Source organism: Suncus etruscus, chromosome 6 (genome assembly GCF_024139225.1).
Source record: "Suncus etruscus isolate mSunEtr1 chromosome 6, mSunEtr1.pri.cur, whole genome shotgun sequence".
NCBI classification, from domain to species: Eukaryota; Metazoa; Chordata; class Mammalia; order Eulipotyphla; family Soricidae; genus Suncus; species Suncus etruscus.
The window spans coordinates 53596628-53739394 of NC_064853.1; the positions used below are offsets into that span (position 1 = coordinate 53596628).

The 142767-nt window shown below is 46.1% G+C and overlaps 3 protein-coding genes and 1 non-coding gene across 4 annotated transcripts in view; all 4 read left to right on the forward strand.

Moving 5' to 3' along the window:
• Positions 1–1615: 1615 nt before the first annotated feature.
• Positions 1616–18726, forward strand: E2F2 (E2F transcription factor 2). Its single transcript, XM_049774874.1, has 7 exons — positions 1616–1902; positions 8498–8603; positions 11492–11711; positions 12901–13059; positions 14578–14692; positions 15953–16145; positions 18446–18726. The coding sequence occupies exons 1-7, from the start codon at positions 1645–1647 to the stop codon at positions 18724–18726; spliced, it is 1332 nt and encodes a 443-aa protein (XP_049630831.1). The 5' UTR covers positions 1616–1644.
• Positions 18727–51872: 33146 nt separating this feature from the next.
• On the forward strand, positions 51873–112341 carry ASAP3 (ArfGAP with SH3 domain, ankyrin repeat and PH domain 3). The gene is made up of 25 exons (XM_049774673.1): positions 51873–52073; positions 83302–83374; positions 83462–83607; positions 84813–84887; positions 86344–86393; positions 96510–96621; positions 97033–97118; positions 97532–97607; positions 97764–97850; positions 98032–98141; positions 98666–98735; positions 99604–99691; positions 100877–100925; positions 101018–101211; positions 101296–101429; positions 101723–101817; positions 102031–102208; positions 104259–104344; positions 104491–104606; positions 105353–105420; positions 105517–105618; positions 105732–105918; positions 108081–108306; positions 109400–109490; positions 111964–112341. Exons 1-25 carry the CDS (start codon positions 51945–51947, stop codon positions 112036–112038), a joined length of 2703 nt encoding a protein of 900 aa, XP_049630630.1. The 5' UTR covers positions 51873–51944; the 3' UTR covers positions 112039–112341.
• A 6393-nt stretch (positions 112342–118734) lies between these two features.
• TCEA3 (transcription elongation factor A3) overlaps positions 118735–142767 on the forward strand; it is a 45688-nt gene continuing 21655 nt past the window's right edge. Inside the window, exons 1-5 of the mRNA XM_049774923.1 lie at positions 118735–118951; positions 130727–130789; positions 131892–131997; positions 136346–136490; positions 141308–141370. Of these exons, the coding sequence (XP_049630880.1) occupies positions 118883–118951; positions 130727–130789; positions 131892–131997; positions 136346–136490; positions 141308–141370 (446 nt within the window). The 5' untranslated portion in view covers positions 118735–118882. The remainder of the gene's footprint in view (positions 118952–130726; positions 130790–131891; positions 131998–136345; positions 136491–141307; positions 141371–142767) is intronic.
• On the forward strand, positions 128868–128974 carry LOC126012949 (U6 spliceosomal RNA). The gene has a single exon (XR_007497290.1). It is a non-coding gene; the product is annotated as a U6 spliceosomal RNA (small nuclear RNA).

The following is a 142767-nucleotide window of genomic DNA, read 5'->3' on the forward strand; positions in this document are numbered from 1 at the left end:
CTGATAGAGGTTGTTTAAACAGGGCTTTAAAGAACAAGTAAAATGGGCTGTGAATGACAGTTCAAAGAGTAAGGCACTTGCCTTGCACACAGCTAATCTGGGTTAGATTCCTGGCATCCCATATGGTGACCTGAGCCACCAGGAGTGATCCGTGACTGCAGAGCCAGAAGTCAGCTCTGGGCACTGTTGGCCCCCAAACCAAAACAAATACACAAATAAATCATCCCCCCCCAAAAAAAACCCTAAAAGATATTTTCTCTTGAAGCCAAAGATTGCTGAGTATAATCAGTTTGCTTTGCATGCTGTAGGTTTGGGTTAGATCCTAACAGATATGATCTTCAGAACATCCCCTAACATAAAGTTGGGAATAGCACCATTCCCGCAAAACACCAACCTAAATAAACAAAATATTCCTTTTCCAGGATTGTTGAGTTAAATTAAGTAAAACAACACAAGGCCAAAAAGATAGAATGGGGAATAAGGGGCTTGCATTCTTTGTGATCAACCCCAATTCAATCCCCAATTCAATCCTGAGCCCAGCCAGGAGTGATCCTTGAATACAGAGCAAGGATAGGCTCTGAGCACCACTGGGTGTGGCCTACTTCTACTCCCTCATCAAAACTGCAGCAGCAGCAACAACTACCGCTACAACACTTAAAGTGCTGTAGGGGCTGAAGCAATAGTACGGTAGGTAGGGCACTTGCCTTGTACATGCTGACACCATACCCCACCCATGTGGTCCCTGGAGTCCAGCAGAAGTGATCCCTGAGAACAGCCAGAAGAATGCCCTGAGCACCAATGGGTGTGGCCCCTAACAAAAACCATGGCATTTGGCATGTATGTTGATGATCAAAAGATGTCAAAGATACTAATAGGCTCTGCCCTCCATCCTCCCCGCAGGAAAGAACAGATTTCTGCCTTTCCTTTTAGCTGGGTAGTGCTCAGAAAGGGGTAGGATACATCTGCATAATGCTAGGTTGTCAACTATGAAAACTTAAAAAAAATAAGGGCCTAGAAAAAGGAAATAGCAGGATCGGGGGCGGGGGAGACGACTCAGATCCCCACCTCCATACCCCACTTGGGTCCATCCAGATTATGGGGGGGCTTTTCCTCTGTGTCCCACTCCAGCTGCCTCTCCACGGTGCAGGAAACATCGCCTGGCTCCAGGAGACAGCAGGTTTAGCGGCCCCTTTAAGCAGGGAGACGCTGGTGGCCGTCGCGGCGGCGGCGCCCCGCCCCTTTCCGGGAGGGCGGAGCTTACGCCGCGGCAGGGACCAATCGCAGCGCGGCATTTTCCGCGGGAGATCTGAATTTCGCGGCACGCACTTTGGCGCTAAAAAAAAAAAAAAAGAAAAGAAATAAAGAGGCCGAGGAAAAGCTCGGGGATTCGAGAGCGCGGGGAGAGGGAGTCACTGGCCCCGGCTTCCCCGTCGGGTCCCGAGCCCTGCGCGTCTCCTGCAAGCCCCGCGGCCACCCAGACACGTCCCCTTCCCGGCCGATCTCCAAGCGCAGCCAGCCCGGCTGGGCGGCGGGCCAGGAGGGGAGGGTCCGGCCATCGGCGGCGGCGTCCCCGGGCCTCCGCGCCCAGCCCCGGTCGGATCAGATCGGAGCGGATCGGGGGGCGCTCGCTGCTCCCTGCGCGCCATGCTCCGAGGACCCGCGGCCTTGGCTCCTGCCGCCGCCGCGCCGCCCCCGAAGGCCATGACTGCGTTGAGCCCCTCGCAGCTCTGGTCCCCGGGCCTGCGAAGCCCACCGCTCTGCCAGGCCACCGCCTACTACACCCCGCTTTACCCCCAAACTGTGCCTACCGCTGCAGCACCGGCGCCGGGCACCTGCCTCGATGCCACCCCCCACGGACCCGAGTGCCAAGTTGTGCGATGCGTGCCCGCTGGCCGGCTACCGGTAAAGTTGGGGGGACCCCCTTCCCCCCCCCACTCTAACCCCTGCCTGCATCCTCAAAGCTTCTTCTCCCTTTGGGTGTGAGCTAGGAGGGAAGCGGCGTCTGGGCTCCAGGGACGAGTTTGGGGATGGAGAAGTTTCCTAAATTTAAGTTCCTTTCCAGTTCTTCCAAGATCTGAGCCCAAGAGCATTTTATTTTCAGACTGGGGATGAAATAACCTCATCTACTTGGTGTGAAGGAGAGGTTTAGAAGGGAGCACTGATTTGGGAGTGTGGCAATCCCACCCATTACCCCCAGAGCTTTGTGTGACCTTGGGGAAGTCCTTAGAGCCAACGTTGGTTCATTCATTCTTTCATTCATTGTTTGGCCCAGATGCCAGCTCTGGGCTTTTGCTATTGTCTGTCTGTCGTTGGGGGAACAGGGGCTTGGCATAGGATTACAGTTGTGGATTTTAAGAGTGTGTGTGTGTGTGTGTGTGTGTGTGTGTGTGTTTGAGACAGACTTTGCCTTTTCCATCCAGTCTACTTTGCTGCAATCGTCTGCCCTAGTTCCCCCAAGAACTCCTCCTCCCCTCCCAGATATCCAGCAGCAGGTGCAAGTCAGGGCAGCCCCTGGGGTTGCTGTTCAGATTGTTCCTCCTCAAGCCCCCAGGCCTGTTGCCAGGGAGGGCCCAATGTGTGGCGGCACCGCACAGGGTGTGTTTTGTGGGAGTGGAATTCTTGGAGCGAGTGAAAACTGAAACAGCCATAGGGTGGGGGTGGAGTGGGAAAAGCCCTGGAGGTGTGGGGTTGGCGATGTTTGGGGAGCCTGGTTTGGGGTTTTGGTTGCCAATGATTCATTGTGTGTCCTTGGACTGGTCTTTGTTCTGTCGGAGCTCCAGTTTTCTTCGGAAAAGGTGTATTCGTGGAGTGAGTGTGGTTACATGCAGCTCATCTCTCCACTGTCTCCATTGGGGTGTGGGTTTTGCAAGCACTGTCTGGAGGAAGATAGGGTGTTGTAGATTTGTTTAACTGTGAGCGCTGAGCAGCGTCACTGCCTAGAGAAGACCACTTCCACCCTGTTAGAGGCATCCATCAGACCTGTGTCTATCAGCTGGCACTGACCTCTGGCTATCTCTGTCAGAGCGTCTGCCATGGGAATTTTGCTTTGGCTGTGCTCACTTTCACTTTGCTGTGTCTGATTTCAAATAAGCAGGAAGGAAGCAGGTGTATACTTCCCATTTTAGAGATCAAGCAGCTAAGGATAACAGGGACTGGGTAAACTAGGTTCAGTACTCTGCAGACTAACACAACCCCCCCCCCCACTTGTGCAGTAGATGTTCTTGATAGCTTTTTGTTGCAGAGGGAAATTAGGTCAAAGAAGGGCTACGATCTGTCCAATATCATGCAGGAAGATGTACGCATGACCCCCAGTGCTGCTAACTGTTAATCTCAGCTCAGCCAGTCTCTTCTCTGCAGACTTGTTGCTTTACCCAGTACAGCCTGACTTGGGAGCTGGGAGCCCCTGGGGAAGGGACTCCGTGGTGGGGGACCCGCCTTTCCTCTGGCCAGCTGCTTTGAGGTACCTAGCCCTGAGAGATGTCTCAGTAACAGCTGTGGTTTTTTTTAAACTGTTTTCCTCCCCAAAGAGCCCTTTGTCTCTCTTTGTCCTGCCATCCTGGTGGCACTCAGTGGTCATAGTAAGAACAGTTCTCTGGGCTGGAGAGAGAGGAGTACGGCTGGTAGGAGGTGGCCAATCTGGGTTTGATCGGGGCATCTCAAGTGATCCTTCAAACACCATCAGAAGTAATTCCTGAGTGCTGAGCAAGGACTAAACCCTGAGCATCATTAGGTGTGACCAAATAAACCAACAAAACAAAACAAAAAAAAACTAAACCAACAATGGCTCTTTTGCACTATGCCTCTCTTGCTGGGCACTGCTTGACATTTTTTCATTTGCTACCTTGGTAAAAGCATCCGCAATGAGGCTTCTTACAGATGAGGAAACTGAGCAGTGATAGAAAGTCACCTTTCCAAGTCACAGACCAAGACGTGGGGGAGTCCTTGTATCAATGACCCCAAAAGCTTACCAGGCCAGAGCCTTCTTTCTTGTCCACGCCCAGATGCCCATGTCCCTAGACCTGTGGACAGGCCTTGGTCCCCTGCTTACTCATTTTGCCAGGGTGTGACCTGGAACAGTTCCAGACCCAACCCTGGGTGTGGCTGCTTGCTTTGTGGTCAGGCTGCAAGTGCAGGGTGTGCAGGATTTGTCGGGGGAGCCACTGTTTAAGGGACCCCAGGCTGCTGTCTGGGGATGACAAGCAAGTTTAAATGATAGCGGGTTTCCACATTTCTTCACTTCCCTTCTGGTGCTCTTTCCACAACCTTCTGGTAAAGGTCTGACTGGCATACTGCTTTGCTGAGTGCCCACTGTGGCTTGCCACATTGCCTTCCTCAGGTGTATCCCTGCAGCAACCTGTACTGAGGATGAGATTCTGCATGGCCTATCTTTCTTTGTGATTTGCCCACTTTCTTTAAGAGGCCTCAAAGAAAATGAAGATTTCTATGAAATACCTGACCCGCCCAATCAGATGAGGAAATCTTGTCTCAAAGAGGCATGGCAGAAATGCTAGGCCTCCAAGTGGCAGAATTGGGGCCATAGAGTAGAGCTCTCAACCCCAAACTCTCCCTTCTTCCCTATGTCCATCCAGGACTTTAGTGCTTCAGAAGTGCTGGACTCTGTTCCCATGTGATCTGGGTCACTTGCTTCCCCTGATTTGTGCCTGGGTTTTTTTCTGGAGAGAGAAAACTCTGGACCTCATACATACTAACCAAATGCTCTCTGCCACATCCTGAGCCTCTAGCTAGGCTTTCTAGAAATAGCCAGAGGGGCTGCCAGGTGTCCTGTAGGTGTGGCCTTAGACCTTTGCTCGGGCCCATCCCATTTTAGTGCTCCTTGCTCTTTCCCCTACTGATACCCCCGGTACCTCCGTGCCAGCAGTTCTCCCACATGGCACTTGTCCCCCTGGGCTAAGTGCAGAGGTGGAACACATTATCCCTAATTTATGAAGAGACTCAACCAACACACTGAGGTCAACCAACACACTGGCTCATCCAGCCATTGGTGGTGGGGAGACCAGAGGGGAACCAAGGGAGCACCAATTTAGCTGCTCCTTGGTCTTGGGCCTTCAGAGATGGTCTGGTCCACTTTAACTTCTGTCCTTGCTGACTTCTCCAGGCCCTATCTGAAAATGTGAGAAATCCTGCCCTGGGCAAGGGGCACTTTGCTGCTTAGGGGCCTTATGGGAGGTTGGGGGGGGGGCCTGGTGTGTGTGTGTGTGTGTGTGTGTGTGTGTGTGTGTGTGTGTGAGATAAAGGGATGGGGGTATGTGGATATAGCCTTGGCTCAAATTCCAGCAAATTTTGGGGTCTGTTGTTGGGATGGCACCAAGGCAGTCTGGTATATGGCTTCAGAGTCAGACCTACCTGAGTCTAAACCCAGGGTCTACTCTTTGTCTGTGTGGCCTTAGGCAGGTGGCTTAACCCCTCTGTATCCTGTCTCTTATATCCTGTCCCAGGAGGGTGGACATACATATGGGTCAGGATGAAGTGGCACAGGTAGATCATCACAGGGCTTCTCATTTAAGGCTCAGCAGGTATCTCCCGCTTCTCAGAGAGTGAGGCCCCTTCTGCTTATGTACTTAGTCAGCTCTTAGGGGGTGGAGTGGGGAAACTGGGTGACCCCACTCCTGCCTTTCCCTGCTCTGAGAGTTCCTTTTGAGAGATAGACTGAGGATTCTGGAATAGATGGTGTCAGTCAGAGTGGCCCAAGGCTTTGGAATTTACCAACTCTTCGCACTTCTGCTCTAAAGCTGGAGAGAGAGAGAGAGAGAGAGAGAGAGAGAGAGAGAGAGAGAGAGAGAGAGAGAGAGAGAGAGAGAGAGAGAGAGAGAGAGAGAGCGCTGGAGAGAGAGAGAGAGAGAGCGCTGGAGAGAGAGAGAGAGAGAGAGCGCTGGAGAGAGAGAGATCACAGCAGGTAGGGTGCTTGTCTTGCATGTAGCTGACTTAGAGAGAGAGAGAGAGAGAGAGAGAGAGAGAGAGAGAGAGAGAGAGAGAACACAGCAGGTAGGGTGCTTGTCTTGCATGTAGCTGACCTAGGTTCAATCTCCTGCATTCCAAAATGCCTCCTAGCACTGGTAGGAGTGAATCTTGAGTGCAAAACCAGGAAATTCCTGAGCATTGCTGTGGCCAAAAAGACAAAAAAACAAACAAACAAACAAACAAAAACAAATAAAATGGGGATTTGTGGTGTTGAGAAGATCCTGTGAGGACTTTGATATTGGGGCCTGGCCCAAGGCATGTGGTGATCTCAGTGAATGTGGGCTTTTCTCTAGAGACAAGTTAAGGGTTGATGAATTATTTCTTAGAATTAAGGAAATTACCAGTCGGGAGGTTATAAAAAGGAATTTTCCAGGGGCTCGAGAGATAGTATAGCCAGTATGATGTTTACTTTGCATGTAATTGACGCAGGTTCTATCTCTGGCATCTCATGTGGTCCCCAGAGCCCATCAGGAATGATTGCTGAGTGCAGAGCCTGGTGTGCCCCCCACCCCCACAAAAAAAAATAGGAATCTTTCAGAAAGACTTCAAGAGGAATAAGCAGGCAAGTATTTGGATCATGTGTAGTACAGGAGGAAGGATGGAGAGATCATATCCAGCCTGTACAAATGTAGGAGCAGACTTGTTAGGTTAGTCCAAGAAGACTTAACTGGAGGAGATAAAGCTAGGGAAAGCTGACAACAGGAAGAGCTGTCACTGCACCTCACACCTGTCAGCTCAGTTGTGTGAGCAGCAGTTAGAAGTCAGTCCTGCCAAGCATGACCTCATCACAACCAGAGGTTAAAATAGGCCGCAATAGGCTGGAGTGCATACTTTGCATGCAAGAGGCTTGGGTTCGATCCCTGGCACTACATAGTCCCCTGAGCATCACCAGGAATAGTTCTGAGTATCATTGCATGTTGTTTCCCAAAATAAAGAAAAAAAAATAGTTTTTTTTGTTTCATCCAAGGCAAGGATATCCCAGAAATGGGGAAGGAGAGGAAAGCAATGGGCTCTGTGACTCCCAGTAGGTGTGTCAATGAAGAAGCTGAGATTGCAATGAAGGAAAAGACTCTGCATTTCTGGCTTTTTGAGGGGCCCCACCTGGCCATGTTCAGGACTTATTCCTGGCTCTGCACTCAGGAATTACTCCTGGTGGTGCTTGGGGGCTCATCTGGGATGCCGGAGATTGAATTCAGGTCTGCTTCATGCAAGGCAAGCTCCATACGTGCTGTACTATCACTCTGGTCCCCAGGCTTTGCATTTCTGAGCAGCTCTTACATGCAGAGCCACAGACTGAGTGCAGGGCAGATTTTCCCTCAAATTTTTTTTTTTTTTTTGGGTTTTTGGGTCACACCCGGCAGTGCTCAGGGGTTATTCCTGGCTCCAGGCTCAGAAATTGCTCCTGGCAGGCACGGGGGACCATATGGGACGCCGGGATTCGAACCGACGACCTCCTGCATGAAAGGCAAACGCCTTACCTCCATGCTATCTCTCCGGCCCCTTCCCTCAAATTTTTTACAACAGCTCCTTAAAGAAGGTCTTTTTGACCCACTTAACAGAGGAGGAAACCAAAATTCTTAGATGTGGAACATTTCCCAGGTCACAGCAAGTGCATAAAGAACCAGGAGGCTCAAACCCAGGGCTCTGACCTATGCCCCACTGCCCTGGTGCTTGTCCCCTGCCTGCCTGGCCTAGAACAGGAGAGAGAGGCCCCTTCCGGGCCACTGCAGTTCTGGGCCTAATCGGGCTGGTGGTGGCAGCGTGTAGAGGAACAGATGGGTCTGTGGTTTGATTTCCCCAGCAGGTGTTTCCCAAGCTTGGCGGGAACAGGGCGTGGGGTGGGGTGGGGGGGCAGGCAGCCTCAGCTGCTGGTCCTTAAGACACTGGGGAAGGCTTCATTGTCTGCCCTTCTGGGCAAAGAATGGCAAATGAAGTCTATTCAGGAGGCCCTGGGGCCCTCAAGCTGAAGCTCAAATATGGGAGTTGGGGGTGTTTGCACTGCTTCCCCATGTGGGCACCTCCCTTGGGTGTGGCACTGTGCCAGGAAGTCCCCTGAGCCTGGGTGGATGCCCAGCCCCACCCTGATAAGGGCCAGCTGTGGGGCTTTGATGGTCACAGGCCTGGCTGGGCCAGCTGCTTGGCAGGGGAAGGGGGGCTCCCCAGTCTGATGTGTGAATTAGGCTCCACCTACTCCTTCCTCCCTGCATCGTCCCGTGGAGGGGTATGTGTGGAAGGGACATTAGAGCCTGTTTTTAAGTTACCTTGAGCTCTTGGCCAGACTGGCTTTGTCTCAAGAGCTTGGCTTCAGAGGAAGGGAGTGTTGTCAGAAGCCCATTTAATAAAAACAGGTTTTTTCCTTCCCTGGGAAGCTCACTTTTCAGGCCATTGATATGCCAAGTGCTTTAATGTTACATGGATGGAAAACTGAAGCAAGTCAGTGATTACCCGGTTAGTCAGGAAATGACTAACGGAGGGATGATGCTCAAACCCTACTTCTCTCTCCCCTCCTCTCTTTAAGGCCAAAAGGAAGCTGGATCTGGAGGGGATCGGGAGACCTGTGGTTCCTGAATTCCGAACTCCCAAGGGGAAGTACATTCAAGTGGATGGTCTTCCCAGCCCCAAAAGTAAGCCATGCTGACCCGGTATCTTTGGGAAGGCTTAGAAGACTGGAGTGGGGGCAAGTCGAGGCAGAAGGTTGCAAGCTGTTCAGTTCATCAGGAATCATATTGGGCACATATTGTCCCAGTTACAGGACATTTTCCTTAGGGTCGAAGAGATCATCCAATGGTTAGGGCACTTGCATTGCATGCATCTGACCCAGGTTTGATCTCTGACATCCTATATGGTCCCCCTACCAACAGAAGTGTTTCCTGAGTGCAGAGCTAGGAGTAATCCCTGATTACCACCAGATGTGGTCCCCATTCAAAAAAAAAAAAAAAAAAACAACAACAACCATAAAACTAGGACATTTTTCTTTAGTTCCCACTCAGATCCTGCTAAGTAGTCAAGTTAATCCCATTTATAGATGACACAGCTTGAGGATTGAATGATTTACCAGAGGCCTTCCAGCTAATACATAGTGTCTGTATTGGCCATGCGAACTTGAATCCTGATATCTAGTCTTTCCAAATCGTTTCACACCATGGCAACTCTGAATCTAAATATGGTGACAGTGTTTATTTCGGGGCTTACTGCTTTAACAGGTTTGGGGGCTGGAAAGATAATACAGCTGTCAGGGTCTTTGCCTTTCATCCAGAGGACCCTACTTGGATTCCCAGCATCACATATGTTCCCCAAGTCCACCAGGAATGATCCCTGAGAGCAGAGCCAGGTGTAATTCCTAGTACCTCTGTGTATTTCCCCAAAACAAAAACAATAAAAAGATTTTATATTTGGGGCCAGAGAGATAGCATGGAAGTAAGGCATTTGCCTTGCATGCAGAAGGATAGTGGTTCGAATCCCGGCATCCCATATGGTCCCCTGAGCCTGCGAGGAGCTATTTCTGAGCATAGAGCCAGGAGTAACTACCCCTGAGTGTAGCTGGGTGTGACCCAAAAACTAAAAGAAAATATATTTTATGGGCCCGGAGAGATAGCACAGCGGCGTTTGCCTTGCAAGCAGCCGATCCAGGACCAAAGGTGGTTGGTTTGAATCCCGGTGTCCCATATGGTTCCCCGTGCCTGCCAGAAGCTATTTCTGAGCAGACAGCCAGGAGTAACCCCTGAGCATCGCCGGGTGTGGCCCAAAAACCAAAAAAAAGAAAAAGAAAATATATTTTATATTTAATTCAGTCTGATCTTTTCTCAATGAGAAAATCCAAGTGAACAGAGGGGCTAGTTAGGCTCTTCCTCTCTGGAAATGATCTGGGGCTGGAATGATAGTATAGTAAGCAAAGCATGTGCCTTGTATGCTGCTGACCAGGTTTGATCCCCTCCACAAATAATAGCAAGTTTCCTGTCCATCTGATTGACAGAGACTGCCCAAAGCTCTTTATCACAATAGCTTAAGGGTGATCAGTTGGTAATGTCTTCTGTAGTTGCAAAATTTATCAAAACAGTAGGTGTCCATCAATGGGCTAGACTGCAAGCTTTGCCTAAAGAGGGCCTGTGCTTTATCCCCAGCACCACATGGTCCCCCAAGCACCACCAGGAGCAACCCTGAGCTTGGAGCAACACCAAATGTACTGTCAAAGCAAAACAAAGCAACCCCTGTGCCAAATGTCTGCCATCTATGTTAAGTCAAGTCCTCTCCCAAGGAATCTGTGACACACTAAAACTCAGTTTCCAGAACTTGTTTGACCACTATCTTGCTATATGATTTACAAATTACTTGATTGCACAAGTCCTTTTGTGGTTTAAGAGCTACATCTCAAACGTGGTTTTGTGACGTGGCTTCATGAAGAAAGACCTTTTCATGAATCTGCTCCTTTTACCATTCTAGGACTGAGTCCTTTGAATCTTTGAGAAACACATGAAAAGGAAGACTGAGTTAACAAGTTCTCAACTCAAATCTTGTATTCCCTTACTACCCTAAATTTCCAAATTCCTGACATAACTGGCAGGATAGGGTTATGATTAAGAAAGAAGACAGTTGGGCCCGGAGAGATAGCGCAGCGGTGTTTGCCTTGCAAGCAGCCGATCCAGGACCAAAGGTGGTTGGTTCGAATCCCGGTGTCCCATATGGTCCCCTGTGCCTGCCAGGAGCTATTTCTGAGCAGACAGCCAGGAGTAACCCCTGAGCATCGCTGGGTGTGGCCCAAAAACCAAAAAAAAAAAAAAAAAAAAAAAGAAAGAAGACAGTCTCCCTTCTGGTTCCAGAAGCCAAAATGCTGGATTTAAAATCTGTTTTGCCACTTTCTGGTTGAACAAGTTTCTTTTTTTGACCTCCCAAGCAGTGTTCAAGGTACTCAGGGAGGCCTCTTCTAGTGATATTTAGCCAACCAGCCAGTTAGTTCCAGGATAAGGCCTGTGAGGCCATGCTGCTCAAGTCAGGCAGGGTCATGCCTGGTTTTGCATAAGGGACCAGGTAGTGCTAAGAAGAATTGAACTCAAGATCCTGCTCATGAACAGCAAGTACCCTAATCCCTGCCCTATCTTCCTTAACAAGTTTTTTTGTTGTTGTTTATTTGCTTATTTTGGTTTGGGGGCCATAACTGGAAGGCCTCAGGGCTTATTCCTGGCTCTGCACTAAGGAATTATGCTTGGCAGTGCTCAAGGGACCATATGGGGTGCTGGAATTGAACGTGGGTTGGCTGTATGTAAGGCAAGTGCCTTAACCGTTAAACTACCTCTCCAGCCCTCCCCCTTCATGGGAGAGCTTAAACCTAAAGTCACTTCCCTGTCTAGATATCTGGTTTCCCGTTTTCACAGTGCTGCTGATGACCCCTACCTCTCAGTGCTCTGTAACTGAGAAGTAGGTGCTGATATGATGATGCTGGTTGGGTCCTGGTTGATAGAGGAGGTTCATCGGCCTGGTCCTTTCTGAGTAGTAATGGGGCCCCTTTCTTCCTCAGCCCCCAAGTCTCCTGGGGAGAAGACTCGATATGATACATCACTGGGTCTGCTCACCAAGAAGTTTATTTACCTCCTGAGGGAGTCGGAGGATGGGGTACTGGATCTGAACTGGGCTGCAGAAGTGTTGGATGTGCAGAAGCGACGCATCTATGACATCACCAACGTGCTGGAGGGCATCCAGCTTATCCGAAAAAAGGCCAAGAACAACATCCAGTGGGTGTGAGTGCTGGTCTGGGGGCACTGGTGGGTCCTTGTGCAGGGGCTAGATCTAGTGGATGTGGATGTCAGGTGTCCCAAAAGTGAAATGTTACACGACAAGTACATGAAGTAGAGCAGAGCACACCCTCTCTCTGAGATATTACCTCCTGTTCCTTTTCTTGTGTCTCTAGGTCTCTCTTTTTTGTTTGCTTGTTTGTTTGTTTGCTTTGGGCCACATACAGATTTGTGTAGGGATAACTCCTGGCTTTGCTCTCAGAAATCATGCTTGGGGATAGAATCCAGGTCTGCTCCTTGTAAGGCAAAAAAAAAAAAAAAAAAAAAAAAAAAAAGCCCTACCTACTGTATTGCCAGGATCCTCCAGATGTCTTTTTGGACTTGTCTTTGTTTTTTTCTTGTTTTTTTTTTTTTGGGGGGGGGTTGGATATTTGGGCCACATCAGGTGGCACTCAGGCATTATTCCTGATTCTGAGCTCAGAAATCACTCCTGGCAGGCTCAGGGATGCCAGAGATTGAACATGGGTCGATCATGTGCAAGGCAAATGCCCAACACACTGTATTATCATTTCAACCCCAATTTGTCTTTGCTTTTTGTAGGGTTTTGGGGCCATACCCGCTGTGCTCAGGGCTTACTCTCGAGCACCTCAGGGATCACTCTTGGGGTACTTGAAAAACCATACCTTTTTTGCTATTGTTCTGTGCACACCCCACTCTTGTACAGAGATTGCTTTTAACTCGGTGCTCAATCATGCATTGCTGGGGATTGAACCCTGGGCTTAGCACTCTTGCCCTTTGAGCCATCTTCCTGGCTCCACATCTACAAAATCTTAAGGAAAAGACCTGCAGCCTCTGGTATAAACCCAAAGAACCTTGGCAGAGGAAGATCTCCATTTGCATGTTAGTTTTGGGAAGGAACTGAATCATAGGGTAGACACAAAGTTGAGAACCCAAATATCCAGGCTTTGACTTGTTTGTTTTCCTTAGCACAATCCCCAAACCTCAAGTTCTAGTCCCTGGCAATTCCCAGGAGCTAGGTAGGTACAGTGTTAGGCACAGCCTTTGAGCACCATTATAGATCTTACGAATTGTTCTTCCTGGTGTTTTGTCTGTCTCACCTGTGCAGTTTTGAGTAGGATCCCTGGTGTTGGGTCTGTTAGACTGAGACTGATGTTGGGGGCTGCTCTCTTCTCAGAGGCAGAGGACTATTTGAAGATCCCACTCGGCCTGGGAAGCAGCAGCAGCTGGGGCAAGAGCTGAAGGAGCTGACGAGCATGGAACAGTCTTTGGATCAGCTAATCCATAGCTGCTCTCTAAGCTTCAAGCACCTGACGGAAGACAAGGCCAACAAGAGATATCCTCTTCAGTGGGGGCCTGGGAGTCAGGGAGCAGAGACCTCTTTGTAGATATCTTTGGAGAATTGCTGCAGTACCTTCCTGCAGGAACTCACTCAGGGTTTGGCTCTTCTGTTTCTTCCTTCCTCCTCTTGAGTTCATTGAAGTTACTTTCTCATTGTAGAAATAAAACAAGTATAGTGTGTGTGTGTGGACACACCCAATAGTGCTCAGGGTTTACTTCTGGCTCTGTACTCTAGAGTCACTCCTGGTGGTGCTCAGGGACCATATGGGATACTGGGTATTAAATCCAAGTTGGCTATGAGCAAGCCAAGTGCCCTACACTGGATTACACTGTAGTGTGGACTCCTGAGCAATGTGGAGGGGTAGTTGAAAATTAAATAATACTTTGTAGTTCCCCCCCCCCACTTTCACACTAATCTGTTGGTGACTGGAAGCCTCACCTGTAAGAAATTGAGTAACTCTTTTTTTTTTTTTTTTAATGGACCACACTCCTGGTTCTGCACTCAGGAATTACTCCTAGCATGCTGAGGGGACCATAGGGATGTCAAGGATCAAATCTGGTTGGCCACATGCAAGGCTAGCACCTTATCTGCTGTACTATCGCTCTGGCCCATTAACCAATGTTTTGTATTTTCTTTTGTAACTACTTTCATCTTCATTTTCCTCTGTACAAATTAGGCTCAGCAGGGAAGGAAGAGAGTGGTTCTGTGCCTCAGTGCACTTTACAGAAATTATTTTTTTCTGATTCCTTTTTGGTGGGATTTCTGGACTTCACCTGATCATGCTCAGGGGTCACTCAAGGAGATGTTCATGGGATCATCTGGTACTGGATATTGAACCAGGGTTTCCTGCCTGCAAAGCCTATGTTCAGCCCTTTGAGCTATCTCTGCAGTTCCTCTGTCCAATTTTATGCTTTTTATAATTTTTCTAGAAGTTTTTGTACCATGCCAGTCATTCCACTTTTTGTTTTAGTTTCAGTCTCAAAATCATAGAAAGATCCATGTCATAAAAAATTCAAAAGCTTTTTTGAATAATTCCACCGGATTATATAATGTCCATTTGTTATGTTATCTTATTTCTATGTCTTTTTTTTTTTTTTCTTTGGCCGGGGTGGAGCAAGATATACTCTCCTAAACAGTGCTCAAAGAAACTGGGGCCATCCTGGATCATACTTAGCAACTTGATAGGCAGTTCAATACTATGGCTCATGGATGCAGTGTTGCTTGGATCCCATGGTGCTGGAGCCACAAGGGTTATTCCAGAGTCTGACTATACCAAGTATTACCCTGGAGGCCATAGGGTGCCAGGGATCCAATCCAGGCCTCCCACATTCAAAGCTTGCACTCTGGCACTTTGAGACATCTCTCTGGTCTCAGGATAGTTTTTGTTATATTGAAGCTCCATAAGGTATAAGTAAACTACTCAGTGATATAGCAGAGGGGTGTTAGGTCACTGTCCTGCAGGCTGAGGTTTGAATTTTGACTGGTCAGTTTCCTTGACTCACCTGCCCCTACTCTGGCCTATGTGACCTACCAGGACATCCGGGCTGTTGGCAATTTTAAGGAGCAGACGGTGATTGCTGTTAAGGCCCCTCCACAGACGAGACTGGAGGTGCCTGACAGGAATGAGGTAAGTGGGAAGCGTTGGGAGAAAATAGTCTGAGAAGGGTTACGAAGTCCTATGTTCTGTCCCTGGCACTGCCCACATGAGCTTCCCTGTCCATTCTGATGAATGATGGTCTTTGAGGTGGCAAAAGTAGTAGAGGCTGGAAAGGATAAGGGGCATCAGATTCTGGACCAAGACAGACTCTGTTCTCCTTCCTTTGTATCTCTTATCTCCTGCCAACTGGAATAAAAAGACCCAAGCAAGCAGCGAGACTGACACTTAGAGACTGAAGTCATGTTTGGAGAAAGGGCCTGGAGGTGAAAAACCCATATGTGGTGACAGTCCAGTGGGGTCCTGTGGGATGAATAGGATTTTAGCCTGGCAGAACGGAAGTTGGCTGAAGGCGCCATGCACAGGTCTGCAGGCTGGATTACGTACCTTTTGCAGGCCTTTTGTCATTGGTGGCTCAGCAGTGGCACAGACTGTAGGGATGTGGTAGGAAGAGGTATAGTGAACAGCAGGTAAGGCACATCATATCTGAACTCTTGGACACAAGTAACATGTCAAATTCAAGTGGTGTAAGAAGGTGGAGCAGGGAGCTAAGTGACATGTCTTGGAGATTGCAGGGAAGGCCTGAAGCAGGGATTTAGACTGCAACGTAAAGGCCAGAGTAATAGGACATTGGGTAGGGCACTTGCCTTGCACATGCTGACCCAGATTCAATTTCAGGAACCTCCATTACCTGAGCTCCCGGGACTAATCCCTGAGTTCAGAATCATGAGGTAGCCCTGATTACTGCCAGAGGTAGCCCCCCAAATCACAAAAACAAAAACTGACATCTGCCTCCCTCTCTCCACCTCTCACTCTGCTTTCTTTGTGTATTCCCAGGTGATGTTCCTCCCCCTTTTGTGGTAAAGACAGATTTTAGGATCCCAGCTCAGTAACTTTGGTAGTGGGTGGCTTGTGGGAACTTACATTTCTTCCTCATTTCTGTTGTGGGCCTGATACTGATTGGATTGGTCTGAGTCAGGTGATACCTTGAGTGTCTACTGCACTCTCCACTTCAACTGCATTGCCTGACAGTGAGGGAGATTCCTTTCTTAAAGGAACATCAGAGAAGGAGTCCTGACAGGCAGATTGAGGAGATATGCCCCACATGCCAGATAGCACAGGGCTTGGTGCCTAGCTCTGGAATTGAGTTTGTATACATGAATGGTGACAACTGTATATACCCTTTCATACAACTGACCACGAGAATCAGGCTGTCTTCTCTTTCTGCTCCAGGAGAACCTGCAGATATATCTGAAGAGCACCCAAGGGCCCATCGAAGTCTACCTGTGCCCAGAGGAAGTGCAGGAACCAGACAGTCCTGCCAAGGAACTCCTCCCCTCCTCCTCCACCTTTGGCCCTAGCTCCGATTCCACCCTTCCCAGCAGTAGCACCACCCCTGACATCCCAGAACCCATAGCATCTCCAGGTAGGACAGAGGGTTGTCCTCGGAGAACAACCAGAGAGGTCTTCTATGTCAATGTTTGTCGGGACCCTAATAATATTTTACTTAGCTGCAGAGGGATAGTCCTTCTGCCTCATGTGTGTGTTGTACTTTATTCATTCTCTTGGGTGGGGAGGATTGGGTCACACCTATTGGTGCTCAGGGGCTACTTCTTGGCTCTGAGCTCTGGAGTTACTTTCGGTGGTATTGAGGGAACCATATGCAGTGCTGAGTACCAAACCAATGTTGACTGTGTACGAGGCAAGAACTATTAGTATTTGCTCTGACAATGCCTGCCTCTATCATGCTGTTCTCTCTATTAGCTGCAGAGTGACTGGCAGTGGGCAGATGAGAATTTGAAGGTTTCTTTTTAGAGAAATTGTAATACTGGGGAGAAAAATAATTAAGATTTTTTTGGTTTTGTTTCATTTTGTTATGGTTTGTTTTATAGAGCCACACCTGCTTATGTTCTAGGTTTACTCTTGGCTTTACACTCAGGTTCTTTACAGGGATTATCTGATCAAAACTCAGCCTTTCATTTCACACATGAGTAAATTGAGGTCTAGAAAGGGCAAGTGATTTCCCAAGATCCCACAGCAAACTGGTGGCAGAGCTTGAACATGAGCTCAGACTTGCTCTGGTAATCTCTTTGGTGTCTTAGTCGGTCCAGGGGACCAGTGGTTCTGCCGCACCCGCCATCTGTTCCTTTGGGCACCTCCCAGTGCCTATCTCCCACTCCAGACCTGTGCCCCACCCTGCCCTCCCTCTCATGCCCTCTGCTTTTTCATTCCACTGTCAACAAACATGTTCTCCATTCCTAGGAGCTGAGCCACCTTCTCTTCAGTAGTCCTCTGAGAAGAGGTGGTTCCTCTTCCCTGTAGAGCAGGCTGATGTCAGTGGCTCAGCTCCTCTTACAGATGCTGTGCCTGAACTGGAAAGGCACAGAGGGGGTGCTTCTAGAGCAGGCAGGTTGGGGCCAGTCCTGTATGGCAGAGGAATGGAGAATAATCTCTCTCTCTCTCTCTCTCTCTCTCTCTCTCTCTCTCTCTCTCTCTCTCTCTCTCTCTCTCTCTCTCTCTCTCTCTCTCTCACACACACACACACACACACACACACACACACACACACTGTACATATGTCATGTTCTTATGTCATGTTCTGGCATAAAGCAGAATTATTTTGAGGTCTGAGCTTTGGGACCTTGGCCAAAGAGGATGCCACTCTGTCTTAGGACATGCATCTGGCCTTTCTCTTGGCGTTGCCAGGGGGAATGACTGGAAGTTGGAGCTTCTTTTTTCCTCACTGGTTGGCTGGAGATGGAACAAAAGCTGTTTCTAATATCCCTTTGTACTCTACATTGTAAGGAAACCTTAAATGGAGTGAAAGAAGGAAGCTGAAACTGGGAGAGGGGCTTGCAGTTGGCTCCTCGCTTCTTAAGACTTGGGTAGTTATGGGTGAGTTGCTTTCACCCTTTGAACCTCTATTGGTGCGTCTCTACAATGGGCCACTCAGAGCTCTATCTTGAATATGAAGGAGGTTTCAGGAGGAGGCAGCAGGGAAGTGGTTTCTCAAAAAGCTGATGTGAACAGAGTGCCTGTGAGCAGATATGAAAATGTGCACAAGCCAGTGAGACCTAATGGAGGTGTGGAGAGGACAAAGAGCAGAGTGCTGCAGGATGGGTCCAACGGCAGCGAAGGGCAAGGCCTTCCAGGAACAGAGGCTCTTCCCTGCATTATCTAGGAGAGGTGGAGCCTTGCTTGCCCTCATGAGAAAACTGAGCCCTGGGGCCTACAGCTGGTACAGAGGTGCAGTCACATCCTCCCAGAGTTTAAGCCTGGCTTCTTCCATGTGCCAAATATTTGATTTATTTGTATGTGGGCTTGCTGATGGGAATCTAGCAGAGGGAGAGAGAGAAAGAGATGAGAGAAAGATATGATGTGGGCAGCAGAGAATGGATTTCAGGAGAGGGCCCGGTGGAGTGCTGAACTTGGGGGTGGGTTTTGATACTGGTGGGAGGAGCTGGGAGAATGCCAGATACTGTGGGCCAGTGCTAGAGGTGGTAGCAAAAGGAGGAAGCAAAGAAAGTGGGTCCCTTTACCATGGACCTTAGCTGTCTGCTAGTTTAATTCAGTGGCTCTACCTGGCCCATTTCTACCTCTTCACAGTAATCTGTAAGGGCAGAAGAAGAGAATAGTATATAGCTCCCAGATCACCCCACTGCTGATCCTGTGCAGAGCCCTGATGGGCACAAGCCAGGCATGTGACCCTTGTTTCTTTGTCTGCAGCACCAGCGCTGACTTCTCAACAAGTGCCGCCACCGCCACCGCCACCACCACCCCTGCCCCTAGTCCCCCTGGAAGCCACCGACAGCATGCTGGAGCTGCCACATCCGCTGCTGCAGCAGACAGAGGACCAGTTTTTGACCCCCAATCTGCCTGGAAGCTCCCCCCTAATCAGCTTCTCCCCACCCTTGGAAGCTGATGACTACCTGTGGGGCCTGGACGGAGGCGAGGGCATCAGTGACCTCTTCGACTCTTATGACCTTGGGGACCTACTGATCAATTGAGGGGCCCCGACTTGCCACTTGCAGCCCCACTCCTGTTTCTACCTCCTCGTGGACTGACAGCCCCCCTGCCTGCACAGGGACATTGGGCATAATGTGCTGCCCTCAGCTCGGGGTCTCCTGGGCTCCTTGGTGCCACTTCTGGGGATGTGGAAATAGGAGTAAGGAGAGTATCAGGGGTTACGTTCTGTCTATCCGTGTTGACACTGGGCCTGGGAAGGCTCAACCAGTCTCTTACCTCTGACCTCTCACATGAAGGGCTACCGGTGAGATGACCAGGTCCAGTGAAAGGCCCTGCCATCTTATGAGGGACAGTTAGTGCCCTCAGTTTATCAGGAAGCACTTACTGCCTCAGTGTTTATTTCAGGTTGAGTTTGGTTTATCTTCCCTGAGTTGTAGCAGGAAAGAAGGTTCTCGTTTTCTTGTTGAACTTCTCTATTAGGCCCAGCTGTGTCTACTGTCCAAGGGTATGCCTTGGCTTCCAGGTTCCAGGCCACCACCCTAATTGCCTCACAGTGATGGGGTGCTGCGACCCTGAGGGGCCATTCTGTCTGCTGGAACTGTAATTGCACTTAGGCCTCGTGATTCTCCTAGCAAGCCTGCAGGTCCTTGGGCCTCTCCTGCTCTTGGCCTGTCTCCAGTGGAGGCTTTAGGTTGAGCTTCCTGGTCTCTGGCCCAGAGTTCACAGGGAGCCTTCCCAGCCCAGGCCACCTTGAGGCCCCTGAGGAAACTGGAGCATCTGGTGAAGAGACATCCTTCCTTTGGAACTTTTACCTCTTCTCCCCTCAGAATATAAAAATAATCCCAACAGGAATGTGGAAGCAGTTGGAAGGGCTTCCTGTAGGCACTTTTCCTCTGTTTTTATTTTTGTTCGTTTGTTTTTTTAACTTGGCCTGAGGACCTGGGAAGCATAGGCAGCTCCTTCATGAAGAAGGGTAAGATAAAGTCCAGAAACTGTCCCTAAGGCCCCTCTCGTGATCATGAGTATGATCCCTCCCTGGAAGGGTTGTTGTCATGTTAGTTGAAGGGAATGATTCTCTAAGGATCTCTTTCTCACAACTCTCACACAGATTCCCCCAAGGACAGAGGTAACTGGACTTGTCAGCTATAGTATTCTGCCATAGGAATACTGGAGAGGTGACAGGGAGGAATCTATCTTGAAGACCGGACCTTAGCAGCTAAGGGGGATATGAGTTCATGATGCCTCTTTGGGACTGACGTTCTTGAAGGTTTTTTGGCTTTACCATATACCTTAAAGGATATTCCATATTGTTTCTAAGTCTTAGCTGGCTGGAGGTGAGGGGAAGGTGGGGGTGTTAGCCTTCTTCTCCATCCAACTGGGCCAAACCAAATCTGTGCCTTCTGAGGAAAGGCCGCCTGGGTGATGAGCCCAGAAAGAGCTGGTTTCTTAGGGCTTAGCTGGGTAGCACTTTTCTTAAACATTTGTAGCATTAAGTTGGTTTAGACATGAAGTTGGGCTCATTGGATTGTCCCTGAACTGACCTGCTGGCATCTGAGGTTTAGAAAGTGGCTTGTTTGGGGATAGTGATATGAGAGCTCATGTCCAGTTGGGGACAACAGTGTCTTGTCATTTGTTCAATTTCTTGAGTCAAGTTTGCACCCTCTTAGGCATGCCAGTAGGTCCCAGATGCCTGCTCTATAAATAGCACTGATTTTTTTTTTTTTTTGCTTTTGGGGGCGACACCGAACAGTGCTCAAGGGTTATTCCTGCCTCTGTATCAAGGAATCACTCTTGATGCACTTGGTGGACAATATGGGGAGCCAGGAATTGAACCCAGATCTGTTGCATGCATGGCAAGCACCCACCCACTGTGCTATCTCTCTGGCCCCTAATCTGCACTGATTTTGTATGCTTTACAGAAATACCATAGATCTCTCCTCCCCTAGGACTTGCAAAAGAAGTCCATCTTTTTTGTGGGGAGAGGCTGGGTGGGGTGGGATGGGCAAAACCCATCAATGCTCAGGACTGCTCCTGGCTCTGCACTCAGGGATCACGTCTGGTGGGCATGGGGAACTATATGGAATGCTGGGGATTGAACGGGGGTCAGTTATGTGTAAGGAAAATTCCTTACCATTGATAGTATTTCTTTAGCCCCCAGAAATCTATCTTGAAGCCTAGCATTCTCAGGGCCTCTCACTAGGTCTGGCAATACTGTCTTAAATTCTCTACCAGGCTTTCAGTTAGCTGAATACCACCTCTGAGGACAGAGATTGACTCCATTCTTTGGGCTCTTTCTGGAAAAAAAAAATGGTTTTTTTCTTTCTGAAAATTTTATCCAAGAAAAGGAAGATACCCATCAGGAAGGAGCTTAATGGTGAGATCTGAATGGAATTTAAGGTCATTTCCAAAATGCCCTGTCAGAGAACTGGCAAAGGGTTATCCTTCAGATTCAAGACCCGCACTTTCATCAGGTGCTCCTGGTTGTCCTCTGCTGTCTTTTCCCTAAATCACTTGGTCCAGGGTCCAACTATCCAGTCCCAGGCCAAGGGACTCAGGTGGGAAGCAAACTTTTCCTTCTGAGGAGTGACACTTGAAACCTTTCCAGCTCTATTGAGTTTTTCAAGAACACATTTTGAGTGATATTTCTTTTAGGAGCCAAATAAATGTAAAGATAGGGAAGAAGAGAAACCAGTCTTCTTCCTGTAGTAAATTATTTTTGTCAGAAAGTTCCACAGTCTCATCTGCAGTTTCCATGTTACTCAAGTATCTAGGCCTCAAAAGCTGACCCTAGGGCTGTAGAAGTCCAATAGCATTACTAATTGTTCGTAGAGTTGGAGAGTCAAAGAGATTTTGTAATACTGGGGTCAGAATTTGGCCTTTTTTTGCCCTAAGTGTTCTCAGCCTCAATTTTAACAGTATTTAGGTTTTTTTTTTTAATTGTGTGTGTGTGTTTTTTAAATCAAGATCTTGGGTGTTCCTGGACACCTAAGCCTTGTGTGGCTTAGTGCATTTGAATGGAAGCCTTTTGGGGTTGTTTGCAAGCAGCTTTCAGTTTCTCCTTGTTGTCTCCCAAGATTCTCAGAGCATCCTGGGACCCTGCTCTCTCATAAGGACCCTTAATGACCACAAGCTGAGCTGGCATCTTCTCAGACTGCTGGCTCTTGGGTGCGTGAAGGAGCCTTGTTCTAGGCACAAATGTCCTGGGCAGGAGCCAGCCTGAGAGAATTTGGCCCTATTCTGAGACTCCCACAAGGATTAGTTGGCTTTGCCCTGTGGCCTGCTTGAGTACATTACATAGCATCCTTGTGTTGTGATGATTGGACATTAAACAACTTGACACCACATCCTGCTTTGCTTCTGGAGATTGGTACTCAAATGGGTGGTAAGGCTCCCCTCACCTTGTCAGGAACACATTTGCAAGTTCATTTTTCCCCCAAAATAGCACCTTACACACATTGGCTTATCTCCACACCTAAAGGAAACCTCACAACTGACCACTAAAAACTTAGCAGCTCCCCTATGCAAGCTATGGATGGGCCCACCCTCTATCTCCATTGCCTCTTACAGAGCTATTTTGACAGCTTCCTTAATATTCCCTGCCATTCATTTTTCTGCAGTCCAGTCTCAATATCAGTGGTTTTCAAAGGTCCTCAGATCAGCATTAAGCATCAAGTGGTAAATTGTAAAAAATGGTATCCCCGGGGCCGGGAAGGTGGCGCTAGAGGTAAGGTGTCTGCTTTGCAAGCGCTAGCGTAGGACAGACCACGGTTCGATCCCCCAGTGTCCCATAAGGTCCCCCCAAGCCAGGGGCGATTTCTGAGCGCATAGCCAGGAGTCACCCCTGAGCGTCACCGGGTGTGGCCCAAAAATCAAAAAAAAAAAAAAAAAAGGTATCCCCAAACCCCATATACCACCCCTCTGCATGAAAAACTGAATGGAATACAGAATTCTGTATTATGAAGGTTACTGTTGCTGTGCTCAGAGGATCATGAGGGGCTTGGGAGCCAACCTGGAGCTCTTGCACCTAGAGCTCTTTCCAGATCTGACTTGTGTCCTGGTGAGACTCTTCTGGAATGATAGTGCCACCTTCCTATGTCATGGATAATCCTCGCAGCCCCAAGGATGATAGTATGGGATGTTTGCCATGAAAGTCCATGTATGACGACTGGTTTGCTCTATCTTTCCAGCCTCACTGGCTGCTCTAGTCACCAGTGTCACATAGGGCTTCTTAGTCAGCTCCCGAAAAAACACAGGTTCCTGGTCACACTTGCTCACTCCTGCCTTGGTACTCTTCTCTCCACTGCAGCTAAGATTTTAGTTAATTAAGACAGTAAGAATCTTATCCTCAGGACACTCATAGAGAGATGCATGCAAATATAATCACACACAAATGAGGTGACAGTTATAGTAATATACATTATGGGGGATGGGTATTAAGGGAAGCTTCCTGGAGGAAGTGATACTACTCAAGTCATATCTAAAAGGATTAATAGGAGCATTAAACCAAAACAACAACCGAAAGAATGAAGTATGATGCATGCTGCAATATGCACTTTGGGAGACATGTTTAGTGAAGGCAGTTAATCACATTGTCACATGACTATTGATAGAAAACACCTAAAATAAGCAATCTGAGGCAAAAAATAGATTGGTTGCCTGAGATTGGAAGTGGGAATGATATTAATGTAAATGCTCATGAGCTCTCTTTGGAAAAAGATACTTCTTAGCAAACCCAATCTAACATGGGAATAAAAGGGATTAAATATCATGGAATCTATCCCAGGAAAATCAATATTAGGGTTGTGAGTAGGTGGAGATTATAAGTAAGGTGATTGATTACCTTGCATACACCTGACCCAGTTTGGATCCCTTGTACAACATGTGGTCTTTTTTTTGTTTGTTTGTTTTGAGGCCACACTCAGCAGCACTCAAGAGTTACTCCTGGCTTTGTGCTTAGGAATTGCTCCTGGGCCCGGAGAGATAGCACAGCGGCGTTTGCCTTGCAAGCAGCCGATCCAGGACCAAAGGTGGTTGGTTCGAATCCCGGTGTCCCATATGGTCCCCCGTGCCTGCCAGGAGCTATTTCTGAGCAGACAGCCAGGAGTAATCCCTGAGCACTGCCGGGTGTGGCCCAAAAACCAAAAAAAAAAGAAAAAAAAGAAAAAAGAAATTGCTCCTGGCAGGCTCAGGGAACCATATGGGATGCTGGGGATTGAACCCAGGTCAACCGTATGCAACACAAACAACCATACCATTGCTATCACTTTGGCCCCCTTACATGGTCTTTCAAACTGCCAGGAGTGATCCCCTGAGTACCAGGGCCTGGAGTTATTCCTGAGCACTGCTGTGGCAATAAATAAATAGATAGTTAAATAAAAACAACCTGAATGTCAGATTAGAGAGATTGTATAGGAGTTAAGGCTCTATACAGTTAAGACCTGTACAGGAAATGGCCAACAATGTTCATTTCCTGGTACCACATATGGTACCCTGAAAATCATCATGAGTAATTCCTAAGCACCCACCAGGGTTGGTCCACACTCCTTCCACTTTTTTTTCTTTTTTTGGTTTTTGGGCTACACCCGGTGGCGCTCAGGGGTTACTCCTGGCTGTCTGTTCAGAAATAGCTCCTGGCAGGCACGGGGGACCATATGGGATGCCGGGATTGGAACCAACCACCTTAGGTCCTGGATCGGCTGCTTGCAAGGCAAACACCACTGTGCTATCTCTCCGGCCCCTCTTCCTTCCACTTAAAGGAAAAAAAAAAAAAAAAAAACAAGGCTAGAATGAGAACAGCAGCTAGGGCACTTGCCTTACGTGGGGCTAATCTGGGTCTGATCCCTGATACTCCATAGATTCCCAAAGACGTCCAGGAGTAATACCTGAACACAGAGCCAGGAGTAGGCTCTGAGCACTGCTGGGGATAGCCCAAAACAAAACAAACAAAAAAACCCCAGGATATCAGTTCATAGAATATTTTCACCATATTTGAAGCCTAAAGGACAAAAATGAAATGACAGTCTCAATAAATAGAGAAAAAAAAATAAGCTTAACAATATTAAGTACCTCTTCATGATACAGAAAAAAAGTGACTCAAACTGGGAAAATAAGGGAACTTTCTCAACCTGAAAAGGACATCTATTTAAAAACTACAACTACGTAATACTACATTATGAAACGGTAAATGCTTTCCTGCCACGATCAGAACAGAGACAAGAAGGTCTACCCTCTTCATTTCTACTCCACATTCTGAGAGAGGCACTAGCAATGTCAATTAGGCAAGAAAATGAAACAAAAACATCCAGAATGGAAGGAAGAAAAACTTGCTCTATTTTATAGATAACATAATCCTGTATGTAGAAAATCCCAAGTACTCCATTAAAAACTACACACAGGGCTCTTGCCTTGCATGCTGCCCCCTCAGGTTTGATCCCTAGCACCCCATTAGTTTCCTTTTGCCCCACCTCAGCACAGGAGTAAGCCCTGCGCACAGCCAGATGAGACCCCTAAAAAATAAACCGGAAGAACTAATGACTTACTAAGATTCTAGGATGCAAGATCAACATATAAAGCAGTTTTATCCCTTTAGGGTTTTTGTTTTGTTTTGGTGGTGGGGGTTCATATCCAGTAGTGATCAGGACTTACTCCTTGGTGATCACCCCTGCCAGGGCTTAAGGGACCATATGGGATGCTGGAATTGAAGTCAGGTTGGCCATACCCACTGTACTGTCTATCACTGGCCCAAAAAGCAGTTGTATTCCTAGCAATAACCAGCAATATACATCTCATAAAAAAATTCAGAAAACATCTTTGGTCTGATGTGTGGTTCTGCCATGTACACATAAGTTCCCGGGCTTGATTCCTGGCACCATAAGGATAACATTTCATGTACATTATTATCCAAAGTATTTGGGAGAAAAACTGAAAATTGCAAAGTACATGTTCTGAAATCTGCAAAACATTGTGAATAAGTTAAAAATAGCTTAATAAGGGGCCGGAGAGATAGCATGGAGGTAGAGCGTTTGCCTTGGATGCAGAAATTTGGTGGTTTGAATCCCAGCATCCCATATAGTCTCCCAAGCCTGCCAGGAGCGATTTCTGAGCATAGAGCCAGGAGGAACCCTGAGCACTGCCAGGTGTGACCCAAAAACAAAAACAAAAAAAGCTTAATAAGTGAAAAGACATCTCATGTTCATGGACTGGAATAATTATTAATGTTACAATGGAATTTACAAATATATTTATGGTTTTATGGGAGCCATATTGGACCATACTCAGGATTTGCTCTGGCTCTGCACTGAGATCACTCCTGGTGAACTCAGGGAACCACATGGGGTGCTGGAGGTCTAATTCAGGTTGGCCACATGCAAGGCAAGCATCTTACCTACTGTATTATTACTCTGGCCCCTTCAAATGGATTTGTACATCTAACATAATCAACAAAATTCTGGCTGGTGGGGTATAAAAGATAACTCAAACCATAGAGCACATGCATAAATAGCATGATGGAAGTCCCTGATCACTGCTCAGAAAATTCCTTGGTTTCTTTGCAAATTTTTTTTTTTTTTTTTTTTTGGTTTTTTGGGCCACACCCGGTAACGCTCAGGGGTTACTCCTGGCTATGTGCTCAGAAGTTGCTCCTGGCTTGGGGGACCATATGGGACGCAGGGGGATCGAACCGCGGTCCGTCCAAGGCTAGCACAGGTAAGGCAGGCACTTTACCTTTAGCGCCACCGCCCGGCCCCTTTCTTTGCAAATTTTGACAAACCGATCCTAAAATTCATATAGAAATATAAGGGACCAAGCATAGTCAAGACAATCTCCAGGGGCTGGAGAGATAGCATGGAGGTAAGGCATTTGCCTTGCATGCAGAAGAATGTTGATTTGAATCCCGGCATCCCATATGGTCCCCTGAGCCTGCCAGGAACTACTTCCGAACCTAGAGCCAGGAGTAACCCCTAAACACCGCCGGGTGTGACCCAAACAAACAAACAAACAAACAAAAAAGACAATCTCCAAAAAAGAAAAAAACAAAATACACAAAGTTGTGAGATTGATTCTCAATTTCAAAAATTCATACAAAACTAAAGTAGTTAAGCAAGCATAAGGGCATTTAGATCAATTGAATAGGCTAGAGTTCAGAAAAAGGGTTCTTACATTTATAATTGAAAGAATCAGGGGCCGGGAAGGTGGCGCTAGAGGTAAGGTGTCTGCCTTGCAAGCACTAGCGTAGGACGGACCGCGGTTCGATCCCCCAGTGTCCCATATGGTCCCCCCGTGTCCCATATGGTCCCCCCAAGCCAGGAGCGATTTCTGAGCGCATAGCCAGGAGTAACCCCTGAGCATCAAATAGGTGTGGCCCAAAAAAAAAAAAGTTTTGTTTGGGGGACCAAGTGGTGCTATGGATGTAATCCAGGGATCCCATAGGCAAAGCTAAAGCCAGCTTCCTGGCCTATTGCCAATAGTATTTTTGTTGTTGTTATTGGCCAAAGCTCGCAGTGTTCTGGGCGTATTCATGGCTCTGCACTAAGGTATCACTCCTATGGTTTCTGAGGATCATAATAGATATATGGAGTCAAACCTGTATTGAATGCTTGTAAGGAAAATGCCAACCCACTTTACTATCACTCTGGCCCCATCAATTGATATATTTGTTGTTGTTTTGTTTTGGGGCCACACCAGGTGGCACTCAGGGGTTACTCTTTGCTTTGAACTCAAGAATCACTCCTGGTGGGCTCAGGGGACCATATGGGATGCTGGGGATAAAACCTGAGTAGACTGTATACAAGGCATAAGCCCTACCTGCTGTACTATCATTTCGGTCCCATCAATTGATATCTTGATATGAATATCAAGACAATTCAATGAGGAATTTTTTTTCAAAAAGTTTTGCCAAGGTGGGGCCGGAGAGATAGCATGGAGGTAAGGCGTTTGCCTTTCATGCAGGAGGTCATCGGTTCGAATCCCGGCGCCCCATATGGTCCCCTGTGCCTGCCAGGAGCAATTTCTGAGCCTGGAGCCAGGAATAACCCCTGAGCACTGCCAGGTGTGACCCAAAAACCAAAAAAAAAAAAAAAAAAAAAAAAAAAGTTTTGCCAAGGCAATTGGATATTTATTTATTTATTTATTTATTTATTTATTTATTTAAGAGGGGGCTACACCCAGTGTACTCAGAGCTTATTCTTGACTTTATGCTCAAGAATCATTTCTGGTGATGCTCAGGGAACCAGATGTGGAGCAAGGGATAACACCCACGTTGGCTGCATGCAAGGCAAACACCTTACCTGGTATACTACTATCTCTTCATACCACAATTGGATATTTACACACAAAAATGTAGCTAGCACACAAACATACACCTTATATAAAATTTAACTCAAAGACATAGATATAAAAACTAAAACTGAGGGGCCAGAGCAGTTGCCTTGCGTGCACTAGCCTAGGACAGACAGTGGTTCGATCCCCCAGCGTCCCATATGGTCCCCCGAGTCAGGAGCGATTTCTAAGTGCATAGCCAGGAGTAATCCCTGAGCGTCACCTGGTGGCCCAAAACCCAAAAACAAACAAACAAACAAACCCCTAAAACTGAGCAGAAGAGGTAATCCTGCGACTAAGACACTTGCCTTGCATGCAGTTGGTCAAATTCAAACTTAGTATCACGTATGATACCCTGAGCCCCACCAGAGTGATATCTAAGTACAGAGCCAGGAGGAAGAACAGAACACACCAGGTGTGGTTCAAAAACCAACACTAAGCCAGGCATAAAAGTATATTACTCTTAGAAAAAAAAGTATAGCATAGATCCTTGACTTTGGATAAGGCAGTGGTTTCTTAGATATGATACCAAAAACATGGGCAGTAAAAAAAGATAAATTAGGGCCAAAGATTTAGTTCAGCAATATAGCACTCGTCAAACCCTGGGTTTGATCCTTAGCACCACACACTCAAAGGATAAGTTGTACTTCATCAAAATTAAAAATGTTGAATTAGAAAGATAGCTCAATGAAATGAACACATGCTTTGCATGTAGGTGACCCAGAGCTGGGAATAACTCCTGAACACTGCTGGATATGATCCAGAAACTGAAACAAAAAAGTGAGAGAGGAAAAGAAAGTGAAAAGAGAACTTAAAGAATAAGGAGAAGATAGTTGCAGATGACATATTAAGTTGGGACTTGTTTCCTGAAAAAATTAACTCTTTCAACCCATAATAACCATAAAATAATCCAGTTAAAATCGATCAGCATGAGGCTGAACCCAGTTTGGTTGATCGCCAACATTGCATATGATCTCCTAAGTACTGCCAAGAGTAATCCCTGAGCACAGAACCAGGGAAGAAAAGGGCAGAACAGTGGAGGGTAGGGTAGGAGGGATCAAATTGCTTAAACTATATGAATGGCTGTTTCTACAAAGAAAATATGCAAATGAGCAATAACTACATTAAGGAATATCATTAGTTTTGATTTAGTGCAAATCAAAACCCCACCTTAAGATGATGCTAATAAGAAGTCTGATAATGAGGATTAGAGGTTGTGGGAAAATCTGTCACTGCTAGGGGTAATTAATATAAAGCCACTGTGGAAAAAGTTTGGCAATTTCTCAAGATGAAACAAAAAATTAAACCTGGAAATATAGTTCAGGTGTAAAGAAAGCATTTACATATATGAAGCCCAAGGTTTGAGAACTGGCAACAGAAATCTAAAAATATGGGGCCGGGAAGGTGGCGCTAGAGGTAAGGTGTCTGCCTTACAAGCGCTAGCGTAGGACGGACTGCGGTTCGATCCCCCGGCGTCCCATATGGTCTCCCCAAGCCAGGGGCGATTTCTGAGCTCATAGCCAGGAGTAACCCCTGAGCATCAAACGGGTGTGGCCCAAAAACCAAAAAAAAAAAAAAAAAAAAGAAATCTAAAAATATAAAGTTAACACATGAACCTTAATAACTTCACTCTAAGTTATACTTAAGTGAATTGAAAACGTGTCCACATGAAAACATGTAGATGCTATTCTTTAGTAGAATTACTTAAATGTCTATTAATTGATGTTTGAACAAATGAAATAAAGTATCTTTAGAATCAAGAGAGATACTATAGCAGGTAGGGTGCTTGCCTTGCATGCAGCTGACCCTGGTTTGATCTCCGACACCCCATATGATTCCCAGTGCACCGGCAGGAGTGATCCCTGAGAGTAGAGCCAAGGTAAGTATGGCCAGATGTGACCCCATGGGGCCGGAGAGATAGCACAGTGGCGTTTGCCTTGCAAGCAGCCAATTCAGGACCTAAGGTGGTTGGTTCGAATCCTGGTGTCCCATATGGCCCCCGGTGCCTGCCAGGAGCTATTTCTGAGCAGATAGCCAGTAGTAATCCCTGAGCACCACCAGGTGTGGCCCCAAAACCAAACAAACAAACAGATGTGACCGCAAAATGCTCCCCAAATACAGCATATCCATACCAGGAAAGAAATTTATCTTAAACATTGAGGCACAAAATCCCAAGTATAAAGTAATCAGTTAAGCACAGTCTTGTAAATACAGAAATCCAAGGACATGATCAGCAAATTTGCTGCAAAGCTCTTCTCATGTCCAGAATGTGATATTGAAAAGTACTTATTGGTTGCCTGGGAATTAGCTCAATCTTTGCATGTGTGAGGCCCTGGACTTCATCCCCAAGAAAGGAAAGAAGAAAGGAAGGGCTGGGCCCGGAGAGATAGCACAGCGGCGTTTGCCTTGCAAGCAGCCGATCCAGGACCTAAGGTGGTTGGTTCGAATCCCGGTGTCCCATATGGTCCCCCGTGCCTGCCAGGAGCTATTTCTGAGCAGACAGCCAGGAGTAACCCCTGAGCACCGCTGGGTGTGGCCCAAACACCAAAAAAAAAAAAAAAAAAAAAAAAAAAAAAGAAGAAGAAAGGAAGGGAATAGAATGTTACTTTAGGGAAATTTTCCCAGTAATTTTTCCTCATTTATTCACTTGGCAAATATTTAAGTTCTTATTGAGTGTTGGCTGCTGTTCTGGTACCAATCTGTAACACAAAATCTTGCCTTCAAAAATGGAATGAAAGCAGGGCGGAGAGGTTGTGCTAGAGGTAAGGCCTTGCAAGCGCTAGCCTCAGACGGAGCACGGTTTGGTCCCCCAGCATCTCATATGGTCCCCTCAAGCCAGGGGCAATTTCTTTTTTTCCTTTTTTTGGGCGGGGGTTTCTTGGGGGCCACACCCGGCAGCGCTCAGGGGTTACTCTTGGCTCTGCGCTCAAAAATAGCCCCTGGCAGGCACAGGGGACTGTATGAGATGCCGGGATTCGAACCACCGTCCTTCAGCATGCAAGGCAAATGCCCTACTTCCATGCTATCTCTCAGGCCTCCAGGGGCTATTTATGAGCACATAGCCAGGAGTAACCCCTGAGCGCAAACAGGTGAGGCCCGAAAAACCAAAAAAAAAAAAAAAAAAAAAAAAGGAGTAAAAGCAATCTATGAAATCCTCTATTCTAACAAAATCCCAAATACCAACTTCATTGATAACAGAAAAATATAAACAAAGCACAAAACAAAACAAAGTAAAACACCTCAGAAAATCCAGCAAACCATTTGTGATTTTTAGAAAGCTGATAGAAGTGAATGCAGAGACTATTCAAGACTAGAAATAATTACAATAAGAAACATCTATACTTGATGGTAAAACTTCAGAAACTAGACAAGAACGCCTACTTTTACTCTTACAAGTTAACATCATCCTGGTGATCCAGGACAAAGAAATAAGAAAAGGGGAAGAGTAAGCCCAGGTCTGTCCATCCCACTCAAGTATAATTAGTTAATTATATGCCAATTCCATGCTGCTTGGACAAGGGTCATTGATATATCAAACATTTATTGAGACAGTTGTTGGGTCAGGGTGTGATCATATCAAACATTTATTGAGACAATTATTGAGCTCCTTCCTTATCAAGGGTATTGACCTGATTAAGAGTTGGTTTCCTCTTTCTATAAATGGGCACAGCTGGCAAGTAGCTATCTACAGCAGAACTTCTGAGGTGCTGATCTTCTCAATTAGAGGAAGAATAAAAGACCAAATCTTTCTTAGGGTGCTAAAGGAGTTTCTAGTGGGGCTCAGCATAGTGACAATATTATCTTGCTATGTATATTCATATACTTGTTCTCATCCTTCCATCAATTCTGGGAGAGAGAATAAGTAATAAAACTAAAATTTGAAGAATGGTGGGTTGGGTGTTTGCCTTGCACCTCTCTGACAAGAGTTCAATCCCCAACACCCCATGTGGTCACCAGAGACTCACCAGGAGTGTTCCATAAGGGCAAAGCCAGGAGTAAGCCTTGAGGACCATTGAGTGTGGCTGGAAAAAAAACCTTTGAAAGTTTAGAATTTTTATAGCCTTAGCCAGAACCACAAAGGGTCAGAGAGAATAGTGCAATGGTAGGATGCTTGCTATTCATGTATGACCTGGATTTTGTGGCACTTTATATGGTCCCTCCAAAACCCACAAAGAATGATCCCCTGAGCACAGAGCTAGGAGTAAGCCCTGAGCACTGCACTGGTGTGGCCCCCTACCCTTACACACACACACACACACACACACACACACACACACACACACACATCAACAATCAAAGGTCATCTTTAGGGGCTGGAGAGATAGCACAGCAGTAGGGCATTTGCCTTACACCCAGGAGGAACAGTGGTTCGATTTCTGGCATCTCATATGGTCTCCTGTGCCTACCAGGGGCAATTTCTGAGCACAGAGCCAGGAGTAAACCTGAGCACCATTGGGTGTGAACCCAAAACAAACAGACAACAACAACAATAAAAAAACAAAGGTTGCCGGAGAGATAGCACAGCGGTAGGGTGTTTGTCTTGCATGCAGAAGGACAGTGGTTCGAATACCGGCATCCCATATGGTCCCTTAAGCCTGCCGGGGTCGATTTCTGAGTGTAGAGCCAGGAGTAGCCCCTGAGTACTGCTGAGTGTGACTGCCCCCGCCCCCCCCCCCCCCGCCAAAAAAAAAAGCCAAGAAAAAAAAAACACCAAAGGTTATGGGCTGGAGCAGTGGTGCAGGGTGTAAGGCGTCTGCCTTGCGTGCCCTAGCCTAGGACAGATCGAGGTTTGATCCCCTGGGGTCCCCAAGTCAAGAGTGATTTCTGAGCGCATAGCCAAGAGGCTGGGAGTAACCCCTGAGCATCACCCGGTGTGTCCCAAAAACCAATCCCCCCCCCCAAAAAAAAAAAAAAAACAAAGGCTAGCTTTTCTTAATTGTATTATGAACAGGCTTTGAGTATATTCAGTGTACTAAGTCCTGGGGGCAATAAGGCCCTGCTCTCTGCAAGTAGCTTAGAGTCAATTCTAATTCATGTTATATAGATTGTGTGTTTATGTAAGCAAACACTTTGAACCTCACTTCAGACCTCATCAGAATCATTTGGAGGCTTTGTTCAAACTACAGGGTGTCTCTCATTCAGTAGGTCAGGGATGGAACTTGCAAAAGGTGCATTTCTGACAAGTGCCAAGGTGATTCTGAGTCTACTGGTCTGGGAAGCCCCAGTTTGAGACTCACTGCACCAGGAAATACCCACACTGTGATCCAGGTAATATTCTGAGTGAAATGGAAGAAAGCAATTTCTGCCATTGAGGAACCTTCAGCCCAATAGGTTTTATTTTTTGTTTGTTTGTTTGCTTGCTTTTGGGTTACACCCAAAATTGCCCCTGGCAGGCTCGGGGAGCCATATGGGATGCCGGGATTCAAACCACCGGCCTTCTGCATACAAGGCAAATGCCTTACTTCCATGCTATCTCTCCAACTCCCTTCCAATAGGTTTTGCCAAGCATTCACTCACTTGATCGTTCAACAAACCAGGACCAGGAAATCTTAATGTCATTTTGTTTTCAGGAAAACACTACAGGCTGAATTGTTACTTGCTCTATCTATTTCTGACAAATGATGAAAGTGAGAATCGGATAGGGTAGGTAATGGGCAGAGTTACTTTGTAGGACATGGGTCCCCAAGAGTCTCCTCTGACCTCTTAATTAAACTACATGTGAATAATTGAAGTATTATAAATGCTGCCATTTAAGAAAGAAGTTAAAATCTAGGAGCTTGGATGGACTCCATCTGTGGATAATTAAACTTCTACAGACTGGGACTGAGATTTTTAAAAAAAACTTAATTATTTAAAATTTAGACAACATGATTTATGTGATTATAAAAGGGTTTCAGGCATACAATGGTCACTCCAATATACAGTCTACAACCTAACCACCACATGACCCCTCCATCAATGACGACAGTAAGTTCCTTCCCATCTCTCAACCTGTTTCTCTGGTATATTATTATTATTAATATTATTGTCATCATCATCATCATTATCATTATTATCATCATCATGGTTTTGGGACCACACCTTGTTATTACTATCTCTACATTTAGAAATTACTTCTGGCAGTGCTCAGGGGACCATATGGGATTCCAGAGATCTAACCCAGGTCAGCGTGTGCAAAGCAAGCACCTTACCTATTAAAATATCTCTCTGTCCTGTCTAATAGAGTTTTTTTTTGGGTGGGGGGGGAGGTTTGGGCCACACCCAGTGATGCTCAGGGGTTACTTCTGGCTATATGCTCAGAAATCACTCCTGGCTTGTGGGACCATATGGGACACCGGGGGATCAAACTGTGGTCCGTCCTAGGCTAGTGTGTGCAAGGCAAATGCCCTAACACTCGTGCCACTGCTCCGGCCCCTCTCTAATAGAGTTTTAAGATTAGTAACTTGGTTTGGGTTTCATGCCTTCAAAGTGTTGGGCTTAGTATTTTAAATATGTATAGATATCTCAGAAGAACCAAAAGTTTTTGACCTTTGTCCCTATATTGCTTCCAGCCTTTCTCTTCTTGTTTCTGCCCTCCATTTCTCTGCCCTTTTTTTTTTCTTTTGGCATTTTTGTTTCTATAGCCAATGTTTTGCTTAATTTTGATACCTTCCGTTCCCTAGACATGTTATTCTACACACCACAGATTAGGGAGGACATTATATTTATCTTTGCCCCTTAACAAACAAATCCCTCTGTGTGTGTGTGCCTATGTGTATTAAGACCTGTTTCACCTTTGATAGACCTTGAGCTAAGGCCCCAAATTGTGCCAGATGCTGTATTTCCAGGAATCCCATGAAGAACAGGAAGGAAGACAAGAACTAAAAGGTAACTAGCTTTTACTATCCTTTTACTGTCCCAGCTGAGGGACGTTTGTTTGCATACCTACATTCAAGCCACCAGCACAGATGGTGAATCTCAACTCTTAGATTCCTTTGAGAGAGAATTGGCTAGTTCTGGCCCAGAGCTGACTGAAACGCTTAGGCCCAGGCTGGTGAATTATCGTAGCAATGGTGCCCCCTAGAGTTGGACAGTTTCCTGCTCAGCTAGAAGCCCAGGTGTAGTTTTTCTAAGTGACCACTAGGTTGGGCAAGCATCCTGCCACTTGTGGGGTCCACCCTCACCACAGAGTTCACATAACTGTGGAGAACTACTAGTGCACTCAGTTCACTACTGCCTTCAGTTCACCCAAATTACAGTGAATTGCATGGTTTCATCATTTCTTATTGCTATATAGTATTCTATTATGTTACACACTACCATTTCATTATCCGCAGTTCTGCTGTTTGGCACCCAAGTTGTTCACATATCCTGACAATTTTATTAAGTGCTGCAATGAGAAGATAGGCCCATTTATATTTTTTGAATGAATGTTTTTGTATCTTAGGCATCTATATTACGCAGTAGGATCACTAAGTCACATAGGAGCACTAATCTTAGTTTTTGAAGATGATGTTGATGTGTGTGTGTGTGTGTGTGTGTGTGTGTGTGTGTGTGTGTGTGTGGTTTTTGGGTCACACCCGGCAGTGCTCAGGGGTTATTCCTGGCTCCAGGCTCAGAAATCGCTCCTGGCAGGCACGGGGGACCATATGGGACACCAGGATTTGAACCGATGACCTCCTGCATGAAAGGCCTTACCTCCATGCTATCTCTCCAGCTCCTGATGTTGACTTTTGTCTTAAGAAACAAAACAAGACAGAAATAGGGGGATACTGCCCAGTACTGAGAGAGAGTTTCTTGTGGGCCAAATAATTTCATGGTTAGAGTTGACAGAATAGAGACCCAGTAAATCCCAATTCACTGCTCTCCAGTTCATACCATTCTACATGCCAGCAGAACAGCCAACGAGAGGTTGGGACCATTGGGTACTAAGCTATTTTCTCAGCATGGGGACCACAGCCCTCTGGTGGCCACTCAGTCAAGTACCAAAAATCTTGGCCATTAACCCTTTATCAAATGAGGAGTGAGAGGATATTTTCTCCCAATCTGTGGGGTGTCTTTTAATTTTGGTTATTGTTTCTTTTGTAATACAGAAGTTTCTTTGAAGTCTGATACTATTTTTCTTTTTATTTCATGTTCTGAAAGATACACCCCATCCTAAATCCTCTTCTTAAGTAATGACTATGCAAATGATTCACATACTATTCTTTGAGCTGTACCTAGTAATGCTTAGGGCTCTTCCTGGTTTTGTGTTCAGAAGTGACTCCTGACAGTGCTTAAAGGATCATATATGGTACTAGTGATCAAAATAAGGACAGCAGGATGCAAATCAAGCGACTTAATTTCTGTACTATCCTGTATCCTTGCCCATTTGCCTTTTATGATTATAATTTTGTTGTTGTTGTTGTTGTTGTTTGGGCTACATCAGTAGTGTTGTAGCTTACTTATTGAATAGGGATCACTCCTGACAAGTGTGAGAGACTATATGGGATGCCAGAAATTAAGTCCAGGCCAGCTGTGTGCAGAACAAGCTCCCTACCAACTTTTCTATTTCTCTAGCCCTCTCTTTAGGAGTTTTCAATCTCTTTTGAGTTTGTGACTCTTTTGGGAACCTGAGAACAATTATTGACCTTTGTATTTCTTATTAGTCCCACCCTTCTCCGAAAATGCCCTAGGGTTTGGATGGGAGTGCTGTAGTTCTCCACAGTTATGTGAACTCTGCGGTGAGGGTGGACCCCACAAGTGGCAGGATGCTTGCCCACCCTAGTGGTCACTTAGAAAAACTACACCTGGGGGGCTGGGTAGGTGGCGCTGGAGGTAAGGTGTCTGCCTTGCAAGCGCTAGCCAAGGAAGGACCTCGGTTCGATCCCCCGGCGTCCCATATGGTCCCCCCAAGCCAGGGGCGATTTCTGAGCACATAGCCAGGAGTAACCCCTGAGCATCAAACGGGTGTGGCCCAAAAACCAAAAAAAAAAAAAAAAAAAAAAAAAAAAAAAAAAAAAAGAAAAACTACACCTGGGCTTCTAGCTGAGCAGGAAACTGTCCAACTCTAGGGGGCACCATTGCTACGATAATTCACCAGCCTGGACCTATGAGTTTCAGTAAGCTCTGGGCTAGAACTAGCCAATTTTCTCTCAAAGGAATTTAAGAGTTGAGATTCACCATCTGTGCTGGTGGCTTGAATGTAGGTATGCAAACAAACGTCCCTCAGCTGGGACAGTAAAAGGATAGTAAAAGCTAGTTACCTTTTAGTTCTTGTCTTCCTCCCTGTTCTTCATGGGATTCCTGGAAATACAGCATCTGGCACAATTTGGGGCCTTAGCTCAAGGTCTATCAAAGGTGGAGCAGGTCTTTTACACGTAGGCACACACACAGAAAGAGGGACAAATCAGGACACACTTTAGATGTACAGGGAAACAAGTGTCCTGTGGAAGGTCACCAAATAATGTGAGGCATCAGGGAAGTTTCCTGAAGGAGTGTGATATCTAGGAAATTGGAGACAATAAGGCTAAGTGGGAGATGATCAAGAAAAGAAGGTAGAAATCAATGCAGACAGAAGAACAGCCTGCACATATTGAAACGGGGGAAATATGGAGGCCTTGGGAACAGGAAAGAGCTAATGAAAAGACAGGAATGAAGCAGATGAGGCAACATAGGAAAGGCCGTAGTAATGAATTTTCAAATGGGTACATAGCAGTCCTAAGGGTTAGGAGATGCTTCTTTTTGAGTTTATTTCCCTTAAATCCTCATTTTTACATTTTATGGTCTCTGAGCATCTTACCACTTGATATGAAATAAATTCTCCACTTCCATGACCCTTCTTTTAGAAGGTAGATCATGGGGGCCAAAGTGACAGTACAGTGGGAGAGGGCACTTGCCTTGTCACAGCCAAACTGGGTATAATCCTCAACTTCCCATATGGTTCTTCAAGCACTGCCAGAGTAATTGCTTATTGCAGAGCCAGAAGTAGCCCCTGAGAGCTATAGTGCAAAGCCAGGAGTAACCCCTGAGCACTGCCAAATGTAGCCAATGAAAAAGAAGAACAAGAAGAAGATGAAGAGGAGGGGGATCAAAAACAAACAAACAGGGGCCGGAAAAGTGGCGCTAGAGGTAAGGTGTCTACCTTGCAAGCGCTAGCTTAGGACGAACTGAGGTTCGATCCCGGTTGTCCCATATGGTCCTCCCAAGCCAGGAGCGATTTCTGAGTGTTTAGCCAGGAATACCCCTGAGTGTCAAATGGGTGTGGCCCAAAAACCAAAAACAAACAGACAAACAAACAAACAAAAAAAGCTGGGGCCAGAGAGATAGCATGGAGGTAAAGCATTTGCCTTGCATGTAGAAGGTCGGTGGTTCTAATCCCAGCATCCCATATGGTCCCCTGAGCCTGCCAGGAGCGACTTCTGAGCATAGATCCAGGAGTAACCCCTGAGTGTGGCTGGGAGTGACCCAAAAACCAAAAAAAAAAAAAAAAAAAAAAAGCTGGGGCCGGGAGAGATAGCACAGCGGTGTTTGCCTTGCAAGCAGCCGATCCAGGACCTAAGGTGCTTGGTTCAAATCCCGGTGTCCCATATGGTCCCCCGTGCCTGCCAGGAGCTATTTCTGAGCAGATAGTCAGGAGTAACCCCTGAGCGTTGTCGGGTGTGGCCCAAAAAAAACAAAAAACAAAACAAAAAAACAAAAATAAAAAAAAAAGGAAGAAGAAGAAGAGGAGGAGGAGGAAGAGGAGGAAGAAAAGGAGGTGGAGGAGGAAGGGGAGGAGGAAGAGGGGGAGGAGGAGGAAGAGGGGAAAGAGGAGGAAGAGGAGGGGGAGGAGGAGGAGGAAGTGGAAAAGGAGGAGGTGGAGAAGGAGAAGAAGAAGAAGAAGAAGAAGAAGAAGAAGAAGAAGAAGAAGAAGAAGAAGAAGAAGAAGAAGAAGAAGAAGAAGAAGAAGAAGAAGAAGTAGAAGTAGGAGGAGGAAGAACAGGAGGGGGAGGAGGAGGAGAAGGGGGAGGAGGAGGGGGAGGAGGAGAAGAAGAAAAAGAAGAAGAAGAAAAAGAAGAAGAAGAAAAAGAAGAAGAAGACAGAAGAAGAAGAAGAAGAAGAAGAAGAAGAAGAAGAAGAAGAAGAAGAAGAAGAAGAAGAAGAAGAAGAAGAAGAAGAAGAAGAAGAAGAAGAAGAAGAAGACAGCAGAAAGAGCAAGAACAGGACATCAGATAAATCTGGACTTTTTTTTTTAAATGTGGACTTTTCTACTCCTTCTAGTCCCGATCATGTAACTATGTAACTTTAAGTGTTAGTAGAATGCAGATAACAACATCTATTTGATCCAGCAAGTTTTCATTTCATGCCTAAATGAGGCAGACATGGGACAAAAACTAACACTCACTGGACTGATACACTGATATTTACTAAACAGAGACACTACTGCTAAGTACTTTTCAAGTATCATCTCATTTAATATAATTTCTATTACCCTACAATAAATATGCCCATATCTCTCCAATTTACAGGTGAGAAAATTGAGACCCCCGGGGACTATTTTGTTCAAAGCAGATGTAAAGACATGATTCCAACTCAGGCAATCAGACTCCAAACTTGGGTACATAATTCAGCTCTCCAGAAAGCTCTGATGAGGACAAAGTAGGCTCTACTCCCACAGAACTTCAGGCTTTCTAACTTAGGGAAGAAACAATAAACAATGAACAAATAAAACTCCATGTTAGAGGTATAAGTGGTAGACAGGAAAAAAAAAACACAGAGCAAGGTGATCAAATGGGTGGAGGACAGGCAAGGGATTGCAACAAGAGGAATGGTGGGCCAGTGATGTGCTTAGCTTTCATGCAAGTTCAAGTCCCTAGTACCACAAGGTTCCCTGAGCACTGCCATGGTCACTCTAAGCACAGATCCAGGAATGGCCTCTCAGAATGCTAATGTGGTTTAACAACCTTGCCCCTTCTTCCAAAAAACGAAAGAAAAACAAACCCAACACTGATGGTTAGGTTAATGTCATTGAGGTGGTGACAGATATCTGTGGGAAGGAAGTGAGAGAATATCTGGGCAGAAAGGGGGTCAGTGCAAATGGAGGCAGGAGACCTAGAGCATTAAAGGAACAACGAAAAAGTCAGTGCCACTGAAGCAGAGGCAGAGACCAAAGGGGAAAGTGAGCCCAGAGGGACATGGGTTTATGTGGGACTTTGTAGAACATATAAAGACTTACCTTATTTATTTACTTACTTATTTATTTATTTATTTATTTTTGGTTTGGGGCCCACCTGGTGACACTCAGGGTTACTCCTGGCTATGCGCTCAGAAATTGCTCCTGGCTTGGGGGACCATATGGAACGCCGAGGATCTAATCGTGGTCTGTCCTAGGTCAGCCTTGTGCAAGGCAAAGGCCCTCCCCCTTGCACCACTGCTCTAGCCCCAACTTAGCTTTTTTTTTTTCCAAGTGTGGCCCTGGGGCTAACTTAGCTTATTTTTGTTTTTGATTTTTGGGTCACACCAAGAGATGCTCAAGGGTTACTACAGATTCTGTGCTCAAAAATCACTCCTGGAGGGCTCAGAAAGATACTGAATGCTAGGGATCAAACAGGTTGACTGCGTGCAAGGAAAGTCCCTTATCTACTATTCTGCTATGACAGCTATGCTATCTCTCAAAGTCTAAGCCTTAGCTTTTATTTTATTGTAGGTTTTTGTTTTTGGGCCACACCTGCCAGTGCTCAGGGCTTACTCCTAGCTCTGCACTCAGAAATCTTTCCTGGCAGGGGACCATATGGGGTGCCATGGATCGAATCTGAATCTGTCCCAGGTTGGTCCTGTGCAAGGCAAACTCTCTACCACTGTGCTATCACTCCAGTCCCAAGACTTAGCTTTTTTTTGTTGTTGTTGTTGGTGGTGGTTTTTTTGGGGGGAGGGGTCACACCCGGCATTGCTCAGGGGTTACTCCTGGCTCGCCACTCAGAAATTGCTCCTGGCAGACTCAGGGGACCACATGGGATGCCGGGATTCAAACCACCGTCCTTCTGCATGCAAGGCAAATGCCTTACCTCTATGCTATCTCTTCAGGCCCAAGATTTAGCTTATAATGGAATGAAATGGGGAGTCATTAAAAGGCTTTTCAAGACTGAAATGAACTTTGATATATTGAGAATAAGTATAAAAATATTGAGAATAGGGGCCGGGCGGTGGCGCTACAGGTAAGGTGCCTGCCTTGCCTGCGCTGGCCTTGGACGGACCGCGGTTCGATCCCCGGTGTCCCATATGGTCCCCCAAGCCAGGAGCAACCTCTGAGCGCATAGCCAGGAGTAGTCCCTGAGCGTTACTGGGTGTGGCCCAAAAACAAAACAAAACAAAAACAAAAACAAGGGGCCGGGTAGGTGGCGCTGGAGGTAAGGTGTCTGCCTTGCAAGCGCTAGCCAAGGAAGGACCTCGGTTCGATCCCCCCGGCGTCCCATATGGTCCCCCCAAGCCAGGGGCGATTTCTGAGCACATAGCCAGGAGTAACCCCTGAGCATCAAACGGGTGTGGCCCAAAAACCAAAAAAAAAAAAAAAAAAAAAAAAAAAAAAAAAAAAAAAAAAAAAAAAAAAAAAAAAAAACAAAAACAAAAAAACAAAAAAATATTGAGAATAAATATTGAAAATAAACTGCAGAGGAGCAAAAGTAGCAGCAAAGATTAGCTCACCTAGAAGGATCCTGAAATAATTCAGGCTCTTGCCTGATGGTGACTTGAATCAGGTCATTAATAGTGATATGATGGGCCCGGAGAGATAGCAGAGCGGCGTTTGCCTTGCAAGCAGCCGATCCAGGACCTAAGGTGGTTGGTTCGAGTCCCGGTGTCCCATATGGTCCCCCGTGCCTGCCAGGAGCTATTTCTGAGCAGACAGCCAGGAGTAACCCCTGAGCAATGCCGGGTGTGGCTCAAAAACAAAACAAAACAATAGTGATATGATGAGGAGTGATAGATTCTAGATATATTTTGGAGGCAGAAACCACCAGTTTTTGACATGGGGAAAGAAATTTGAATGGGTGGGTATATGGGCTAGGACAGGGGTATATGGTGAGCAGTGGCTGTCAGGATTTCAACTTCGGTCATATTAAGTACCAGATACCCTATGAGACTTCTAAGAGAGAATGTGGAGGAGGCAGGTGGATACAGGAGCCTGGAGGTGGGGAAGAGAGCAAGGCTGGAGTTATCACTGTGGGAATCCCAGTAGCTCAGAAAAATCTAACTTGTACGCAGAATTGTGGACTGTGTGAGGTCATCAAAGAAACGAGCAAAAGAGTAGGAGAAGAGGAGAAGTGGGCTCTTCAGTGTCAAGAAAGAACAAAAAGAACCCACAGAGGAGTTTGAGAAGGAACTCTCAGGAAGTGAGAAAAAAATTAAGACAGCTTGTGCCCTGGAGGCCAAGTATAGCATCGAAAGAGCCTGGGAAGCCACTGGGAGCCTAGTATGGAGAGAACTGAGATCATTGCCTTCTGCACTGAGTCAGCAGGGAGCCACTGGTGACCATGATGAAGACAGTTTCAGCTGTGCAAAAGTCTGATCAGAGGGAGTATAGGAGACTGACTGAACACAAACATGTGTCTCCTCAAACTTCTGATGTTCCTAAGCGACTACACAAAGCATGTGTCCAGAGACTGAGCTCACTTCTTACCCTACCCCCCTCCAATCCTAGCAATGTTCTGGATTTTCCTCTTGACAGTTGGCTGTTTGCCTAGCACCCAAAATAAGTCATACCGATCCAGAAATGATTGTTTGAGCAGCTGCTTCTGGCTCTCTCTTTACTGGTTGTATGTAGAAATGAAGGAAAACTATTGCAAGAGCTCCTATAGAAATTTAGGATGTAGATGCCCATGGAAGGCATTTGCAGTGGTTAACCCAAGTATTCCTCCACTTTAATTTGATATAAAGATAACTTGGAGGGCCCGGAGAGATAGCACAGCGGTGTTTGCCTTGCAAGCAGCCGATGTATGGTCCCCTGTGCCCGCCAGGAGCTATTTCTAAACAGACAGCCAGGAGTAACCCCTGAGCACTGCCGGGTGTGGCCCAAAAGCCAAAAATAAATAAATAAATAAATAAAATAAAGGTATACTTGGGTATGATGTGATATCAAACACCTAGATTACTGAAGATTGATCTCAAGATTCAAGGGAAAGGGACCAGAGATATAGTACAGTGGATCAGGTGTTTGCCTTCTACGTGGCCAACCTGGGTTCGATCCCCAGCATCTCTGGGCATGCCAAGAGTAATTCCTGGGACCTGAGAGATAGCATGGAGGTAGGGCATTTGCCTTGCACGCAGAAGGATGATGGTTCAACTCTGGCATCCCATATGGTCCCTTGAGCCTGCCAGGAGTGATTTCTGTGCATAGAGCCAGGAGTAACTTACTCAGGAGTAACCCCTGAGCGCTGTTGGATGTGACCCCAAAACAAAAACAAACAAACAAACAAACAAAAAAGAGTAATTCCTGAGTGCTAAGCTAAGAGTAACCCCTGAACATCTCTGGGTATGGCTCATGTTGGATCCCCTATGATTCTGATTCTGAACCACCTGTTCCTGAACAAACTGTTAGGGGGGGAGATAGAGCCCCTACTCTGGGGTTTCTCTTAGACAGAAATCTCAGAGACACTACTCCAGAGATGGGAAAGGACAGCACAAAGAGGGGTGCCAACCCCCATAATCAGAGGTCACTCACAGGCTTGACCCTGGGCTCTTTCCTCTCTCACAGAGAGCTCAGATCGAGAGAGATAAGGTTACTTTTATGACCTGTTGTGTTGCTTCCAAACATTCCTATTTCCCAGTGCTCATTTTTAACTTCTCCTTGATGCCTCATGTCCCTAGTTGTCCATCTCTGGTGTTCTGGGCCCTGCCACTCTGCACGTATCTCAGTTCCTCTTGTCCTATTGTAAGCACTGTTAGAATGGAATAAAGTGTTTCTGGTCATCAGCCTGGGACTCATTCTTTCCTGCTCATCAGCTGGGGGGCTAACATCCTTGGTCCCAAACACAGTAGGAGGAAGTTGACCCTTGTTGGTTGACTGGGGTTGTAAAACCCAGGGGAAGGGGGAAAGAAATTCCAGGGATATTTCCATGCAATTGAATTGTTTGCATGCTATTTAAATAAAAGCAAAAAAATTATTGGAGAAAATATTGGAAGAGAGGAATTAGAAACTATAAGTGCTTTTTTTTTTTTTTTGGTTTTTGGTTTTTGGTTTTTGGGCCACACCCGGTGACGCTCAGGGGTTACTTCTGGCTATGTGCTCAGAAATTGCTCCTGGCTTGGGGGACCCTATGGGAAGCTGGGCAATCGAACCACGTTCTGTCCTAGGCTAGTGCGGGCAAGGCAGATGCCTTATTGCTTGTGCCACCGCTCTGGCCCCTATAAATTCTTTCTTTTCTTAAAAAAAGAAATAAAAACGATTGGGGTTGGAGCAATGAATAGCACAGTGGTAGGGCATTTGCCTTGCATGTGGCTGACCCAGGATGAATCGCAGTTTGCTCCCCCTGCGTCTCATATGGTCCCCAAAGTCAGGAGCAATTTCTGAGCGCATAGCCAGGAGTAAACCCTGAGCATCACCGGGTATGACCCCAAAATAAAAAAAAAAATCGGGGCCGGAGAGATAGCATGGAGGCAGGGCATTTTCCTTGCATGCAGAAGGACGGTGGTTCCAATCCCGACATCCAATGTGATCTCCTGAGTCTGCCAGGAGCGCTGTTGGGTGTGACCCCCCCCCAAAAAAAAATCCAAAAAAAAAAAAAAACAAAAAAATCAATCAATAAATAAAAAGATTATTTCAGGACCAGAGAGAGAGAGTACAGTGGGTAGGGTGCTTGCCTAGCTTATGGCAGACCCAGGTTCAATTATTGGCACTTTTTCTGGACTCCAGAGCTTATCATGAGTGATCCCTGAGCTCTGAGCCAGCAGTGAGCCCTTGAGAACAGCTGGATGTGACCAAAAATTCCTCTTTGGAGAAATTTACTTAGATGACTATGAGGGAAAAGAAAGAGAGACATCAGAACTTAAGAGAGCTAAACCAAGTCATCTCTTTTCTATCCTCAGTCCTAATTCCCATGCACCCTATTAAAGACACTTAATTTTCATATCTTATGATAGTTTAGTTCCTTGAAAACTGCATGTCTTAATCTAGAGATGATTAATAATTGTTGAGTGAACAGGTGGGTCCAGGCAGTCAAATTTCTGGAGGCTGATTCAGGGTTCTGAAAATAACTATTTCATAGATAGTCGATCACAAACTCTTCCTCTGAAATATCTCTTGAATGATGAATATTTATATAGGGTGTTCTGGGGAGTAGTTTGAAGTAGTTGAAAATGAAATTTCCTTGAAGTCAACTGCTTTTTCTTAAAATTTCTGACAAGTTTGTGACTGTCTCTGATAAAAATTTGGATTTATTTCCAAATAATACTAATGATACAAATTGATTTATCATTTGTTATCTATCTAATTTTCTTCCAAAAGTATTGAAGTAAAATTTATTTTTCAGGGGGCCGGGCGGTGGCGCTGGAGGTAAGGTGCCTGCCTTACCTGCGCTAGCCTAGGAGACGGACCGCGGTTCGATCCCCCGGCGTCCCATATGGTCCCCCAAGCCAGGAGCGACTTCTGAGCGCATAGCCAGGAGTAACCCCTGAGCGTTACCGGGTGTGGCCCAAAAACCAAAAAAAAAAAAAAAAAAAAATTTATTTTTCAGAAGGGAAACCAAGGGGGGCCAGAGAGACAGCACAGCGGTAGAGTGTTTGCCTTGCAAGCAGCTGACCCAGGACCAGTGTTTGTTCAAATCCCGGCATCTCATATGGTCCACCGTGCCTGCCAGGAGTAATTTCTGAGCATAGAGCCAGGAGTAACCCCTGAGCAATGCTGAATGTGGCCCAAAAACAAAACCAAAAAGAAGAAGAAGAAGAAGAAGAAGAAGAAGAAGAAGAAGAAGAAGAAGAAGAAGAAGAAGAAGAAGAAGAAGAAGAAGAAGAAGAGGAGGAACCAAGAGGGCCAGAATGATAGTACAGTAGGTAGGATGTCTACCTTGTATGAAGTCAACCTGACATTTGATCTCTGGCAATCCATATGGTCCCCTGAGTACCACATAGTACACATATACCACACATCCCTAAGCACATAGCCAAGAGGAAGCTCTAAGCATTGCTGGGTGTAGACACAAAACCAAATACAACAACTAGAATAATCGATAACAGTTTTACTTATCTCTGAGGGTTTTTTTTTTTTTTTTTTTTTTTTGGTTTTTGGGCCACACCTGCTGGCGGTGCTCAGGGGGTTATTCCTGGCTATCTGCTCAGAAATAGCTCCTGGCAGGCACAGGGTACCATATGGGACGCTGGGATTCGAACCAACCACCTTAGGTCCTGGATTGGCTGCTTGCAAGGCAAACCCCCGCTGTGCTAATCTCTCTGGCCCCTATCTCTGACTTTTTGAGGGATCTGAACTTAAATAGCTGAAGCTAGACTATCACAGTTAAATCACCATAATTGTTTTACAAAATAGTAAGGAATTTTGTTTGCTTGTTTTTTTGAGGGGCACACCTGGCATGTTTAGGGGTTACTTTTGGCTCTGCGTTCAGGTTACTCCTGGTTGGGGATTGAATCGGATTGGCCATGTGCAAGGCAAACACCAGCATGCAAGTATCATCGCTCCAGCCCATAAAATAGTAAGAAATTTGTTGACAGTATGACAAGATATTATATCTAGGGTAGATGGACTGCTGTAATTATGGAAGAGATTATATAGAATATTTATATCTACTTACTTTATAGAAAAAAAAAATCCCATATGGGATGCCCGGATTCGAACCACCGTCTTTCTGTATGAAAGGCAAACGCCTTATCTTCATGCTATCTCTCCAGTCCCAAAACAAAATTCTTTTTGGTTCAGAATAATCAAACAAGTATGTTCCAGAGGGTGGGGAAGGAAAGAATAACCAAACAAAACAAACAAAAAAAGCAAGTCTTTGGAGTCATGAGGCCTCAAGGAGAACATGCAGAAACAGGTAGCCTGTAAGTGAGTTTGGCTTTTTCCCAAAAGCAATGGGGACTATTAAAGGAATCAACAGAGAAGGAACACATCAGAATCATGAGACCAGTGAAGAAGGACTGAAGGACTGAAGTTGAAGATGAAGAAGTGAGTCTCATTTGTGAGGTGTCAAAGAAGTAGTGATTAAGACTTGATGGTCAGGCCGGAGAGATAGCATGGAGGTAAGGTATTTGTCTTGCATGCAGCAGGACTGTGGTTTGAATCCTGGCATCCCATATGGTCCCCCGAGTCTGCCAGGAGCATTTTCTGAGCATAGATCCAGGAATAACCCTTGAACATTGCCAGGTGTGACCCAAATCCCCCCCCCCCAAAAAAAAGATTTGATGGTCATGGTGGAGTGAGGTAAAGGAAGGAGATGGGGAAATGGAGAGACTGACCTCCAAAGATGCAAAGCCTTCTACTAAGGCAGAGAAAACAAAGCAGCGAGGCCAGGGGCTGGATTCAAGATAAGGAGTTTATAGAGGGAGAGATTTCTTTTGAGACTGCAGATACAGCAGTCTCAATAGTGACTCCCAAAATATCCAGCTCTGTAATCTTTACGTATTATTATGTTTGGCAAAAAATAATTGGCAGATGATATTACATGAATTTTTTATTTTGGGGCCAAACCCAGCAGCACTCAGGGATTACTCCTGGCTCTGTGCTCAGAAATCACTCCTGGCAGGCTCCAGGGACCATATGGGATGACAGGAATCTAACCCAGGTTTGTCTCAGGTTGGCTGCATGCAAGGCAAACACTCTACTGCTGTGCTATCGCTTTAGTCCTAAATGAAAATTTTTGAAATGAGAAAAGATTCTCCTGAATTATTTGTGTGGGCATTAAATGCAATCACAAATGTGCTAATGAAGTGGAGGCTGAGGAAGGTCTGAGAACAGAAAAGAACGTAATATGACACAGAAGCAAGATGCCCTTGAAGATGGAGGAAGCTGGCCACAGGCCAAAGAATGCAAGGAATGCAATTCTAGAAGCTGGAAAAGGTTAGGGAAATGTATGTTCCACTAGAGCCTCTGGATAGAATACAATCAGATACTTGGACTTCAGCACAGTTAAACTCATTTTAGACTTCTGTCCTTGAAAATAAGAAGAGAATAAATGTGTGTTATTTTTATTTTGGGAGGTCCCTACTTGTGTTACTCAGGGCTTACTCCTGATTTGGTGCTCAGGATTCACTCCTGGAAAGGGGGGCCATATTGGGTGCAGGGGATCAAATTGAGGTCAGCCACATGCAAGGCAAACACCCTGCCCACTATTCTCTTGTTCTGGTCCCTAATATGTGTTATTTTAAGCCACCAAGGTTGCTGCAACTTGGCACAGCAACAGTAGGAAACAACCATAGGAGATACCAACATTAGTGGTGATACAGGCGTTCAGGAAGTTGGAGTACAAGTGAGAAGAGCAGAGAACTCACAATGCACCAACATTTATGATACATGCAGAGGAAAGGTATATATATCCTCAACTACCCTGAACAGGAGCAGTAGATGAAGGAACCCACCAAGGAATATATCCAGAATTCAATGATTAGCCATGCAGAAACTCCAAAGTCAAGTACATGCCTTCTTGTACTTCAGAGAAAGTTACTAGTTGACCTTTAAATAACTTTGGGGACTAATCTAGGCTGAAAGAAACTGAAGTATGCTTCTGTTGTTTCTATTTATTTACTTATTTATATTCACAACTGTTGGGCTCAGTGACTCTTTTTTATTTTTTTATTTATTTATTTATTTATTTTTGGTTTTTGGGCCACACCCTGTGACGCTCAGGGGTTATCCTGGCTATGCGCTCAGAAGTTGCTCCTGGCTTCTTGGGGGACCATATGGGACGCCGGGGGATCGAACCGCGGTCCGTCCTAGGCTAGCGCAGGCAAGGCAGGCACCTTACCTCCAGCGCCACCGCCCGGCCCCACAGTGACTCTTTTTTAAATTAATATTTTTATTTAAACACCTTGATTACAAACATGATTGTGATGGGTTTCAGTCATGTAAAGAACACCCTCTTCACCAATGCAACATTCCCATCACTAATGTCCCAAATCTCCCCCCCACTGCCTGTACTCTAGACAGGCTTTCTACTTCCCTCATTTGAGCTCAGTGACTCTTGGCTCTGTGCTCAGGGATCATTCCTGGCAGTGCTTGGGGGACCATGGGGGATAGAATCCACATCAGCCACATGCAAAGCAAATTCCCTAGATCTTGTACTTTCTATCTGGCCTCTGGAGTAGAACAAGCATTAATGAAGTAGTATGTGTTGGTTACAGAAGTGTTAGAATATACAGAAAAAGGAAAAATTACTTACAATATCTTCTGCTGGTAATATTTTATTTAGTATGTATCTTTTTAGTTTATTTTAGTTTATTTGTTTTTTGGGGGTGGGTCATACCTGGCTGTGTTCAAGACTTAGTCCTGTCTCTGTGCTCAGGGGTTACTCCTGGTGGGCTTGGGGACATAAGAGACACTGGGAATTGAACCTGGGTCAGTTGTGTGCAAGGCAAGAGCCTTACCCACTGTACTATTATTCTGACCCCCCCCCTTTTTTTTCCTGTGAAAACGATATTATCTGCTTAATCACTCTAAGGGGTAAAGCACCATCTATCCTTGTTTAAGAGGAGACATTTTAAGCTTAGAAAAAGTTTATCCAGGGCCCGGAGAGATAGCACAGCGGTGTTTGCCTTGCAAGCAGCCCATCCAGGACCAAAGGTAGTTGGTTCGAATCCCGGTGTCCCATATGGTCCCCCGTGCCTGCCAGGAGCTATTTCTGAGCAGACAGCCAGGAGTAACTCCTGAGCACAGCCGGGTGTGACCCAAAAACCAAAAAAAAAAAAAAAGAAAAAGTTTATCCAACTGCACATAGCAAATCAATAGCAGTATCAGTGTTGGGGTTTTGGTTTGAACCCAGAGCCAATGTACTTTATCACGGGCTTTCCTATGTTAAATATATTTTAACTAGAAGGTATCTTTTTTCCGGAGGATCTCCTTAAGTAAACCTTGTGAATTTCTGTGGGAGCCCCATTCTACATTCACCCAGTGAAATAGTGAGAGGTGGTGAAATAGAAGAGAAAGAGGCAGACACATATCTGATCAACTGGGGTCTTTATTTGGGGTGTATGCTCCTGGGCAACATCTGAAAGGCTCACCGGAGTCAGGCCCACCTGCAGCTGGAGTGGGATTATTTAGCTGCTTTTGGCGGGGAACGAGTATAGGGCTGGAAAGGGAATGTGCTGACGTGTCTTGGTTAGGTTGTAAATTCTTTATTGACCCTGCAAACAGGTCAGTTGGGTTCTCGTGGTCAGTCCTTAAGACTTATGGTATGAACCAATATCCTGCTATTCTCCTACAGATGGTCCTCATGACTTATGGTATGGGTAAACGTCCTGTTTTTCTTTCCCAGTTCCAGTCCTTATCTGGTGTCTTCAATCATGACCAGCCCTTCTCCTGGGTTTCTTAACCCCTGCAAGTCTTACAAATAGTTGGTTTCTGAGGGGCCGAGAATAGTGGGGGGAAAATGACCTTCAGGACAGTGGTGGTGGTGGTAGCAGAGAATTTTATTGAAAGAGGTCTTACAGCTCAGGAAAAAACGGGTGGATGAAAGGCCACTAATGAGAAACAGGCTACAGAATTCCTATCAGTGTAGTGAGGTGTTTGGTTCTTTCCTGTTTATTTTGCCTCGTTTTGATTTTTAGGATACAATCAGCAGTGCTCAGGGATCACTCTTGGTGGGTCTGAGGGATCATGTGATGCGAGGGATTGAGACCAGATTTGCTGCATCTAAGGCAAGCACCCCTCTATCCACTGTACAGTCTCTCCAGACCTAGTTTTCTCCCCTGAAGCCTCACATCCAAGTGAACATCAAACTTCCCATTTTGCAGATAAAGAAACTTTGCATTGTTTGCTAGTTCCAATACGGAGCTGGCACGTCATGATTCTCCCAAGCGGGAGTAAACCCCAAAACCTCTAGGTAGAAAAAGAATAACCCCCAAAGGAATGTAATTTCCCCCCAAACCACAGCTTACCCAGGACAAGAAACCTGAGATTAAGAACAAAGGCAAGGACCGGATGAGCAGCCAGACCAAGGCAGATGAAGCTGTTGGACTAAATACAGCACAGAGACTTGCAAGTCTGTGCAAAGAGATGCGAATTGAACGAGTCAAACTAAAAAGGAGAGAGATCTTGGCGCTGGGCAGAAGAGAAAGAAGCACGGCACCGTAATAAAGAGGGCGTGGGGATGGAGCACTTGGGAGTGGGACTTGTGAGGTTGGAAGCAGCGATGGAGACCTGAAAGCCCAGTGGGAGGTGGGGTTGCCGGGGGCGGGGCTTGGAGGACTGGGGCGGAGCTAGAGGCCGGAGGCGGGGCAACGAGCCTGGAGCTGGGCTCTCAAGGGTCATCCGGGATGCTCGGGGGCGGAGCCTAAAGTTTGAAGGCGGGGCATCGATCCTGGAGCTGGGTTCTCAGAGGCCGCGCTCCTTGGGGGGCGGAGCTTAGAGGTAGGAGGCGGGGTCACGATCCTGGAGCTGGACTCTCAGGGGTCAGGATGCTAGGGGGCGGAGCCTAGAGTTTGGAGGCGGGGCATCGATCCTGAAGCTGGGTTTTCAGAGGCCGGGCGCCTAGGGGGCGGAGCCTAGAGGTCGAAAACGAAGCGTCGGGATTGGCTGGGTGGTTATGGGGGCGTGGCCGAGGAATCCCGGCCTGGGGCCGCGGCAGGGCTCAATTAAAACTGCTGGGACGGGCCAGCCACGGTTTCTGCTGAGGCGAGCAGAGACGCGGCGGGGCCGGGCGAAGACTGTCTCGGGGCGGGGCGGCGCAGAGGGGCGGGGTGTCCGGAGTCTGCGGAGGCTCCCGGGCAGCTCGGAGACGAGCCCGGCGCGGCGCTGCGAGGTGCCCCTCACACCCAGCTCCGGCAACTTCGGCGCCCTCGGCCCGCGTTCGCCATGCCCGAGCAGCTGAGCGTCGCCGAATTCCTGGCCGTCGCCACCGACGACCTCCGCTCCCCGGCGGGGGCCGCCGCCTTCGTGGAGAAGATGCCCCGGTGCCGAGCGGCGGCACTGACGCGGGAGGAGGTGAGGGAGGCGAGGTTGGGGGGTCGGGCCGGGGTCCCTCTTGCACCTTTCCAGCCAGATCGGGAGGGAGCTGCAAAGACCCCCCCCCCCAGCCTCCCAGATGTGTGCATTTTAGATTTGGGATATAACCAAGTGCATCCCCAAAACTTATGCGTCCCTCACCTTCGAGGTCCTGGAGGGTCACTCTGGTCGCAAGATTTCGCAGACTGGTCCACACGGGTCTGATCAGAGCCTGGCTGCTCAGGTTTGAGTTTTGGCCTCGGAAACCTCTGCAACTTTGGCTTTCAAATCAGTTCTCCTTAGGGAAGCAAGCAGACCTTCCCGCCTCCGTCCTTGAACTTAATTTCTTCTCCCAGGCTGCAAGGGAGGCTCACCCCTCCACACCCCACACCCCTGGCTGCTCCTGGTTCTGGGATCCGGCTCTTGTTTGCGGAATGAACGCGAACGGGAAGGTGCCAGGACGCCAGGTTCACCTTGGCCAGGCTCTCAGCAAGTTTGTACTCTCCGCCCCTCTCTGCTCTTTGTCTTTCCCAGCAGAGCTTCTTGATTCTTGCAAACCGCCCCACCCTATTCCCCTGCTCTTCAGAGTTCATTCCTCTTTTTTCCAGACCCACAGCACTTTCCCCTAGCACTGCTTTGCTGGATGTATTTGAGAGCAGACACCCTAAGGCGCTGGACCCGGATGGTTTTCTTGCAGCTTCCTTTCAGAGAATTCCCTGAATTTCTGGGGTGGTATCTTGGAGCTCAGCAGGGGTTTTCTCTTCTTCTGTCTTTTGTAAGAGTTTTGAGCACCGACTGTGTGGCAGATCAAAGTTCTCTAGTTTGTAATACACAATTCATGGGCCAACCCGTGCCTCGAATATCATCCCCTCTTCATTCTTGGCTGGCCAGACCTCCAGCTCAGATAGATGTAAGTGCATCACTTTGCAGGGATAAACTGTGTGAGATTGGATGGCCTTCCCTGTTTCAGTCCTACTTTCGGCATCTGTAAAATGGGATAACGTATTTACTTATGGCAAGGTGTATAAATCCTGTATCTTAATACATGGTCATCAGATTAATTGGTAGAGATATTTAGACAGAGACTGGGTCTCTTTGATCCTCCACTCTAACAGAGCCTAACTTTCTTTCCCCCACATTTGTGGGTCAAGATCCCAAGGAGGGGTTATGAAACTGAAAGTGGAGGTTGTGAAAATTATTGTGTAAAAATAAATTTATGAGGGCCTGAGCAATAGCACAGCAAGTAGGGCATTTGCCTTGCACGCAGACAACCAGGGACGGAGCCGGGTTTGATTCCCAATATCCCATATGGTCCTGCCAGGAGTGATTTCTGAGTGCAGAGCCAGGAGTAAACCCTGGGTGCCGCCAAAACCAAAAACCAAAAAAAAAAAAAAAAAAAAAGGTATGATCTGGGCCAGAGAAATGTTCAATGGATTGGGTGCTCACTTTGCATGCTGCAGACCTGGGTTAAATCTGTGGCATCCCATAATGGTTTCCCAAACCCCTCCAGGAGTGATTCCTAAGATCAAAGTAACACCTGAGCACCATCAGGTCTGACTAAATAAAGATATGATTTATCATCAGCAAGTATTTTATTTGCATATCTATTTTATATCTTTGGGGTCATGTAGAAAGAAATTTCTCAGACAAAAAGGAATCAAAAGTTGGAAAACATGGGGCCAGAGAGATAGCACAGCAGTAGTGCATTTGCCTTGCACACAGCTGATCCAGGATGGACTGTGGTTTGAATCCTGGCATCCCATATGGTCCCTGTGCCTGCCAGGAGCAACTTCTGAGTGCAGAGCCAGGAGTAACCTCTGAGCGTCGCCGGGTGCAATCCAATCCTCCCCCCCCAAAGAAGTTGGAAAACATTCAAAAAGCCCTGAATTAGAGTTCATTGCCACTGTGTGGATGTTTTCCAAGGAGGCCACAACAGTCTCTTCCTGAGTGGAGTTTCCCGTGGGTGAGACACAGAAGAGTTCAGCCATAAACATTCTTAAGGCTTTCTTAGTTTACCCTCCTCTCTGGGTTGCCCATCATGTGTGAAATCAGAGCAGGAGCAGAAAGGCCTGTACTCTGAACCCTTCTAGGGCAGAAATGTGCCTTTGTGCCTGTGCATCTCTCTAATCTAATGATGGGCGTGGCATGTGTCAGCACTGGTGCTGAGGTGGAAGGTGTGGTAGATGGGTTGCAGAAGTAGCTCTTGGAATGGGTCTGGAGCAACAGACTTTGGCCAGGGCTCATCTTTGCCCCATTTCAAGATAGACAAATATGTCCTCCTTTGTCTCAGGAAATTTTGTTTTGTTTTGTTTTGTTTTTGGGCCACACCCGTTTGATGCTCAGGGGTTACTCCTGGCTAAGCACTCAGAAATCGCCCCTGGCTTGGGGGGACCATATGGGACGCTGGGGATCGAACCGCGGTCCTTCCTTGGCTAGCACTTGCAAGGCGCCAGGCACCTTACCTCCAGCCCCTTGTCTCCAGAATTTTGGTTTGATGAGTGCAGTTGTTCAACTTAACAAAAGGCATATGGTACCCAAACACAACTTTTCTCTTTGGCATTTCAGTATCCCCAGAGTTAGAATCTGACCTTTGGATTGGACTTTCCTGTGGTTTCCTCTTTGACTTCTTGCATCAGTTTGCAAAAGTAGTTTGATGCTGGTACCACTCCCCTTTACTCATTTTTGGTTTCATTCGTGAAGCTCATACCAAATATGATGGACTATTAAGACTTATGAATCATTCTGTCAACCCATCTTTTTTTTGTCCAGGATCTCTTTTAGAGGGGAAAATTTCATCAAGTGAGTAGTAGACTAATGAGTCATTTTAGAGATTGGTATAAAGAGAGCATATTCAGGATCCAATTTAGCCATTCTAACCTTTCCTGAGAGTTCATACTATATGTGTTTCTCAAAAGGATAAAGGAGGTCATCACAAATAGGTGATCTTCAAATATTTATGTTATATATACACATACTGAAAGCTCTTAAAATTTTAATTGGACAAAGGACTTACATATGTATATATTTTTTCTTCTCCCATTGCTGGAAATTAATCCCAAGGCTACCATTGAGCCACATTCCCAACCAGAACATAATAAGTTTTTTTTATTTGTTTGTTTGGGTCACATCCGGGTGCTAAGTGTTGCTCCTGGCTCTGTGCTCAGAAATTGCTCCTGGTAGGCTTAGGGGACCATATGGGATGCCAGGAGTCGAACCACCATCTGTCCTGGATTGGCTGTGTGCAAGGCAAATGCCCTACCGCTGTGATATCTCTCCGGCCCCAGAACATAATAAGTTTTAATTAGAAATTTGAAAAACTGGGGCCGGGCGGTGGCGCTGGAGGTAAGGTGCCTGCCTTGCCTGCGCTAGCCTAGGACGGACCGCGGTTCGATCCCCCGGCGTCCCATATGGTCCCCCAAGAAGCCAGGAGCAACTTCTGAGCACATAGCCAGGAGTAACCCCTGAGCGTCACAGGGTGTGGCCCAAAAAACAAAAAACAAAAAACAAAAAAAAAACAAAAAAAAAAAGAAATTTGAAAAACTGGGGCTGGGAAGGTGGCGCTAGAGGTAAGGTGTCTACCTTGCAAGTGCTAGCGTAGGACAGACGGCGGTTCGATCCCCTGGCGTCCCATATGGTCCCCCCAAGCCAGGGGTGATTTCTGAGCGCATAGCCAGGAGTAACCCCTAAGCATCAAATGGGTGTGGCCCAAAAACCAAAATTTGAAAAACATAGTACAAAGGGTAAAAGCCAGCCTAGACCACATCTTACAATTCATATACTCTCCTCAGAGATAATTGCTGTAGAAATATGCACGCCTTCCAAAGTATGTCCATAGAGAAAATACATTATTCATGAGTAATGAATAATGAATAATGGTGGTTAGGGGAATATTTGTCTAAGTTAATGTCATATTGCATAGTTCATAGTTTTATTTATTATTTTTTGTTTTCTGCCATGCTGGAGATGGAAACCAGAGCCTCACACATGTAAGGCAAGCTCTCTACTGCTGCGCTACATGCTCATCCTTATCATGCATTGATTTACATTTAATTTAATTAACTCTTTTTCTTCTTGTTGGTTTTTTTGTTTTGTTTGGACCACACCTGACTATGCTTAAGGGTTACTCCTAATGGTGCTCGGAGAGGACCATATGAGATGACTGGTATGGAACCCAAGTGAGGTACTTACAAGGCAAGAACCCTACTAATTATACTATACTCTTTTTTTTTTTTTTTTTTTTTTGGTTTTTGGGCCACACCCGGTGACGCTCAGGGGTTACTCCTGGCTATGTGCTCAGAAGTCGCTCCTGGCTTGGGGGACCATATGGGACACCGGGGGATCGAACCGCAGTCCGTCCGAGGCTAGCGCAGGCAAGGCAGGCACCCTACCTTTAGCGCCACCGCCCGGCCCTATACTATACTCTTTTCAGCCCAAATAAACTCTCTTTTTCTTTCTTTCTTTTTTTTTTTTTTTTTTTTTTTTGTGGTTTTTGGTTCACACCCGGCAGTGCTCAGGGGTTACTCCTGGCTCCATGCTCAGAAATTGCTCCGGGCAGGCATGGGGGACCATATGGGACGCCGGGATTTGAACCAATGACCTCCTGCATGAAAGGCAAACGCCTTACCTCCATGCTATCTCTCCAGCCCCTCTCTTTTTCTTTTTTATGTTTTTTTTCCTTTTAATTGAAACCATGTGATCTATAAAGTCCTTCATAATTGCATTTCAGTTATACAGTGAATCAGGACCATTCCCACCACCAGTGTCAACCTTCCTCCACCAGTGTTCCCCAAATGCACCCATACCACACCCCCTATTCCCCAGCTTGCCAGTATAACAGGCCCATTGTAAGTTTAGAGTTTGAATCTCTTTGATTCCATTGTTGTCTTTCGCTTGGATATTTAGTTCTATCCTTTTTTTGTCCACCAATGCACCTGAGACCACTTGGCCTCTGGCCCCATCCTTTTTTCTTTTTCTATCTTCTTAAGTTTTTCTTAAATATTTTTTATTTTATTGATTGATTGATTGATTGGTTTTTGGGCCACACTCAGCGGCACTCGGGTTACTCCTGGCTCTGCACTCAGAAATTGCCCCTGGCAGGCTTGGGGACCATATGGGATGCCAGGAATTGAAACAGATCCCCTCTCCCCCCCCCCATGCAAAGCTAACACCCTACTGCTGAGCTATCTCTCCAGCCCCTTTCTTCTCAGTTTTATAAGATAAAAATGCAGAAATATGAGGTAGAAAAAAGAAATTTGTGTCCCAAGTGAACTCTGTATTTTTGTGTTTGTTTGTTTGTTTTGGGCTACACCCAGCAGTGCTGGGGTTAATACCTCTACTTCAGGCCCCCTGAACTCTGTTTTTTTAAAGGGGCCATATCCCCCAGCTCTGGGATAGGAGGACCTGAGACTACTTCCAAGAAGTTTTGGGGGCCATGCAGTGACAAGGGCCTCATACATGTGCTTTACCTCTTGAGCCATATCCTTGGCCCCTTAATGTTTTAATATAGTCAAATCTATCTTTTCCTTTGAGATTTTGCATTTTTGTTTCTTGTTTTAGAAAGGATTCATTTCCAGTTTTTCATCTTGTAAATTTTAATTCTGCCTTATTGTGGATCTATAATTATTTTACAAATCGTAATAAAATATTTGTTTTACAAAAAATAATTAAAAAATTATGTAACCTTAGGGATTGTTTGCAAGAAGCATAGCCCCTCTCTAACTTGTTACCTTGAAGGGAAGTTTGTTTTGAGGCATTACAAGGAACTCATGGGACTGCAGAGCTGTGAGTAAAAAGTCTCAGCAGGACCTCCCTTGAAGCTGGAAGTGATTAGGAACAAAGGAAGCCGCCTCACTCACTCTTGCCTTCTCTTGCCTTTCTTTCTGCATGTTTGATGTGTGCTTTTGCCCCCCTGTAATCACACAGGACAGAGCCCAGCTTTAGCCCCCACAGTCATGTGACCTCACTGGTCCAGCATCTAAATGTAACTGAGCCTGTCTTGTGCCCCAGTTCCAAGTTCCTGGCAGGGAGGTGGACTGGCCAGCCCAGCTTCTGGACTTTTTCCAGAAGGCGGGTCTCCACCCCTGTTTTCATCAGCAAAGGTCATGGAGGGAGAGAGGCAGGCAGGGTAAACATGGCCACAGAGACCTGTTCTGTGGGAATGACTTCTCTCACTGAAGAGGGAAGGGGCCTAAGAAGCCCCTCCTCACTAGCTGCACATGTTCATAGCAATTCCACTTCATTGGAGCACAGTAGCTAATTGAGTAGCTGTGTTTCAGGGCGAGGTTCTGTGCTCACGCTGTTAAGAGGCTCCCTGGTTATACAGGTGCACACAAATTTCTACTTTGAAACACCAAGGTGTCTGGGAAGATTAAAGGATGGATTGGAGAGCTAAATGGATACAGCTCCACTTGGGGGATCATGAATCCCAATTAGGCATTTGAGCTGATAGCTGGTTAGTGGACACAAGATCAACCCTACAAAGAACAGCAGGCAATAGTTTAGCCAGGAAACTGCTCCAAGGTAGGCCCTCGACTAGTACCTATAAGTGGACACATGGCTCATTAAAAGAGATGCCCTTCGTTCCCAAGAGTTTACTGTTGTAGAGGAGTTAGAGACAATTAAAAGCAGGTTAGTAAATTATACACAGTGATAAATGGCATGACTCTCGTGCCCAGGGTCAGAGGCTTCTCAGAGATTTGGTTTTGCATTCTTACCTCTTCACAGATATCATGCATGACGTCACTTCTCTCCATTCTTTTAATGACACACACCTGTACCTCCAGCCCTGATCCTCATGTCTAGCTGCACATTTGGTTGTTTTACTTTGACATCTCAATATGTCCCAAGCATATCCCAAGTCAGTGCTCCTGACTTTTCTGCCAGCTGACTGTTTCTGTGTCCCCTTCTCAGTGATTATTGCCCCTCATCTATTCTGTTAACCAAGTTTAAGGCCACTAAATTCCACACGCATATTTTTTGGTTTTGGTTTTTGGGTCACACCTGGCAATGCTCAGGGGTTACTCCTGGCTCTGTGCTCAGAAATTGCTTCTGGCAGGCCAGGGACCACATGGGATGCCAGGATTCGAACCACCGTCCATTCTGGGTCTGCTGCGTGCAAGGCAAACGCCCTACCACTATTGCTATCTCTTTGGCCCCCCACACAAAATTTTTTTTTTTTTTTTTTTGGTTTTTGGGCCACCCCGGCGTTGCTCAGGGGTTACTCCTGGCTGTCTGCTCAGAAATAGCTCCTGGCAGGCACGGGGGACCATATGGGACACCGGGATTCGAACCAACCACCTTTGGTCCTGGATTGGCTGCTTGCAAGGCAAACGCCGCTGTGCTATCTCTCCGGGCCCCCCACACAAAATTTTTATTTGGTTTTTGGGCCACACCCAGTGATGCTCAGGGATTACTCCTGGCTATGCACTCAGAAATTGCTCCTGGTTTGGGGGACCATATGGGACACCGAGGGATTGAACCGCAGTCTGTCCTAGGCTGGTTTGTGCAAGGCAGACACCTTATAGCTTGCATCACTGCTCTGGCTCCTGCACAAATATTTTTTAATCAGAGATTATAAATTCATTTATAAACCTTGAAATTAATAGTGAATAATGATTTAAAGTTCTCCAGGTGAAAGGGAAAAGATTCAAAGCAGTAAAAGAACCTCTAGTATTTGTGACACTTAAAAGGAGGTCAGAGGAGCAGAAGTGGTAGATAAATAGAAGTACAACACTAATAACTATAATCAGGTAGGTAGAGGCAGAGCATAGTCAAGCTTGAAGGCCTTGGTAGTAAACTTGTTTTTTTTTTTTTTTTTTTGATTTTTGGGCCACACCCTGCAGTGCTCAGGGGTTACTCCTGGCTATCTGCTCAGAAATAGCTCCTGGCAGGCACGGGGGACCATATGGGACACCGGGATTCGAATCAATCACCTTTGGTCCTGAATAGGCTGCTTGCAAGGCAAACGCTGCTGTGCTATCTCTCCGGGCCCGTAAACTTTGTTTTTGATTATTTTTTAGATAAGTCACACAATCCCATTTCTATTTTATTTATTTATTTATTTATTTAGATCTTTGGTCCACACCCAAAGAAATTGCACTCAGAAATTGCTCCTGGCAGGGTGGGGGGACCATGTGGAATGCCAGTGATTGAATCTGGGTCTATGACCTACCACTGTTCGATTGCTCCAGAATCCCCATTTCTATTTTAGAAAGACCATTCTAACTGCTCTCTGGAGACTAGATGGATGGGGAAGGAGAGAACCCAAGAAGTCTGTTGCTGTAGTCCATGGAAGTGATTGCAGTCATGTAACTGGGTTTGATAGAAGATAAAAGTTAGCAGATGGGAGAAGTAGGGCAAATTGTATAAGTAGGAATACCATGATTGGTTGACATAGGACATGTAGGTAGTGGCCAAGAATGGATAGGACCAGAGAGATAGTATAGTGGGTAGGGTGATTACCTTGTATGCAGACAACCCAGATTCAACCCATCATCCTATATGGTCCCTAACTGGCCAGAAGTGATCCATAAGAGAACCATGAATAAGCCCTGAATACTATAGGGTATGCCCAAAGAGCAAATACAAAAAATAATGGTTCCAGGGCCGGAGAGATAGAATAGAGTACCTTCATGCAGAAGGTCGGTGGTTCAAATCCCGGCATCCCATATGGTCCCCTGTGCCTGCCAGGGGCGATTTCTGAGCATAGAGCCAGGAGTAACCCCTGAGCACTGCCGAGTGTGACCCCCCCCCCCCAAATAATAATAATGGTTCCCAATTTTGTAATAGAAAGGTGTTATTTCTCATTCTGGAAATCTGGGAGACTAGGCATAGTGGTAAGTCAGGGATTCTGCTTGTACACAGGTCTTTGAAGCAGCCAAATGGAGCTGTGAAGAAGACTGTTGGGTATATAAGTATGAAGGTCAAAGGCATATGCTAGTGATACACATGTGAGAGCTGTCAGCACTGAAGATAGCAGGTTTCGTTTTTGCATCTGTGTCAGCATCACCTGGCATCATTCCCAGAGAGTATGATTCAGTAGCTGTGTCTTATGCTTCTTATTGCAGTAGCAGAAACCAACGTGAACTAATTTAAACAGAAAAGGAGTTTACTGAAAGGGAATATTCAGTGCTTGACAGTATTTCTGGGAAGTTGGAGAACTAGGGCAAACTGCAGACAGAACCTCAGAGTCACTGTCCTGCATTAATTTGATGGGTTTACTGTTGCCTCACCTTAAATGTCATTGTATTTCGCTGTCCTTGTGAACTGGGCCACTATCATGGCTATCACCACCATACTTTGCCCTTTCTCTGCCTCTGATTCATTCTATTGGTTGACCTTGCTTACACACTAACTGCAAGTGAGGTTGGAAAAGAAAGAATTTGGTTTTTGTCAGCTTATATGGGGAGGCAAACTTTACTAAGACTGGCACTGTAAGTGATTTCTCCGATTTATGAGGGACAGCAGATGCCAGACTGGCTAAAATGGTGATTGTCTTTGGTGACAGGTTTGTCAGAAGACTAGCTGAGAATTTGCATTTAAGTCTTTATTTAGGGGGTGTTGGTTTATATCCATCAGTGCTTAAGGAGCTGTTTCTCAGAAGTCACCCTCGCAGTGTCTAGGGGCCTATAATGTAGTGTCAGGGATCAACCCAGAACATCTGAGTTCAGGGCAAGTGTCTTTTTTTTTTTTTTTTTTTTTGGTTTTTGGGCCACACCCTGTGATGCTCAGGGGTTACTGCTGGCTATGCGCTCAGAAGTTGCTCCTGGCTTCTTGGGGGACCATATGGGACGCCGGGGGATCGAACCGCGGTCCATCCTAGGCTAGCGCAGGCAAGGCAGGCACCTTACCTCCAGCGCCACCGCCCGGCCCCAAGGGCAAGTGTCTTGCTTCCTGTGTTCTTGTTGGCCCAAGAACTTGCATTTTAACATGTATCCCAGGAGATGCTTTGTAGATAGTCTATAAATCACCTATGCATATTATTGTACTCACTGGCTTTAAATGCTGTGGGAATGGACAGGAAAGCGAGCGAGAGAGAGAGAGAGAGAGAGAGAGAGAGAGAGAGAGGGAGAGAGAGAGAGAGAGAGAGAGAGAGAGAGAGAGAGAGAGAGAGAGAGATGAATGGAGCTTGGGCCTTGAGAGCTCTGGGAGAGATGGGATGGGAAAAGGAGCTGTCAATGATGAAAGAAGGAAGTCAAGGGACTGCAGTGCCTTGCAAGCTGGGAGAGGAAGGTTTCATGAGCAAAGCAGTACTCAGCTCTGTTAGGCCAAGATGTCCAAAGGTAAAATAAAATGAGAAACAGTGACCCTCTCACCTTAGCAACTTAAAGCCTTCAGAATAGGCTTAGTGCTGTTTTTATTTCCAAAGCTGCCTGAGGATTGGAGGACGGGACAAATGAGAAGTTTTGAGAAAGGAGCAGAGATTTGAGATTTTTTTTTGTTTGTTTGTTTTTGGGCCACACCCGGGCGATGCTCAGGGGTTACTCCTGGCTGTCTGCTCAGAAATAGCTCCTGGCAGGCACGGGGGACCATATGGGACACCGGGATTCAAACCAACCACCTTTGGTCCTGGATTGGCTGCTTGCAAGGCAAACACCGCTGTGCTATCTCTCCGGGCCCGAGATTTGAGATCTTGGTGAAGGACCTAAATCAAGAGTATTTTTCAGTCCCTCTTTGATCTTGGCCCCTTTCCATCCCAGAATTTGTGAGAGGGCAGGGACCTATCTGGGTGGCCAACTTCAAACTTAGTCTTGAAAAGTCTTCTCAAATTTCAGTCTTCAACACTCACCTCCTTGACTGATGTTATCTGTTTCTGACCACTGAGATAACAGAACTGGAGTTTTAGGTTAGAGCAGATGTTTTTTGTTTTTGTTTTTTTTTTGTTGAAGACAATGGAATGGTATAGACTCTGGTAGGCATCACTGTTGATTGGACTCTTTAAGAGGTTTACAGCTTGAGCACAGAGCGCCCAAGGCAGTGAGATCTACTGAAGCATCCTGAGTTTCCCAAACTCTGAGGCCTTGTCCTGGGCTCCCTTTGTCCTGGGAACATTGTGACTGGATCTCTTTGGGGTCACTAAAGATGCTGTGGTGAGCATGCAGCACAGATATGTACAGCTGCTAAAAGGTCTCTAACTGGGTAGATTTGACCTTCACTAAACTTTTAAGAACTTGAGATTCCACTGGCAAGTCTACTGAATCAGAATCACCCAGGACTGAGGTAAGTCATTCCCCAAGGATAGGCTTTATTTGTGTTTGTGGTTCTTTTGTTTGTTTGTTTTATCACACTTGAGGTGCTCAGGGCTTATTCCTGGTTCTGCTCTGACCATTCCTGATGAGGCTCAGGCAACCTTTGTTTTGGTGGAGGGAATCAATAAATGAAATTCTCAGGATGATTCTGACAAGCAATCAGGGCAAAAGCTTCGGTGATTAGTGACTGCATGCCCGCTTCATGCTAGCATTTCTTTTGTGGGATACTTGCTATATATAGCAGTGGGATGGTATGTTCTGAGGGCACAGTGATGACAAGACAAGGCCCCCATCTAGGAAGAAGAAACTGTTGACTGTGGGTCATCTTTCCATGAGAATAAGTCACCCCAAAAATGAGTTTCTAACTCCTGCTGCCTCTTTCTGTGTCCCCACAGAAACAAATAGGGTTTTGTTAGTATCTAAATTGTTAATTCCTTTAGCCATTTACTTAGATTAACATAGATGTCAGTTTCTCCCTAATGTGCCAGGCTCTGTTAAGTACTGTAGATACAAAGGCAGATGAGCCAAGTCTCTATGTATTTTGAGTTTTCAGTTTTATAGAGAAATGTAGGGGCTGGAGAGATAGCACAACGGTAAGGCATTTGCCTTAGACACAGAAGGACAGTGGTTGGAATCCTGGCATCCCATATGGTCCCCCGAGCCAGCCAGGAGTGATTTCTGAGCATAGAGCCAGGAGTAACCCCTGAGCGATGCCAGGTGTGACCCAAAAACAAACAAACAAACAAACAAAAGAAAGTGCCAAGATAAAAGGGTCTGATGAAAGCCTATAGTAGCATGTGTGGCATAAAGGCCAAAAGTGGCTCTCAAGGAATGTGTGAGTGTATGTATGAGATTATGTGTGTGTATGTGAGTGTATATATATATGTGTGTGAGAATGAGTGTATGTGTGAGTCTATGTATATGAGTGTGATGTGGGAAAGTGTGTATGTGTGATTGTGTGTGTGTGTGTAGTGTGTATATGTGAATGTGTGAGTGTGCAAGTAGAGTGTTACTTCTGGTATGATAGGGAGGGGGTGACTTGTAAACTGGGTCAGAAAAAATGAGGTGCGTACAGAGCTGTCGAGGTAGCAGGGGCCAAGGCTTGTATGGAAACAGCCCAATGGATGTAGAAATTGTAAAAAGATTGATAGAAATGTTTAAGGGATTTCTGAAGATCTCAAGCCCACTTGGGAGGCAGGGAGGGATTCCTGCAGGCCTGGGAGCGGAGTGAGGGAGATTTAGGACTTTGAGGCTTTGACTGGGAGGGCAGACCTGATTCTCCCAGTGCTGGGGGAAATTCGGGCTGAGACCAGGGTTTGGAGTGGAATCTTCAGCAGAGTTCTTGCTCTCTTAGCTCATCATTGCTTGAACAGTCTCTTGAGGAAAATCCCAGCCAGGAAACTTAGGGTTTGCAGAGGTCTCCGCATTAACTGAGGGTGGGGCCCCTTCCTGCAACCCTTGTTCTTTCCCACTTCCTACTGCCCTGCAAGGGGCAGCTGCTGAGGCTGAGCTGTCGAGGCTGATAGATTCCCGGGCCTGGGACCAGGACGACGCCAGTGGGGGCCCCAGTGAGGGGTTGCACAGCCCTTCCACCGTAGGCTCCAGCAGAGCAGGAAGGAAAACAGCAAGAGGCAGAAGGCTCCTGAAATAATAAAGTGAGCTGGCCGGAGCCTTCCTTGCCACAGCCCAGCCCTTTCATACCCAGGAGAAGCAGGGCCCATGGGGGGTGGGTCTGGGTCACTTACTGGGCTGACCTGCCTGATTTGGTCTTTCAGATTTTGGCCAGCAAGCAGGTTTGGGGACTCCTTCCTTATGGATGATGTAGAGGGGGCCTGGGAAAAGTCACTTCTCTGGCACCTTCTCTGACAGTCTGAGCCTAGACTTGGGTTGGGCACTTATCCAGATAAAAACCATTCAGGACTTTTGTTCCTGCTTCAGACTGAGGTTGGAATAGCCTTGCAGTCACAGTTAACCTTAACTCAAATCCCAGAACTTGACCAGAGGGAATTTGAAGGTCCTTTCTCTGTTTTTTTTTTTTTTTTTGGTTTTTGGGCCACACCCGGCGGTGCTCAGGGGTTACTCCTAGCTGTCTGCTCAGAAATAGCTCCTGGCAGGCACGGGGGACCATATGGGACACCGGGATTCGAACCAACCACCTTTGGTCCTGGATCGGCTGCTTGCAAGGCAAACGCCGCTGTGCTATCTCTCCGGGCCCCAGAAGGTCCTTTCTCTTAACCGAAATCATACAGATGAGAGGGACAAGAGATAGGGCTCAGTGGTAGAGCCTTAAATGTGTGAGGTCCTGGATTTTGTCCCCAATACTGTCCTCACCACCAATAAGACCTTTTGTACATGAAGATGCTCAAAGGGCTGGAGTATATCTGCACATGTGAGAACCCCAAGCCCCATCCCTAGCACTGTGTGGTGTCTGGTTTACTGCAGGAATTCATCCCTGAACATCACTCTGTGTCGGCCTACAATTACCAGTAATAATTGCAAAAGTGGGTCTGAAATTTAGTGCTTCCCTCATGGCCTACAGAACTGTTTTCCTCAAATTCTGCACTTCTCTTGCACTGATTCTGCTTTCCCTTTCAAACTGCACAATATCCAGTCACAGGAAAAAAGGAAAAAAGACAATTTAATTGTCACCACAACTCTTGGAGATAAGTGGGGCCCCAGTGGGCTATGCCTCATAGTTTACTGTGTGTGATAGTGAGTTCTGAAAACAAAAGGACTCTTCCTGTCGCTATTTGTGTGATCATGAGCCCCAGCCTCAGTTTCCTCACCTACAATGTGGCAAGCATAGTCATTATCTCACAGGATTGTTGGAGGGATTAATGAGGTAACAAGAATGAAGTGTCTGCTCCTCAATGAGGCATCCTGTTCTTAGTGGGTTGCTTACATGTTAGAAAGCTGATTCATCCTGGGAAGTCAGAGTCCAAATTCTTCCTGTTGGGTCATCTTGACTGGGCTGTTCTATGTACCCTAGTTACCCTATCACATGTGGGGAGAAGGTTGAATCCTCATTAATCCACACAATGATGTGCAGATTTATCGAGCCACCCCTCTCTTTTCTCTGAGTCTTTGTTTTTGGGCCACCCTTGAATGTGGCCTGGTTGGTATCATGTAGTGGCAGGCACAGAACTGCATGAAAAACATGTGTTTCTGCTTGTTGGGCTATCTCTCTGGTCCAATTCACACATCTCTTGTTCAGAATTCTGTAAGAGCTCCATTATTGATGGGCTAAAACCTAGAGGTTAGGGTTAAAAGCATAGACTCTGGAGCCCCTGGGTTTGAGTTCTAGGTTCTACTACTCACCAGTTGTGAGTGAGAGTTGGAGCATTTATGCATAACTTTCCTGGCTTTAGTTTCCCCATTTGTAAAAACTCCTAGGGGATGGGGCCAGAGTGATAATACAGTGGTAAGGTGCTTGCCTTGCACACAGCCAACCCAGGTTCAATCCCCAACATCTCATATGGTTCTCTGAACACTTCTAGGAGTGATTCCTGAGTGGAGAGCCAATATTAACACTTAAGCACAGCTGGGTGTGAGCCTCCCCTGCAAAAAAATCCCCCAAACTTCTGGGGGTGTTAAAATGATTTTGGGAAACCCTACAAAGTATGATGGTGCTTAGTAAAGAACCTGGTGTGTAGAAGGACACAGAGGCATGTGCTCAGCCATCATTAGTGGGCTTTCCAGCTTCATTTCAGGTCTCACAGCACAAACTTCTCTGCTGGCCCTGAGAAGTGCCAGTAAACTCAGAACTATTTCCCAAATGTGCTGAGGCTCTGAGCCAGGACTTCACAGGGACAGCTCATCTTCTGTTTCCAGGTGCTGATGAAATGTCACTGCATAGCAAGGTGGGGTGGATGCTTGTTGTCTGGGCCTCCCCCTTCTAACTTTTCTTCTGCCCTCTGCCAAAGTCCTGGTCAGCCTTCTATGAGTCCTCTACTCAGGGTAGGGTTTGATCAGCCAGCCTGCTGCTCCTAGGCCCCAGAGGCATGAATGAACCTCTCCTGTATGCAGGTACTCCTGTGTCAGGGACATCCCTACTGTCCTCCCTCTGCATGTGAGGGTAAAGAGGGCAGATTTATAGATCTGGGGTTCCAGAGTGTGCAGTGAATATGGGAATGGAGCTAAACTGGGCTTGCCCCAGAGTTCTTTGTATCAAAGACTTTTCCACCTCTCTCCTTCCCTCTCCTTGTGGCCACCCAGGTGAGAAGCTAAGTGAATCCATGCTTACACAAGCTACAGACACTCCCAGTCTTCTTTTCATTCTTTCTTTTCTGTTTGTTTGCTTTTGGGCCACACCCTGTGATGCTCAGGGATTCCAGCATTAAACATGGCTCTGAACTCGGGAATAACTCCTGGTGGGCTTGGGGGGTGGTGATGCCTAGGATCAAATCCATATCCGTCTGCTGTGTGCAAGGCAAGTGCCTTACCCATTGTATTATTGCTTCAGCACCTTGTCACCTCTTCTTTCTCCCTTTTCCCTCCTTTCTCTCTTTCTCTGACTTTTGGATCAAATCTGCTTGAGGGACAGTGTGGTGCCAGGATTGAACCTGGACTCCCTCTTGCAAATGTTTGAGCTGTCTCCTCAATGCAGTCCTGAGTTCTTTCTACTCTGCTCTTTTTGTAATGTTGTTGGGTGCTTCAGCTAGTAAGTCAACCTTAACTCCTTTCTTCCTCTTCCCAGGTCTTGAGGCTGACTTCTTTAAAACCCTGCCCTTTCCTACACCCTCCTTTCCTTGGAAGCTCTGCCCAGACAGCTGTGCCTAGATCAGTCAATAAACAAGGAGTCAAGGGCTAGTTTCAGGTAATTTAGTGAGGGACTAGAGTGATGCAACAATGGCTAGGGCATTTGCCTTGCACAAGACCAAGTTGAGTTCAACCCCATTTACCCATAGCCCAACTCTGCTCTTTGCATTCCTTTCTCTTCTCCCTGCTCTCATTTTGCAGGAAGGGAGCTCTCAAGTTGTGTTCAGGGAACCCATGGGCCATTCCATGTGATACTTGGCCTTTGTGTGAGGTGGTTCAATACTAGGGTACTTGGGTCTCATGGTTCTCAGAAAGGCTTTGACGAAGCCATTGAGTCTCTGGCCCCTGACTCTCATTTGCAGCAAATTCATATTTGTGCCATTTCATCCTTAAATATTTCAATATGTATCTCTAGGCAGTTGGGACATCTCTTTGGTTTGCATAACTCCAGAGTCTTACTGTTACCAAAACATTAATAATAATCTCTCAGTCATCAGTTCTCCCACTTTCAGATTTTCCAGTTGTCTCATCCCTATGCTGACTTCTTTTACAGTTTAGTTTTTGAAAATAATTACTCAAGTGAGGTCCATACACTGCTATGGCTGATGAGTCTTTTAAGTCTATGATTCCTATTTTGTTTTTGTTTTTATTTTGTTTGGAGGTTTAATGTGTTGCAGCTGTTCAGTACTTTTTCACTCTGCCCACCTCCCAACCTTGAAGTCCTCAGAGGTGAACAAACTCTGTTTCTGCAAAGCTCGGGGGGGGGGTTGTTGTTATTTTGCATTTTATATTTCATTTCATTAGATACTTTAAATATAACCTGTTTTGCTAATTAAGACATTGTCTTAATGTTCAAGTTTAGCATGCAATACATGTAATTTGATGATTTGTGGCAGGCATCAAGGATCAAAGAGGCTGCTTTTTGTTTTAGGGCCTTCTCCTGGCTTGGTTGTTTGGGTGTTCAGGGGACCATATGGTGCCTCAGATCAAATCAAGGCTTCCAGATTTTGGGGCAAAGGATACACTCCAGCTCTTTGCGCCATCTCCCCAATCCTCAATCACTCCTTATTTATTATTTTTGTTTTGTTTTGTTTTGTTTTGGGGTCATGCCGGCAGTCTTGAGGGCTTACTCTTAGCTCTGCACTCAATAATCACTCCAGAAAGGGATTGAGGAGCCATATGGGATAATGGAAATCAAACCTGTGTCTGCTGCATGCATGACAAGCACTATACCCACTCTATTATCTCTCTAGCCCCTCTCTTTAAATTTTTGTTTTGGAGTTACAGCTGATGGTGCTCATTGCTTATTCCTGGCTCTGTGCTCAGTGAACACTCCTGCTGGTCTTGAGGGACAATATGAGATGCTGAGGATTGAACCTGAATTGTTGGCTAAATGCAATCTAAATGCCCTTTCTACTCTACTATCTCTCTGAACCCTCAACTGCTTTTGTTGTTGTTTGGTTTTTGTCTATATCCATCCATATTTGGGGTTTGCTCCTGCCTCTGCACTCAGGATCACTCCTGGCAGGCTCAGGGATCAATATGGTCTGTGGAGGATCCAACCTAGATCAGGATCAGCTGTATGCAAGACAAGTGCCCCCTACTCACCATGCTACCTCTTTGGCCCTATCAAACACATTTTTAATTGGCTTCCCTATAACAAATGGACTGTCAATGTTGGTTTATTGAGAAATAGATAAAAAGCTGCCATGAATTCAGGAATGTTTGCATGCAGGGATCCTAAATTCAATCTCTAGTACTTCATGTTTCCCTGAGATGTGAGGGGAATGACTTCTCCTAGCCCTGTCTCAGTAATATCCCCCTGAGTGCTGTTGGGTGTGGCCCCTAAACCAAACAAAGATCTTTTACTTAACTTATATGTGGAAACACAATCAGTGATGCTGGGTCTTTTCCTGAACCAGTGCTTGTGTGGCTTACCAACTGTGTGTCAAGGGGGTATGCAGAGACATGGCTCCAGATACAAAGCCTGTGCTCCAGCCATTTGAGCCATCTCTCTGACCCTCAAGAATGAGGGCTAGACTGATAGGACAATGGGTAGGTGACTGTCTTGGATGTGGCCAACCTCAGTTCCATCCCTCGGTTCACCCCATATGATCTCCCAAACCTTCCAGGAGTGATCTCTGAGTGCAGATCCAGAAATAAGCCCAGAACGTTGCCAGGGATATTTTAAAGTTTCATTAGTCCTATTGATTGGAAAATTACATACATATATGGAGTGTGATCATTCTAATTTGTGAGACATTTTTTTATTGGTTGATAGTATTTACTCTGAGTGTCCTGATTGTAATTCTAGGACCTTCAGGATCTGGGCTCCACAACCGAATCAGGGAATTAATCAGAGATTATAGTATAACAGTTTGGTTATACTAACCAAGCAGGTCAATTTCCTCCACATCTGAAGATGATTTTCTTCACCTTTCAGAGCCTGAGTAGCCAGAGGGAACAGAAATAATGACATCTCATTAGATGCTGTGAGTTTTAAGCAATGGATTTCTGAGTGTTTTAAAACTAGAAAACTGGGGTTAGAGTGATAATACAGCAAGTAGGGTGCTTGCCTTGCATACAGTTGACCTAGTTTCAATCTCTGGCATATGACACCCTTTAGCATTGCCAGGTGTGACTCCAAAACAAAAACAAACAAATAAAAGAATTGGAAGGTATATTTGATTAGTGTTCTTTCCTTGTTTGTATTTCCAATGTGACCTGCAGCAAGAAACTCATCTGAACCTTTTTTGTGGTTTATAAAATGAGGAGGTAATATTAGATTATTTTATTATTGTCCAATTGAATCTCATGTGATAACATCATAGTCAAAGCAAAGATTGAAAAAATGGTTTTGGGGGGAGCAGAGAGAGGACAGCGGATAGGGCATTTGTCTTGTATGTGTCTTACCCTGGTTCGATCCCTGGCATCCCCTATGGTCTCCTGAGTATAGAGCTAGGAGCGATTCTTGAGAGTCAGGACTAACCCCTGAGCACCACCAGATGTGGCCCAAAAAACTTAAAAAAAAAAAAAAAGTAAAAAAGGGATGGAGCAATAGCACAGCGGGTATGGCACTTACCTTTCCCATGGCTACCCTATGTTAGATCCCTGGCACCACATATGGTCCCCCTAGCCGTTCAAGAGAGACCTCTGAGTGCAGCCCCAGAAATAAGCCCTGAGCACTGCTGGTTATAAACTCCCATCCCCCAAAATAGTATTCATCTTCAGTGTTTACTCCAGTTTAATTGGTAGAAGTTATCTGAAGAGCTCTCTCAGCAGAATGAATGATGATCCAAATCGGGGATTAGTGGAGAAAATACTGTATTTGATTAATTATGGAGGTATGGTCTTGGAAGCCCACAAAAGTAATGTTTAGTCCCCATATTAGTAGTCCAAAAGAGTGTATGTGTAATGGTAAATTAAATCTGCAGCTCACAAGGCCTTTGCTTTAGCAGTTCTCCCCCTTTGTCTGAGTTGCTGTGGTAAACACGCTGGCTCTGAGAAATCACAGGAATAAAGAATGGGTCCTATTGATGATTGCTGAGCCAGGAGAGGAACATGCAAAAGGTCTTTCCAAGCAGAGCTACTGGGCAAGGCCTTCTGTTTTTTTTTGCCTACAGAGAATTACACCAAAGAGAAAACCAGAGCACACGCACATGTATGTGTGTGTGTTTATATATTTATGTATCTGGATTTGAGGCAAGATGGGGGGCATAAAGGACAGTACCACCAGCAGGAAGCTATATCTGTCTAGGCCTTCCCAAAGGATTCCAGTTAGTTTACCAAGTTCAGACTTGGCCCTGACATTGTGTTTTACCTCATTTGTCCAATGTCTGCCCAGATTATTTCATAGATCTCCTGACCCTTAGCTTTGAGTAAACTCTAAATAAATGTCCATCCCCACACTTTTAATGCTGAGTTATGCTTACTACTGAAGTCAGAATACTCCAGGTGACTGGGAACTCACTTCCTCCAGAGAATGTCTAGTCCTTTTGTTTTGCAGTGCTTGAGAGCTTTTCTGTCTTTGTGTTTAATGTTTGCCATTAAAGGTGCTCACAATGCTGGAGATTGAACTCAGGTTGCTTGTATAAAAACCATACTCTTGGGCCCAGAGAGATAGCACAGCGGCGTTTGCCTTGCAAGCAGCCGATCCAGGACCAAAGGTGGTTGGTTGGAATCCCGGTGTCCCATATGGTCCGCCGTGCCTGCCAGGAGCTATTTCTGAGCAGACAGCCAGGAATAACCCCTGAGCAATGCCGGGTGTGACCCAAAAACAAACAAACAAACAAAAACAAAACAAAAAAACAAAATAACAACATACTCTCTAGGCTTCTAGATGTCTCTCTGGCCCCAAAGGTTGCTTATTTTTCTCAGGAACTTCTGTTGATGCTAAAAGTCTGTTTGTATCTTCTTAACTTCCACCTTTCAGTCTGGGAACCAATTATGGGCCAACCTGGGCAAATCTATTTTTTTCTTATTAGAAAGAAATAAAATTTGGGGCCGGGCGGTGGCGCTAAAGGTAAGGTGCCTGCCTTGCCTGCGCTAGCCTTGGACGGACCGCGGTTCGATCCCCCGGTGTCCCATATGGTCCCCCAAGCCAGGAGCAACTTCTGAGCGCATAGCCAGGAGTAACCCCTGAGCGTTACCGGGTGTGGCCCAAAAACCAAAAAAAAAAAAAAAAAAAAGAAAGAAATAAAATTTTCCCTAAGAAAACATTTCCCTGGTGTGTTTGTAGCTGGAGAGGCAGTTGGGGTTTGAAGGAACCTTCACTGCTGCCAGACTTGTTTTTTTAGGAAAGACGTCCTGGGGCGGGGGCAGTAGTACAGCAGGTATGGTAAGGAGCTTGCTTCGTATGACTTAGGTTTGAGCGCTTCATATATTCCCCCAGCCTACCTGGAGTGGATACCTGAGTGCAGAGCCAAAAGCAACCCCAGTGCATCTCTGGATGTGGGCCTACCCCAGCAAAAAAGATCTCCCTATGTGCTTGCCTCCTCTCTTCCCTAAGTTTGAGGGGTGGTGAGGGATAGGGTAGAGGTAGTGGATTTGAGGCTCAGTTTCTCTTTTTTATGTTTTTGTTTTTGGGCCATGCCTACTGGGTTACTCCTGGCTCTGCACTCAGAAATTGCTCCTGGCAGGCTCAGGGGACCATATGGGATGCTGGGAATTGAACCCAGGTTTGTTCTGGATCATCTGCGTGCAAGGCAAATGCCCTACCTCTGTGCTATCGCTTCAGCCCTGAGGTCTAGTTTCTGAGGTGGCTACAACCTCAGAACCAGAAATGCTTTGTCCACTAAACAATGTGGGGCCTCTTTGGTGGACTGGAAAGAGCACTGACCCTGAATCTGGTGGTAAATTGTTTAAAGTTACTGTCACTATTCTGCATGTGACTTGCACATACCTGATATGATCCTGGCAGCTTTGCTTATTAAATGCTTGTCTGCCTCTATGGGAACTGGAAGGGTGTATCATGGAGCAGGTACTCAGGACATGAAACACTTTGTGCTCTGCAGCTGTCCTGGGTCCATCTGCACCTGGGCTCTTGCATAATGCTAATCAGGCTCATTGGAGGGGGTGAATATTTAATTAGTGCAAGGATAAGCACCTCCAGGTTTTAGGGAAAAAAAGGCCCATCCTAAGTCTGAAGCCATGAATTCACTCCCTCTCACAAGTTCTGAGCATAGATCCGGCAACACTGCAGTCCAGGACAACCCTATCTGTGCTGCAGCCTGGTATATGGCTACATGCCCTGCAGTAAAAGCAGGCTGTGGCCAGTTGGTAGGGCAACCCTCAGCAAGCACATATTGTGAGCATTGTAACTCAGTGTGTCACACCACAACCCAGCCCACACCAAAGCAGCAGCCGAAAGAGGAGAAAGGGGAGGAAAGAGAAAAAAAATAGTGAGGAGAAAGTTAAAACATTCCTAAACTAAATTCAGTTTAATTTGAAGTAGTTAATATAGGGGCCAGAGTGATAGTACAGCGGATGTGGTGCTTGCCTTTTATGCAATGTATCTGGCTTTGATCTCCAGCATTCCATATGGTCCCTCAAGCCCCGCCAGGAGTGATTATCGAATAGAGTCAGGAGTGACACCTGAGCACAGCTGGTTGTGTTCTAAAAACAAACAAAAAACTATCAAGCAATCAAAAGAACAAATCACAGTGTTCTATGTAACACTTAGAACTTATTTCCTTAGTAAATTTATTTTTCTTTTTTTTCTTCTTCTTTTTTTTTTTTTTTTTTTGTGGTTTTTGGGTCACACCCAGCAGTGCTCAGGGGTTATTTCTGGTTCCAGGCTCAGAAATTGCTCCTGGCAGGCACAGGGGACCATATGGGGCGCCGGGATTCGAACCGATGACCTCCTGCATGAAAGGCAAATGCCTTACCTCCATGCTATCTCTCCGGCCCCAAATTTATTTTTCTTTATGAATTTGCCTCCTCCCTCAAAATTATACAGGAGAAATTCTGACCATTCTCATTTCATGAGTGGGGAAATTGAGTCAGAGAAAGTTTACATAGCAAATGCTGAATGGGGCTGAAATTCAAATCCTGCTCATTAACAGCACTGCGGAGGACAGAGCTAGACCGGTAAGCAGCAGAGTTTAGCATGTATGATGATCTCATGGAGGACTCATTAAAACATTAATGTCAGGTGGATCCCCAGATCTTCTGATTCAGCCAGAGAATGTGCATTTCCAACCAGTTCTCCAGTGAGGCCAATGCTGCCGGCTTAGCAACCCTTGACTACTGAAAAACACTGAATACTGTGGGTCAAATGCACCCACCTGAATCATGAGTCTGAGTGTGCATTCTCACTAGACTCAGTCCTGGGGCATGAGGACTGAGCTCATATAGAAGCAGAAAACAAACCACAGTTGGACTCATACTCACATTTTCCAAATGCCTCCAGCCTTGGCAGTCATTACTGACTATGTTCTCACAGGAGCCCCACAGAAATTCTTTGAGCCAAGTGGAGAAAGGCTTTTTCCATGTTAAATTTTCTTCCATTTTATTATTACTATTATTATTATTATTATTTTGATTTTTGGCCACACCCAACTCTTCTGAGGGCTTACTCCTGGCTCTGTGCTCAGGGATCACTCCTCAAGGGGCAGGGAGAAATATATGTGGTGCTGGAGATTAAACCAGATCAGACACAAGCAAGGCAAGCACCTTACTCATTGCACTCTGTTTTCAGCCCCTTTCGCCCATTTTGAAGAAAAGAGGCTTGGAGAACTGGATAAACTAGTATCACTGAGGGAGACAGTTTTGGAGACACTGGAGCTCAAATCTCAGCTTATGACTCATTATGCTAAAGTAGCATCAATCCTGAAATTGTGGGAAACAATGCTTTTTCTTAAATTTATCCTAGGATCAGAATTTCCTCCTTAAAATTCTCTTTATTTTAAATCTTTGCCCCATTATTCCAGAGAGGATAAGGCTTCGTTTACTGTGTAGTGTGAATGATTTTCAGATATTTTCTTGAGAAAGGGATAATGTGAAGTGTCCCTATATCTTGCCTTTGGGGAGTTGTGTTTTTGTGTCTGCCTCCTTCTTCCCCTCTATACCCCATTACTCATTTTCCATAAAGGCCCCTTAATGGTGCTGGGATTCCTTGGGCCATTTCTGGAGATCTTCTGCCATGGGTTCAGTGCTCAAGACCTGGAATACAGTACTTCTTGGGCCTGGCTATGTTAGGGGTTACCAGGGTTATACCTTCATTTGTATTGGAATTGAAATTAGGGCCTTGTGAATACAAGGCATGCACTCCAGCCTTTTTGTTTTGTTTTGCTTGTTGGGGGGCGGGTGTCATACCTGGCAGTACGAGGACTTATTACTGGCTCTATGCTTAGGGATTATTACTGGTGAGTCTTGGAGAACCATATGCAGTGCCAGATATCAAACCTGTATAGACTAAATACAAGGCAATTGCTTGCCTTACTTGCTGTCTATTTCTCCAGCTCTTCCAGTCCTTTAATTTTATTTAATTTTTAATTTGGGGAGGGGGTTGGGTCGTAACTTGTCTGTGCTCAGAGATTATTCCTAGCTCTAAGCTCAGGAATCACTCCTGGCAGGTTTAGAGGATCATAATATGATGTTAGAGATAGAACTCAGGTGGACCTTGTGCAAGGTAAGTGCTTTCCCTGCTGTACTACTTAAAATAATTTCTCTCTTCCCCTCTCTTTTTTGAGACTGTTGTTTCAGTGACTATGGGCCCCATGGCTTGACTGTGATGCTTGCAGGGGCTCATACACTTTAGTTTCTGTGTTTATCTTGAACATGGGCCTGCAGGGATCAGATTCATTCATGTGCTCACACACATTCTGGTGGTACTGCTCAGCAAGGGCTGCTGTGGGGCTCCCACATCTTCTGTTGTGTTCATGATAGGTCACACATTTTAGTTATGGGCTCACACTCCAGGTTGTGGTGCCAGAGGCCACCTATTCTCTTATGGTGCTGTTAATTCCAAATAACCACCAGGATCTTTCAGTACATTTGTTATTGTTGTTGTTGTTGTTTGGTTTTTGGGCTACACCTGATGGCACTAGGGTCTTGGCTCTGTGCTCAGAAGTCGCTTCTGGAAAGCTTGGGGGACCATATAGGATGCTGGGGATTGAACCTAGGTCCATCCCAGGTTGGCTGCGTGCAAGGCTGTGCTATCACTCTGGCCCCTTTCAGTACATTTGGGCAGTGCCAGGGATAAGACTCATGATTTATGCATAGGAGGCAGGCACATTAATTTTATTTTGGGTCATATTGTGTGATGCTCAAAGGTTACTCCTGGCTCTGCACTCAGGAATCACTCTTGGCAGTGCTCTGGGAACCATATGAGATGCTAGGGATTGAACCCAGGCTGCATACAAGGCAAGCACTCTGTCTGCTGTACTAGCTGTCCAAACCCCCAAGTCATCTCCACTAAGTCATCCCCTGGTTTGTTTTGTGTTTCTTTTATCTTCTCTCCTCTTCTCTCTTCCCTTTCTCTTCTTCTCCCCTTCCCTCTCTTCTCTTTTCCTCTCCTCTCCCTCTCTTCCTTTTTTCCTTTTCTTTTTTTCAAGGGGGATGCATGTGTTGGATCAAACCTGCAGTATTCAGAACCTGCCCTGGCTCTGCTCAGTGGTCACTTCTGGCTATGTTTGCGGGACCATATGCAATGCTGGGGATTGAACCAGGATTTCCCTCATTTGAAGCATGAGCTCCATACAATTTCTCTGGCCCCTCCCTGTGAGTTTCTTGAAAGAAAAGGTCATGCTTATTGGAATGAATGAAAGAGTGAATGAGAAACAAATGAGCAATGTTGTTTTTGTCCATGCTCATGCTCATCCTTTCTAGAAGTTTAACCTCTCCTCTAGCCATTTAAATATTTTATATTTGGGGGGGTCACACTTGTCGATGCTCAGGGCTTAGTCCTTGTTCAACACTCAGGTATCACTCCTGAGGGTGCACTAGGGATGATATAGGATGTGGACATAAAACCTACGTGCAAAACTACATGCAAGGGCTACATGCAAGGGAAGCACCCTATCTGCTGTACTATAGATCCTTCCCTCCTCTAGAAATTTATCCTCAGGATTTCCTATTCCTGTCAACTTCCTAGTGAAGCCTTAACTTTCTGTTTGGTGCTCAGAGCCAAGCCAAACAATTGAGCCACAGGGAAGCCCTTCTGTTGCTCCCCTGGTCTCCTTCCTTTGAACTCACACCTACCTTCCTCATTGCCATTAGATTGCTGTTGACCTTATTGCATTGTAAGTGCTCTTTGACTTGGCTCTTCCCTGAGATGGTGACTGCCTGGGAGCCAAGATTGTGTCTTTTACACAGGCTCATGAACCCATAACAGGCACTCAAACACTAATTGAAAAAAATAATAGTGAGCACTTGGTTGCTGAGAGCAGTTGTGACAGGAATGCAAGGAAGTGTTTTTTCTGATAAATGTCTGACAAGGATATCAGGGAACAATTCTTGATTGATGAAGGTGACTTGCTTGCCTTAACCAGTTAGAGCTAGTTTCAGCTACAGGGGCAGAAGATTCAATAAAAGTGTAGCTCAGAGAAGACAGCTACTTAATTTTCTGTCATGTAAGTGGACTGATAAGTAGTCCAGAACTGAAGGGTGCTCCCCCCAGTCACCAGGTAAGACTTCTGTGCTGTTAGTTCACCATCTACAACCTGGACCTTTACCTCATGTTTTAAGATAGCTGCTGGAGCACTAGATCAGCACATTCTAGTCAGGAGAAAGGTGGCTCCTTTCCTTTCCTGTTTGCTCTTTATTTGCTTATTTATTTTTGTGGTGGCAGGGATGAAACCTAGAGTTACATATATGCAAAGAAATGAAGAAATGCTCTTCCTTTGAGCTACATCCCTGGCCTACTTCCCTGAAATATAGTTTAAGAAGTAAGTTTCTGTATAAAGCATTTGCTCTACACATGGTTGACCTCTATTCAAGTTTGAGAACCACATATGGTCCCTGAGTACCACCAGGAGTGATTCCTGATCACAGAACCAAAGTAAGTCCTGAGTGTCACTGGGTGTAACCTCCAAACAAACACAATTAAATTTAAGAAATATGGGGCCGGAGAGATAGCACAGTGATGTTTGCCTTGCAAGCAGCCGATCCAGGACCCAAGATGGTTGGTTCGAATCCCGGCGTCCATATGGTCCCCATGTGCCTGCCAGGAGCTATTTCTGAGCAGATAGCAAGGAGTAACTCCTGAGCACCGCCGGGTGTGTCCCCCCCCCCCAAAAAAAAAGAAATAGACGTGTGTGTGTGTGTGTGTGTGTGTGTGTGTTTGTGTTTTGTTTTGGTGCCATACCCAGCTACACTTAGCACTTACTCATGACTCTATGTTCAGGGATCACTTCTGATAGTGCTCGGGACCATTGAGGTATCCCAACCTGGTTTGGCTTAATTCAAGGCAAGTGCCCTACCCACTGCACTATCTCTCTGGACCCTGACATGTTTGTTTGTTTGTTTGTTTATTTTCTTTTTATAGTTTTTGGCCCACACCCAGCAGCACTCAGGGGTTACTCCTGGCTCTGTGCTCAGAATTTGCTTCTGGCAGACTCGGGGGACCATATGGAATGCCAGGGATTGAATTTAGTTCCATCCCCGGTCGGCAGTGTGCCAGGCAAATGCCCTACTGCTGTGCTATCACTCTAGCCCCACATGTTTCCTTTTAAGAGCAGTTTTAGGTTGGCAGCAAAAATGAGTGGAATGTATTTGAAGTTCTCACATAGTTCACTCCACACCTAGCTCCTCACACTCAGGACTACCCTATACTCAATACCTTATACCAGAATGGAATATTAGTTACAGTGAATGAGCTACATAAATACCATTATTTCCCAAAGTCCATAGTTTGTATCAGCATACACTCTTGGTGTTATTTATTCTATGAGTTTTGACAAATAGGTCCACTATTTAAGTGCACCAAATTGTTTCACAACAACAAAAATCCTGTGTGCTTCAACAATCTCTTTCTTCCCCTAACCCTTTGCCACCACTAAACTTTTTACTGAATTCCTAGTTTTACCTGCTCCAAAATGTTTGTAGTTGGACTGGTACTGTATGTAGTCTTTATTTATTTATTTATTTTGGTTTTTGGGTCATACCCAGCAGCGTTCTGGCTCTAAGCTCAGAAATCACTCCTGGCAGGCTCGGGGGACCATATGGGATGCTGGGATTCGAACCACTGTCCTTCTGCATGCAAGGCAAACACTCTACCTTCATGCTATCTCTCTGGCCCCACTGTATGTAGTCTTTTCAGGTGGACTTATTACACATTTATTTAAAAGCTTAATAAGATTTTTAAATTTCCTGTATGTCCAAAAAAAAAAAAAAACCCCAAAGCAAACAAAAAAGGGGATGGGCAAATAGATAGTACAGTGAGTGTATCTCTTGTGAAGAACAGCCCAGCTCTTTCACTGAGCTCCAAAAGAAATTAATAGTTACTGATAATTCTCAGCTAGTCTGGTCTGGGCTGATACTTTTGTGGCACCCTCAGAAAGGAGCGGGGCAGATTCCCCTTCCTGCATGAACTTCAGCAGCTGAATATCACCCCTTGAGCCCTCCTACAGAAACGACCCAACTTTCATTTAACCTTCTCAAACTTCTAAGTCACCAAATTTGTTTTAAATCTTAAACTATAAGTCTATAATGTAAAACTATATAAAATACAAAACTATAAATCTATAGACAGACTCATGCTGCTGCATGACTCCTCTATATCTTTTAATATTGTCAGCCCAGTATCACAGGAAATCTGATGGGGAAATTATATCGTAATCTAGCAACTTCAGTATACCCTAAATCTAAGGATATACTAATCTTTGTTTTGTTTTGTTTTTGTTTTTGGGTCACACCCAACAGCGCTCAGGGGTTACTCCTGGCTCTATGCTCAGAAATCACTCCTAGCAGGCTCGGGGGACCATATGGAATGCCGGGATTCAAACCACCGTCCTGTATGCAAGGCAAATGCTGCCTTACCTTCATGTTATTTCTCCGGCCCCAGGATATACTAATCTTTAGACACTGACTTTAGTAACACCACAGAATGATAAAATAATCATTTTAAATTGATCTGTATTGATCTAATTTTTGATAACTGTGTTGTAACATGCAATACGAAGTAAATTTGTTTGTGCCTGCTATCGTGGTGAGTGAGAGATTGGGGACACTGTGAAGGGAAGGTCACAATGATAGTGGTATTGGTGTGATGTGTTAATTAAATTAGAGAGTCCTGGGTGGTGGTGGATGATGGTGAGGTCTTTCTCTGCCTGCCTGGGCACCTGCAACCCCTTCCAGCCAGCGAGTCTGCATGCAGGTTCAGGATAGTAGCAAAGAAGTGATCCACAAGCAGTCAATAGAAGTCAGGAGACATGAAGTTTTATAAATAATACCCTAGCCACCATGTGCGTATCTTACATGGATTCTAAACTAACCTTTTAAGCAGTCACCCTTCATCTGCTCTGCATCTGATCCAGGCCCTGATCTCTCTCTCTCTCTGTTCCCAGCTGATGCTTCTCTCCCTCACTCTCCTCCTGAATCTCTCCTGAATCCCCTTTACACCCCTCAGGCAACCCCTTTGCTACCTTCCAAGACGCCCCCCCCCCAGATGTGGGAGGGTCTCACCATCAGGTAAGATAGACAGGAAATTGGGGGAGAGGAGTAACATTGGTGTTCCAATATTTAATGCCTTAAATGAATGTATTATGAATAACTTGGTAAATCATAGTGTTATTATAAAAATTAGGAAAAAAGGGCCAGAGCAGTGGCACAAGTGGAAGGGCATTTGCCTTGCATGCACTAACCTAGGATGGACTATGGTTTGATCCCTTGGCATCCCATATGGTCCCCCAAACCAGGAGCGATTTCTGAGTGCATACCTAGGAGTAAACCCTGAGCATCACTGGGTGTGGCCCCCCAAAAAAGAAAAAAATAGGAAAAAATATGACTTCTTTCTCTCAATCATCCAATCCCTTGGATTTCTTTCTTCAGCCCCAACATGGACCTTCACTGGTCTCAAATACAAATGTGTTTTCTCAAGTTTCTTACCCTGTGAGGAGAATGTTAGGTTTCTAATTCCTCCATAAGGACCCCAAGGAACTGAAATTTTTGGTACTTCTTGAACACAGCAGCAGCTATTAACAATGACATAGGGACTACTGTGCATTGTGGTTCTCTCAGTGCTTAGTACCAGGCTAAATCCCTTATGTACATTGTCTCATATCTCTAATCTTATAACAACTTCGGGGGACACTATTTTCCTCATTTTATTGATGACTAATCATTGAACTCCAAGAGAATAGGCAACTTGCTCCAGATCACATAGCATATGGGTATGAAGGTGGATTTCAAAACCAGATCCCTCTCCCTCCAGAAACTTCCAGGAAACACCCCTCATTGCCTATGGGGTCTGTCCCCATGCAAGTTCTCCTGTATTACTTGGCATCTTTGAAGCTGCCATTCGAAATGTATTTGCTTACTCTTGCCACATTGTATTAATTCCTTGGAGGTCACTTTAATTGTAGTCACTAGACACAGTAGGTGGAGCTGGCCAGGGTGAGGCCATGGTGTTGGAATGAAGTACTATTCTGGGCATCCTGGTAGGCCCAGCTCAGCTGCTGTTCAGTTCTGGCCAAGACCCTCACCCCTTGCTTGGCCTCAATTTCCTCATCCATGGCTCTGAGGACTCTGTGCAGCCCTAATAGCCTACCATTACGTCTTAATTGGGTATTTCTTTTTTATGTGTGTGTCAAGAATAGACCCCAGGCTGTACACATGTGAGGCTGTATCTTATCACTGAGCCATATCTCTGGCCCACTAACTTGCACTTCATAATGGCTTCCTGGGTTGCCTCAGGCACATTCCCTTTGAAGGAGGATAATGTCCTTGCATTTTCATCTGCCCTGGAAACTAGGGCAGGAACTAAGGAACTAAAAAACTAAGTTTGCTCCTTAGCCCCCAGACTTTAGGGATACCTGATGTTCTTAAGATCTCCCTGGAGGAGAGGGCTGAGCATATACCCACTTCCCTCTCTTATCTGACACCCACCATGCTATCCTCTGTCCTCACATGGTTCTTTCTGACACCTAAGATTTAATGAACAGCGAGGCTCCCTGCTATCTTTGGGGGTTAAGAGAAGTCCACCTTCTTTCCTCTGGTCTTTTGCTAAGTATTTGGTACATTCACCAACTCATTCATTCTCTTAGTAGCTCCCTGAGTTGCTCCATACTCTGACCGTTCTGAAGACCATGCAACCCCAGTCTCAGAGAAGGGAGATAATTCTCAATACTGACAGGCTACTTAATGCCCAAGCTGAGATGCCATGCCCTAGGGTTTTGTTTCACATGTTGACTCAGCTGACATTGGAGTTGGGGTCTTTGTTCTTCCCACATGTGTAACTAATCCCTGGATTCTGTATGGTTTGTTAATATTTGGTGGGCAGTAGAGGTGTGACCTAGGAGAAGTCCCTTAGGACAGAAGAACTCATAGTACTTGTTTAGGAAGATGGAACCACCTCCCAGAGGAACCTTCCTTGGGGCCAGAGAAATAGTACAGCAGGGAGGGCACTTGCCTTACGTGAAATTGACCTGGGTTTGGTCCCCAATATCCCATATGGTCCTCCTGATGGTGCTTGCAAGAACTAAGTGTAGAATCAGGAGTTTTCAGATCCCCCTAAAACAAAAATAGAGTAACCTCTCTGGACTTCTGTTCATGTTTGTTTGCAGTTCCTGGAAGTAGACCAGGCCATCCTACAGAGAATAAAGAAGGCTGTGCGCAACATCCATAGTTCTGGCCTTGGTGAGTGAGCCTGCGTGAGATCCCACTTGGCAACCATGCTTCATTTAGCCTCGAACTGACTCCACGCTGCCTTTCTTGCCTCCCCAGGCCATGTGGAGAATGAAGAGCAATACCGAGAGGCTGTGGAGTACTTAGGCAATAGCCACTTGTCCCAGAATAGCCACGAGCTGTCTACAGGCTTCCTGAATCTGGCCGTGTTCACCCGTGAGGTGGCTGCACTCTTCAAAAACCTGGTAATGCCACTACTCCTTCCTTGACCCCCTCACCCCTTAGTCCTGAAAACCTGTGGGATTAGGTTGGCTTCCTCCAGGTTGCTCTCCCACAAATCTCTAGTCTCCCTTTGACCTCTGACCCATGACCTGCGGACCCTTTCTGACTCTGACTCATTGTTTTCTTCCCACCCCTACCCTCTTTTCTCTCCCTCTCTGTATTCCTTGTGGGGGAGCAGAGGGGAGTCTCACAGTATAGGAAAGCCCCTTGCAGGGGAGGGGATTAAGAAGAAGAGATGGTGAACTTGGGGTTCTTCTCTTGGTGCCTCTCCTCCAATCTGTCTTCCTTTGTGGTGGTTGCTTTTTTATGGTGCTGGGATTAAACCCAGGGCCTCACACATGCAAAACATGTGCAGTACCACTGAGCCATACCCCAGTTTCTTGACTACAACATTTTGTAACCTGGGAACTGCCTTACTTCAGCTATTGTCTTCACTTTTGTGGCTGGTGGCCTAGAGCCCTTCTTGAGGGTCTCTTTGGTGGTTTCTTTCTCCCATTTTCCAAGTCCCTCTTCCTGGTCACAGGTACCCAGTTCTTAACACTTCCTAAGTATGCTCATGGAATCCTGGGCACTTGCTACAGGGCTGCCTTTATTCTTTATTCTTTCTTGTTCCCAAAGCTAAGGTCCAACTGTTCTCCACTCAGAGGCTAATACTTGAGGACCAGAGAAATGATACAGTGGATAGGGCACTTACCTTACATGTGAACTGACTTGGCTTCAATCCCTACCACCACATATGGCTCCTGTCCTTACCAGGAGTGATCCCTGAGCAAAGAGCCAAGAATATATAGCAGATTATGTGCTCAACCTCTCCCACTCCCCAAGACCAATAGTTGAGAGATATGTGAGAAAAATAGGTTTACTTAAGGGAAGTAAGAGGAGAAGATGGTCAACTTTTCTCAGAACATCATCTCCCTCTTAGACTAGTGCTTGGGCTTTATTTAGGGGAAAGTGGGCAGTGAGGCCACAGGGAATAAGAAAGGGTCCAGGCACTTGACTATCTGACACTGTCAGTGGTTTCAGATTGGTGACTAGCTTCTGGTAAACACTTTGACATATCAGTCTGTTTCCAAGAGCCTTGTGAAAGCCTGAAGAGGTCTCCCCTTTGTGTCTAATAAATGACCTAACAATAAGCACATAAAATATACAAAACCTCTGCTTTTTCCAGGTTCAGAATCTGAACAACATTGTCTCTTTCCCCCTGGACAGCATATTGAAGGGGCAGCTGAGGGACGGGAGGCAGGTGAGTCTCCATGTGTGAAGCATTGTACCTGGGTCAGCTGTATGGAACAAAAAGGGCATGAGAAGGAGAGCACAGGGTGACAGGCCCAAGTTTGGATCAGCAACTAAGGGAAGAATTGTCATGGGGAGAGGACTGGCTCTATCTTTTGAACTTCTGAAAGGATAAGGGTGCCTGACTTCTTATCTTCCAGGCACCTGTGGGGAATAGCTCACACAATTGTACAGTAACCCAGTGCAGTAATTCTATGGATATTATCACCACCATTTTGCAATTGAAAATATGGATGCTCAGGAATTTGGGGAACTTGCTATAATTTCTTTTTTTTGGGGGGGTCCATACCCATTTGATGCACAAGGGTTACTCCAGGCTAAGTGCTCAGAAATTGCCCCTGGCTTGGGGGGGCCATATGGGATGCCGAGGTCCTTCCTTGGCTAGTGCTTGCAAGGCAGACACCTTACCTCTAGCGCCACCTCGCTGGCCCCTTGCTATAATTTCTGAAGCTAGTCAGTGGAGGTGCCAGTGTGACATTGGGGCTATCCTTTCTGGGCCTGATGCTGGCAGAGTGGAGCTCAAAGGTGACAGAATAATCTCCCTGGGAAGTTTCCACACAAGGCCCAGGGGGAGGAGCTGTTCTTGCCCCAAGCTGGACCCCAGCCTGGGAACCACCCAAACCAGACAGGCAGCTTTTACCTGACTGGATACCTTGAAAATAGAACTGATCTGAAGGGTTGAGCTGGAAGGGCCACAGACAAACAAAACCAGGGATGTGGCTCAGCAGGAGAGTACAGGACTTGACATCACACGCCTGCACGCGTGCATGCCGACACCAGCAGTTCTCACTGGCTCGCTGTGTGGTCTCTCTCTACACATACCTTCCTGTTTATTGGACATACCAGCTGGAATAAATGCTGGGATAAAGATTTTTGTTGTTGTTTTTGGTTTTTGGGTCACACCTGGCAGCACTCAGGTGTTACTCCTGGCTCTGCTCAGAAATTGCTCCTGGCAGGCTTGGGTGACCATATGGGATGCTGGGATTCGAACCACCATTCTTCTGCATGCAAGGCAAATGCCTCACCTCCATGCTATCTCTCCAGCCCCATGCTGGGATCAAGTTAGCAGAGGAAACCAACCATCATTCCACCCTTACTCAGGATGATCTTTTGAGGGAGGGGATGCAAAGCAGACCTAAGTAAATCTCCCTACTCACTGGGCCCATCAAACCCAGATGCTGGAGGAGTTTGGTGGGAGGAGGGCTTTGCAACAGAAGAAGCTCATTTGGGAGAAGTGGGGTCATTTGAGTGTGTTTGGGGGCAGGCAGGGATGGAGGCAGGGATGAGTTCGAGTGGGGCCATAATCAGCATAGGGGAACATGCAAGCAGTATCCCCTTAAAGGTGGCAGAGTATACTATTGATTCCAAGCACCACTGTTTTGCAAATTGACCTTTTTAAACTGCAGGATTCCAAAAAGCAGTTGGAGAAGGCATTGAAGGACTACGAAGCCAAAGTGTAAGTCATTGTGGCCTGGGCGCTGTGTGCTGGAGTGTGACCATGGGTGAGAGCAGGAGGTCAGGTTGTGGGAAGAACTTTAAGTGCGTCTAGAACATGCTGTCCTGTGATAATGGGCATCTTCCTTAAAGGCATTTAGGGGGGTGGTCTATGCTATGGTATCTCCAAACACCTCACAGCAAAAGAGAGTTGTCTCTTGTTTACCAGCCAAAACTTCATTTTCTCACCAATCATTGGAATATCCTGGGGACAAGATCCCCAGGCATTCAGTGACAGTGTATCCTGCACTTCAACTGCTTGGGTTCTGCCTTCTGGAGGGCACATAGCTCCCAGATCCAGTCCTCTGCTAGGGTCCAGCCAGACCTCACCTTCCTTGTTCACCTTTATTTTCTCTTGTAGTTTGTAGAAGCAATACACATTCATTATGAAAATTTAGAAAATATGAAGTAAAAGGCTAAAATATTTTTATCATACTTAGTTTAGGGTCATGTAGGAATTATCTGTTTTGTGCCTGGCTGGTGGTGAAGTTGAGGGCAGCCCACCCCCACAATGCTCAGGGAACCTGGGGCCACATCCAGTGATACTCAGAAGATTGCTAGGCCCAGGGATTAGGAGCTGCCAGGGCCACATGTGGTGTCAGGGATGGAACTCCAGGCCTTAATCATGCAAAGTATGTGTTGTAGTACTTTGAATTATCTATCTCCCTGTCCACCATGTAGCAAATATAAAATACCTCTCAGAAAACTTTTACATGGTTTGAGAAGCACTGTTTTTATTTGTTTTGTCAGTGTGTGTGTGTGTGTGTTTGGGAGCTTAGGGTTTACTCATGGCTCAGTGATCAGTCCTGGCTGTTTTTGGGACACCACATGGGGTGCTTAGGATTGAACTATGAGCAAGATAAGTACCTTACTTTTTGTACTATTTCTCTGGCCCATTTTGTTTAGTTTTCTTTCTTTCCTCTTGTTTTTGTTTTATGGCCATACCCATTCATTCTTAGGGAGTGTTCCCAGCTCTATGTTTAGGAGTCATTTCCAGGGTTGCTTAAGGCAACATGCTGTGCTGGGGATCAAACCCAGGACCCACCACATGCAAAGCATATGCTCAGCTAGCTCTCTGGCCAACAGCAATTATTTTGATTAAATTATTTTTTTTTAAACTTTTTTTTTGTTTTTTTTTGTTTTTGGGCCACACCCTGTGACGCTCAGGGGTTACTTCTGGCTATGCGCTCAGAAGTTGCTCCTGGCTTCTTGGGGGACCATATGGGACGCCGGGGGATCGAACCGTGGTCCGTCCTAGGCTAGCGCAGGCAAGGCAGGCATCTTACCTCCAGCGCCACCGCCCGGCCCCTGATTAAATTATTTTTATGATTGATTTATAACTGATTTAGAATATTCTAGAAATTCCTGGGTTTAGTTTCCCACCTCTATATGTATGTAATACCACACCCACTACTAAAGTGAGTTGCATTTGGCGATGGGTGGAGGTGGGTGCACACCCAGCAATACTCAGGGCTTGCTTCTGACTCTGTGTTCAGGTTATTTGCTCAGGTTATTTCTGGTGATGTTCAGGAGGCCATATCAGGAATTGAAATAGCTAGGTTGAATACAAGGCAAGCATTTTAAGCCGTATACTGAATCTCTGGCCCCAGCACTTTATTTATTTTGTTTGTTTGATTGATTTATCACAATATCAGGTATGCAACCCAGGTCCTCACACATGCAAAGCAATTGCTACACTAAGCTATGTCCCCAGCCCTAGCACTGTTCTTTTCTCATTTAAAAATGTAGGGCAGGGACCAGAGCGATAGCACAGTGGACAGGTCAGTTGCTTTGCACTTGGCTGACCTGGGTTCCATCCCCAGTATCCCCTCTGGTCTTCTGAGCCTGCCAGGACTAATTTCTGAGTGCAGAGCCAGGAGTAACCCCTGCATGCCACTGAATGTGCCCAGAAAACAAAACAAAACAAAAAATAGGGCAAGAGGTTGGAGAAATAGTATAGTGGGTAAGGTGCTTACTTTGCTAGCCCACATTTTATCTCCAGCACCACATATTGTCTTCGAAGCACCACTTGAGCGATCTCTTAGCACTCTGCCAAGTATGACCCAAACTCGTAGCCCCATCCAAATATATAATGAGGCTTCCCAAAACTAGGAAGAAAGCTGGAATATTAATATATTCTTAGTTTTTTGTTGTTGTTGCTGCTGTTGTTATTGTTGTTGTTGTTTTGGAACCATACTGGTGGTGTTCAGGGTTCTATGTTCACTAATCACTCCCAGTAGGCCTCAGGTCAGCATTTGGGGATCTAGGAATAACCCAGGTCAGCCTCATGCAAGGCAAGCATATCTTACCTGCTATAATCTGTTTTAGCCCTCAGTCATTTTTTTGTTTTGTTTCTGTTTTGGGGTGACACACAGTGGTGCTCAGGGGTTACTCCTAGCTCTGATCTCAGAAATTACTCCTAGGGGCTGGAGAGATAGCATGGAGGTAAGATGTTTGCCTTTCATGCAAAAGGACAGTGGTTCGAATCCCGGCATCCCATATGGTCCCCTGTGCCTGCCAGGGGCGATTTCTGAGCATAGAGCCAGGAGTAGCCCCTGAGCACTGCTGGGTGTGACCCAAAAACCAAAAAAGAAAAAAAAAATCACTCCTGGCAGGCTCAGGGGACCATATGGGATGCCAGAGATTAAACTTGGGTCAGCTTAGTGCAAGGCAAGTGCCTTATCCACTGTGCTCTCGCTTTAGCCCCCATTCTTTTAAATATATGAAGAAAAACTTTTATAAAATGGAATAATAATTGAGTACTATTTATAATATTTACTAAAAATGCATTATAGCTATCTTATTCACTTCATTATATCTGTTTGTTTTTTGGGGGGTACATTTGCCACTCAGGGTGTACTCTGACTCAGTGCTTAGAGATTGTACCCAGTAGTGCTCAAGGACTGATGCTGAGATCTAACCTGTACTAGCCCTTTGAGTCATTCTTATACCCTCATTATATATTCTATACAGTTGGTGCTGGGTGCTCACATATACATATTTCATATACATATTGCCTTCACTCCATCATTAGGGACATACCCTCAAAATTAATCTTTTTTCCCATTCGGAGTCATTTCTGTAGGATCATGTACAAGAAGACCCCCCTCCCTCTCAAGAAGCCTCTTCTCCCTCACCAGCTTCTCCATCTACTCTCTAGCTGTGAGCATAAATCCTGGAGAAGGGATGGGAGTGCCCTGGGAGTGGCTGCCTGCTCTCTACAGATACCCTTGGAGAGGGAATGGACATAGTTTTTCTCCTTATGATTTGTCTACCAATTAGAAAGAATAAACTCTATCTGGCTGATGTTCCCCTAAGCAACTCTGACTTACATATTGAACTTGTCAGTGAGGTTTCATTTAAAGAAGAGATGCTGGGCACTCTATTCTGGGTGTGCCTGACTCCCAGGTCAGGGTACAGTGTTTTCCTTCCCTTACTGTGTGCATGTTCTCTCTCCGTTCTCACATTTCCTAAGTAAAACTACTTCACATAACAACTTTAAAAACAAGATGGGGTTACTCCGGAGATAGCTCAAAGGGCTGGAGTGCATGGTTTGTGTGTGAAAGCCCAGATGTACTTTCCATCACCAGATGGCTCCCCAAGCACTGCTCAGAGCACCCCCCAAGGTCTACCCAGAGCATCAAGCTGGGAAAAGACCCTGAACTCATAAAGAGGAAGAGGGAGGAAGAAAGGGGGGGGTGGAGAGAGAGAATAGAGAAAAAGAGAAAGAGGAGCGGGTATGTGTGTGAGAGAGAGGGGGCAAAGAGATATTACAGGTAGGATGTTTCCCTTGCACACAGCAAATCTGGATTCAATCTCTAGCACCCAATATGGTTCCCTGAGCACCATCAGGAGTTAACTCTTGAGCAGTGCTAAGTGTGGCTAGGAAGAAAGAAAGATGATTTGAAAAGAGGTAAGGTTATTGAGTGAGTCATTGACAGGATCTGGTCTAGAACCCATCACTTCTGAATCCTGTACTCTCTCTGCCATGTTCCATGGTCTTCTCGCCCCTGTCATGTAGGGTTGATCCATGTGTCCTTGCACAGGGTTCTGTGTGTATTCTCTTTTGGAAGGGCTCCAGAAATAGATTTAGCAAGCCAAGTGTTTCTGTGTAATTCTATCTTGTCCTTATTCAAATCCATCTGATCAACAATGGGTAGCATCTATCTGATAGCAGCAGGAGGGTTCCCCACTCCACCTGGAGTTGTTGAGTGAAGAAGGAGCTCTAGGTCCTAAGCCAGTCTGAGTCTGTCTTGGCTATTCCCTGTGAAAACATTGATATTCTGTCTGTTTCTTGACTGACAAATGGGTTTAGTGCTCCCTGTTATATTGGTGTGGAGATGAGGTATGTGTGATGGGCATAAAGTGCATCTTTCTGAGTTAGATTAGGACCAGGGTGACATAAGGGGTATCTGGTAGGCATGCAGACCTTGACTTCTAGCATTTCCACGGACCACCTTAGGGTCCTGGGCCATCACTTAGGGTTCTCTAATCATCACCTTTAAAATAATCCCCAAATGGGGACAGAGATATATTACAGTACAATAAGTAGGCATTGAATGCGACTGGTCCATATTTGATATCCACCACCACATATGGTCCCTTGAGCCCCACCAAAATTGATCCATGAGCCAGGAATAATTTCTGAGTTCTGGTGGGTATGACCCAAAATAGAAAGATAAAGAAAGGTAGAAAGGATGGAAAGAAAGAAGGAAGAGAGGAGGGGAGATGAGTCGAGTCCCTGACTGAGATGACAGTGAATTGGAACCTCTCTGAGTGGCAGGTACCAGGCAGGGCTCTAGCATCAGGCAAACTTGGGTCAGAACCTGCTCTGCCAGCTTTAGCATCTGTGTGATTCAGATAAGTGACACAGAGCCAACCAGCTTAAACTGGTAGTAATGATTCCTATCTCATAGGATTATCTCCTTCGTGTGTGAAAGATCACCATGCACCTCATGACAAATTACTACTAAAAGCAGTCATCAGTGCTATTAGGCATTGATACTTAGACTGGTTTTTGAGTGTATTTGGGCACCGTGATAAACCTTTTACAAATCCCTTAGCAGATTTATTACCCTTGGCGGGGAAAGGTGCTATTACTCAGGTTTTTATAGTTAAGGAATGAGAGGAAAAACAGTCTCTGCTTTATGGAAATTTGGGTGAGTGAGCAGGGAGAGAGGTGGTCAGTAACTTAGCATAGAGCTAGGGCCTTCAGGATAATGTCTGCAGAGGTGCTGAAGTGCAGCATTTGTGGGGTGGGGGGTAGAGGTTAAGGTGGCAGATGGGCAAAGATGTCACAGGAGAGACATTTTAAAGTGTTGAGTTAACAGGTGCTCAAGAACCACAATTGCTTTTCTCTCTCACTTCCTCAGCTCCTGCCCACACCATTGCCCTGAATATGCAGTGCTGCTCTGGACCCCAGCCCTAGATTCTTTCTGTCCTTTAATTTTCACTAGCCCCTATTTAAATTTTCTTTAGTTCATAAATAACCTATACTAATAAATTAAAACTAAAAGGAATTATAGGAAGCTATAGAGATAATACAGGACTTAAGGCACTTGCCCAGCATGTGCCAGTCCCGTTTCAATCCCCAAAAATAGGGGCCAGAGAGATAGCATGGAGGTAGGGCATTTGCCTTGCATGCAGAAGGATGGTGGTTCGAATCCTGGCATCCCATATGGTTCCCCGAGCCTGCCAGGAGCGATTTCTGAGCGTAGAGCCAGGAGTAGAGCCTGAGTGCTGCTGGGTGTGACCCCCAAAACAAAGCAAACAAAAAAACAATATAAATCCCCAAAAATATATATGTTCCCCTTAACACTACCGCAAGTGGATTCCATAACAGCCAGGAGTAAGTCCTGAGCACATCCAGGTAGACATGGCCCCCAAATCAAAATAAATAAAAAGTAAAAGGAATTACCAGTTATTACTATAATTGACAGCATCATTAAGATCCTCACAATCCTGCTATTTATTGGGAGTTTAGCATAGTTTACAAATACTGTGTACACTTCTCGTCTGAAGATCACAAGAGTGTCTCATTTTGAAATGGGGAAGGAAGATCAGAAATGTTTTAATAAAGGTGATCAGAGTGGTAGGTCACACCTCTAAGTGTAAAATACTAGATTCAGTTCTGGTACTGCATACCCCTCCACCAAAGCTTAGGGAACTCTGAGCACTGGTGACAAAAGAAGATTTATCAAGGTTAAGTAAGTAAAGGAACTACCATTCAAATTCAAAATCTACATTTTACTTAGAGCAAATGATTGTTTTGTTGTTGCTGTTTTTTTTTGGGGGGGACACACACCCAGTGACACTCAAGGTTACTCCTGGCTAGGGGGACACCAGGGGATCAAACCTCGGTCTGTTTGTCCTAGATCAGCCGCATTCAAGGCAAATGCTCTACCGCTGTGCCACCACTCTGGCGCTGAGCAAATGATTTTTTTTTTTTTTTGGTTTTTGGGTCACACCTGGCAGTGCTCAGGGGTTACTCCTGGCTGTCTGCTCAGAAATAGCTCCTGGCAGGCACGGGGGACCATATGGGACACCGGGATTTGAACCAACCACCTTTGGTCCAGGATTGGCTGCGTGCAAGGCAAACGCCGCTGTGCTATCTCTCCGGGCCCTGAGCAAATGATTTTTAATATCAGTATCCATAGAACTTTTTTCTATTTAATAGCTGCCCAGTATCACCTGGCCATGCTCATGGGGTTACTCCTGGCTCTGCACTCAGAAATCACCTTTGCCAGGCTCGGGGGACCATATGGGAAGCTGGGATGTGAACCAGGGTCCATCCTGTTTTGGCCGCGAGCAAGGCAACCACCTTACCACTGTGCTATTGCTCCAGCCCCTGCACAGTATTCCTATCTGTGGCCATAGCATACTTTATGTAACTACTATATCCTGCTAATAGACATTTTGCTTACTTTGCATTTTTCACTATTCAAAGATATGGTGATGGATGTACATCAGAGATTCCCCGGCCCTTCTCGCCCCTTTTGTCTTCTTGGTCTTCCTCCCTCCTTTGAAAGCAGCACAGATCACTATTGCCAACACTGTTCCACCCAGCCATCACTTTTCTCTTGGTTGCTCATGTTCAGATCCTCCCAAAAACATCTGCTCTGATCTCCAGGCCCAAATCACAGAGGCTATGCCCACTCCCAATAAACCCCACCATCCTGCTACAAACTCCCATTGGAATGAAAAATAACTACTGAGAAAGTGAAAGCAAAAACTCTCCAGGGCCAGGTAGCTAGCTCAAAGCTAGTACCACACAGTCCCTGAGCACTGCGAAAGGTGATCCCTGAGCAATTACCGTATTTTTTATACCATAAGAACACTTTCCCCCTATAAAAATGTGTCTTATGGAGCGAATGCTGCCTGGAGCTGAAACCTGAGTGCAGGGGAGGAGAGCATCTAAAAATTTCGTGCATCTTATGGTCAGGTGCGTCTTATAGAGCAAAAAATACAGTAAGTCCAAAAAATTAGTTTAGGAGTCAGAGCAATAGTATACCAGGCAAGGTGCTTGCCTTGCCATGTTGCAGACCTGGGTTTGATCCTCTGCATTCCATATGAGCCCCCAAGCACCAACGGGAGTTATTCCTGAGTGCAGAGTCAGGAGTAACCCCTGAGAATAGCTGGATGTGACCCAACCCCCTAAAAATTAGTTTTTACCCCTTCATTATGTAAACGTAGGTAGTTTACTAATAAATGATTTTTAAAGTAATATCAGCAAAAATTATTTTTAGTTTCACATAGTGATTGTACCACATTACTTATTTTTTGCAAAAAAAAAAAAAAGTCTGCCATATTTATGCAGTAAAATGTAAGTGAAAAGAAAAACAGGGGCTGAAGAGATAGTTCAGGGGTCCATTAGGGACACCCCTGAGAACAAAACTAGGAGTAGGCCAAGGAGTACCAGATATATTCCAAAACAAACTGACAGAATGTTTTCTTCCCCAAACAAATGGGGAAATAAAAAATGAGCCAGAGATACTTCTCCTTATAGAAAAGTTCATACCTCAAAAGTGAGGTTTAGGGTTCAATTCCTAGTAAAGCAAAAATTGAAAAACAAAACAAAACAAAATCCTCCCAGAGCCGGAGAGATAGCATGGAGATAGGATGTTTGCCTTGCATGCAGATGGATGGTGGTTTGAATCCTGGCATCCCATATGGTCCCCTGAGCCTGCCAGGAGCAATTTCTGAGTATAAAGCCAGGAGTAATCCCTGAGCGCTGCTGGATATTACCCAAAAACAAAAACAAAACAAGTAAACAAAAAACTTCCAGAAAGTCTGCTCTATGCAGCTTTCACCCAGGAGAAGGAAAATAAAAAAAAAAAAAAAATCTTTTTTTTTTTTTTTTTTTGTGGGAGTGTTTAAACACACAGTGGTGGTCAGGACTTCTTGGCTTTGCACTCAAGACTGTTCCTGATGAGTCATATGAGGTACTGAGAATAAAACCTATGTTGGTCACATGTACAGCAAACACCCTACCCTCTGGACTATTGCTGAGGCTCCAAAAACACTTTTGCATAACACAATTGGGAACTACACTGACACCCAGTTGATAAAGACCGAGGCAGCTGCTAAACACACTAGGGGCAGTCCTCCACAAAGAACAATTCCATTAAAATATAGTTCCAAAATTGAGAAACTGCTGTTTGGGTTCGGGGGACAGATTCTGTGTAAATATTATTCCAAAGGTCTTACCTCAGTAAGGCCTAAAACTACTAGAGGGAACTGGGACAAGGTCAGATCAGTGAAACCCTGAAATAGCACATTCCAAGCTATTGTTTCCTCTGCTCACAGATGAGAAACCTGAGCCTGTGATAGTAAGAACTGGGGTGTCCTCTGTGTGCTCCATCTTACATGCTTGTCTCCTCTGGGAACAGAGGAGGAATACTCAAGCCAGAGAGGGATGGTAATACATCTATGTCTGTCCTTTTTGCTCAGGGTTGGCATCTACTCGGATGCAGCACTGTTTAGCAAGATGTTTTTGTGCAGGATTTGTGGTCACGTGGCCCACCATCAGATGTGGAAATCTCTCATGACTCGGAGTGGGTGGTCTGAGGGGTGTGAGGTTTCAGGAAAACATTACGCTCATTTCCAGAGAGGGCAGACAGCCAACCCCTGAGACCAGACCCAGTTCCCCTAGTTATAAGGATGACAGAGAGAGAGAGAGAGAGAGAGAGAGAGAGAGAGAGAGAGAGAGAGAGAGAGAGAGAGAGAGAGAGAAAGAGAAAGAGAGGAGAGAGAGAGAGAGAGGAGAGAGAGAGAGAGAGAGAGAGGAGAGAGAGAGAGAGGAGAGAGAGAGAGAGGAGAGAGAGAGAGAGAGAGCAGAGATTTTGCATTTTGCAGAAGCACTGGGTTTGAAATCCTGATACCACACACTGTCCCTCGAATGCCTCCAGGAATGACCAATGAGTAAGGAGTTGGGAGTAGCCCCTGAACAGTAGTGGGTGTGACCTCAAAGCCAAAAGAGCAATAAAGAAACAGGAATTTAAAGCTTTAATTGTGAAGAAGCTCCTGTAGCTCAGAATGAGACTCACAAAAGCCTCATTCACATGGTCCCAAAGCAGTGGCCAGACTCCAATAGGTCCTTATCTGAACCTTCTGCCTCCTGTGTAAACCTCCAACTCCTTTCTACTGCTCTTGGGATAAAGACTGGAAACCTTCACAGGATCTGCATTAGGCCTGCATACTCTGATCTCTTTTGACCTAGCCTGGAGCCCCTTCCCTCTCTGTCTCTACTCTGAACTCAGTTCCTATCTGTCCAGGTCAGACTGTTCTTGACCCATCTACCCAACCCTGATATCTCAGACTTCATTTGTCAGCTCATGTTTCTTCTTTAGTAGATAGGCGAGGGCCTGGTGCTCTTTTATACTCTCCCATAGCTATTTTTTTTTTCTCTCACCATGATCTGTTCTGTTCTTTCTACCACAAGTTCACCTGAGTCCTCCAGCAAGCACAATGGAGGTTCCCATACTCTGTATCCTTAACATAAATGAGGATACAGGCATTGTGGGGAATGAATAAAAGGAGCTGTTGAGAGAGTTGAGGCATCTCTTTCCTTGGGGCCCAGGGCCAGGCTGGAGAAGGAGAAGGACCGGGCCAAGGTGACAGGAGGGAACCTTGGGGAGATGACCCAGGACACTCAGAGAGAACGACAAGTCTTCCAGCTGCACATGTGTGAGGTAAATGTTAGGTGTGGGGCGGGACTTCTTGCCTTCCTCTTTCTGAACTCTAAAGATGCAATCAGAGATTCAGCCCACGCCCTAGTCAAATGTCCCTTAAGGTATCAGCAAAGTTCAGTCATGGCCAGTATTAACCCAGAAGAGGAACATGCCCTTGTCCCCAAGATTCTGCTCATATCCTACATCATTTGGGGGGGGGGTGGAGGTGTCACACCCAATGGCGCTTAGGGGTTACTCTTATGGCTCTGCTCAGAAATCTCTCCTACTAGGCTTGGAGGGCCATGTGGGATGCCGAAGATTGGATCCAGGTTGGTCCTGGGTCGACTGTGTGCAGGGCAAACTCCCTACTGCTGTGCTATCCTCAGGTCCCATATCCTACATCTTAAACATCCTGCTTTGCCTTCCTCACAGTATCTGCTCAAAGCTGGAGAGAGCCAGGTGAAGCAAGGGCCTGATTTCCTGCAGAGCCTCATCAAGTTCTTTCATGCCCAGCACAAGTAAGTATCTTCCTGTGTCCCACCACGGCCCCCATGTCACTCATCTTTGACCTTTCACCTTTCAGGCAGACCCCATGACTCTTTTAGTATAGATCTCACTGGTGATGCTTTTAATAGCAACACTTACTTGAATGTTCACAATGGGTCAGGCACTAAGTACCTGACATTTGATCTAATTCAAACCTGCATTTCCCCCTGTGAGGAGGCTCTGTGATTACCCCCATTCTTCAGATGAGCAAACTGAAGCTCACATTTACTAAGATCATACAGTAGTTGACTCAGGAGTGCCTTGCTCTTGGCTCACAGATAACTGGCCCTAGATGCCCTGTGATCCATGGCACACCTTTCCCCACATTACTACTTACCTTTTGTTTTCACCTTTCTGGTTGTTTGTTTGACTTTGGGAATCTCAGTTTTTTTCAAGATGGCCTGAAGGCTGCTCAGAGCCTGTCACCCTTCATTGAAAAGCTGGCAGCCACAGTACACACAGTAAGTTGGTTATCATCTCTGGGTATGTGATCAGGACAATCTGGAGAAGGGGGCAAGGATCAGAAAAATTGGGAGAACAACCTTCTGCCCTAAGAGTGAGGCCCTACCTCTCTGGGTTCAGACTGCACAGGAACACATCTGTCCTCTGTCTCATAGCTGAGGCAGGCCCAGGAGGAGGAGTTGCAGAAGCTGACCCAGCTCCGGGACACCCTTCGAGGGACACTACAGCTTGAGAATAGAGAGGTCAGCCCCTGAATCATCCTCTAGCAAATGCAATACCCTCCCACCCCACCCAAGGCCCACCATGGGGGGAGGGAAAAGAGGGGAGAAAGTTGGCCCAGTGAGAAGTCCCCTGAGTAGAAACATTGCAGTATGAGGTTTTGCTCAGACTCCCTGAGATTTCTCTTACATGTCCGAGGAACAGGAGAATCTGAACAGGAAGAACTCAGGAGGTAGCTACAGCATCCACCAACACCAAGGCAACAAGCAATTTGGGACAGAGAAGTTGGGCTATCTGTACAAGAAAAGTGATGGGTAAGTGGCTCGAATAGTTTAAGCAACTGCCAAAGTCACATGCCAGTAAATGATGGGACTGGGGAATCCTAGGCACATATTCATCTAAAAGTTACTGGTTGATCTTGGGGCTGGAGTGGTAGCACAGCGGTAGGACATTTGCCTTGCCTTGCAAATGTGGCTGACCCAGGATGGACCTAGATTTGATCCCAGAGATGGCCTAAGGTTGGAGCCTGTGTCTCCACATCAAACTCCACTCTTGAAGGTCCAAGGCCAAATGGTCCCCTTAGAATAAGGCTCCCATACAGTGAACCTGTGTTTTTCCTCTATAAGACTGGAAGCCTCCTTAGGGTAGGACTATGTCCCTTCATTTGAAGAGAGCCCTGGAAGTGAGGGGTGGAGGGTCAATGGATGAGGCAGTTAGTGAAAGTTGTGATTGGATGCTTTACAGGTACAGCCAGGCATCTGGTTTAGAAAACTCTCTTTTCTGCTACAAGGGAATTGGTGTGAGGTTGGATTACTGTCTTCTCTACCCTGGTCCCTAGAATTCGAAGAGTCTGGCAGAAAAGGAAGTGTGGAATCAAGTATGGTTGCCTGACCATCTCACACAGCACGGTGAGTCGAGGGAGTTCAGGGTTCTGTGAGCAGCCCCTCGTCTTGGTGTTCTGGACAGATATTTGTCAGACCCTTCAATTCTAGCATAAAGACCTGAATCCACATATCCAGAGATACTCCTGTGGGAAAAGACTGGGACCCAAAGCCCCCAACCTAGCTTTAAACCACACTCTATCTTATTTTTAAACTTTGGAGGTTCTCAAATAGTATTCAGGGGAGTTCAGAAGTCACTCCTGGGGGTTCTCAGCTTAGCTAGAGGCCATCAAGGCCATACCCAGCAGTGCTTGGGCCAGGGGGACCCAGCCCATAGGGAAGGCCCGTCTTCCAGCTCCTTGACACTCCATGTTTTTGAGGTACTAGAAGAGAAGAGGTATGCTAGGTTTTGTTTTGTTTTGTTTTGTCTTTTGTTTTGGGACCACACCAAGAGATTCTCAGGGTTTACTCCTGGCTCTGTGCTCAGGGTACCTTTATGGTGCTTGGACTTGAAGCTGGGCCAGCTGCATTTAAACAAGCATCTTACTTACCCACTGTACTTACCCCCTCTCTCTGCTCCAGGAGAGGACATTGGAACAGGAGTATTATGCTTGTTTAACAGAAAAACAGACAGCCAAGAGTTGGGAGGTTCAGAAAGTCACATGTATGTCACTGGTTCCCAGACTTACTTAGCTTACTACCCCTTTTCAGAAAAAACAAAACAGAAACAAAAACCCAAATTTCAGCACTCCCCTGAAAAATCTATTTTAAGTACCCCCCAATTGCTCTGAAGCTCTTGCCATTCCCCTGGGTCCTTCCTGCACTCCTGAATGGTCAGGGTGGTGTTGCCCACTTTGGGAAACAATGTTCCACCCCTACACTCCCATTGGCACAGATAAACAGGCCCCCGGTGAAACTGACCCTGCTGACCTGCCAAGTGAGACCCAACCCTGAGGAAAAGAAGTGCTTTGACCTGGTTACACGTGAGTCATCTTTCCTCCAATTCTACAATGGCCCAGGGTTTCTCTCAGACCCCTCAGCAACCAGGGAGCATCATTTCGAAGAGGCTCCATGAGGGCAGGTCTGTGTCCAATCCTGCAACCACTGCTCTGCAGGCCCCAGAATCCTATAAAGCAGTCTGGAGTGAGTCTGGGTGCCATAGCTTTGGAATTGCTTTTTCAAACATTCCTTTTCATATTCTGGAGGCTGCTGCCACTTGCACACAGATCTAGAAAGCCCTTGCCCTGACCCTTCATGGCCCTTCAGGTGGGGGATGCACAGAGGAGAGGTACAGAGAGAGCACAGTAGGATCCTCAGGAGTGGGAAGGGACAGGGAAGGCTGTGGCAGAGAGAGCATCTGAGTTTAGTTTTGGGTAAACTAAAGGTAAAGGGCAGTGCTAGGGCAAAAACATCTCAGGAGACAGAATGAGTGGGATGAGAGGCAGAGAAACAGTAGAAACAGTAGGTCCTACTCATATGGACCCGTGGGAGGAGGCTGAGGAACTCCTCTTCTCCAGGCAATAGGGACCCATGCCCAAGGGATAGTATAGCAGGCAGGGTGCTTGCCTTGCATATAGATCATTCCCATTCAATCCCATATGGCTTCCCAGAGCCACGAGTAGGTTCTGAACACTGCTGGGCATGGCCCCAAAACCAAAAAGAGAAAAAAATAGGGAGTCATTGTAGGACAGGAAGACCTTCTGAATAGAGAATAACTGCATCAGAGCCATACCTGACACCAGCTGGATCAAGGGGACAGAAGCTATGGAGTGGGTGAGGTAGCAGCAGAACATCCTGCAATAGGGCCTCACATTTTGGGACCTTGGAATTCGACTTAGGAAGTGATATATGAAGTACTTTCATCCCCTGCTGTCTACTGTTATCAACCCCTTTACCACTCCCCACTAGGAAAGAAGCATCAACCCTTAGCAATCTTTTTTTGGGGGATTGGAGGGCACACCTGTGTCACTCAGAGGTTACATCTGGCTCTGTGCTCAGAAATCGCTCCTGCCTTGGGGGATCATATGGGACTCTGGGGAATCGAACCGCAGTCTGTCCTAGGTTGGCTGCGTGCAAGGCAAATGCCTACTGCTTGTGCCACCGCTCTGGACCCAGAGCAGACCTGCAGGATTTCTGTGCATCAGACTGGTTCCTTTCTCTCCCCACAGACAACAGAACTTATCACTTCCAGGCGGAAGATGAACATGAATGTGAGGCGTGAGTGCTCCCATGGTCAGCCTGGGGTGGGAGAGGAGAGCCTCATCACTGGAGGAGGCCTAGTATCATCTTCCTACGAACACTCCCTACAGATGGGTGTCAGTGCTGCAGAACAGTAAGGATGAAGCCTTGAGCAGCGCCTTCCAGGAGGAGCCCAGAGCCAGCCCAGGGCCCTGGGGAGGCACCGCTGGTCTGGAACGGGAGCTCCGGGATCTTACAAAGCTGCTTATCAAACAGGTGAAGAATAGGCGTGGGAATGACCGGTGCTGCGACTGCGGGGCTGCAGGTGGGTCTGGTGGGGGCAGGACAGGAGGGAGGTGGGACTGGAGCCGGAGCTGCACCTGCAGACACCCTCTGCGCTTCTTTACAGACCCCAAGTGGCTCAGCACCAACCTGGGGGTGCTCACCTGTATCCAGTGCTCTGGCATCCACCGTGAGCTGGGTGTGCGCTTCTCCCGAATGCAGTCCCTCACCTTGGACCTGCTGAGTCCGTATGAGTTGTTGGTGAGGGCGTGGCATGATCTGGAATGACGTGGGGGCATGGTTTGGTCTGGGGAATAGCACAGGGCCTGGGAAGGGTGTGGTGGTGTGGTTTAATCAGGGATTGGAGTCGGGGTCTAGGGGTTCTGTAGCGCGCAGGCTCACTCGTGAAGCTGGACAGGGCTGGGTTGAATCCTGGGAGGCTGGCTGGGGGGGCGGGGGCTAGACTGGAAGGGTGGACTCTGGATTTTATGTCCTCCCGGGGCCTGCTGTCTTAACCCTCCTTCTTAACTTCCACCACTTTTTCTCTACTTGAGATTGCTTCGTGCATGGGAAACTCCCGCTTCAATGAAGTCATGGAAGCCCAGCTGTCCTCAAATGGTGGAGCTAAACCCTCAGCCGATAGTGACATGTAAGGGTCCTGGCTGGGGGTTCTGCTTCATCAGTTCCTGGGGCCTCAGAAGGATCTAGCACAGAAGTCTGGGCAGAGAGGAGCCCCAGATCTCAGAGTCCTGCACCTGGTCTCGGGGGGGAAAGAAGATCCCTAACATTATGGGATAGTTTCCGGAGTTAACTAAATGGATGCTTCTTTCTCTGAGACTCGCTCACTGGTTCCCTTTGGTAGGAGTGCCCGCAGAGAATTTATTGTGGCCAAGTACTTGGAACACAAGTATGCTCGAAGATGTCCTCATGGCCCCGAGATGCTCCAGTGTGCCATTCACCACCAGGATTTTAATTCATTACTAGAGACCTTTGCGAATGGGCAGGACTTTGGACAACCTTTGCCTGAGTCAGAAGGACAGGTGAGAACTATCCCAGGGTCACATATAACCCACCTGACCCCTCATACTACCCAGTCTTCCTCCAGACCGGTCATCACTTTCCTTGAAATCTGCTCACACTCACCCAGCTGAAGGGCAGGAAGGGGCTGAGAAAGTTACTTAGTGGTTAGAGCACTTTTCTGTATGAGGTGCTGGATCCTATTTTTAGCCCTGCATTGTCCCCCATTATCAAGCCAGGAGTAGCTCCTGAGCACCACTAGGTTATGGCCCTTTAACAAAACAAAACAATAGAGGGGTAAATGGGAGTAATCCTAATTTCAGTGGAGCAGATCTAGGCCGAGTCCTGGTGTTGACTTTTTCTAATGATTCAGAGCAGGTTATTTCATTTCGATGGCTCTCATTTTTCTCATCTGCAAAATGGATTAATAATAGTGTCCACAATTTTGACATGAGAATTAAATTGTACTATACATAATGAGCCTGGCACATAAGATGTGTTAGCATGTTATCTTTTATTCTTTGAATAATTTTTAAATTATAATTTTAAAATTATATTAAAATTATGCATTTTTATTTATTTTTGTTTTTGTTTTTCGGGCCACACCCGTTTGATGCTCAGGAGTTACTCCTGGCTAAGCGCTTAGAAATTGCCCCTGGCTTGGGGGGACCGTATGGGACGCTGGGGGATCTAACCGCGGTCGTGATCTTTCCTTGGCTAGCGCTTGCAAGGCAGACACCTTACCTCTAGCGCCACCTCGCCGGCCCCCAAAATTATGCATTTTTAACCACAATAAAAATGTGTTATGGGCCCGGAGAGATAGCACAGCGGCGTTTGCCTTGCAAGCAACCTATCCAGGACCAAAGGTAGTTGGTTCGAATCCCAGTGTCCCATATGGTCCCCGTGCCTGCCAGGAGCTATTTCTGAGCAGACAGCCAGGAGTAACCCCTGAGCAATGCGGGTGTGGCCCAAAAACCAAAAAAAAAAAATTTTTTTTTTGTTATATGGTCAAAGAGAACATCTTTGTCAAAATTCGCCACATTTTATTGTTGCATTTTGGGGGAGAAATTGAGGTGACTACAATTATTGTGGCTCATACTTGGTAATGTAGGACAGTTTCAGGAATCAAACCCAGGGCCTTACATGTGCAAGATATGTGCTCTACCATTGAACCACAGCTCCAAACACTCAAATTTGCTATTTTTAATTTACCTTTTTTTTTTTAAAGGGCAGGGTGGGGCCAGAGCAATAGCACAGCTGTAGGGCGTTTGCCCTGCACACAGCGGGCCCAGGATGGATCTGGGTTCAATTCCCAGCGTCCCATATGGTCCTCTGAACCTCCTAGGAGCGATTTCTGAGCACAGAGCCAGGAGTAGTAACCCTTGAGCGCTGCCGGGTGTGGCCCCAAGACAACAACAATAACAAAATAAATAAAGGGAGGGAGTTGAAAGAGAATTATTAGGATTCATTGACAATTTTTGGGGTGGTGGCCCAGACTTGGAGAAGTTTAGGGGCTACTCCTCACTTAGCACTCAGGAGTTATTCCTGGTAGGCTCAGGGGACCATGTGGGATGCCAGGGATTGAACCTGGGTCAGCTGCTTGCAAAGCAAGTGTCCTACCTGATGTACTCTGGCCCCTAGAGTTGACCATTTCAATTCGAAAGTTGAATTTCATATATTTGAGCTGCCTGATGTTTTGGTAAAGCTGGTGGGCAGTAAGAGTACAGCATAAAAAAAAAAAAAGAGTACAGCATAAAGAAAGTTGAGGCAGTCTACACTGAGTGTGATTTGAAAGCAGAAGGTTAGTGGAAGTGGGAAGTGAGAAAACAGAGCCCTAAACCATGAACCACATTTGGGGGGGCGGGGATAAAGGAAGAAGAAACTTGTAAGGAAACAGTTACTTTCACTGTCCTCCCAAATATGACTTTATTCATGCTATCGCCTGCCTGAGGGTTTCTGGCAGCTTCTTATGTGAGGGGGCAGCAAGAGTTGAAATGAATAATATTGAGAGGGGGAGGGGGCAGGTGAACTGAGGAGAAACTCAGAAGTGTGAAGTCATCTCTATATATTCAGGCAGCTGGAGAACTTGCCCTGCACTTGGCCATCAAAACCGCTGACCAGATCACTCTACCCCTGGTGGACTTCATTCTTCAGAATGGGTAAGAGCTTCCTTGTTTGTCCACATCTTCATGCTCCTTTCCTCTCTTGCCTCTTCCTTCTATCTTCTTCTCCCAACCCCTACATATGACTTTAACTCCTTACCAGTTTGTCCCTCTTATTTCCTCCCTGACCCCTGCACCTGCAGCGGTCACCCAGATGCCAAGGATGCTGATGGAAACAGTGCCCTGCACTGTGCTGCTTTCTACAACAAACCCGACTGCCTCAAGTTGCTGCTGAAAGGGAGAGCCTCAGTTGGCACAGGTGGGCACCCTCCTCTTAAAGACTACCCTTTGGCATTGTCCCCATCTCCATGAGAACCTACTGCATTTCTTTCATATGCATGGAGCAATGAGGACCAGCCTAGACTTTGCAGATACTTGAGGTCTAATTCTGGCCTGCCTTTGCCCTCCTCCTTGGGATTTGGGATTTGTCCAGTCAGCTCCAGATCCTCAACTCCCTTCTCTGTGAAGTGGTAATTATACCACTGACCTAGTATATCTACTAAGAGAAAAGATATTTCTGAAAGTCCCTAATCAAATAAACATCAGCTTTCTGAAAAACAATTATTGTCATAGCCACCTTTTTCTAGTCAATATTTGTTTTTTTATATGCCAAGTGCTCTATGTGTTCATTTATTCTCACAACTATATAGATCAGAGAGATAGTATAGGGAGTAAGGTGCCTGCCTTGCATGCAGCTATGTAGCCAACTCCAGTTTAATCCCTGGCACTGCATATGGTCTCCTGAAAACAGCCAGGAATAGCCATTGAGCCCACTATCAAGAACCTTAAAAAAAAATAAAACACTAAAAGAAAATCCCAATCTTATCAGGTCAGTACAAATATCCTATTCATCTTCAATCCAGAGTGGTTAAGTAACTTGCTCAAAGTCATATAGCCAAGAAGTAGCAGGGACAGGATTCAACCCTAGATCATTTGATTCCAGAAGCTTCTCTTGACCTCTGAACTATAACATAATTTTCACCCTGATCTTTACCACTCCCACAGTAAACAAAGCAGGAGAGACAGCCCTGGACATTGCCAGGAAGAAGCAGCACAAGCAGTGTGAGGAGCTGGTGAGGCCTAATGGGGGAGGCAAGCTCCTGACCCTGCCTTACCCTCTGCTAAGCCTCTGACTTGCTAAAATTGTCCTGGCTTTTTGTTTTGGGCAGCTGGAGCAGGCCCAAGCTGGGGTCCTGGCCTTCCCTTTGAACCTGGAATTGTGGATTTCTCCAGAGGCTAGTTCTGACAGTGAAGAGGAGGAGGAAGAGAAGGTGTGTCCCCGCCCTTGCCTAGACAGCAGCAGGGAAAAGCCAAGTGGTGCGGGTCAGGCAGGGCTCATCTGAAGGAATGAAGTTGTCTTACCTCCCACCTTTTTTCCTAGCAGCACTGCCCTCTGAAGCACCCAGCCCAGCCCCGCTGGGCCAGTGGGGGACTGGATGTTAGCAACAAGACCTATGAGACCATCGCCACTGCGGGACCAGCCAGTCCCCAGAGCCAGAATGAGAATTTCCCCCCACCCTTGCCAGTTAAGAACCCTTCTCGGACTGTTGTCCAAGGATATAACAGTGGAGGTATGGTGACTATCTAGCAGAATACTGGTTTGTTGAAGGCTGCTGTGTGCTGCTGGGCACTGAACTAAGAGTCCAAATGTTAATACACTTCTTCCTGACAGTCAGCAAAAAGTACAGATACTAGACTGGGAATATGGCTCAAATGGTCAAGTACATGTCTTAGAAATGTGAGGCCCTGGGTTCAATCCCCAGCACAAATGAGTGTGACATGCTCTCCACACTACCACTACTACCACCACAGTAAAAAAGGAAGAGTATTCCATAATGTGTCTAAGATCCCCACAGCTAATAACTTTGATATAAGATTAAAACACAGCCCTGAGACCAGAGATTAAGGCACTTGTCTTGTATAGGCATCTCTTATTCAATTTCCAGCACTGAGTATGGTCCTCTGAGCCTCTTCAGGAGTGACCCCTGAGCAAAGAGCCAGGAGTAAGTCCTGAATACTAACTGATGTAACCCAAAAACATAAAACAAAAACCCAGGAATTTACTCTTAAGTTCCTGAATGTTCACTCAAAGAAAAAAAGAAAAAGCATTTATTGAGCATTTCCCATATCTCTGATTTTCTGGATGCTATCAAGAGACAGTGTTACTGGGGAAATGTAAGCTGGAAGATTGCTTACTTAAGTTGAACATTTTTCAATAACTCTGCAGAGTGTGTGGAAGACTCTAAGAACTTGGAAATAAATTTCAAAGCAGGATTGGTTAAAAATCTTTATTGAGTAGAATAGTAAATATTTTATATGCTTAAGAAATTGTCCTGCTAAAGAAAAAATTGCTCTATTATTTCATTTTTATCTTATTTAACTTGAATTTTATTTTTTGGTTTTGGATCCCAATTTAGTGGTGCTCAGGGTTCATGCTCAGAAGACCATGTGGTACTGGGTATTGAACCCAGGCCTCATGTGTGCAAAACAAGTACTCCAGCCCTTTGAGTATCTCCCCAACCCTACTCATTTGATTTTAGATAGTTATTTTTAACTATTTCTTCTTAGTCTTTACACAGAAAGTCTTTGAATTTAAACAGTGATGATTTTTTTTTTTAATTTTTGGTTTTTGAGCCACACCCGACTGTGCTCAGGAGTTACACCTGGCTGTCTGCTCAGAAATCGTTCTGGCAGACATGGGGACCATATGGGATGCCGGGATTCGAACCACCTTTGGTCTTGGGTTGGCCTCTTACAAAGCAAATGCCTTACCACTGTGCTATCTCTCTGGCCCAACAGTAATGATTTCTAACAAAATCTCTCTCTCTCTCTCACACACACAAAAAAAATGCCGTTCACTATAGATCAGTAACTACTTTATATGATGAAGGTATTATACTTAAGTAAGGCACTGTGTTATAAAGAATGTCAGCCCAAAAGGAAAGGCATTTGAGTGTTTAATTGAACTTATTTCTCCCATACCTAATAAAATGCCTCAAGAACTATCTGTCAAATAGATGAATTTGCCTGTTCTTGGAAGCTCAGGAGATGGATGGATGGAAAGAAGTAACTAGGAAAGTTCTAGATTGGGGAAGCTTCTGAGCTGAGGAAGAGAGTTCAGATTGAAGGGTGGGTGTGAGCAGAAGCAAATCAGAGTGTCCATCACTGGAAAGCACTGGAGGTTAGTGTGAAGTGGGAGCAGGTTGTTCAGAACATGATAGACCTAGAGGCTAAAGAATTCTCTGAAACATGGGGCCGGGAAGGTGGCGCTAGAGGTAAGGTGTCTACCTTGCAAGCACTAGCGTAGGACGGACCTCGGTTCGATCCCCCGGCGTCCCATATGGTCCCCCCAAGCCAGGGGCGATTTCTGAGAGCCTAGCCAGGAGTAACCCCTGAGCGTCAAACGGGTGTGGCCCAAAAACCAAAAAAAAAAAAAAAAAAAAAAAAAGAATTCTCTGAAACAAGCACAAAAATGGTCAAGATAAAAAAAAAAAAAATGATGGGGCCAGAGAGATAGAACAGCAGTAGGGCATTTGCCTTGCATGTGGCTGACCCGGGAGGGACCTGATTCGATTCCTGGCATTCCATATGGTCCCCCAACCTGCCAGGGGCAGTTTCTGAGTGCAGAGCCAGGAGTAACCCTTGAGCACTGCTGGGTGTGTCCCCAAAACCAATCAATCAATAAATTAATTTTAAAAAATGGTCAAGACAGATGTTATTATTCTGATTCCAGATCGATCGGAAATCCTCACCCTGAGCTCAGAGCTCCTTGGACCCCCCGAGAGCCTTGGCAGTCCAGCATCCTCTTCCTCCAGCCTCACCAGTCCTGTGGAACATGGAAGTCTCTGTCAAACCCTTCTCAGCTCTGAAGAGGGTCTCTGCGAATCTCCCAGCCTCTCCCGGCCTGGCCCGATGTCAGGAACCCCTTCTGTAGAGACGTATCCCCCAGTCAGGTTCAGGTTAGTGAGCTCTGCTGTGTGCAATCTCAGGTATTTTTCTGATCACTCTGAGCTTCCATTTATTTCTTTGCTTCAGAACTGTGCCTGCTTTGCAGTGCCAAGGCCCTGATGACTATAGAAGTGCTGAGCCCAGAGTGCATGGTGACTGGCCTTGAGTCGACCTATTTACATGCCTGTAGAGCTGGAGAGGTGCTGGGGCCCTAAGTGACAATAAAGAAAGCTTAGCCCCACCTGTAGCCATTCTTTTCTAAAAGAATTTTAAATTTGGAGGGCCAAGTAATAGTTCATTGAGTAGTGCATTTGCCTTACATACAGCTGACTCTGGGCCCGGAGAGATAGCACAGTGGCGTTTGCCTTGCAAGCAGCCGATCCAGGACCAAAGGTGGTTGGTTTGAATCCCGGTGTCCCATAAGGTCCCCCGTGCCTGCCAGGAGCTATTTCTGAGCAGTCAGCCAGGAGTAAACCCTGGGCAATGCCAGGTGTGGCCCAAAACAAAACCAAAACAAAACAAAACAAAAAAAACATACAGCTGACTCTGGTTTGATTCTCCACATCCCATATGGTCCTCTGAGCACTGCTGGGTGGCCAAAAAAACAAAAAAATTTTTTTTAAATTTTATTTTAAAATTTATTTTATTTTATGTATATAGTTTTATTGAGATTTATTTAGAAAGATCTGAGGAGGGATAAAGGGAGAAGTATACGTTCAAGAGAGAACACAGGCTTCTCTAGGGTGGAAATATGCAAGCAAAGAAATATAGTGACAGGCAAGTTAGATAGTGTCTGAGAGAGAGAAGATAGGCTTTAAGAACAAGCCCACTCATAGCCTATTTATTTTATAGGCTCCTGTTGTGGGGGGCTGTCTCTGCACCCAGGTTCTCCCTCCATTGTAAACTCTCAGTTTTAGATTTTAGAAGTATACCATGAGATATCTCCAGAGCTCTCCAGGTTCTTGGGCCTGTACAAACCTGGGCTCGGGACCTCCTGGATCCTTACACATTCACCCTAACCCCAGCCTTGCTTTCTAGAGTATCTCCCCTGCTAGGGGTATACTCTTGACTTAGGTATTACTTTGGTCTTTTTTTTTCTTCTAGCTCCGAGAGTACTCGCTCCTATCGGCGTGGGAGCCGGAACCCGGAGGACTGTCCCTCAGCCAGGCAGCCTCTCCCCAGAAGGAACACACCGGTAGGAGTTCATGAATGTGGTTCCACTGGTGTTGGCAGGGCGTCTGAGAGGCTTTTGGTCACAAGTAGGCACATTGGGGTCATAGCCATGATTAGTACACAGTGGAGCCTAGGCAGGTAGCCACAGTTTAGCCAGTCCCTGTCCTGGAGCACCTCTTTTTCTATTTTAGTCTGGGGCAGGTGAATCTGGAAAGAGCCCAGGCTTTGAGGGAGAGTACAGATGGCAAGGCACTTGCCTTGGCTGCACCCCAAGGTGCTGTAGGCAGCTTCTGTCCTACAGCCATCAGTGGGATTTCGGTGAATCCACTTTAGGGAGAGTGGGTTGCACGGACGGCGATATATGAAATATGAAATAATTAAACCACACAGAGTATGTGGGGTCAACAAGTTTACTGGCAGGAGTGCGACAAGTTTAATTTTTGAGCAGGGGAATTTATAGGGGTAAAATTAGCCATAAGTGAAGAATAATTATAATCACAAAAGCAGAGTACAACAGTGGGGCCAGAGAGATAGCATGGAGGTAAGGCATTTGCCTTCTATGCAGAAGGACAGTGGTTCAAATCTTGGCATCCCATATGGTCCCCCAAGCCTGCCAGGAGTAACCCCTGAGCACTGCCGGGTGTGACCCAAAAACCAAAAACCAAAAAAAAAAAAAAAAAAAAAAAGCAGAGTACAACAGTAACAATACCTAAGCTATGGGTGTGACTGTAAAAAATCTAGGTTACAAAGGAGAAGATTACAACTCAAGGCAACTCTTTGCAAGCTTACTTTAAATGCAAAATTAGGAGGAGGAGGGAGTAGAAAATATCTAGGAACTTGATCTCTATTGTTTTAGAGGTTAAGTAAAGGGAGGAGCCAAATCCCCCAAAATGAGTTTCCCTATTTCTAAAGGAGGGTCAATAGTCAGTAGCCAGGATCTGCATTCTGGTTATGCCCTTGATTACCAGAAAATTCAGCTGCAAGGGGATATATTTGAAAAAGGGAGAAAAAGTATTGTCTTGGGGCCGGTGAGGTGGCGCTAGAGGTAAGGTATCTGCCTTGCAAGCGCTAGCCAAGGAAGGACTGCGATTGGATCCCCCAGCGTCCCATATGGTCCCCCCAAGCCAGGGGCAATTTCTGAGCACTTAGCCAGGAGTAACCCCTGAGCATCAAATGGGTGTGACACCCCCCCCAAAAAAAAGAAAGAAAAAGAAAAAGTATTGTCTTTGCTTTTAGGGCTGGCTGTTATCCAGAAAAGGGGTTCACAAATGATCTTTGGTGCTGGAATTTCTGAGCCAAATTATTTGATAGAGGCCATAATTTTGCCTGATATTTACAAAGGAGAGATAGTCAAATACTGACTGACTGAAAATGTAATACCAAGCATCTTTTTGGAAATTTCTCAACATCCACTCAGGGGAAAAAGGCGTCCACAGTGGGCCTTTTGAGGAACCCCCTGGGGGTTATTTTAGTTCTCCCCACCAGGAAAATCTGAGGATACATCTGGTAGGTTGAGCCCCCCTAAAAGTTTAGGTTTGCCCTGGCACCAAGGAGAAGGAGCAAAGTATTTTAAATCAATACGGTGGTCCAAAAAAGAATCATAAAGTAAGGTTGTGAGTAAGGTGATTGCCTTGCATACACACAGCCTAGATTCAATCTCTGCTACCACATATGATCTCCTGAATCACACCAGAAAGTAATTCTTGAGCTCAGAGCCAGAGTAAGCCCTGGACCATGTGTGGTGCTAGGGATTAGACCAAGATCAGCCATGTGCAAGGCGAGGACCTTGACCCCTTTACTGTCTCTCTGACCCGAATTTGTCATCTTTAGTGTGTCAGAATCAGCCAACATACACAAATCTATGCCCTCAACCAGTTTTCCATCCCTAGTATTTTGCCTAATGCATATTGTCGAAGCATGGATGATGAGGCCAACTGACTTCACTTTTTTATTTTCCACTGTTGTTTTTTATTTTCCCCTGTGGTGCTTGGGACTTAATTCAGGCTCTGCACTCAGGGATCCCTCCTAGTGGGGCGCAGGAGACCATAATTTAAACCTCATATATGTCATACCAGACATCAAACTGAGTGACTACATGCAAGACAAGTGTCCTAACCACTGCACTATTGCACCTGTTTCTAGCTTCACATCTTTAAACCTCAGTTATTCTAATCTGTAAAATGGGAATGGTTTCATATAATCACAACAGGATAGTTGAGAAATGGAGATAAACAAATGTATCTAATCAATACTTTAGAAATGTCCATTTGTTGGGCCAGAGAAATAGCATGGAGGTAAGGCGTTTGCCTTTAATGCAGAAGGTCATTGGTTCGAATCCCGGCATCCCATATGGTCCCCCGAGCCTGCCAGGAGTGATTTCTGAGCTTGGAGCCAGGAGTAACCCCTGATCGATGCCAGGTGTGACCCCAACCCCCCCCCCCCCCCCCGCCGCCAAAAAAAAAAAGAAATGTCCATTTGTGCCTTTCTCTCCACAGACTGGCTTCACTGATGCAGATGGCTCCAAGACTGGGGCTCTACCAGCAAGCTCTGTGCAGCTTTTACAAGACTAGCTCCTTGCTGGTCCTTGTATGCATGACCATCCTTATGCTGGACCTCAACATTCAGAGCTAGGATTTGAACCCATGAGACTGGGGAGCTGAGGTGTTCATTCCCCTATGTCTTGCTTTCTCTGTCCCTTGTGTCTATAGCTGGCCTCTCTTCCTGCTGTGGAGCCAAGCCCCTCCATGCTGGAGCTGACATGTAGTCTCTCCCCTCTGCCTCATTGTCTCCAGGTACCAGGGAGCCATATGGATGGATGTAAGTGCAACTGAGCTTTCTTCAGTTCCAGAACTGCAATCTCATCAGATCAGGCCTCTTTTTTTTTTTTTTTTTTTTTTTTTTTTTTTTTTTTTTTTTGGTTTTTGGGTCACACCTGGCAGTGCTCAGGGGTTATTCCTGGCTCCAGGCTCAGAAATTGCTCCTGGCAGGCACAGGGGACCATATGGGGCGCCGGGATTCGAACCGATGACCTCCTGCATGAAAGGCAAACGCCTTACCTCCGTGCTATCTCTCCGGCCCCACAGGCCTCTTTTTTTCCATCATCAGTTTTAGATGTCCACAAGCATAGGACCAGCCAGCTCCATCACTCTCTAGACCAGGAATTCTGCTAGACTAGGTGCTGTCTTTACTGTCATCCTTAGCTCTTCTGTACCCCAGATTTATGTTTAGACCTGTGGTGGGCACTGCAGATTAAAGATAAGAAAGACAGGATCCAGGGCGAGAGAGATAGCACAGCAGTGTTTGCCTTGCAAACAGCTGATCCAGGACCTAAGGTGGTTGGTTCGAATACTGGTGTCCCTGGTGTCCCGTTTGGTCCCCTGTGCGTGCCAGGAGCTATTTCTGAGCAGATAGCCAGGCCTAATCCCTGAGCACTGCTGGGTGTGGCCCAAAAACAAAAACAAAAAAAAAGAAAAGACAGGATTCTGCAGGTGTGGTCTATTGCTGGGAAAGCTCATCTCAAGAGGAGATGGACTTGGGGTTGGAGAGGACTAGATCCCTGGAGATGGTTCTGGGCTCTAAAGCAGTCTGGTTTATACCAGTATGCATTGTCATCATCTACAGCCATCCTGGGTCATAAATATACTGTGATACCTTATTTGAGGAACAGTGCAGCCTTCCCAGAAACTTCTCCAGTTACTCATTCCACAGCCAAGAAGTAGAGTAAGATTCACTCACATTTGCCTTAGGAAAGAAAAGGGAATAGTCTGGAGCTAGAATGATAATACAGCAGATGGGGTATTTGCCTTGCACATGGCTGACCCAAGTTTAATTCCCTGTACCCCTGAGTCCTCCAGGAGTGATGTTGAGTACAGAGCCAGAAGGAAGTCCTGAACACTCCCAGGTATGGCACCAAAAAAAAAAAAAAAAAGAAGGAGGAGGAGGAAGGAAGGAAGAGAAATAGAGAAATGGTCTGTGTATAGAGGAAGGAAGGAAGGAAGGAAGGAAGGAAGGAAGGAAGGAAGGAAGGAAGGAAGGAAGGAAGGAAGGAAGGAAGGAAGGAAGGAAGGAAGGAAGGAAGGGGTAAAAGAAACTAAGAAGGAGGGAAGGAAGAGAAATAGAGAATGGTCTGTGTATAGAGGAAGGAAGGAAGGAAGGAAAGGAACGAAGGAAGGAAATGGTCTGGAAGATTAGTTCTGATTTCTCTCCTCTTTTCCTTAGTAATCACAAGAGCCTTTTAGTCTTATGAAAGACAAAGGACAAAATAGGAAAAAAGGAGAGTGATAACAATAAGAAGGGAAAGACTTAAAGATTCTTCCTCTCAGTGCTAGGAGGCCCAGCAGGGCCCCACTGCAGTAAACATCACTTCAGGAAGTTACTCGGCTGCATGCCACCATCCTTAGGCACGAGTGACTGGTGTGAAGTCCCTGAACTATTTGTCACTTACTCCATCCTTTAAAGTGATGCCACAGAACAGAAAGGAATAGATAAAAACATTGGTCAGCAACTCAATAAAGCATATGAAACCTATCGACAGGCATGTGTGGAAAAAAGAAAGAAAGCATCATTTCAGCTGTACTGTCATTGGCAAGGGGTCAGGGAGGGATGTACCAGGTCAAGCAGGAAGGGGTAGAGGGTGTAAATGACCAACACAGCCTCTCTCACCTGGGAAACTTGCACTTTCTTCTGGCTCTCTAATGGCTCTGCAATGCCCTTGGGCAGGGGCTGACTTCTGAGCACATTGACTTTGTTCATCTCAGACTTGTTATTTTGCTCATCTATAATAAACTATTTTTAAAGTAATTCCATTGGTTTCATTTATGTGATCTGAAGACCAACAGGGAAGGGAATGTCAGGGCTTGGAACTGTTTCTCTAGACCTGGGGTGGGAGACAGCTGAGATAGACAATTTCCCTCAAGGATGCTTGGCGGTGCACAGACCTTTTCTTGCTTTGGGACCACACCCAGCTGTGCTCTGGGGCTCCTCTCAGCTTTGGAGTTGTTCCCCTCAGTGCCAGGGACCAACTCGGACCTCCCACTTATAAGGTCTGTACTCAAGCTGTCAAGCTGATCCCCAGCCCTACTATAGACTGTTGGGGTGTTCCCAACTACAATGTACTTCTGTCATCTAGTTACTCAAGTTTGCAAATGCTGTAAAATGTCTTACAACACACAGGTTAACACTCCAACCCTTACCCAATACATTTATAGTATTGAGACTGGGAAACCCTGGTGTGAAGAACAGAGCACTGGACTAAGTGCTGTGGTTTAGCTTGATCCCAGTCTCAATTTGATTTCCCCTAAAATAAGGATTTGGGGGGGGTGATCTAGAGAGATTGTACAGTGGGTAAGTCACTTGCTTTGCATGCAACCAACTTTGGTTCCATCTCTGGCATCTCATTGGTATCTCAAGTACTGCCAGGAGTAATTCCTGAGCACAGAGCCAATAGTAACCCCTGAGTACCACCAAATAAAAATAATTTTAATGTGGTCCAAAATTTTAAAAATAATTTAGGCAAATATTAATTTCTTTTTCTTGGGGACCACACTTTGCACTGCTTAGGGCTTATTTCTGACTGTCAGGAATCACTCCTGGCACTTTGGGGGACCATATGTGGTGCAAGGTATGTGCCTAAATCCCAGTACTCTTTCCTGCCCCAGAAGCAAGTGGTTTGATGGTGAGATGATCTCAGAAAACAATGGGGAGGAGAAAATCAGAGGACAAAAAACAATTTTTTTTTGTTTGTTAGTTTGTTTTTGGGTCACACCTGGCAGCGCTCAGGGGTTACTCCTGGCTCTACACTCAGAAATTGCTCCTGGTAGGCTCGGGGGACCATATGGGAGGTCAGGATTCGAACCACCGACCTCCTGCAGGCAAGGCAAAAACACCTTATCTCCATGCTATCTCTCTTGCCCCCAAAAAAACAATTTTTAAAAATGGGCTGAAGGGGGCTGGAGAGATAGCACTGCGGTGTTTGCCTTGCAGGTAGCTGATCCAGAACCTAACGTGGTTGGTTTGAATCCTGGCATCCCATATGGTCCCCCGTGCCTGCCAGGAGCTATTTCTGAGCAGTTAGCCAGGAGTAACCCCTGAGCACCGCCGGGTGTGGCCCAAAAACAAAAACAACAAAACAAAACGGGAAAAAAAAACAAAAACAAAAACGAAGTTTTGGGGCCAGAGAGATAGCATGGAGGTAAAGTGTTTGCCTTGCAATCAGAAGGCAGTGGTTTGAATCCCGAGTCCCATATGGTCCCCAGAGCCTGCCAGGAGCGATTTCTGAGCATAGAGCCAGGAGCAACCCTGAGCATAGAGCCAGGAGCAAACCTGAGCGTGGCCAGGTGTGACCCAAAAACCAAAACCAGAACCAAAACAAACAAAAAAAAAGTGGGCTGAAGATATGACTATTTTATTTCTCTTTAGATAACTAGAGCTGGGGCCGGAGAGGTGGTGCTAGAAGTATGGCGTCTGCCTTGCAAGCCTGGGACGGACTTTGGTCTGATCCCCTGGTGTCCCATATGGTCCCCCCAAGCCAGGGGCAATTTCTAAGGGCATAGCCAGGAGTAACCCCTGAGCATCAAACGGGTGTGGCCCAAAAAAACAAAAGATAACTAGAGCTAAAAGTTCCTTAGTACATAGTAGGTACTCACCGGGTACATGTCAGATAAATATTTTTTCCTCTTTTCATGTATTCTCTTCACTCCTAACTGCCATCTTATACGTACATGTGTGTGTATGTGTGGTTTCTGGGCCACACATCTGATTCCTGACTCTGTCCTCAGGAATTAAATCTGGCAGTGCTTGGGGATAATTTGGGGTGCCAGGGTTGAACCCAGGTCTGTGGGATGCAAGGCATATGCCCAAACCTGCAGTATTATCGCTCTAGTTCCCAGACTGTGCTGTTTCAACTTCTTCAGAGGAGTTGATATCTCAGCAAGCAAAGCCCTCTTACATGTTTGTGAAAGTTTCCATGACCTTCAGTTATGATAATACAGAATCATGTCCACATTGTTGCTGCAGGCGTCTCGCGTCTCAGCATCTCTAGTGAGGAGCAATCCTTCATGAGAGGAAAAACAGGTAACACGAGCGGCCAAATATGAAATATGAAATAATGAAACCACACAGAGTATGTGGGGTCAACACATCTTCTGGCAGGAGTTTAATTTTTGAGCAGGGGGATTTATAGGGGTAAAATTAGCCATAGGTGAAGAATAATTATAATCACAAAGCAGAGTACAACAGTAACAATACCTAAGATATGGGTGTGACTGTAAAAATTCTAGGTTACAAAGGAGAAGATTACAACTCAAGGCAACTCTTTGCAAGCTTACTTTAAATGCAAAATTAGGATCTAGGAACTTGATCTTTACTGGACTGGACTCTATTGTTTTAGAGGTTAAGTAAAGGGAGGAGCCAAATCCCCCAAAATGAGTTTCCCTATTTCTAAAGGAGGGTCAATAGTCAGTAGCCAGGATCTGCATTCTGGTTATGCCCTTGATTACCAGAAAATTCAGCTGCAAGGATATATTTGAAAAAGGGAGAAAAAGTATTGTCTTTGCTTCTAGGGCTGGCTATTATCCAGAAAAGGGGTTCACAAGTAATATTTGGTGCTGGAATTTCTGAGCCAAATTATTTGATAGAGGCCATAATTTTTGCCTGATATTTACAAAGGAGAGATAGTCAAATACTGACTGAAAATGTAATGCCAAGCATCTCTTTGGAAATTCCTCAACCATCCAATCAGGGGAAAAAGGCATCCACAGCGGGGCTTTTGAGGAACCCCCTGGGAGTTGTTTTAGTTCTCCCCACCAGGAAAATTTGAGGATACATCTGGTGGACTGAGCCCCCTAAAAGTTTACATATGCTGTGGCACATTGTTTATAGTTTCTCTTACCCATAAGCTCTGTCCCAAGCTGAGTGAGTCTACCTTATTCATGTCTTGGACATGGCAATATATATTTGAAAGAATTAAACAAATTTAATGCTCCTTCCTACCTTGGTCCCAGTTCACACAGTTAGGAGTTAGATGAGTTCACACCACTCTGGTTTCTCAGCAAAGTCTGGCAAATTCACTGTATACTCCAAGTCACAGCTACCCCATCCCCCTCCTCTCCCCACCCCACTGGAGACTTAATTTTTATACCTCCCCATCAGGGAATTCTTCATCCCCACACCACTGTCCCCAGACAACCATCACAGATTGTCAGCTAAACCCAGATGCTGAGGAAGGGGCCTAAACTGATACAGAAATTAGTATATCCTCAAGGCTTGCCTTACACACAGTTGACCCAGTTGAATCCTCAGCGTCCCTTATGGTCCCTGAGCACCACCAGGAATAACCTTTAAGAACAAAGCCAGAGGGCCGGAGAGATAGCATGAAGGTAGAGCTTTTGCCTTGCATGCAGAAGGACGGTGGTTCGAAAGCCCCGGCATCCCATATGGTCCCCCGAGCCTGCCAGGAGCGATTTCTGAGCGTAGAGCCAGGAGTAACTCCTGAGCTCTGCCAGATGTGACCAAACACCCCCGCCCCCAAATCAAGACGTTGGAACTGAGAGTTAGCTTAGCAGGACTGAGTGCAAGCCTTGAATGTGGTAGGCCTGAGTTCAATCCCTATCACTGCCTGCGACCCAGCACTGCTGGGCACAACCCCAAGCGCAGAGCAGGGAACAGCTCTGGAGTACCAGCCTAGTATCCCCCAAAAAACAAAAGCAAAGAAAAGAATGGAGACAGTGCAGAGCCTTAAGGTGCTTCTCTTGTATGCCGTGGACCTCGATTGGATCCCAGTACCATATATGATCCCCAGAGCTCCAGCAGAAGTGATCCCTGCGTGCAAAGCCAAGAGTTAGCGCTGGGCACCTCTGGGTGTGGCCCCCCAAAACCAGATTCGAGTGCACCAAGGTACTTGGGCACGGGCACCGAACTTGGTGGAGACACAGGGCGCCCAGAGCAGCCTGGCCCCGAGATTCACAGGCGTCCTCTCTGCCACTAGGCGTCCCGGGACAGTCACCACTCGCCACTAGACAGTGAACCTCCAAATCTCCCTTGAATCCCCCAAGCACCAACCAGGGCACCAGGTAAAGCTGTGCGCTCTCCAAATCTCGTCCCTGTGCAAAGAAAGGCCCGGCTGGGCCGGCGGGCAGGGCAGTCCTGGCCCGGGCGAGTCCTTGAAGTCTATATTTAGAGGCCACCCTCCCCCACCGTCCGGAGGCGGGCTGGCTGCAAGGGGGTGTGCGGGGGAGCCCCGCCTCCTCCGGGCGTGTGTTTGTGTGTGTGTGTGTATGCATGTGTGCGTGTGGGTGTGTGTTGTGTGGGTCCCGCGCGAGTGGCGCGTCTCTTCTCTGCCTTTGAGCCTCTTGCCCCCCGAGACCCGCTGCGGGCCCCAGCGCCCTGCAACCCGGCCTGGCGTCGTGGTGGGCCGACATGGGCGCCGAAGAGGAGCTGCTGCGGATCGCCAAGAAGCTACAGAAGATGGTGACGAGGAAGAACACGGTGAGGCTGCAGAGTGCGGGCCATTGCCCCCGCCCCAGTCCAGCCCCGGAGTTTCCGGGGGCGCGTGCTGGCCGTGCGCCCAGGTGACGCGTGCGGGACACCCGGGCCCGACGGAGGTGCGGCTGCACCAGGCTCCCCGTCCCGTCCGGGCCCCTCGGGTCTGGGCGCTGCACTGAGGGTTGTGTGCATGGTCCCGGGCGGGCGGGATTTGCACTTGGTTGCAAACTCAGGCTGGTGCGCTTTTCTCTCTGGACATGTCTTGGGATCCCTTTTGGGGGGTGTTTTGTGCAGAGCCCCCTGGAAGAAGCAAAAGACCAGACCTGAGTTAAGAAAGTCTTTTGGAGTCTGGGGGATGGTGGGGTTCGCGTCGTGCGGGAACAGGGGTACTGAGGGAGAATGAGGGGACCAAATTCTAGGTGACTCGAGAAGAGAACTTAAGAGGGGTGCTGTGCGGTCAAGCCCGCACCCCCCGAGTGCGGAGCTGGGAGAGAGGAGGCCGCCACGGATGCCAGCAAGGGTTGTTTGCAACTTTCTCTTTCCTTGGCCGCCTGAAGCCGGGCGAGCGGGCGGGGTGGAACAGGTGTGGGCAGCAGCCAGCGAGGGCCAGGGCTGCAGGGCGGGCGGGGTGAGGGGAGGACCGCCTGGAGGTCCCAGCTGAGGGAAAAGGGGCTCAGGGGTGGTTTAGTGAGGGGAGAAAGGGATCCGGATGTTGGGTGGAGTTGAGTTGGTGGGTCCCGACTTTGGGTGCCAAGTGTCAGGAGCCCCAATCTGCAGGACTAGGTGTAGTTAATGTTTGATTCTCCTGGTGATCTTTGCCTCAGCCAGGCTCCCGCTGGGTACGGAGCCAAAGAAACTTGGCCTTGGGTGTGGAGGGGCAAGGGTTCAGCCTCACTGAGGAGAGAAAGGAAGAGAACCTGTGGGGATGTCCCCACTCTTGGGCTTGTCCCAGGGTCGTCCTCCTGCTCCCATGCAGGAGCTGCATTTCTAGCATTTTCTCTATGTAACCTTAGGAGTTGTTGTTGATGGTGGTATAGAAATCCTAAGGGAAGTTTTAGAGCAGGAACAAACTTGAGTTGGACACGGGTCAGGAACGAGGCATCAGTGGCATTCCGTAGAGCCCATTCCGTAGTGTCCGGTCTGTGTCCTGAGAAAGAGCTTCAAAGTTTCTGTCTCTTGTTGCCTTTGGTCAGGAGGGTAAAGTTAAGAGAAAAGCAAGCCAATGGGCCAGGTGCTTGATAAAACTGAGAATAAGACCTGATTTTATGCAGCTACAGTTATAACAAAACCCACAGTTCTCCCCCACTTCCCTCCAGCCTCCACCATCCCATACGAGGATGCTACAAAATCAGTGACAGGGCCTCAGTCACGGGACGTTTTACTCAGTGGTTGTGGCAAAGCTCAGCCCAGCTCTCAGAGCTAAGTTCTACCAGTTCGGGTAGATAAACTAAGCCAGGTCAGGTATTCTCAGTCTGTTCTTCAACAGTGCCACGGTCAAGCCAGGGACTTCTGGGAATGGAGTGAGGAAACTGGAGGAAGAGGAAGGTGCTTGTTTGGAAGGAGAGATCTGACTAAGGAGGGAGATATCCCGCCTCCCTCCCTCCTCTTTATGCCCCGCAGCCCACCATTCTACTTCTTTCTCTGGACCTCAATTTCCTCCTCTGTGAAACGGGGAGAGGAAATGGAGTGCCTTGGAGATGGAGGCCTGTGGACAAATGCAGAGCTCTCTGGAGGGAAAACTCGAGTCTCACCACAGGGTCCATGCAGCGCAGAGTCCGTCTGCAGCCACGTCTGCATCTGGGCTCTAGGCAATATCTGGGTGGGCACAAAGCTCTGGGCTTGTGGCCGAGAAAGGTGGGGCCTGCTGTGGGAGGGAATGTGGGTCCACCCAATGGTGGTTTTGGAGAAAAGGACACACTTCCTTAATAAGACGGATACTCCACGTTGCAGCTGAGACGGGGTTTCCCTGCCAGAGACTGCAGTCTCAGTAACTCAGAGCTTTCACCAAAAGCTGTGAGCACTTCCCAGCCCCAGCAGCTTCAAACCTACAACTCAGTTCACAGACACATGATCGCACATAATAAACCGAGCCGAACGCACTGAGCCATACCCCTTAAGTAAACAGCCAGCTACAAACAGCTGCATATGCCACATGGCTATGGACACTGATATGACAGGTGCTCTGACCCCTATAAGATAAACACTGACCATCCTATTTACAGAAAGATCATGTAGGCATGTGCAGTGATCACAGCCATGGAAAGCAAACAGCCATGCTACCAAAGGCATCGTCCAACAAAAGCAAATAGACTCTGTACTAGGAGCTGCATGCTCACAGCTCCACATCTGGACCAGAGCAGCAGCTGCAAGACAACTTGTCTGTGAATCCAGACACACATCTACAACACCTGCACTGAGTGTGTGAACCCAGGTACAAGCAGAGCTCACAGCTTTTCTTCACCACAACCCAATTAAAGGGTTGGACACATAGACACCCCTGAGGAGTGAGCTATAAACAATCTAATGCTGATTACTAAATATTCAGGAATCTTTCAAAGTCGGTTGTTATAGACAGCAGCCCTTACTTTACAAATTCAATGATATGCTTACTTTAAGTGTTAAAAGCACAAGTAACAGGGCCAGGCCAGAAAACTCAAGGATGAGGAGGCACTTTGCATGCAGGAGCTCAGGTTTGTTTTTTTGTTTTGTTTGTTTTTGTTTGTTTTTGGGTCATACCCATTGACATTCAGGGGTAACTTCTGGCTATGAGCTCAGAAATCGCTCCTGGCTTGGGGAGACCATATGGGACGCCAGGGGATTGAACCACAGTCCATCCTAGGCTAGTGTTTGAAAGACAGACACCTTACCTCTAGCACCACTGCTCTGGCCCCTGGAGCTCAGGTTTTATCCCTGGTACCACTTTGTATCCCTAAGTACCACCAGGAGCAGCACCAGGCATGGCCACAAAATAAAATGAAATCACAAATGTGGGTCACACACGTAATCATCATCATGTAATTATTTTTCTTTTCTCTATGACCTAGAATAGTGTTTCCAATATGACCTTCTGTGAGCCACCAGCCTACTTGGGGAGAAGGTCACAGGTCAAAATTCCTTCAGTGTGAGACCATAGCATAAGATTAGGAGGTCAATTGGTAGGATGGGGGACAAACGAAGGAAGAAAGCAAAGTCAGAAAGGGGCCTTGGTCAGAAAAAAATGATTGAGCAACACTAGCCTCGAATTTTGTTTTGTTTGGTTTTAGATTTTTGGGTCACACCCAGTAATGGTCAGGGCTTACTTCTGGCTCTGGCTCAGGACTTACTCCTGTCAGTGAGAACCATGAGGACCTAATCCTAGGTCAGCTGCCAACAAAGTAAGCACTGTACCCATTGTATTATTGCTCCAGCCCTGACCTGGAGATATTTCTTATCTTTATCATTTAGCTAGGATAATACTAGGCATGGGGCCACCCAGATCTTCCATTTCCCCTTTACTCCAGTGGCACTGTGTTGGTAGCTTAAATTTGGAATACTTTTACTTTTTTTTTTTTAATGACCCTTTTCTTTTTCTTTTTTTTTTATTTTTGGGCCACACCCGGCGGTGCTCAGGGGTTACTCCTGGCTGTCTGCTCAGAAATAGCTCCTGGCTGGCACGGGGGACCATATGGGACACCGGGATTCGAACCAACCACCTTTGGTCCTGGATCGCCTGCTTGCAAGGCAAATGCCGCTGTGCTATCTCTTCGGGCCCATACTTTTACTTTTTTGAATTTGGAATACTTGAGATTTTTTACTTCCCAGAAATTTGAAGACACTACAAATTCTCTTTTTTCCCCCTTGAGAACTGGTTATTACACTGTACATTATACTTGTTAGTTGATAGTTGCTGATTGTATATGCCTGAACAGATGTGTTCATTACTAAACAGTTTATATAGTGGTTCTAAACCAAGAGGCTTGATTTTGAATCCTAGCTCAGTTCCTTGTAATTTGGGGCATATCATAACTTTGTGCTGTTTCTTGGATTTCTTTTCTTTGAAAATGCCAGACTTACTAGCCCAAATCTCACTGGGTAGTTATAAGAATGAAATGAGGTAATGAAATTAAAAAAACCTAGGATAGTGCCCAGTATTTCATGAGTTTTCATAAACAATTCACACCGAAATGCCATCCACAAACTGACTTCACATCCATGACCAGATCACACCTCTGAACACCCTGTAAACCTGAGTTCTAAGAGAGGCTGTAGCTGGCCCAGTGCAGCCTCTGGATGTGATCCAGGGGAACTGGCAGGCAGGGTTGGCAATGAGGCAGGACATAGGGCATATAGGACACAGTCAGGGTTTGGCAGTGGCAGCAGGAGGCCAGGGTTGGCCTCATGAAAGCTGGTGGAAGAAAAAAGAAAGCTGGAATGGGTGGGAGGTGGTTTGGGGACCAGCAGGTTTTTTGTTTTGTTGGCAGGGGTACAACTGTGTGTGCTTTCAAGCTTATTCCTGGCTCTGTGCTAAGGGATAACACTTGGTTGTGTTCGGACTAAATAGGATGCCAGGATCAAACTTGGGTCAAGTGCCTATCTACTGAACCATCTCTCTGGTCCAACTTTCCATGCATTCTTTTTTTGTTTGTTTGTTTTTTGGGCCACATCTGGCAGTGCTCAGGGGTTACTTTTGGCTCTGCGCTCCTGGCAGATTTGGGGAAACATATGGGATGCTGGGGATTGAACCTGGGTCTGTCTCGGGTTGACTGTGTGCAAGGCAAACACCCTACTGCTCTGCTATTATTGGTCCAGTACCCCCTGACCACCCCCCTCCCCCATCCCATGAACTCTTAGCGATGGGGAATCTATGATTTTGATAGGGTTTTGTTTGTTTGCTTGTTTGTTTTTTTGGTTGGTTGGTTTAGTTTTGTGAGTCTGCCTGGCAGTATTCAGGGCTTATTCTTTTTTCTCTTAATTATTTATTTAAATATTGTGATTTACAAGGTTGTTCATAATAGTTGGGTGTTTATTTCCACAGTTACAAAATGGTTCAAGATTGAGTTTTAGTCACTCAATTTACCTGGGGACCGCAGGAGGCAAAGTCAGGGTGATCCTTGAGTGCAAAGTCAGTAGAAAGCCTTGAACATTGGGGGTGTGACCCAAACAACTAAAACAAAACAAAACAAAAAGATTCCTCTAGGGCAGGGCCACAAAAATGTTGTACAGAAGGCCGTTTGCAGCCTGCGGGCCACGAATTTGAGACCCCTGGTTTACAACATCCTTCACCAGTGCACATTTCCCACCACCAATGTCCCCAGTTTTTCTTGCACCCACACCCCTGCCTTCTCCTCTGCCTGCCTTGTGGCAGACATTTTTCTTCTCTTCCTCTTCCTCTTCCTCTTCCTCTTCCTCTTCCTCTCCCTCTCTTTCTCTCTCTCTCTCATTCTCTCTCTCTCTCTCTCTCTCTCTCTCTCTCTCTCTCTCTCTCCCTTTTTTCCCTTTTAGACACTGTTGTTTGCAATATTATTACTGAGGGGTATCATGCCTATCACTTTTTCTCCTTTCTGCACCCAGTTCCTGTCCAGAGCCATCATTTCCAACTAACATTGTCATAGTGATCCCTTCTCTGCCCTAACCGAGGTTTGTCCTAAGTTAGTACATGCAAAGCAGACGCCCTACCGCTTGCTCCAACACTCCAGCCCCTAGAAAATTTTATTACTTCTTTTCTTTTCTTTTTCTTTTTTTTGTTTTTTGTTTGTTTTTTGGGTCACACTTGGCAGTGCTCAGGGGTTACTCCTGGCTCTACGCTCAGAAATCACCCCCGGCAGGCTCGGGGGACCCTATGGGATGCCCAGATTCGAACCATCGTCCTTCTGTATGCAAGGCAAACGCTCTACCGCTGTGCTATCTCCCCAGCCCTCAAATTTTATTACTTCTACTTTATCCACTCATCTGTTCTCAGCAAGTAGGTTGTTTCCAAATTATGGCTATTGTGACTAGTGCTGTGATAAACATAGAAATGCAGAGAGAGGGCTTTCATCTCACACAATGCTTGCGTTGTGTTTTTGGGCTCCTAAGGTATTTCTAGGAGTGGTATTACTGGATCATATGAAAACTCAATTTCTAGGGTTTTTTTTTTTGGGGGGGGGGGTGGTCGCACCTGGCAATGCTCAGGAGTTACTCCTGGCTCTGCACTCAGAAGTCGCTGCTGGTAGGCTCTGCGAACCATATGGGTTCTGGGATTCAAACTGGGTCTGTCCTTTGTTGGCTGCACGCAAGGCAAACACCTTACTGCTGTGCTATCGCTTTGACCCTCAATTTCGAGTTTTTTTGAGGAGTATTCATATTGTTTTCCAAAAAGACTGAACAAGTCATTATTCCCACCATCGGGGCTTTTTCTTTTTTTTTTTTTTTTTTTTTTTTTTTTGGTTTTTGGGTCTCACCCGGCAGTGCTCAGGAGTTACTCCTGGCTCCATGCTCAGAAGTCGCTCCTGGCGAGCACGGGGGACCATATGGGACGCCGGGATTCGAACCGATGACCTTTTGCATGAGAGGCAAACGCCTTACCTCCATGCTATCTCTCCGGCCACATCGGGGCTTTTTCTTAGCTCTGTGTTCAGGAATCACTCCTGGTGGGAACTGAGGAATTATAAGAGGCACCTGGGATTGAACTCCTGGTTAGCCACATACAAGACTAAATTATCTCTCCCTCTCCATCCTCTTTTTTTACTTTTTAGTTTGGGGCCACACCTGCTATGCTTAGAGCTTAATCCTGACTGTGTTTACGGGACCAGTTGGGGTACTAGGGATCAAAACCAGGTGGGTCAATGTACTATCTCTTCAGCCCCGATTTTTTTTTTTTGTTTTTTTGTTTTTTTTGTTTTTGGGTCACACCCAGCGGTGCTCAGAGGTTACTCCTGGCTGTCTGCTCAGAAATAGCTCCTGGCAGGCACGGGGGACCATATGGGACACCGGGATTTGAACCAACCACCTTTGGTCCTGGATCAGCTGCTTGCAAGGCAAGCACCGCTGTGCTATCTCTCCGGGCCCCAGCCCCGATTTTCTAATCAGCATTTCCTTGTCCCCATTCCTCCCACTTTCTGCTCTTCTCATGCACCCAGGGTATAAAATCACCCCATGCCGTATTTCCAGCCCCAGGTGAATGGGTCTAAAGAAGTATAACATGAAGAATTAATAAATTAAGCAGGACCAGAGAGATAGCATGGAGGCAAGGCATTTGCCTTGCATGCAGAAGATTGGTGGTTTGAATCCCGGCATCCCATATGGTCCCCTGAGCCTACCAGCGGTGATTTCTGAGCAAAGAGCCAGGAGTAACCCCTGAGCATGCAGGTTGTGACCCAAAAAACCAAAAATAAATAAATAAATAAATAAATAAATAAATAAATAAATAAATAAATGAATAAATGAATAAATAAATAAATAAATAAAGCCAGTCAGGAGAAAATCATGGAGGCTTCTCATCTCTCCAATCCAAACTGAACTTTATTTATTAAACCAGTAAAAAAAATCATCAGCAGAGGGAAGGTTAAGTGAGAGAAAAAAATACCTATTCAAGTGGATTTTAACTTATCGTATCAAAGGGATAGATGAAAAGGAAAGAGGACGTTAGGAGGAGGCCTTTGTTTGGGGTAAGAGTTGGGTGTCATCTAACAATTTCACCCTTTCTGTTCAAAAAAATTTTTTTGAGAAGAGCTACAAAAGTTTTGTTCTGTTGCCAAAAGATGTACAATAAATCCCTAGAGTGGGCCCGGAGAGATAGCACAGCGGCGTTTGCCTTGCAAGCAGCCGATCCAGGACCAAAGGTGGTTGGTTCGAATCTATTTCTGAGCAGACAGCCAGGAGTAACCCCTGAGCATTGCCGGGTGTGGCCCAAAAACAAAAACAAACAAACAAACAAAATCCCTAGAGTGGCTGTTAATTTGCATAGGCACAGTAAAAGTTGGGGAAATAGGGGCCAGGAAGGTGGCGCTAGAGGTAAGGTGTCTGTCTGCCTTGCAAGCGCTAGCATAGGATGGAACACGGTTCGATCCCCTGGCGTCCCATATGGTCCCGCCAAGCCAGGGGCGATTTCTGAGCGCATAGCCAGGAGTAACCCCTGAGCATCAAACAGGTGTGGCCCAAAAACCAAAAAAAAAAAAAAGTTGGGGAAATAAAAAGAAAAACTCCTTTAACAGTAAGTAAGGTGGTGAGTTGTAATAAGCATCATAGGTTATATATTGTGCATAGGGCATACATCATTCTCAAAACAATCAGCTTTTTCCATTTTTTTTTTTTTTTTTTGGTTTTTGGGCCACACCCGGTACCACTCAGGGGTTACTCCTGGCTATGCGCTCAGAAGTTGCTCCTGGCTTGGGGGACCATATGGGACGCCGGGGGATCAAACCGCGGTCCGTCTGAGGCTAGCGCAGGCAAGGCAGGCACCTTACCTTTAGCGCCACCGCCCGGCCCTTTTTTCCATATTCTTGTCATACATATCACAAAATTTTCTTCTTAGACTTCTCTGAACATAAACATTAGAACCTTTCTGCAGATATACTTAATTTGAAAATTCTTAAACATTCTTACATTGAGCTTTGTAATATGTCTATTGCATACAGTTACAGTTTGAAAATAAGTTTGCTAAAACATTTTTATAACAAGCACTGTAATAAGAGTCTATAGCATCCAAGTTCCTTTTCCATCAACTTTTGTAGAGAAAGACATTAGAACATTTTTGCAAACGTAATATGAGAATAAAGTTGCTAAAAAGTATACACAATCAAGTATCACAACAATTGAAGAACATTCGCTAGGATAGCTGAGAACCATTAAAAACTTAACAACTTTGGGGCCAGGCGGTGGCGCTAAAGGTAAGGTGCCTGCCTTGCCTGGCTAGCCTTGGATGGACCGCGGTTCGATCCCCCGGTGTCCCATATGGTCCCCCAAGCCAGGAGCAACTTCTGAGCACATAGCCAGGAGTAACCCCTGAGCGTTACCAGGTGTGGCCCAAAAACAAAAAACAAAACAAAACAAAAAAAGAACTTAACAACTTTATGTAATTTCCTGGAACTGTGCAAACTAATATTAAACCACTAGAGTTGGAAACATAATTTTCTGTTTGCAGTGGGGCATAGAACAAAAAATTAGTTAATAAGACCTTTACAGGTAAAACACACAATTTAGCCAGCAATATAATGACCTATGCCAATAAGATTGAGAGATTAATCTAGAAGGAAGTTGCAGGAGGTTCTGAAAGCAGCTTCTCCTCAGTTAGGCTTCATCTGGGTTTGAATTATCTATCTTCTTTTCCATTTCCCTTCTGTGGTAGGCTACCGAGGTCCTCTGGGATGAAAATGTCTTTGGTACTTGGGCCAGAATCTGTGTTGGGGGACCTGCTAATCTCCCTTCTTTAGGTCCCTTTCAATGGGGCCTTCTCTTTGAATTCTACTCCATCTGTGATCTCAATAAATTGCTGCAGATTGGAGGGGCCAGAGGTCCTTGCACAAAGCACCTTTGGTAAAAGATAGGTGATGTGGGCCTCAGAGTCTAGGATGATGCTTAGACTCTTCAGCTTTCTCCCCTTCACTGCCTGCTTCTGTCCCACGTGAGGAGACCACTGCTACCTTGGGTGGTGGGGCAGCTGAGTGACAGATGAGAGTAGCATGAAGCAGTTCAGAACGGGGGCCACATGCACCAATGTTCCAGTAACAGGCACTGCACACTCAGTCCATCTGAGGAGGCCATCATCGTGATAGTCCACCAGGGGATCAAGTCACTCACTACCATTGGGGGCTTCTTGAATCCTATTCAGGCACCAGTTGTGAAATCATCCTACATTGTGAAATCACCCTACATTATAAAATCACATCACACATTGTATTTCCAACCCCCAGGTAAATGGGTCTGAAGAAGGGTATCCACAAATAATTAATAAACCAGTCAGGTGCTCGCTTCGGTAACACATATACTAAAATTGGAACAATACAGAGAAGATTAGCATGGCCCCTGCGCAAGGATGACACGCAAATTCGTGAAGCGTTCCATATTTAAAATAAATAAATAAATAAATAAATAAATAAATAAATAAATAAAAAAAAATAAACCAGTCAGAAGAGAATCATGGAATCAGTTTGCTTCTCACCTCGTGGTCTCTCTGCATGCCAAGCTAATGACCTTTCTTTATCTAACCAGTACAAATTCACCAGGAATGGGTAGGTCGGGTGAGACCCAGGTGGACTTTTAATATCAAAGGAATAGATATAAAATAAAGAGGAAGTTAGGGGAACACCTTTGTTTTGGATAATAGCTGGGTGTCATCTAACACAGAGGGCATTGAGCAATGTGCTGTGCCCTGAGTTTTCAGAGCTTCAAGAAATTCTCTTTGAGCAGAGGAAGGGAAGTGTCTGTCCACACAGATTCTAGAACCTGAGAAAAAGCAGCTCCAGAAAGTCACTCCTACAAGTCCCATCCCCAAGTGAATGGATGAATAACTAGTGCACACATAGCAGATATGGACTCAGCAGTACAAAGGAACTGATTATTTACACTGTAGCATGGACAAAATAAATTATCTCAAAATAAATTCCTAGGGCCAAGGAAGCTAGATAGTAAAGCTCATTTTGATCTCTTTGTATAAAGAGATCATTATCCAGCTTACACAGTCCTTTGTAAATCAGGGATGATAGTCTAGAAACTCCTATACACTTCTGATGTAACCCTGGTGGCCCCTAAGCACTGATAAATGTGACCTGTGTTTTATAAATTTAAAAATAGTAATAATAAGGGTAATATTGGGTCAGATAAATAGTAAATAGTTGTATTTGCCTTGTATGTAGCTGACCCTGGTTTGATCCCTGGCACCACATATGATCCTGAGCTCCTCTAGGAGCGATCCTTGGGTACAAAGTTAGAACATTACTGGGTATGATCCAAAAAGTTTTAATAAAAAATATGGGGCCCGAAGAGATAGCACAGCGGCGTTTGCCTTGCAAGCAGCCGATTCAGGACCAAAGGTGGTTGGTTCGAATCCCGGTCCCATATGGTCCCTCGTGCCTGCCAGGAGCTATTTCTGAGCAGACAGCCAGGAGTAACCCCTGAGCACCGCCGGGTGTGCCCCCCCCCCAAAAAAAAATAGAAGTAAGCTCACCTATAGCAAAAGAATGAAAAATAATGGTGGTATGGGCCTAGAGTAAGGAGTTCAGTGAGAACCCATTGGGGCACAAGGGAATTTTGGAAGATAATAACTATGACCTTATTATGACTGTGGTGGTGGTTTATACCAGTATATGATTTCAGATCTCACCCAACTGTGGCCTATGGCATATGTGGTTTGTTGTATACCAATTATGCCTCACATAAGCTGTTTGAGGAAGATCTCTAGTGCTTAGCCTACAGAAAGAAGCTCACCATGGGGAAGTGAGGGATGCACACATATACACATAATACATGCATGCTTGCAATAATCAGAAGCAGAAGTTTGATCATTATAGAGGAAGAGCTGGGGCAGAAGGATATGTGAGTGGAAGGAGTAGCAGGAACCTTGCACTGAGAGCCCAAGCCCATGGTCAGGCCTCTGGCCTGCTCAAGGGGCCATATGCAGTTTAGTGGGGGGAGAGGGACAGCCAAGAGGAGGTTCGCAGCAGTATCTCTCCCTGTCTCCACTCTTGGTCCCTGCCTGTGCTGCTACAACTATCAAACTATCTCATCATGGGAACAGTCTCCTCCCTGCATTCTGCTCCCTTCTTTCCCATTGGGATAGTGGGGAAGCTCATTGACCTCAGCTCTAACTGTGGTCTCCCACAGGAAGGGGCCCTTGACCTTCTGAAGAAGCTCAACAGCTGCCAGATGTCTATCCAGCTCCTCCAGGTGGGGTACAGATGGGGAGTCCTGGGAGTATTTCAGGGGAATGGGGAACCTTTCTGAGGGAAGGGAGAGCTCTAGATAAAGGGAAAGAATTCTATGGGTAAAATCTGGGAGAAACTGGGCCCGGAGAGATAGCACAGCGGTGTTTGCCTTGCAAACAGCCGATCCAGGACCAAAGGTGGTTGGTTCGAATCCCGGTGTCCCATATGGTTCCCCCGTGCCTGCCAGGAGCTATTTCTGAGCAGACAGCCAGGAGTAACCCCTGAGCACTGCCGGGTGTGACCCAAAAAAAAACCAAAAAAAAAAAAAAAAATCTGGGAGAAACTTTTGGGGTAGGGACCATCCTAGGAGGGCCCCTTGGTCTATAAAAAAAGACTGATGTGCTTTCCTTAAGCCCCTCACTCCCCAAGTTCTGGGACTATAAAATCTAAGTGATCAGTGACCCAAAGAAACTATTGACATATTTAAATACCCCCTGTAGTGTCCATGTACTTTCCAAACATTACCAGAAGTTCTGCTTGAATGAAAGTCAGCACAGACCCAAGTGGTTCAGTGCTGTCTCAAGATGACTAGATTTTTTTTAGCAGTTTATTTATTTGTTTGTTTGTTTGTTTTTGGGGCCACACCTGGCCATACTAAGGGGTTACTCCTGGCTCTGTGCTCAGAAATCACTCCTGGCATGCTTGGGGGACCAGATGGAATGCCCGGAATTGAACCAGGTCTGTCCTAGGTCTGCTGAATGTAAGGCAAATACCTTACTGCTGTGCTATCTCTCTGGCCCCTCAAGATGACTCTTGAGATTCAAAGACACCAGGGGTAGGGAGGGTCCTGATCGCAACCAAATTTAGCTGTCTCCCACCCATAGCCTTACACCCAGTCAGAGTTGTCCAGGGGACTGGACTTTGGGTCTAAACCTCAGTAAGAGTGGCAGGTCTGCAACTCAATGACAAGGTCAGAGTTATCTCAGCCACAAGTTAGGACTGGGGGGCTCTGGATAAGTTGGGTTTATTGAGGGGCAGTGTGAGCCAGGGATGGTGCTACCAATGAGGGTGCCCCATTCTGTGTGTCCCTTCCCAGACCAGCCCCTGCCCCTCTCACTTTGCAGAAAACCAGGATTGGTGTTGCCGTTAATGGGGTCCGGAAGTACTGCTCAGACAAGGAGGTCGTGTCCCTGGCCAAAGTCCTCATCAAAAACTGGAAGCGACTCCTGGGTAAGAGAAAGCAAAGTAGCCAGTAGTAGGGTATTTGCCTTGCATGCGGCCCACCCAGGTCATACAGGTTTGATCTCCTGTATCCCATACAGTCCCCTGAGCCTGTCAGGAGTAACCCCTGAGAGCTGTCGGGTGTGGCCCAAAAACAAAAATAACAACAACCAAAAAAAGCAAAGTAGATAGTAGACTGTGTGTGTGTTTTTCCCCCTAGCATCTAGAAGGTTTCTGCCTGGCTTAGAGTAGGCACTGAGACCTGTTTTGTGATGACTTAATGACAGATGGTCTCTAGGAAATGCCAGTGACTATAGAGAAGTGAGATTTGTAGACATGAATGTGTACATGTAAGTATTTCTGTGCTTGTGTGTTTGTATATATTGCACATCTTTCTCCATTTATATGATGGGGATCTAGGCTTATTGTACCTTTCTTTGTAGAATAAAAAATAACCATGAATAGTGAGATCACCCCAGATGCCATGTTTCTAATCCCTTAGGCTGATGGGTCCGGTGAAGCTGGGTAGTGGTGGAGAAATAATACACAAAGCATTCAGGAAAAGATTCATTGGAGTCAGCCTGCTTTTCACTTTATGACCTTTCTCTGCCATGTGCTATCTCTGCACCCCTATCAAAGCCAGAACTGCTCTCTCTTTGTTCTTCAGAACCAAATCCACCTGGGTGGAGGAAGGTCCTGTAATTCAGGTGGACTTTTACATATCAAAGGAGAGGTTACTGGGAAGAAGGAAGTTGGGGGAACACCTTTGTTTAGGGCTGTTAGCATAGTCCCATCTCACATTTCCACCTTTTCTGTTTGAAACCAAAAAAAGGAGAAAAATGATAAAACTTTTGTTCTACTTTTCTCTGCCAGAGTCTAGAACCCTAGATCAGAACTCAAAACATCAAAATTTAAATTGTATACAGCATTCTCAAAACAACCAGTCTTTTCGATATCTTTTTTTTTTTGTTTTTTGGGTCACACTCGGCAGCGCTCAGGGGTTACTCCTGGCTCCACGCTCAGAAATCGCTCCTGGCAGGATTGGGGGACCATATGGGATGCCGGGATTTGAACTACTGTCCTTCTGCATGCAAGGCAAACACTTTACCTCCATGCTATCTCTCCAGCCCATCTTTCCATATCTTATACATATCACAAATTTTTTTTCATAGACTTCTCTGAACATAAACATTAGAATCTTTCTGCAGATACACTTAATTCAAAAATTCTATTTTTTGTTTTAATTAGAAAATTCTTTTTTTTTTTTTTTTTTGGTTTTTGGGCCACACCTGGCGGTGCTCAGGGGTTACTCCTGGCTGTCTGCTCAGAAATAGCTCCTAGCAGGCACGGTGGACCATATGGGACACCGGGATTCGAACCAACCACCTTTGGTCCTGGATTGGCTGCTTGCAAGGCAAACACCGCTGTGCTATCTCTCCGGGCCCTAATTAGAAAATTCTTATATTCTTACACTGAGCATGATCATATGAGTCTAGAACATCTGAGTTCCTTTCCATAAACTTCTCTAAACAAAATCACAAGAATATTTTCGCAGATATATATACAGTTTGAAAATAAGTTTGCTAGGCCAGAGAGATAGTACAGTACTAGGGCATTTGCCTTGCATTCGGCCAACTGGGGAGGGACCCAGTCTAATTCCTAGCATCCCATATGTTTTCCCAGCCTGCTAGGGGCAGTTTTTGAGTGCAGAGCCAGAAGTAACCCCTGAGTACCACTGGGTGTGGCCCAACAACCAATCAATAAATAAATAAAGTTAAAAAAAAAAAAGAAAAGAAGTGGGCTGGGCGGTGGCGCTAGAGGTAAGGTGCCTGCCTTGCCTGCGCTAGCCTTGGACGGACCGCGGTTCGATCCCCTGGCATCCCATATGGTCCCCCAAGCCAGGAGCAACTTCTGAGCGCATAGCCAGGAGTAACCCCTGAGCGTTACCAGGTGTGGCCCAAAAACCAAAAAAAAAAAAGAAAAAGAAAAAGAAAATAAGTTTGCTAAAACATTTTTTTTTTTGGCCACACCCAGCGGTGCTCAGGGGTTAATCCTGGCTATCTGCTCAGAAATAGCTCCTGGCAGGCACAGAGGGACCATATGGGACGCCGGGATTCGAACCAACCACCTTAGGTCCTGGATCGGCTGCTTGAAAGGCAAACACTGGGGCCGGGCGGTGGCGCTGGAGGTAAGGTGCCTGCCTTGCCTGCGCTAGCCTAGGACGGACCGCGGTTCGATCCCCCGGTGTCCCATATGGTCCCCCAAGAAGCCAGGAGCAACTTCTGAGCGCATAGCCAGGAGTAACCCCTGAGCGTCACAGGGTGTGGCCCAAAAACCAAAAAAAAAAAAAAAAAAAAAAAAAGAAAGGCAAACACTGCTGTGCCAACTCTCCGGCCCCACTAAAACTTTCTTATAATGAGCATTGTAATAAAAGTCTATAGTATCTAAGTTCCTTTTCCATCTACTTCTGTGGACAAAGACATTAGAACGTTTTTGCAGACATAATATGAAAATAAGTTGCTACATTAATATACACAATCAAACATCATAGCAATGGGAAACATTCACTAGGATAGCTGAGAACTTTTAAAACTCTAACATTACGTTTTTCTTTAATATTAAATCACTAAAGTTAGATTTAAAATTTTCTGTTTGCAGTGGGACATAAAACAAAACAAAAAGATCCATTCAGATGAAACACAGTTTAACAAGCAATATCCAGATGCAAATAGGGTCAAGAGATTAATTTAAGAGAAAGTTACAAGAGGTTCTAAAAGCAGCTTCTCTTCATTTGGGCTTTGGCTAGGTTTGGATCCTCCATCTTCTCCATCTTCTGTGGTGGCTGCTAGAATTTCCTTGATAAGCTGCTGAAGGTCAGGAACTGTGGTCCTGGCAAAAAGCACCTACCATAGAGAGAAGATGGTAGACGTCGGCATCTAGGATGCTGCCCAGAGTCTTCAGGTCTTTCCTCATTCGCTGCCTGCTCTGTCCCGCCTGAAGGGGCCTCTGCCACTATAGGTGGTGAGGTAGCTGAGTGAGTCTAGGAGATGCATTGGCAGAATTATGTCAATTGGGAGCATATCTGCTACCTCTCACTAGCATATTGCTAGGTCTGGATACATTAGCAACTTTTGGACCCCTCTCTTCTTTCATGACATAAAACTTCATAGTCTCCTAACACTACACAGAAGCTTCCTGGGATTGTTTCTCTTGATAGCTGTCCAGTGAACAAAGACATTTTCTTTGGTGTCATTTCTGTTGATAAATCTGTAACTATTCTGGACATTGAACCATTTGACACTGCCCAAGACTTGGGTTGCCAACACTGGTTTGCCCACCTGACTCAGTGCCTGGGTCCCAGGGATATTGCTGGTTGAGCCATTTCCAGACTCTGAGTCTGCAGAGATGGTAGCTGGCTCATAATTCTTGGGAGAAGGGGATCTCTCTGGTTTAGTGCCAGTAGTAAACAATAAATTATCAGCCCTGGGAAGGTCTTTAGATCAAGAACTTATTACTACTAGGAAAACACCCTTCTCCTCTTGTGGCATTTGTGCAGGAGAATCTCTAGGGAGCCTGGCACATACAGTTTAGAGTGAGAAATGCAAGCAGATGAACCATAACAACATCTTTTTGTTTTGTTTTGCTTTTAAAAAGCAAAACTGACTCCGTGGGGCCGGACAGATAGCACGGAGGTAGGGCATTTGCCTTGCATGCAAAAGGATAGTGGTTCGAATCCCGACATCCCATATGATCCCCTGAACTTGAGCATAGAGCCAGGAGTAACTTCTTTGTGGCCCAAAAACCAAAAAAAAAAAAAAAAAAAAAAAGATTCATTGGAGACAGTTTTTGTTTGTTTGTTTGTTTGTTTTTGGGTCACACCCGGCAGCACTCAGGGGTTACTCCTGGCTATGTGCTCAGAAGTTGCTCCTGGCTTGGGGGACCATATGGGACACCGGGGGATCGAACCGCGGTCCGTCCAAGGCTAGCAGGCAAGGCAGGCACCTTACCTTTAGCGCCACCGCCCGGCCCCTCCAATGAATCTTTTCCTGAATGCTTGGTGTATTATTTCTCCACCACTACCTGGCTTCACCAGACCTATCTGCCTAAGAAGTTAGAAACACGGCTTCTGGGATGATCTCTCTACTCGTGGTTCTCACATTTCTGCTCCCCTCTGTGAATGTGATTTTGCACACATAGATACACGCACACATATGCATTTGTGTCTATTTTTTTGTATGTGTGTTGGAGGGTGATAAATGTCATAATTCCTGCCCTTTGCTTCCTTCTCCCCGAAGTCATACTGGGTTCTGTTGAGACAAAGTTAAGTTGAGGAATAAGGACACCTTTCTCCTCACAGACTCCCCTGGACCCATTAAAGGGGAAAAAGGAGAAAAAAGAGAAAAGGCAAAGAAGAAGGGTCAAGAACTCAAGTGTTCAGATTGGAAGTCAGAGGCAGACCTTTCTTCAGCAAGAAAAAAACGGAAGGAAGAGCCCAAAGACAGGTATTGGGGTCGACTCGGAGTGGGTGGGGAGGAAGATCTATTTTAATTATGTCCTCTTTTGGCAGCCGTTTATGTAACTTTCTTATACTCCCAAAATAGGGGAGTTGGTCCTCTCAGTCTCTCTGATGGTGCCCCTTCTAGGGGGCTTATTTGAGAAACTCAAAAGACCTTTGAGGCTCTCCCTCAGCTAGTCTCACATAAAAGCTTTGGGAATTGACATAAATTCTCCTAGAACCCACCCAGGTGATAGCCTTGGTGCAGACAAACCTCAGATGGTGGAAACCCCCCCCCCCCCCCGACAGAAGCCCCATGTATTAAACCTTTTAACCATCCAAAGACTGAGTCTAGAATCCCAGTTCAAGACTCATGGTGGGCCCGGAGAGATAGCCCAGTGGCGTTTGCCTTGCAAGCAGCCGATCCAGGACCAAAGGTGGTTGGTTCGAATCCCGGTGTCCCATATGGTCCCCCGTGCCTGCCAGGAGCTATTTCTGAGCAGACAGCCAGGAGTAACCCCTGAGCACTGCCAGGTGTGGCCCAAAAACCAAAGACCAAAAAAAAAAAAAAAAGACTCATGGCATGAGGGGGCCTCCCCAAAGCTACGTTTCTACCCCATACTTTTAGTTCCTTCACAGCCTTCCTGTCTAGACATAATCACCAATCAGGACGTATTTTCATGGTAAGCAATAGTGCCTGTGACTCAGTAAACATTCTGTCCATCTTTGTCAAGGCTCCATGCTAAAGGGAACTTACTTTTCCAGAAAAAAAGTGTTTTCTTAGGTCCTTCTCCAACATTCCTGTTTAGTGATGATGAGAAGCTGAGGGCTAGGATTTACCCAAGATCACACAACAATTATGTGACAGATTGGGATGCAAATCTTTGTGATAAGCATCTGCAGAACAGAACCAGCATCTGTCTCAACTGTAGGTGTTTCCCTTTGCCCATCACAGCCAATATCCATGAAATTATGTGACTTCTGACTGACCCAAGTGCCATATCATAGAACTAGATAAAAGCTGTTGGGAGAGCCAGGCAGTTCTCTGAGGGGTTAGAGAGCTTGCAAGTGCTCAAGCCCTTTCTGTAAACATTGCTCCACCCTTCTACTTGCCTTTGGACCTAGTATATCCTCTGCTAGAAACTGGTTTTTGTTTGTTTGTTTTGTTTTTTGGTCACATCCGGCAGTGCTCAGGGGTTACTTCTGGTTCTGCACTCAGAAATTGCTCCTGGCAGGCAAGAGGGATCATATGGGGTGCCAGGATTTGAACCACCATCCATCCTGGGTTGGATGCTTGCAAGGCAAATGCCCTACTGCTAGGTGTTTGCCTTGCAAGCAACCGATCCAGGACCAAAGGTGTTTGGTTCGAATCCCGGTGTCCCATATGGTCCCCCGTGCCTGCCAGGAGCTATTTCTGAGCAGCCAGGAGTAACCCCTGAGCACTGCCAGGTGTGGCCCAAACCCCCCCCAAAACAAAAACAAAAACAAAAACAAAACAAAACAAATGCCCTACTGCTGTGCTATCTCTCTGTCCTCTAGAAACTCATTTTAAGGAATTAATCAGGTTACAACATAAGATTGATCTGTTCTGTGTGTCATATTTCTCAATTGTCATTTCTGAAACTTCTCCCAACCCTTTTAATTTAGACTTAATTTTTTTTATTTCATTCATATTTTTATTTTTATTTCTTTCAGTGCTGGGATCATTCCCAGACCCTCACACATGCCAGGAAGATGCTCTACCACTGATCTACACTCCTGGCCCTGTGCCTTTTCATTTTTGTCTTTGTTTTGGGACCCTACCTGGCACTACTCTGTACCTACTTCCACCTTGGTGGTCCTGGCAGTGTTAAGACAACCTAGTGATGGGGATGAAACCCAAGCCTCCTGCATCCAAAGCATGGGCTTACCTTTTAAAAAAAAAAATTGTGTGTGTGGGGGGAAACGGAGATATAGCACAGCAGTGTTTGCCTTGCAAACCAAGGACCTAAGGTGGTTGGTTCGAATCCTGGTGTCCCATATGGTCCCCCGTGCCTGCCAGGAGCTATTTCTGAGCAGATAGCCAGGAGTAACCCCTGAGCACCGCCGGGTGTGGTCCAAAAACAAAAAATAAACAAACAAACAAAAATTTGGGGGGGGTTAGTATTATCATCACAGTGCTTAGGGGACCATTCAGTGCAGGGGATAAAGTATGTGCTCTAGCCCTCTGAGCCATCTTTTCAGTCCCTGAGCCCTTTTAATTTTTATTTTAATTTAGGCACTGTGATTTACAACACTGTTAATGGCTAGGTTTTTGTGTAAATCATTCCATAAACAAACCTGCTGTACTATCCCTCCAGACCTCAAACTTCTTTTATTTTGCAATTTTAGGGTTCGGGCCACACTCAGGATGCTCAGGATGACTTCCAGAATGGGGTTTGGGACTGAACCTGGGTTTCCCACATGCAGACATCTGTTCCAACATCTTGGCACCATTTCCCCAGTTCCCTGGTCAATTTCTTTAAAAATTAGATAAAATTTTTTCCATTATACTTCTCTCCTGCAGTGCCTCTTGAAGGGAATCATGCCTGACATTTTGAACCTCTGAACTGATTCTCCAATGTGTGGACTCACAGCTATTTCTACAGCCCCAGATGGTAGTCATGTGGGGAAGGCTTCACTCCCTCTGGGTGGAGAGTCACGTGGTTCTCCAAGTGCTGTCTGCAGAACAGCTGTTTCACAGGACTGTCATAAACATTCATTTAAAAAGGGTTCAAGGCACATATGCCAGCCCAGGCACATGATGTTCACATGCACGTGTCACCCACTTCTCCCTTCTTGAGATGCGCACTTTCATGCTTTCAGATTTTCATGCTGAGATGTGTACTGGGGCCTTTAAAGAAGCCTGAGCTCGGGCCTGGAGAGATAGCACAGCGCCGTTTGCCTTGCAAGCAGCCGATCCAGGACCAAAGGTGGTTGGTTCGAATCCCGGTGTCCCATATGGTCCCCCGTGCCTGCCAGGAGCTATTTCTGAGCAGACAGCCAGGAGTAACCCCTGAGCATCGCCTGAGCTCTCTCTTGAAATGTTACTTTTCTGTCTTTCTCTCACTCTTCCTCCTCTACCTCAGAGTTTCTAAATAAAATCTGCCTTTACTTCAAAATAAAAATAACACAGTGAGCAGGGTGCTTGCCTTGCATGCAGCTGATCCTAGTTCAATCCCTGGCATCCCATCTGGTCCCTCAAGCACCACCAGGAGTGGTCCCTGAGCAAAGAGCCAAAAGTAAGCTCAGAGCACAAGTGGGTTTGGATCAAAACTAAAACAAACAAATAAAAAATAAATAAGAGGAATCAGAAGAAAGTACAACAATCAAGGTCATGCCTTGCATGCACCTCTCCTGGATTCAATACCTGGCACCATATAGACCCCAGAGCACCCTTAGGTTTATCTCTCTCTGAAGACTCCCAACCTTACTCATCTCAGCCCTGCTGGGCCCAAGTAGCATAGCATCCTCAGGCCTTTGCATTGAACCGCTGAGTTCAAATGGTGAGTTCCCAGGTCTCCTGAGCACTGCTAGGGAGGCCACAATTCCATTCCCACAAAAGAAAAAATAAATAAAAGTAAGTAATATACATAAATAGAAACTATTTATATTTATGTTATATAAATAATAGAAAATATAGGCAACTCATAAATTAAGCATCTACATCCACTTCCCCAGCATCCAAAGACAATCGCTCTTAATATTGTGGTATATGACTTTTCTTTCAGTTTCCTTTGATTTCTTTTTTTTTTTTTTTTTTTTTTTGTGGTTTTTGGGTCACACCCGGCAGTGCTCAGGGGTTATTCCTGGCTCCAGGCTCAGAAATTGCTCCTGGCAGGCACGGGAGGACCATATGGGACGCCGGGATTCGAACCGATGACCTCCTGCATGAGAGGCAAACGCCTTACCTCCATGCTATCTCTCCGGCCCCCCTTTGATTTCTTTTTATAGTTGTAAATGTTATACTATTCTTTACAAAAGTGGTTTTTTTTGTTGTTGTTGTTTCTTGGTTTATATCTGGTGGTGCTCAGGGCTTATTCCTGGCTCTGCTTACAGAGATCACACCTTGTAGGGCTCAGGGGATCGTATAGGGTGCTAAAGCTTGAATTCAGTCCAGTTTCACGCAAGGAAAGCACCTTACTTGCTGTACTATCTTGCCATCCCCTCTCTTACCATTTTAATTAGCTTCTTCATCTGCACAGCCCTTGTTTTATTTTCTGTTTTATTCCCAAGATGCCTGCAGGAGAGGCTAAGACTGATCTTCTTCATTTCCTCATAAGAAAATAAGCAATCTTGGGAATTTCAGTATGGACTCACTAGCTATGCCTGCCGAGTACAAGGATAAGAAAGGCTAGCTGAAAAGTTTTCAGTCATTTAGGAGCATCTGACATGACACACAACATATCTGGCACACATTAAAATTTGTTCCCTGGGGCCGGGAAGGTGGCGCTAGAGCTAAGGTGTCTGCCTTACAAGCGCTAGCCAAGGAACGGACCGCGGTTCGATCCCCCAGCGTCCCATATGGTCCCCCCAAGCCAGGGGCGATTTCTGAGCACATAGCCAGGAGTAACCCCTGAGTGTCAAACGGGTGTGGCCCAAAAACCAAAAAAAAAAAAAAAAAAAAAATTTGTTCCCTGGCATTTCTTCAGTTAGTGGCTAGTGATAGTGAGCAGCCAGCACTGTCTAGATGGAGCACCGTCTCCTTTGAATGCCCTCAGCTCAGCACAGCCTGTTTTCTCCCCAGCCTCTGAGCTCCTAAGGTCACATGCCACAGTAATTTATCTCCTATTTCTTTTCTTTTAGGAGAGACTCAGTGGATTCCAAGTCTTCAGCCACCTCCTCTCCCAGGCGGTCATCGGTGGAAAGGTAAAGGAAACACTGGTCAGCCTGTGTCCCAATCTGCTTTACTGGAGAAGCACAGGGCAGAGGAAATAAGAAAAACTCTAGCAATATGTGGCCTCCAAACTTGAGAACCCACATTTAAAACTAAGGGGACCCTTAACTCAGAGCTATGTCTCCTTCACTGTCACCTCTCATTGTTGGGGATTTTTTCTGAGGTAAAGTTGAAACTAGTAAGAATAAAGGTCATGAGAGCCTTTCCCAGAAGTGGAATCTTTGTGTTGGTTGATGTGGAACTAATCAGGCTCTCTACCCCAAAGTAGCAGATACCATTAAGCAATTATTCACCAAATATTTATTGAGGGCTTCTTCTGTGCCAGAAACTGTTCTTACTATCATGATCAGTAGTGAAATCCAAATCCTGGACATCATGAGGCCTGTATATTTTATAAGTTTATTATGCATTAGTTCAGTTCTTATATACCTTGACTGAAGAAAGAGGTGATAGTTAGGGGTTGGCAAAATAGCATAGTTGGCAGGGCATTTGCCTTTCATGCATCTAACCCAGATTAGATCCTCAGCATCCCCTATGGTCCCCTGAGCTCTCCAGGAGTGATTCTTGAGCGCAGAGTCAAGAGTAACGTCTATGCAGCACTGAATGTAACCCCAAATCAAAGCCAAACGAACAAAAACAAAAGAGGTGACAAGTACCTAGAATACCAATGTATTATGCTTGTCTGGTAACTCTTCATTCTCACTGCTGGTCTTTGGACAAACACAAGTGGAGCACTATGGGTTGTTCTTTAATCCTCTGGCCCAGACAGTTCTGTCTGGGCACAACTGGAGTGTTCAACTCCTTCACAACAAGTTTTTGGCTATCTCTGGGTAACCATGGCACACACTTCTTTTTTTTTTTTTTTTTTTTTTTTTTTGGTTTTTGGGCCACACCCGTTTGACACTCAGGGGTTACTCCTGGCTATGTGCTCAGAAATCGCCCCTGGCTTGGGGGGACCATATGGGACGCTGGGGGATCGAACCGTGGTCCTTCCTTGGCTAGCGCTTGCAAGGCAGACACCTTACCTCCAGCGCCACCTACCCGGCCCCGGCACACACTTCTTGAGGTCTACTCCATGGGTTCACTTTCAGGTCACTACTTCATAGATGACAGAATAGCCCTTTTCTCAACCACCCTTGTTAACAGGCGGCCTTCTTCTGGAACCATATAAGGGAAGAATTTGAGATAGTCTATATTCTTTTGTTGCTGTTGTTTGGCCACACCCAGTTGTGCTCTGGAGCTACTCCTGACCCAGTGCTTGGGGACACTTTCAGTAGTGTTTGGGGGACTATGTAGTGCTGGGGATTGAACTTAGGGCTCCTACATGCAACTTTAGTCTTTGTGCTGTCTCCTTAACAAAGTTTGTTTC

Excerpts from the sequence above, each read along its gene's own strand:
- ASAP3 (XM_049774673.1), top strand. The coding sequence starts at position 51,945 with ATGCCCGAGCAGCTGAGCGTCGCCGAATTCCTGGCCGTCGCCACCGAC. Across the intron at positions 99,692-100,876 it reads GTGCTTTGACCTGGTTACAC|ACAACAGAACTTATCACTTC; the intron begins GTGAGTCATCTT and ends CTCTCCCCACAG. Across the intron at positions 102,209-104,258 it reads TGCCTGAGTCAGAAGGACAG|GCAGCTGGAGAACTTGCCCT; the intron begins GTGAGAACTATC and ends CTATATATTCAG.
- E2F2 (XM_049774874.1), top strand. The coding sequence starts at position 1,645 with ATGCTCCGAGGACCCGCGGCCTTGGCTCCTGCCGCCGCCGCGCCGCCC. Across the intron at positions 14,693-15,952 it reads AGGTGCCTGACAGGAATGAG|GAGAACCTGCAGATATATCT; the intron begins GTAAGTGGGAAG and ends TTTCTGCTCCAG. Across the intron at positions 16,146-18,445 it reads AGAACCCATAGCATCTCCAG|CACCAGCGCTGACTTCTCAA; the intron begins GTAGGACAGAGG and ends CTTTGTCTGCAG.